This window comes from Anthonomus grandis, chromosome 6 (genome assembly GCF_022605725.1).
Source record: "Anthonomus grandis grandis chromosome 6, icAntGran1.3, whole genome shotgun sequence".
Taxonomy (NCBI): domain Eukaryota; kingdom Metazoa; phylum Arthropoda; class Insecta; order Coleoptera; family Curculionidae; genus Anthonomus; species Anthonomus grandis.
In genome coordinates, this window is record NC_065551.1 from 13,382,136 (window position 1) to 13,494,023 (window position 111,888).

The 111,888-nt window shown below is 33.7% G+C and overlaps 2 protein-coding genes and 1 long non-coding RNA gene across 5 annotated transcripts; 2 read left to right on the plus strand and 1 right to left on the minus strand.

Annotated features, from left to right (window-relative positions):
* Positions 1-325: 325 nt before the first annotated feature.
* On the minus strand, positions 326-63,249 carry LOC126738007 (casein kinase I-like). 3 transcript variants are annotated; one of them, XR_007661185.1, is made up of 10 exons: positions 62,865-63,249; positions 46,405-46,515; positions 45,016-45,208; positions 44,821-44,963; positions 43,965-44,167; positions 38,273-38,432; positions 30,820-31,029; positions 30,636-30,741; positions 582-695; positions 326-532 (listed from the first exon to the last, which is right to left on the minus strand). XR_007661185.1 is itself a non-coding variant. In XM_050443161.1 (9 exons), the coding sequence occupies exons 1-9, from the start codon at positions 62,938-62,940 to the stop codon at positions 647-649; spliced, it is 1,251 nt and encodes a 416-aa protein (XP_050299118.1). In that variant the 5' UTR covers positions 62,941-63,249; the 3' UTR covers positions 326-646. The 3 variants fall into 3 exon arrangements, 2 of the variants coding, with proteins under 2 accessions (XP_050299118.1, XP_050299117.1); XM_050443161.1 differs by having other exon boundaries at positions 326-695; XM_050443160.1 differs by lacking the exons at positions 326-532; positions 582-695 and adding an exon at positions 826-12,443.
* Positions 63,250-64,124: 875 nt separating this feature from the next.
* On the plus strand, positions 64,125-92,274 carry LOC126738006 (RAD50-interacting protein 1). Its single transcript, XM_050443159.1, has 14 exons — positions 64,125-64,406; positions 64,461-64,696; positions 72,598-72,771; positions 72,821-72,987; positions 73,035-73,158; positions 73,212-73,317; positions 73,371-73,596; positions 81,709-81,847; positions 81,900-81,980; positions 82,035-82,149; positions 82,206-82,444; positions 82,493-82,626; positions 82,681-82,846; positions 91,688-92,274. Exons 1-14 carry the CDS (start codon positions 64,272-64,274, stop codon positions 91,899-91,901), a joined length of 2,256 nt encoding a protein of 751 aa, XP_050299116.1. The 5' UTR covers positions 64,125-64,271; the 3' UTR covers positions 91,902-92,274.
* A 12,500-nt stretch (positions 92,275-104,774) lies between these two features.
* LOC126737598 (uncharacterized) lies at positions 104,775-105,743 on the plus strand. The gene is made up of 2 exons (XR_007661061.1): positions 104,775-105,348; positions 105,474-105,743. It is a non-coding gene; the product is annotated as an uncharacterized LOC126737598 (long non-coding RNA).
* The last annotated feature ends 6,145 nt before the right edge of the window (positions 105,744-111,888 follow it).

Consider the following 111,888-nt stretch of genomic DNA (forward strand, 5'->3'; position numbering starts at 1 on the left):
CAGCGCGGAATTTTTGCCATCGCGATGCGGTCGTCGCCTCGCATGATTTCGGCTTCTGTTGTGAGGTACCGACGGAAGCGGGGATAAGTGTCCAGGTTAGAACTATCGATCGGCTACGGCTGGTATGTCCATGTTCATTTGAGAACGGTGCTGCTCTGAAATTAACAGGGGTCCGGATTTACGCGGCCGGGGTGTTTTATTAGCCTGTACATTTATTTTATTTTTTGTTTTCTATGTTAAAGTTCCGAATGTCGCGATATTAAACTATTCGCTGACAGGTGACGCTAATTGTCAATTTTCTTAAATACTAAAGAATAAAATGACATAAACTTACTAATATAATTTATTTTTTTACCTAAAATGACTCCATGTCTCTGTATAGTACATTACACTGTATGAAAATATAATAAGGTTAACATAATATTTGTCACAGTAATTCAGAAGGCAGCCAGCCCACTACTAATTAAAAATTCTTTCAGCCGCACCGAATCTTCAAAAGTTGATTGACTAATGGGCTATTTTTACTTTCGACCTTAAAGACATCTTTTTAATGCATGCGATAATCCAAGAACATCCTGTACCTTTTACTGGCGCTGTGCGAATTCACTCCTTTCTTCTAATTTCATTTTTAATATAAGAGGTCTGTCTAATCTTTACTAAATTTAGGCGGTAGGGCTTTTATCCAATCCGAGAGGCTTAGAAATTAAAAGCGCTTTAGCATAAAAGTACGTCATATTTCTTAGAAAAGCTTCTGTGAAATGTTTAAAAAGTATATAGTATGCGGGGGTAAAGGATTTATATAGGCATTGAAAAGAAAATATTCAATTTAAGTTCAGTCGAACACATTTTTTATTAATCTTGTCCCCTTTATAAGTTTTTTGTCTGCTACAAAAACGGAAAAAATATAATTTATCGAATAAGAGTTAATATTAAATTTTACATACTTAGAGTTAAGTCAGATTCGAAACGATCAGAGTGCTCAAGCCAAAACTTATTGAAAACTAAAGAATGCGAGTGAGGTTTATAGAACAAGTTAGGAACATGGGCATTCTATGCGTATCACGAGAAAAATCTTAGCAAAAGAAACTGTTTATAGGCTATAGGGTTCTTTACAAATGTTTACTAAATTTATGGTAAACTTGTAACACTCTGTAACCTGTTTAAAAATCAAATCCGACCGGCCGTAATGACCATACAACACTCTGACCGATCCAAAATAATTACGAGAAAAAAAAATGGTACACGTTGAACTACTTATCTTAATTTACGTCGAAGTTTATCCTTATCGTTATGTTTTTATAAAAATTTCTTCACAAAACTAAATATTAGGATTCTATACACAAAATACACAAAAATCAGTCTAGATATGTACATGTTTTTCCACTGATTATAAAATAGTCTTGGCCTTACCTATAAAATTTATGGAAAAAGGTGTGGGAAAAAGTCATAAACTGGTCGATCGCGACCTTGTACAATTTAAATTATTTTTCTTTCTTATCACACCTTTTTATTTGTTACTATCATTATTATTATTATTTAGGACAGGGTTTCTCACAAAGCATAAGTATCACAATATAATATTTGTGTTTGAACTAAAACTATTAATTTTTCAACGGTTGCCATCCTGCATGACCAGAAATAAACTCGAATTATTACATTATGATTGACTCAAAAATAAATACATCCATCCTCCATAGGGCCAGAAACAAATTAATTTCGCCAACCATAAACGTGTATGAATTATATATACTTTGTGCGAACCCCCTTTATTTATACAATAAGACAACTGCTAAACATTGACCCCACGCTACGCCATTATTTCATTTTGTTCGCCGATTAATTTATCCTTAGTAAAATCGTTGAGTTATCACTTATATAGAGCTAATAGAATATAGTACAGGGTAGGTTTCTTTATTCATTGTTTTTGGACCACTGTGTACAAAAAAAAATGGTAAAAGTGGGATTTAGAAGACGTTTTGGTAAATTACATTTGTAGGAATTATTGTTTAGATTCTAGAGAAAGAAATTTGGAACTTGTAAAGCCCACAACTTTTCTATTCGCCATTTATTCTTTACACAGAGTTGGGAAGTAAAGAAATAACCCTAGACAGTGTCACACGAGGTGTGATACCCCTTTCCGAAAAATTCATGGTAAATGGCGGCCGCGGCGGTACGTATCACGTTTTCCAACATTGCACAAATAATTCTTTTACTAACAACGATCCCACAATTTACTTTTTATTATAAAAAGCACCGTGCACTAGTATTATTCACCATTAAAAAGCTTTAAAAATAAGCCGTACAATATACAACACTATTAGCAAATCCCCTTTTTATACACTTTTTTTATAAATTATAACCGCAAAAATACCTATGCTACTCAAATAGGTAAACGTAACGACACGAAAAAAATCAACAAATCAACAAAATCACAACCGATCAACTGGAAAAATCAAACGTAAACGCTTAAACTCTACCCGCACGTACCGCCACTGTAATGAGTAATTAAATAATTAAACAAGATATATTTTACACATCAATAGTTTGTCATTAGGAAGCATGAGAAATGTTGGAAAACTTAAATTTTGATTGAAGCGCTTATGCAATAGCTTTCTTTCTGGACTGCTAATTTAATTTAGGGTTTGGAACATAAAGTCATCATCAGGGGGGAAAATAACAACTTAGATTTGTTATTAAGGAAGCTGTTACTACTTTTATCTGCCAGAACCAATACTTGAAATCCTACTGAAGTTTTTAAAATACTTAACAATGTAATTAAACGGAATGTTACAACATTTATTTTAGGGCCAGGAATTCGCTAGCAAAAAATCATCTTCAGGAGTGAAAACAAAAATGTCAACAAGTATCACTACTTGAAATATTATGCCATTTCAAATGCGCTTAGAGAATATAAAAAAGCCATAAAACTGCTTTTTTCAGACTGTACGTTAGCAGTATTAATTTAGGACCAGGGCTGGGATTCTAAAATCACGATTCGACACGATTACTCGATATGACTGATTCTAAATAAAATTTTCAGTCGTGGGTGTCTTGCGGATTGCCTATTTTTTAACGATTTGTCGACTACACGCTTGGGTATATCGTATACACCAGACGATATAGGTTCTTCCTTTTTTAATACGTACATAATGTAACAGCATCCTTTTTTAAACGAATTTGTTTTATTTATTGCTTACCAATAGTCATACCAGGCATTTTTAGTTATTATATATTATCTATGGTACCAGGTTTTCAAGTCGTATATCAAAAAGGTTTCTTAAACACAACAACTAATAGATTTAATTCGACCCTATTTTCCACAACCTTCTGTTAATAATAGAGGCAGAGGAAATAGAGTTACCATTGAATGGGCCGTTTTAGTACATATATCAAGATTTCATGCCACATATTGTTACCAAAGAAGCATTGGACAAGATTTTAAATTAGCGAAACTACTACAAGTCATTGGATCTATAAAATTACTGAAATTATCGACAATCACCTTGCTGACCGATTCATTAATTTTTCAAATATATAAATTCTTAGTGTTTACCAATAGAAAAGACAATTGACGTTTCCATCTGTCAAATACAGTGTCTATGTCTATAACGTACATGGGATGTAACGTACTTCCGGTTACTACGTACTTATAATTCGGAACCCGCCCAAAATTGTCTTGTCATTTTACTGGATATAACGTACTAACTAAAATTTTAACTCCGGCTATAACGTTCAATATTTTTCCCCGATTGACAGTAATTTTCCGGTTGTAACGTACAAAGGTACGTTATAAGCAGAGTAATTTTCCACCTCTGTCGGGGATTTCCATTAATCGATACTGAGAAGTTTCTCTGTCGTCGCGCGTTGGCGCCGAGGCCGCCGGGGATTTCCAGTTCTCGACTCTGAGAATTTTTATAGAACATGCAAAATGAGATGACCGGTAGTTTTAGATTGGACATTGCGTGTTATTGTGCGAGTTTTAGTAGTTTTTTTGGTAAAATGAGGAGCAGAGCTATAAATTTGAAAGAAAAAATAAACATCATTAAAAGTATTGAAAGTGGCATTAACAAATCGGAAATTGCGAGAAGGAAAAATATGGCAAAAACAACAGTTTTTACAATTTGGAACAATCGTGAAAAAATCAAGCGAGCAAGTGAAAATAAATCGCAAAAAATTAGGAATCCCGTACGCCCAGATGTGGATCACGCTCTTATTCGATGGTTTGAGGTGAGAAAAACAGAAAATATTCCTATAAGTGGACCACTTTTAAAAGCAAAAGCGGAAGATTTATCTAAAGGATTACACGGTGGAGATTTTAAGTGCTCTACGGGTTGGCTCGAGCGTTTTAAAGTTCGTCACAACATCAATTTCGGCAAAGTGTCCGGTGAAGCAGGAGATGTTAGCAGGGAAGCTGTGGTGAACTGGTTAACCGAGAAATGGCCAGGTATTGCATAAAATTACAACTGGGAAGATATTTTTAATGGGGATGAGACCGGACTGTGGTTTATTTGAGAGTGGGATAAAAAACTAAGACGCCAAAAAATAAAAACATTGCTTCTAGTGGACAATTGTGCAGCTTATCCAAAGAATGTAGATCTGACAAATATCAGATTAGAATTTTTGCCTCCCAATTGCGCTTCTGTCATACAACCAATGGATCAAGGCATAATAAAATGCCTGAAAACCTATTGCCGTAGATATTTTATGTATCGCCTAATTCAAACATTGGATAGTGAGGAAACGTTCAATCTAACAATTATAGACTCGATAAAAATAATTGTGAAATCTTGGAATGAGGTTTCACAAAAAAGGATTCAAAACTGCTTTCGACATGCTGGTCTAGTGAAATCGATCAAGGAGTTTGATTCAGATGATGACTGGGATATTCCGCTAAGTTATTGGTTGCAAAATCACTGCCAAGACGTAACTACTGTAGAAAAATATCTTCCTGAACTAGATAATTTTACGACCAACGACGATAATTATTGTGAAGCACTTTGTGCAATTAAAACTGTTACGAATTTCTTACAATATACTGATTACGGATCTGATGATACAATTTTACAAGACTCGTTAAAAGTTGAGAAGCACATCGAGAATTTCAAATTGTGTAAAAAAAATCAGCAAACAAAAATAACACGTTATTTTTTTGAAAAATCGTAACTAATAAATAGTACAGATTTATTTTGATTACATAGGTATATGTATCCTATTTCAATGTTATATGTTACATATTAATATTACATCTTTTTTCGTTTTAATACTTAGAATGTATTTTTTGTTAATTTAGTCCTTTAATTAAAACAAATAAATCTTTACATATTTATTTTTATGGCCTTCTTTTATAGCGTACCTCCGGTTATAAAGTACTAATTTTATTCACCCTAGAGGGTACGTTATAACCGGAGTTCACTGTATTAGGGAAAATAACAACTATATAGCAAGAAACCTAAATCAAATCGAATAAAACGAGTTTAACCGACGATTGAAATTTAAAATCACCCTTCTCGTCACGACTGAGTCGTGATCGTATCGAGATCGAGCCGTGATTTTAGAGTCCCAGCCCATACTAGTAGTAGTACTAGTAAAGACTGGATGCTTTACTTGAATTGCTCTTAAAATAATTGAAATCTTTTAAAAACTAAATAGTTTCTATTGGACTGTATGTTAATAACGTAGAATATTTGGGGCCAGGGTTTCGACACCATAATATTATCAGGATTTCAAGTGGATTTATTACAAGCAGAGGGTGTAATTTGATACTTAGTAATCTAAAAGCCATTTAGTTGCTTCAGAACTATTTCAAATAATTTATAAAAAAAAAGCAAATTTTAACTCCTCTAGGATGAACTTCAATTTTAGGTTAAAGTTCTAACCGTTATTCAAAATAATTATTCGCAATTGACAAAACTCAACTTTTCCAACTTTGACACAGCAGACACGCGCATTATTGTATGTAGACCAACTCTGACTACTGGTGCAGGAAATGACCCAAATTTCACTTTAAACCCAGATTAAAACATTTAAATTCCCCTATACACAAGTTGGACTAAATACAATTAATTTAAAAAAAAAAGTAAATAGAAGGGCCCTACGAGGAACATAAACCGTAACTTTGAACATTATTAACATTAAAATTCAACATTCACGATTTCTAAACAAAAGCCGCATTCAATTTACCATTTTTTTGCAAGAATTTAATACATGGTAATATGTTAATCAGTGTGCAAATGTGATTATTCTGAGTAAATGTTCTAGGATTATTAAAGAGTATAAATGTGAACAAATGAGTTATTAAATAGATTTTGTTGGCATTTTTTCGTTTAAATAAGCGCGCGCACACTCACTATACAACCAGGCTTACTAATAGGAGTGAAGCGTTAAGAAAATTAAAAACGATTTCTTTTTAGGTAGTCTATGGTATTGTTTATAATTTGATATTCTACACATTTTGCAGGGGATTTGTAGTCATTTTAATGTCACCCAAGAGAAAAAAGTTGTTGTTTCAAAGAGTAGTGGACATTGAGTATATCGGGTGGTCCACGATAAAAACAACATTATAACTTTTTTCCTTTTTAAGCGAAATAAGTGAAATTTCCTATGACGGTATGTTACATAAATGTGCATTCTTTGATGTATTCAATGGTTCCTTATGCCTTCCGGATTAACAAGAAATTGTCTTATTTTTTTAGTTATAAATAGGGCAATAAATATTATACCTAATGTCAACTTAAACATTTCCACAGAAAATTATATTTAGAGAACTAAATGGTCACTTTTTGACATTAGTTAAAAGACAAATATAGTTTCTTTTCTATTTTGAAATAGAATGCTATGAATACGTCAAAAAATATAAAATTGCGATTTTCGGTTTATAAGCTAAAATTAATACCTTAATATCTGTCATGCCAAAAGGTCGTATTAAATAGATTGGTGATAGAATCGCTGTAAGCTATTTTTAGACGTATCAACATTTATCGTCAAGTGAAACTTGCATCCAAAATATCCAGCCTTCTGGCATGTCAAAATTATACTAGCCGTATATTGTCGACGCGAGTGACAATGTGCATATTGTCGTATATAACCTCAAATTTTCCGTTGTTTATTTAGTGTTCTTTGAAAGCAGACGTGCTAAAGTTGTTGAAAATAGTGTTACTTATTAAAGTTATTAAAATATGTCCACAAAATTCAATACGATATTTAAAATGTTTAATTAATTGAAGAACCAATAACGAACGGTTTTCAGAAAGTGTCTCGCTAGAGAAAAATCACAAGGAAAACAATCGAACAGAAAAAAATTTGGTTCTTACTTCAGGTAATAATTTTTATACTTAATAACTAATTATTTTAGGACAATAATTTTTTCGTCTTTTTAAAAAATTACTAGTATTCTACAAAATAATTTTATATTGCAGAAAATATGTCGAACTAGTTGTGCGAAGCAGCGCTAAGTTTAAAAAAATAAATATATATGCAGGGTTTTTCCGGTTCGGTGCCAATATTTTAAGAGCGTATTGTTGGAGTGAAAATAAAACTTTTTTCTATAAACATGTGTCATAAAATGCCCCTCCTCAAAGCTACAGTCCGGTCAAATTACTTGAAGAAAAGTGACTATTTTGAATTTTTGGATATCGAATCTGCAGAGGGTTTAGAAAACCCTATAGACGATCTAAACGCTCAACTTGATGATGTACAGATTGAAGTAGCAGAAGATCAAGATGATCCCATGAATAATACAGACTTTTAATCTGATGGTGTGCACACTGAAGAAAATGAATATGATGAAAGTGAATAAGAGAAAAACAATGATGAACTAAATGAAAAACACAAAAAATCTTAGTATTTGGAAAAAGACGATTCGAAAAACCAAACGTCACTTGGTGAAAAGTATACGTCGACGTCAAGCTGAAAAAAGTCTAAAGGAAAGGTGCAGCTGCATTTTAAAACACAACGACAGCATAATGACTTGGCTAGAAATACTATTTGTTCAAATTTCTAAGAGTTTAGGAAAATACGACTTTATAAACAAAACAGTAAGAAAAAAGCAGCTCTTTCCTCAAAAACAGAACGTTCTTCAATACACAATTCCATTGAGATCAGATAATGAGCATGTCTGCAAAATAATGTATTTGAATAGGGGAGACTAGCCCAAGACGGGACAGTGATTATTTTAGAAGCTGTTTATACCAGGTAGCGACATAATTAACCACTGGAGCATTAAAAGTTCTCGATCCCGTGCACTACATATTAATGACACGCCGCTAGTGCGCTTATAGCGTGGGCCAGGACAGGTTTGTTCGGATTGGTAAAATTGTGAAGACAAACGAAAAATATCTTGGGAGGTTTAGAAAGGTTTTTACTGATGAGCAAGAAAACGAAGTTATGGAATATACTATTGAAATGGAAAAGCGATTTTTCGGAATAAGCTATAAAGAATTTCGTCAGTTGTCAGAGCCAATGGGTTTAACCAGACTGCAGATCAAATTTTTAATAATCTTGACAAAATCTATAAAAAGATTAACTCACCCCAGACAGAATGTGGAACATTGATGAGACCGGTGTAACCAACGTCCAAAAATTATCTTGCTCTGAGAGAGAAGTTAATGTAAGTATAGTTGCTTCTGTGGCTGCAAGTGGCTATTTTCTTGCACCAGCTTTTAAAACCGGAGCTGATGCGATAATGCGCCTAACGGTAGCCACAGGAGAAAGGATGGATGAACCGTCACGTATTTTTGCAGTTTATAAAATATTTTGTAGAACAAACCCGACCATCGAAGGAGCGCCCGATTCTTGTGATTTTATATGGACATTGTTCGCATACAAAAAGTTTGAACGTTCAATTTCTGTCAAAAGAACGGTGGCTTTATTATGCCTACCACCGCACTCTACACATAAGATGCACCCATTAGACGTTTCTTATCATTGTTTGAATCATTATTCATGAGTCAGTACGATTTGTATCTTAGAAGCGTCTAAGAGAGCATCATGTGGTATTTGGCCGTTTAATAAAGATGTTTTTTAAGATTGAGAATTTATTCCCTCTTAAACTACGTGCTGCCAATGCAGACAGCAAATGACACTTAGGAACAAGTAAATAAATTACCGACAACGCCTCAAACCAAAGTCGGTGATCAGGGTAAAACATGAAGTGCAAACAGAGATCTCTCTATCATAATCTAACTCCTTCAACGTCAAAACAATCAGCTTCTATATTGGTGGCTTCAATGATTCGGAAGATGAGCAATCGATATCAACACTTGTAACGAAGTGGAAAACTAAATCAGCTTTTATCGTCCGAGGTAAAAAAAAGTAATCGACTTGAGTCATAAGAGAAAGGTTAAGAGACATCGTGGACCACACATTTTTTTAAAGTCTGCCAAAGGGGCTCTAACTATTGAATATAATAATAACCAAAGCGCTTGGAAGCCGCATATTAAAAGTGGTTATCCAATTCGAGGTTGGCTAAGTACAACCCTGCCGTTTGACACATGTCAGAAATAAACGTCATGTGAAGCGTTTTTTTTTAATTGAAGGTTTGCCATTTATAAATATGGATCGTTTAACAGTCGAACAACGTATTAAAATTATTAAATTGTTCTATAAAAATGGTTATTCTCCTGTGTCAACGTTTAGAGCTTTACGAGCTGATTATGGTCGACATAATCGTCCTACAGAGCAAACAATTTCGAACACAGTAAGTAAATTTGAAGAGACTGGATCGGTTACTGATATTGTAAGGCACGTGCATCGCCGTAACGTTCGTTCAGCTGAAAATATCGCTGCTGTGGCTCAAAGTGTGGAGGAAGACCCAAATTTGTCAATTCCTCGGCGTGCTCAAAATTTGGGTTTGTCTTACGGCTCACTGTGGCGAGTTTTGCATTTGGATTTACAGCTCCATCCGTACAAAGTCCAACTCATTCAAGAACTTAAGCCTACAGACCATGGACAACGCAGAACATTCGCAAATTGGGTGCTTGAACAACAAGCTGCTGATTATTTCAGCACTGCATATTTTCTTCAGTGATGAGGCTCATTTTACGCTGTGTGGCTACGTAAATAAGCAGAATTGCCGCATATGGGGTTCTGAAAATCCTCAGGTGATCGTAGAAAAGCCTTTGCATCCCGAAAAAGTGACTGTTTGGTGTGCATTATGGTCTGGTGGTGTCATTGGTCGGTATTTTTTTGAAAACAATCGTGGGAGAGGCTTAACAGTAAACTCTGAGTGGTATGAAAGCATGTTGACCAATTATTTTTGGAGAGAAATCGAAGAAGAAGAAGAAGATCTGGAAGACATGTGGTTCCAACAGGACAGGGTCACAAGTCACACAACACAGGCCAACCGAGCTCTTTTGCAAGAGAAATTTCCAGGACGTTTAATTTCAAGATTAGGTGATATCTATTGGCCCCCAAGATCCTGTGATCTCACACCTTTGGATTTTTTTTTGTGGGGCTATGTGAAAGATCGTGCCTACGCCAATAACCCTCAAACTCTTCAACAACTTAAAGCCAACATTCGTGAAGTTCTAGCCGAGATAACACCTGAAATGTGCCGAAAAGTGATTGAAAATTTTCTTTAAAGGATTGAAGTTTGTCAGACGTCCCGCGGTGGACATTTAAATGATATTGTGTTTCACATATAATGGAATGATTCAATCTTTAAAACAAATTAAAAATTTCGTCTCCATGTGAATATCTTGTGTGTTTTATTTAACTTTACTTTCCCAAGCATAAAATGGATAACCCTGTATAATCGGGAATAATTCGATCACTGCCACTGAAGATGATAGTTGCATTGTATATCGAGAGAGGTATGCAGAAACTTCTATTTCTTTTAAAAAATTTGCCTAGTTCTTAATTAACATGTAGTTTCATTTTATAAAAATAAAATTTGTTAAATGCATATAGATTTTAAAAGATTTTTGCTTTTAAAAAAAACTGTCCTATCCCCTACCAGATAACCACGATTTTTATAAAAATCTTCCTGTTAGTCTAAATGAAAGTGAAAACATCAATATAGAAGACGAAGATTAGTTTGCAAGCAATGAGAAAGAAGATTTTGCCAAAGCGATGGAAACAGAAATGTTGGTGTCGATTATTGTTGTAACAACTTATAAAACAATGTTAGTTTTTATAGCGATTTTTTTTAAATAAACTTGTTTTTACTTTTGCGCATAGGCATTTTATTTTTCTATAATGCGCTAATAATTAACGAACCAGAAAGTCGTATAAACAAATTTACATTTTTACGGCCTGTTTTGACCAAATTCGTCAGATAAATAGTAGTATCTAAAACACATATCTACTAAAATTTGTTCTTAATGATAATTAATATGTAAAAAATTTTAAGTCTATTTTTAAAACGATTCTAATTAACGTAACACGATCAAGTTTGTATTTCCATAGTTTATTTAATGACAGTTCTACATTTATTCATGGCACTTTATTTCACTATCGAAAAAAAAAACATTTTTCTTGACGTTATGCGTCAAAGTGACATGTGGGGTAGTGTAGTTTTGAGAACACCATTTTCTATCGAAATATGTAAAAAAATACAGGGTATCCGGAAGTACTAAAAACTACCTAAATATGTAAACAAAATTAGCATTTACATAACATACCTACATTCATTTGTTTCGCTAAAAAACTGAAGTAATCCAGTGTTGCCTATATCTTGGGTCGCCCAGTGGCATATTTGTAAACAGGATACCCGTTATCCCTTCCCAAAACTTCGGTAATGTCCGAAATGCGCTTGTAAGTAAAAGACGCTTCGGCCGAATACAAATTTAAAGATAAAATGTATCTTATTCTTTTATTATTCTTAAAATTGTACACCATTGCAAACATTCAAAATTCATTCGAACAAAAAATTTATTATGTAGTAGAATGTCTAGTCAGATGCGTAAAGCCGACTCGTCTGATATATATAAATTTTGTTCCGTCTACATTTTATAGCGGACGCTTTAGCTGTATACAGATATGCCACCCGGTGTTTAACAGTGTGTGTCAATGGTAATACAGAATCGACAAAATCTCTGGGGTAAATAAATGACTACAAATCCACTCCACTCCTCCGCACACAATTGATCAAAAAATAAAATAATTATAAACCGTTCCTCGAAAACTATACAACAGTCCACTCTAGCACTTTTTAAAAGTCCCCCAATATAATCAATCAGTCCGAAGAAAAGCAATTACTCTAAATCGTTCAAACGAAGGCGGCGCGCCACTGTTGTCGTGGCCGTCCGCCGTTGCCGTCCGGACTGCCGCCGCCGTCGGGGCGGCGTTCTCATTTCTTCATGCGCCACGCGGGCGGATCCTTGCTCGAGCTGCCCCTTCTCGGAGCGCCGCCCCCGCCGCCCGCCCCTTGTTGCTGCTGTTGGACGGCGCCGCCCGCGTTGGCCAGGAGCGCGCTCGATGGTGGCGCCATCGCCACTTCGCTGGCGCTTCCAAAATTGAAACAAAAGACGCGAGCGGTAGAACATTGGGCGGTTGCGTGGTGGTGGTGGTTGGTGATAATGGGTCGTGGAGAGTGGTGGTGGTAGTGGTGATGATAAATATGGAAGAAGAAAGAAAAGCGAGTGGATGCTCGGGGTTAATTATCTGTGGTTCTGTTTTTAAACGGGGAAGTTTAACACATTATTTGTCATAAGGTAAATTTTTCCAAGATAGCCACTAAAAAGTGAGTTTTAGAATTCTGTGTTCCTTTGGTTTTCAGATAACAGTTTGAGTGACGAAAAATAATGTCTCAAGGTAGTTTTGCGAAATATTTATTATTTTATATTATACATTAGCTATGAATTTGAAGAATTATGAATTTATAGCTTATTGATGCTTTTGTCGGATATAGGTCACAAAACTCCTCTAGATCAATTACCTATATATTTTTTTGACGTTTCGATCTCTATGAGATGATCTTCAGAACTCGTTTAGATATGTAAAAAACAAATAAAATCATTGAACCAATTAGCCATAACCAAAAGTTTATAAGTAAAATAAAAATTATAACCTATTTTTAAATTATAACCATAAGTTTAAAATTAATTATTTTTTCAAATAATTAATTTTATTCAATATCATTTTAATTGTATAAAACTGGTTCAATGATTATTTGTTTTTTAGTTTTAAGGATGATCTCATCCTCAGGACTTTAAAAAACCCACCTATCTCCAATAGAAGCAAAAATTAAGCAAGCTTATAAGCTGAGGTCACGAAAAATAATTTACATAGAAAGAAAAAAGTTTTCATTTTGACAATATCTTGGTTACTACGTGACGAAGTGAGTAATCTTACTTTCTACTCGTTCTTAAGTGTTTAGCACATCAAGTGCATCATACACTTTCCAAATTCAGTAGTTCTTTTATCATAAAAATAAATTTTACAATGCATAACTAATGCAAATTTTTACATGTTCTCAGATCTTTACTGAATAAAATAAAAAAAGACATTGTTTAGATATTCATGATGAACATTTAAGTGAAAGAAAATGTTTTCTAAGTATAAATAAGCAAATACGGCAAGGGTTTGTTTATTTAGATTCGACCGCTCGGATCCCCGTACCTGCCGTGGTCTAGACGAATGCGAGTCAGTTAATTCCAAGATTCTGCACAAAATCTAAATATTTGGATCCAGTTTCAAATTTTTTCTGCATATAATTTTTTGTGCAAAGTAAGAAAATTTTACATTTCACTTCGTTCTCATTTACATGCTGATAACAATGATACTCTCTCTTCGATTGTCGTAATTTGTTTTTCATGAATAATAATGGATTCGTATTGTTTGGCCCCTGGCATCACTCGACTATCATCCGTAAGAAAAGTCTTTGACAAGTGCCAATCACATAAGCAATCATGGGTCTCCCTTTTTTCTACTGAGATGCTTTCTTTGAGCTATAGTTTTTTTGCTGAACTCACCACTGGTCGAGTAATTCCGATTTTTTTTGCAATCATCCTTATACTCCATTCTACAGGTGAAGTTATTAAAAGAAAAAGCTTTTCTGCGCAAGTAGACGCCTTTTGTCAGAGCATTTTGTGCCTCATTTTGTTACATAATTTGAATTAGACCTTTCATTAATTAACGTTTGAGGGAAGTTTTTTTCTGTTTCTGATAAGTTCAAATCTGAAGTGTTAGGTGACATGAGAATCTCCGCTATTTTTTCTGCTATTTTTCTTCTTTTTTATAATATTATTCATACTTTCACACATATTATCTTCGTCTTTATCCGCTATCTTCGATAATTTTATGTCCGTCTTCTTCAATATTATCAAGTTTCCTTTGTTATTTGACTTTGAGGTTACATTTATCGAAATCAATTTTATTTGTTTTGCTATATAGCAAAACAAATAAATGCATGCTATGCATTCGAGATTTACGGCAAATATGCAGTCCGATCAAACAACTTAATTTAGCCTCACATACACTTTTTAGTAACGTTACGTTTTCCAAGTCATTAAAAAAGATTCGATTGAGAACCTCGAGCAAAGACATATTCTGCGAATTCGAGCGCTCAAATGTCAACAAGCAAACGCTCGGCATATTTGCCTATTTAGACATAGCAAAAACTTTATTTCGCTGAAATGTTTATTACACACATGCTCAAAATCTAGGAATATTAAATTATTAATTTATTTTATTTATTAAAAGGTTTTAAATTTTTATATTAATTATGTTGTGTAACCATTATAAGTAGAAATACCCCAATAACAAATTAATTGTGACGTGATATCAAAATATTGATTTTCGTGAGCAAAAATTAAATTTATTTACAATATAATATGCAAAAGAATATTATAATCAACATTTTACAAAAAAAAAATTAATATGGAATGCGACATTTATTGTGGCTCTACAACGTCCATATCTTCTTGGGAAGTTACTATCCAACATTGTTGTAGAGCTTGAAACTGCTGATCTCGGTTTTGAAACTTATTCTGTCCCTGAAGAACTCTATGTGCTATGCGCTACATAATTGAGCTGGCTAGTTTACAATAAGAATGTTCTGCTCTTCCGAAAAATTTCGTGTGACTCTCGCTGTGTGTGGAATGGCATTATCATGCAATAAAATACAATTTGCACCAATATTTTGGAACAGCAATAGGTTCTAGCGGTCTACTGATAAGAAACGATCCAAAAGGCCGTTCTCAGTTCGACTCCCAACAAGAGAAATTTCTACCCATACACTAATTGTGCCTCCTCTATAACTGTGAATCTCCTATGTATGATAGATTCGATTTCTTGTATTTATTCATACACGTACACTACCGCTCAAAAGTATTTGCCCACCATGTATTCTTTTTAATATTTTAAATTAGATACAATAATCTGATCTTTATACCTATATTTAGATTGTATCTCTTTTGTAAATTGCATATATGCTTAAACAGCATACCTATCAACTATGGTTCCTTGAAAAACACTGAGTATTTAAAAATAGTCTTGCAAATAACAAACAATGTAGTGAAAATACGCACTTCTTTTAAAAAACTAATCTGTTTACAACTCGTTTCCGATGAAATTTGAAACATTTAAAGGTGTTTAGTCTTCAAGAATTGATTTTGTGTAACATTGGTAAATAATTTCGCTTGCTTATTGACGATTGGTCACCGTTTCTTTGCTGGTTTTTCAACATTCTTTAAAATGGCTAAAACAAAAGAGTTATCGGTAGAAACAAAAGGTATTATCATTGGACTTCATAAGACTGAAATTTCGATGGATTTGGGAATTCCAAGGCAGACTGTCGATTGGACATCGAACTGGAAATTTACCAGAGAAGGGACTATTAGCAACAAACCTCGATCGAGAAGGCCAAAGGCAACAAGTTTAAAGGAGGATTTAAATATTATAATGACAAGCAAACGCAATAGACGCCTTACCGCCCCTGAAATCGCAGCAAAAATCAACAAGAAGCGTAAAAAAACCGTCAGTGTTTCGACAGTAAAACGGCGACTTTATAATGCTGCTCTTAAAGGACGTTTAGCTGTATCAAAACCGCTACTGAAGGATGTTAATAAGAAGAAAAGACTTGAGTGGACCTGATCACACAAAGAATGGACCATTGATGACTGGAAGAAAGTTCTCTGGAGTGACGGGTCGAAATTCGAGGTTTTTGGTACGAAGAGGCGAGTTTTTGTTCGCCGTTATGCCAATGAAAGGGTCGCTGAGAACTGTACGGTGGCCTCAGTTAAACACGGTGGTGGTTCGGTGATGGTGTGGGGTTGTTTCGGAGGATCTGCAGTGAGCGATCTAATTAGAATAGAGGGAATTCTTCGAAAAGAGGGTTACAAAACAATTTTAAGTGACAATGTACTTCCTTCTAGTACTCGAATAATTGGGGAAAACTTCATCTTTCAACATGACAATGACCCCAAGCACACGTCGAAATTGTGCAAGCAATATTTAGGTCAATTACAAAGGCAACATCTTCTGAAAATTATGGTATGGCCCCCACAATCACCGGACCTCAATCCTATCGAATTACTGTGGGATGAACTGGATAGACCAATGCGAAAATAAAGCCCCACATCAAAAGAAGACTTGTGGAGGGTCCTTCAAGAAGAGTGGCACAAGATACCTCAGGAAACTTTGGACAAATTAATTAGAAGACTAGCGAAACTCTGTGAAGCTGTTATTAAAAATCGACGCTGACATGTAGATGAATCCAAAATTTGATTTTTTTAAATTTAATTAATTGAAAAATTTATTGTTTATATTCATTTTGTTATAAATAAACCGTTCCATAAGAATAACTGATGGGTTTATTATTTTTAGTTTTAACTTTAAAACAGTTATATGTGGGCGAATACTTTTGAGAGGTAGTGTACTCTTCGAGAATCTAGATGCAAGTCAAAGTGAGATTCATCAGTAAATAAAACATTTTGCCATTGATTTTGCTCCCAAGTGACATGAGCCTAAGCTAGTCGACTGGCACAATTCCCTCAATTTAAGGGTTGGCATCTCCAAGAGATGATTAGTTATCATCTAGATTAGCTTCTTATATACTTTACTAGATTACCTTCTCTCAACCTTCTGTAGATTATATGTCTTAAAACAATCAGAGAGAGAACATTATAAGCTCCGCGCAGAAGACTTATTAATTTTGGTGCCGTTACTGTGTCATTTCTTCAAGGTTCTAACTGAACATATCGATCCATATGAGTAGGAATATTCACGCTTGGTCGAACCAAATGCCTTTCGCGAGATAAAAAAAGCTAACGGAGGTCTGAGTGGTCTATAGCACAGGCTACATCAGTTTAAAGCATTCCAGCCCTAAGCATCCCCACAGAAATAACGTTTAGGCATATTTAAACCATTTAAAAAACATCTTCACAGTACCAGACTTGACAAAGAACTAATAATATTGTACATTATCAATATAGTGTATTTTAGACATCTTTAAAAATACAGTTATTTTCTGAATAAAATATTTATTTAAATACATCAATATTGCTAGAACCGTGTTACACTGCTCACAGTTTAAGGGTAAGAAAGAAATAGTTATTAAACAATTAATAGCTAAAATTTTAAATATATTTAGATTTTTAGGCTGTGTCTATACATACATATGTATACATATCTGAACAATATTCTTTTTGAATCTTTAGCGTAAACAAATGAGAAATGAAACAAATAAAAATTTGCATGTGTTAGTTGTAAAATTAAATTTTGTCATAAATAAATCATTTAATTTACAAAGTCTATGCTTCTATACTTGACGCGCTAAACATTCAAGAACGTGTAGAATGTAAGATTATTGACTCTCGTCAAGTATTAACCAAGATATTGTCAAAATAAAAAAGTTTGTTCAAAGATTTAAATTCATTAACCCTCCGTTAGTAAGGTGGGGTATATCATACCCCAACCTACTTAATATCTCTATAAATTTGTCCGTTGCAAAATACGTAGCGCCATCTCGTAAAGACCTTTAAATATAATGTCAAGTGATAGAAAGCACGTGTTTTGGAGCGCGTCAGTCGCGTGTGACTTGTGACCTTTGATCGACGCAAGTAAAGTGATTTGGGGTATGCCATACCCCAGCTTACCATTCTCGTAATTTTTTTTTCTTTAATTCTTTTAGAGGTAAGTACGACATATTATATATAAATTATTATTATTATATAATAATAATTACGTATAATATTAATATGTTATAAACCTATAATAATAATTATTATTATTACTCTATTGATATTTTTTGTTTACCTTGAATTTCATTTGTAGATATTATGTCTGCTCGATGGTCATATGAAAAAGAGCAAGAAAAGTTGTTGAGGCTTTGGGAAATTTCGGATAATTCATCAGAGGTACCCGAAATACTTGACGAGGAGCCCATTGAATCCGGCTTTGAGGGCGAGTTTGACGACCACGTTAGCCAGCGTTCTGAGAAGTCTAATTCTGAGCAAGAAATATTGAAATATAAGATGACATTGTCGAGGAGTTTTCGCCTGAAGTAAAGTCAAGGTATTTATGGGGAGTTTACAAAAAAAACTAAATGGGTAGCTAATCCAGGAAATAAGGCTGTGCGTACACGTCAGGAAAATATTATTATCCATCTTCCGGGACCAGAAGGTGTTGCTAAAGAGGCCAAAACCCCTTTTGATTGTTGGAATACTTTTATAGACGAATTTATTATTGACTCTATAGTTGAATGTACTAATCGGTTAATTCAAACGAAATCTGAAAACTATAATGACAAATAGATCGTACAACAAACAACAGCTTTAGAAATGAAAGCCCTTATTGAACTACTATATATGTGTGGTCGTTTTAGGGCTAGTAGGTTAAATTTAGATGAGCTTTGGGCTAGCGATGGTATAGACATGTTTAGAGCAACGATGCCCCTAAAGCGTTTTAGGTTCCTACTAAGGTACCTGAGGTTCGACAATAAAGATTCTCGCGAGGAAAGACTTAAAATTGATAAACTAGCTCCAATTCGGGCAATATTTGATCGGTTTGTGGAAAACTCTCAAGCAGCTTATGTACCTTCGTAATATTTAACAATAGACGAAAAACTTGAGTCTTTCCGCGGTAGGTGCGGATTTCGGCAGTACATACCAAACAAGCCAGCTAAATATGGCCTCAATGTATTTGCACTTGTAGACTCAAAAACATTTTATGTACTAAACTTAGAAGCATATGGCAGCCCGAAGGTCCGTACGCCCTTAGCAACAAACCGGCTGACATAGTTCTGCGATTGGTAGAACCAATTAGGGGAACAAGGCGAAACATAACGTGTGATAATTGGTTTACAAGTTATGACTGAAGTTACTAAAAGAATATAAACTTACTTCAGTAGGGACGTTAAAAAAAGATAAAAGAGAAATTCCTGGCGAATTACTAACAACAAAGCGAGAAGAGAGAAGTTACTTTCAATCAGATGTAACATTGGTCTCTTATATTCAAAAAAAATAGAAATGTTCTCCTGTTATCAACTCTCCATCATGACAACACAATTGATCCCGATTCTAGGGACCAAAATAAACCAGAAATAATAATGTTCTACAACATGACAAAAGGAGGAGTAGATACGGTAGATCAATTGTCTGCCACTTATAGTGTATCAAGGAATAGCCGCAGGTGGCCACTAACTCTATTCTTTTCCTTACTAAACTCAGCTGCTATAAACGCTTTTGTAATTTTTAATTGCAATACGAATGAAAATCTAAAACGGCGCTTTTTTCTAAAAGATTTATCTTTGAGTTTAGTAAAACCGTTCCAAATAAGTAGACTGCAAAATCCGTGAATAATCCTAGCAGTGCGACATAAGATTTCCGATATACAGGGGGAAATTGTCCCAACAACAGTTGGAGAAGACACAAAAAGGCAAAGATTTTCCAGAAGGTGTTATATATGTCCAAAAAATAAAGATCGCAAACATGCGACAACTGCAGCTCTATAGATTAATAATATATTTTTAATACCTGGTTGCGTCTTGTTCGAGATTTTTGTAAAAATGTAGGTCTTTTGAAAATAAACGTTTAATTTTTTTTTGGTTGGTTATTTGTCCTGTGTTTTATTTTTATTTACTTTCAGACCAATACAAAAACATTATTTATTGATAATATTTCAAAAATGTTTAGTTTATATTCGAAACATGTTTGTTTTTTATTGGGGTATGCTATACCCCAGCTTACCAATCTTGTGACAATTACCAACCTTACCAACGGAGGGTTAAAACTAATAAAATGACGGATATTTCGCAAAACTACTTTGAGGCATTATTTTTCATCACTCAAACTATCATATGAAATAAAAAGATACATGGAATTCCAAAACTCACTTTTGAGTGGCCCACTTGGAAAAATTTAACTCTCACGTAAATTTTAATTTATATATTATAATTTCTGGATAAATAATCTGCAGAAAAGCAGATTTTTGGGAACTGTATTAACATTAGACTTATTAGGATAAAAAACAATAATCGAAATAACTTCCCAATAAGTTATTTTTCATTTATTAAGAATTTGATAATTGTATTAAACAATATTATGTACTAGTTTTAAGTTCAGATTATTGAGAAACGACTTCGAGAAAATTTGCACAATAAATTGCCCCTTAGGTCAGGAAATACGCCAAAAATACCCAACTTTATGATAAATTCTTCATTATCTAAAAATATTATAAAAAAACACCCTATATTAATGGTCACCTGTTAAACGATAAATTACCTTTTTCTTTAAGAAATTTGCAGTTCTTTGAAAAAAATACCCAATTTTACTAGAAATATTTAAGTGACATCTCCGCACCTGAATCTGCCTAAAAAATTCATACAAAAGTCCAATTACAAAGTACAATAAAATAACGGATGACTCAACAAAAATAAAAAATAGTTAACAATAAAGAGCCAGGCAGTATGCGTTAAACTAAGGATTTTACAATTGCTAAAAACTTATTGTATTTTGATTTTTTTCAATAAATGTCATTTTTGTATAATGTGGCGGAAGGCAAAATAGCATTCAATAAAAAAAATTAAGATATACTCAAAAACAAAAAATTTCGTAAAAAAAATGTTATTCCAAATTATGTTGAAAAAAGTTTGGAAACATTTTTAAAGTGTACAGGGTGGCCAAATAAGAATGCGAGGTACTGTATCTGGGAAACTATTCATCGTAGAAGCTTGCGATAAAAAAATTTAAAACTAAAATGGCCAAGAGAATGCCGCGGAAAATATTTTCAAGTTTCTAAAATGGCCGCTAGGGGGCGCAACTGCAATCTTAAATCTAGAAAACTGATGTTTCTGTAAATTTTGCTGAATTAACCTAACAAAAAAATAGCTGATTATTAAAGTAGAGACTAATTCGAACCTTTTTTATTTGAATAGTTTTGCTGTATCTCTAAAAATAAAGTGGTGGGGGGTGTTCAAATGTTGGCTTAAAACACACCCTGTATACTAAAAACGCCTTAGCCGATTTTATCAAACTTGGGCTACTTGAAAAGAGCTATTATTAAGCTATGAATATTATTATATTTCATGTTTTTTTAGTTTTACATCTCGCCGCTAGAGGGCTTTTTTCGGCTTTCTGACACAAATGACTAATTTTCTCAAAAATCTTAAATGCAATGGTATAAATTTTTTATACAAAAAAATAGCTTAATGACGCCTAAATATGCTTGCGAAAACCGCATCTTAATATCTTCATCCTAACCTAAAATTTAGGCCAAAGAAAATTTTATATGGAAATCCCTTAATATTTATAAAAACTACAAAATAATTTATTTCGAATTTCTTTTATAATGTAAGTTGTGGCCCTATAAAGGACCGATTTTAAAAAGAAAGGGTTTTAATGCCCCCGTAAATGCTCGAAATGCTGACCATCACGCTCTATGCATTGCTGAAGCCTCTCATGGGTAGATAGAACTGCAGCTTCAATTTCGGCTCTCGGTATGGTATGTAATGCATTACGAATGTGGTTTTTCATATCTTCTCTAGTCGTAGGCTGAGTTTGAAATACAATGTCCTTTAACCGCCCCCATAAATAGAAATCAAGACAGGTTAAGTCTGGGGATCGCGGAGGCCATGGAAACAGGCTTCCTCTTCCAATCCACCGCTGTTGAAAAATGTTATTAATATGCTCTCGCACATTCCTAGCAAAACTAGGCAGACCAATAATGCATGTTATGCAGGTTGACTCTACCGTCACTATTAAATGTGGCTTCATCGGTCCAAAGAATTTTAAATAAAAAATCTCTGTCCTCGCGTATCATGCCTAATATCCAATGGCAATAGTCCAACCTACGGTCAAAGTCTGCTTCTTCCAATGCCTGATGTAAATTACCATGATATGGGTGCATTTTATAAATATATTAAAAAAAAAGCTGAACTTAAAAAAATCCATATATGGCGATGGCTATTAGAATTTACCTATTGTCCTTCAAAATATTTTGAATCGTTGTTCTTGATATGCCTAATTCAAGGGATAATGCTTTTGTGCTAACATGAGGATTTCCTTCAATATATCCCAGTACGCTGTTAATATTGTCCACATTTCTTCTAATTCTTGGCCGTTGAAACCTAGGCCGAAAACTACCATTGGCTCGTAAGTTCGCCACTAATCGGGGAAAAAATCTAACATCGCAAGGACTTCGATTTGGATATCGAGCAGCATAAACTCTTTTTGCTACTGCAGCATTTTGAAAACATTCAAAATAAACCGCAAGCATATCAACAGCTTCATCGTTCGTAAAACGCATTTTGCAAAAACAAAAAATGCTCAAGTAACGTAAAACTTTTGACAACTTACTATTGACAATTTGAGGAATGTTTATAATTTGAGTAGACATTTGTTTTGTTGCATTCCATGGCCTGCTTTCTAATAATTATTTTTTTCGTATTATATATATAGTGAATATACAGTGCTTTTCTTTGAAGTCCCCCCCCCCATTTAATTTTTGAACGGGTCAAAAAAAATTTTTGAAACTTGGCATAAGTAAATTGGTCTATAGATACTATTTTTCACTGTAAACTAGGTAGTTGTAAATTCCAAGATGGCGGCTGGGCGACATCTTGAGAAAAAATTTTAAATAGAAAGGGGGGTCGTATGGTACCTCATTTTAAAGGTCTCAATGAGTACTTTATAACCCTGAAATATTAGACCCATATCTTAACTCGTTTCAAAATGGCGGCCTAATAAAAAAATATTTTTTTTTATTTTAACGTTTTAATTTTTATGATTTTTGAATAGGTAAAAATCAGTGTACGAAAATAAATGCGTCACTATTTTATTTTGACATAAAAACGACAGTTCTAAATGTCAAAATAACATAAATGCATTAAATAGAAATCTTGTGTTACCTTATTTAAAAGGTTTTATTGAGTACTTTTAATATTTATTACATGGACTCGGTGGACTCCGTTTTGACCTGTCTAAAAGTAACAGCCAAAAAAATACACTGTTGCGATTTTATTAACGTTTTTAATAATAATATACAAATAATTTATAATTTTTGAATTTTGGATTTAAAAATTGTCCATGTAATAATTATTAAAAGTACTCAATAAAACCTTTTAAATGAGGTAACACAAGATTTCTATTTAATGCATTTATTCAAGATGGCGCTTATGTGTTATTTTGACATTTAGAACTGTCGGTTTTATGTCAAAATAAAATAGTGACGCATTTATTTTCGTACACTGATTTTTACCTATTCAAAAATCATAAAAATGTAAAACGTTAAAATAAAAAAAAATACTTTTTTATTAGGCCGCCATTTTGAAACGAGTTAAGATATGGGTCTAATATTTCAGGGTTATAAAGTACTCATTGAGACATTTAAAATGAGGTAACACACGACCCCCTTTCTATTTAAAATTTTTTCTCAAGAGGTCGCCCAGCCGCCATCTTGGAATTTACAACTACCTAGTTTACAGTGAAAAATAGTATCTATAGACCAATTTACTTATGCCAAGTTTCAAAAATTTTTTTTGACCCGTTCAAAAAATAAATGGGGGGGGGGGGGACTTTAAAGAAAAGTACCGTATAACATAAAATAGGTCTGATTTTTGATATAAGCATTATTAATACTTACCTTTTAGTGATATTAGGTAATATTTTCAAAAATGGTAAATTTTGTTTTCAAAAGTAGTGAATTTTAAAAAATTCCAAAATAATTAGTATAAAAAAATTAAAATTTAAGGGTATAAAATATTCTTTGGCCTATATTTTTGGTTAGGAACAAGATATCGAGTTGCGGCTTTCGCGAGATTATTTAGACATCATTTAGCTATTTTTCTATGAAAAAAAAATCATATTAACGCATTTAAGTTTTTTGAGAAAATTAGGTATTTGTGTCAGAAAGCCGAAAAAAGCCCTCTAGCGGCGAGATGTAAAACTAAAAAAACATGAAATATAATAATATTCGTAGCTTAATAATAGCTCTTTTTAAGTAGCCCAAATTTGATAAAATCGGCTAAGGCGTTTTTAGTATACAGGGTGTGTTTTAAGCCAACTTTTGAACACCCCCCACCACTTTATTTTTAGAGATACAGCAAAACTATTCAAATAAAAAAGGTTCGGATTAGTCTCTACTTTAATAATCAGCTATTTTTTTGTTAGATTAATTCAGCATAATTTACAGAAACATCAGTTTTCTAGATTCAAGATTACAGTTGCGCCCCCTAGCGGTCATTTTAGAAACTTGAAAATATTTTCCAGGTCATTATCTTGGCCATTTTAGTAATAAATTTTTTTATCGCAAGCTTCTACGATGAATAGTTTCCCAGATACAGTACCTCGCATTCTTATTTGGCCACCCTGTACATAAAAAAAATACAATCAAGTATTTTCTTAAATATTTAGATGGCTCCTTTGGCAAGAGCAAATTCTAAACTAGTCGGGAGGTGTGTTTAGCATTATTGTCCTGTAGGTAAATCTGTAACAATGGCAGATCCTCTTCATAGGGCCACAAGTTACTCTCCAATATGTCAACATATACAGGGTGTTTCCTAACTACGGTACGAAACTATATAGGGTGAATCGTTAGGTCGTTTTATGAAAAAAAGTTCCTATGAACGTATATCGGGAGTAGCTTTGTTTCTGAGATACAGGGCGATGAAGGTTCAAAAAAATAACGGTATTTTAAAAAATACTATAACTATCCTTAAACCGATTTGGTTGAAATTTGGTGCAGTTATTTGAAGTTATAAGACGCTTATTTAGCTGTAACTAGATTGAAATTATTAGGTCCAGTGGCGTGTCAGTGGGCACCACATGCTTATTGTTGAGAAAAAAACAAGGCCAATAATTGTTTTGCAGCTTTTTATTTATTTTTGTATTTAAGCAACTAAAAATACAACTTTTTCGTATCTTATATTATCTTCATATCTGGCTTTGTTTTCGAAAAAAAAAAAAATTTAGGTATCTTTAACTCATTCTAAAAATTATCCATGGACGACAACATAAAATAGAAACCAATTAATTCGATAAACAATTTCGACCTTAAAGTAAATGAGCAAAATGCCCACCTTCTGATAAAATATACGACTGCAAACGATTTGTCATTGAGTGTCTGACACGCTCAAAAATACCTGGAGTATCCCTTATGATATTGCAATTGACAATTATCCGATTCCTCAAGTCATTCACAACTAGACAGGAGTTTTATAAACAAGAGCCTTCAGATGGCCCCATAAATAGTAATCCAGGGGATTCATATCAGGACTGCGAACCGGCCAATTTTGAGGTCCTGCACGTCCAATCCAGCAATTAGGGTAGATGACGTCGAGATGCTGACGAGCAAGAACACTGAAATGAGCTGGAGCCCCGTCGTGCATAAACCACATGTTGACTCTTACTTGTAGGGGTATAATACCCCATACTTCTTCTAATAAAGTGGGTAAATGGTTTTGCAAGAAATCCGTGCAGGATTCACCTGTTAATCTTGCCGGTAAAAAAATGGGCCAATTAGGTAGTCACCAATAATTCCTCGTTCAGTGAAAATTGTTGCTGAAAATGAGTTTCTCTAATAACGTGGGGATTTTCGTCGACCCAAAAATGATCATTGTGGAAGTTCATAATAGCATCTCTTGAAAAATTTGCCTCGTCCGTAAAGAAAATATTTGGTAGGAAATTATTATTGTTTGCCATCGTATGAATCAACCACCTGCAAAACATTAATCTTGGATGAAAATCCCGAGGCAGTAGAGCTTGTACACGCTGTATGTGATATGGATGCAGGAGGTTTCTTTTTAGAACTTTCCAAACGGTTTTTGAACTGACTTCAAGCTGCAGTGCAATCTTCCTGATACTATCGGAAGAATCTTCTTCTATCGCATCAAGTATAGCTTCTTTCAGTTGAGGCCTTGTTATAGTTTCTGGTCTTCCACCACCCATATTTTTGTTAAAACTCCCAGTTTCACATAATCTTGCATGTAGTTTTCTGAATGTTTTTGCACATGGAATTACTCTGTTAGGATAACTGTCCTGGTAAATTCTTTGTGCTTCTTCCGCATTTCCATTTGCTAATCCATAAATAAAGTGCATGTCGGTCATTTCATGGTTAGTAAAATTATCCATGATGGAGTAATGAATCACTGCTTATTGACAGCTGAATTTTACTTATAGCAATTCTATAACTGTCAGCTGGTCTCCAAAGCAGGTAGGTACAAAGGAGGTACTTGAATGGACTTGCCAATTATTTGTCATAAGAAGCAATGTATTTGTTATTTTGTTGTATTTCAAAAATCTGATAATAAAAATCGTAGAAGTTGAATGTTTATTATCATAGTAAACAAGACACAAGAGACCAAAAAGTCGTGCATTGGAGGGTGGACATTTTGCTCATGTACTTTAAGGTCGAAATTGTTTATCGAATTAATTGGTTTTTATTTCATGTTGTCGTCCATGGATAATTTTTAGAATGAGTTAAAGATACTTAAATTTTTTTTTGTCGAAAACAAAGCCAGATATGAAGATAATAAGATAAGATGCGAAAAAGTTGTATTTTTAGTTGCTTAAATACAAAAATAAATAAAAAGCTGCAAAACAATTAATTATTGGCCTTGTTTTTTCTCAACAATAAGCATGTGGTGCCCACTGACACGCCACTGGACCTAATAATTTCAATGTAGTTACAGCTAAATAAGCGTCTTATAACTTCAAATAACTGCACCAAATTTCAACCAAATCGGTTTAAGGATAGTTATGGTATTTTTAAAATACCGTTATTTTTTTGAACCTTCTTCGCTCTGTATCTCAGAAACAAAGCAACTCCCGACATACGTTCATAGGAACTTTTTTTCATAAAACGACCTAACGATTCCCCCTGTATAGTTTCGTACCGTAGTTAGGAAACACCCTGTATTTGGACATCCATACGGCTATTAATTCCGACCAGTGAACGATTCCCAGATCGCCTGAATTGCGCTCCCATGATCAGATGTCCTCCACCATGTTTGACAGTAGTAATCAAATACTTTAGGTCAAATCTTTACCAGGAGGGAGTTTCTTAACGACACATCGACTTTGAAGATTTCGCATTGTGGGACGACCTCTAACAGTCAGGTCAGAAAGCTTTATATTTTGGTGTTTCTCCTTTACATAGCTTTATATTTTGGCGTGTCAAATCCTTATTAATATAAACGCCAGTTTTTCTAAGGTAACTTCTGGATTTTATTTAAAATGCTCGGTTTACTTTTGCCGACGTGTGACCTTCCACTTTTCAGTGCAGGTTTTACAGTTTTTGTCGTTGTAAATAACATTTAATCATTTTATTTACAGTACTCCTTACATAAAGACATTATAAATGTCAATTGGCTTCACACCTTTTTTCTATAAAGCAATTAGTTTATCTTTAAAGTCAACGTCATAATATTTACACTTTGGCTTTGCACTTGGTAATACTTATAACTACTTAAATCGCAAGTTATTAAGGCCGAGCAATAATTAAAGTAAATTTTATAGGAGAATATGTAAAATGATTCTATAGTTTTGTAAACAATAAAATACCAAAACATGATTACAATTCCCAAAAAAAGTTTCACGTTTTTTTATGATTTATCTTATGATATTAAAATTGCTGAAGTTTAAAAAACATACACAAAATACACTCTTGGGGCCGTTAATAAGGTAATTATACAAAATTGAATCTTATTATCGGTTGCTTAAGGCCACATCAATCACGTATATAAAACGTGAGAAAATATCTACTTTGCGAACCTTAAAAGGTAAAATTGCCAAAAACGAAGCGTCATTAACTCCCTTAAATACCTAAAATACAAATTCTACTAGATTCTGGTAAAGATTCTCAACCACATATGTCACAAAGAGTTGCTGACTTAATACCATAATTATATACCCGTTTCTTTAACATATCATGGGCGTACAAGCAGAATCCTTTAAGTCCACTTTTGGTCAAAATTAGGTTGACCCTACCACTCGTCAAGTACGCACGATGATTTCCGTTTAAGCCAATAATCACTTAGGTCCATTTTCCCCATACTTTAAAAGATACATATAAACTACACATATTTGCTTAAGTCCAAATGATTTTGATTTTGAACAGAGAAAATAATTCATATGCATTTAAGCGATTTTTGTTAGGAGCATGGAAGCAAGCTAGGAAAGGACAGGAAAAAAACCTGTAAGTCGTGTAATAATACACTAGGCCAGACAAGTAATAGTGATGAAAACTCTATTAAATATAATAGAATAATAGACTCTAATGTGTTTCATGGCAGGTTTGAGGATCAACATGATGATACAGCCATAGTTAATTAGACACAACAGCAAGATTGGAATTCAATAGAGCCAAAAGAATTGGAAATTGGGACGGGTACAGAGAAGCCCTAACCACCTATAAAAGCGAGTCAAGAAGCCCAAACGGAAATCAGTGTAATATCTGTTGTCAGGTGTAAATACTATCCTCTATCGCGAGATGATCAACATCTTCCGATCAAGCCTAGCATTGGAACACGTCACAAGGATTTGGAGGGCAGTAGGGGGTCATATTCGTACCCAAGGGTGTAGAAATACTGACCGTTGACACCGTTGCATGCACGCCAGTTCGCCTGTCAGAAGGGCAAATCAACTATTACTGCATTAGACAAAATAGTTCAGGATATCGAAAAGGTCATGGAATTCAAGAAAATTGCTCTGTGTGCATTTATGGATATTGAGGCCACCTTCGATAAAACGGACTTTCTCGCAACAGGAAAAAGCACTCTTTTAGAGGAGCTGATCCGTCGATAGTAAGAAGTTGCATGCTGAAGAAGGGTCGATTAGGGCCTTACTTGGATCGACGGATCTCAGTGTGACTGGGGTTAACGGATGCCCATAGGGCGGGGTAATATCTCCCCTTCTATGATCTGTATTGGTGGATGACTTGATTAGCCTCCTTGACCGGAGAGGGCACAAGACTATCGGTTATGCGGATGATATCTCCGTAATAATCAGGGAACAAAGCAGGGGCAAGTGCAGAACGGATGCTAGATGCCCTGAAGACGACGCGTGAATGGGGCACTTGAGTAATAGTACATATCTGTCAGGAGTTTTATGTAATCTTTTACATTCCATTTCCAATTTTATATCATATCCCAAAAACATCAGTTTTATTAACAACTGTCTTTAAATAGAGTTTAGGTAATCAGTACAAAACTCGACAAAATAACCTGCTGAGGATACCGATTCCTCAGTCTGAACTTATACGTGGCTCTATTGTATTTTGAGGTAAAAAATTATTTAATAACCTTCTACTAGAAAAATAAATTTAGAAAATACTATCTCATAGTATTTTCAGAATTTATTTTTACTGTAAGTGACGTAATACCCAACAAAATAAGTAACTCATTACGAGTTCGTCACAACAATACAGATTTTATTTCTACTACAGGTAAGCAAACTTAAGACTGAGAAAAGCCTACGTATAAAAACAACGACATTAAAGCTTACTATAGTTTAGGGTTTTTTTTTAATGATTAGAATTTAAATATTCTTTAATATTTACATTTTAATCTAGCCCTGTTGTAACTTATTGTAATGTCTTTGTGACTTATATTATGTTTTAGCTTTATCTACAACTTCTATGTTTATATTGACAATAAAGCATTTATTTCTTTTGAAAAATACCCACAAGTTATACCATAGTACCTTTTTAGTACAAAATACTCAAAAAAATATTCAGAAAATTTCCTTTCAGTAGAGAAATACGCAGAAACCTATAATCTAGAAAATCTACTGCCTAGAATTTGTATAATGAAAAGGACATACTTTTCCCTTAAAGTCTCAAAAACGTCTAATTTAAAAACAAATCTTTTCGAATATTCAAAACTGCCTAAGAATGACAAAAAATTGCTCTGAATAGTATATCTGAGAAAACTGCGGTTTAAAATTTGTATAATAATTAAATTACGAATAAATGCCGTACGGGTGGTTTAACAATAAACACCCATTTTTATTAAACCTTTTAATCAGTCAATATTTTTCCGGAAAAACGACAAATTTCATTATAAGCCTCGTGTTAAAGCACCCTACAAAAAAATTGTGGTATTTTCGACGGATTCCCTCCCCTCGGGCACGAAATTTCCCTCAAAAAAAAATTTTTCATTCAAGGTAGGGGTTCCAAAAATTAAAAAGCCACAAAAAATAGATAAGTTTTCATGGAAATGAAAGAGAGCACACGCCAAATAGCAATTCAAAATAAAGACTCACTTGGCCTGCTTGGAGGTGCTCAAGTCGGAAGTGGAGGCGTTCGGGGCCGCTTGTCTTAACCTCATCGACACCCTCCTCTCGTGACTATCGAATAGCCGAGAAGTATCTAGAAAGGTAATTCGTTTAAAACACGGTCCAGGTTTGAAAGAAAATACCGAAACGGTTATTATAAAATAAGACCTACTGCTAGTTATGACGTCCTCTAGAGGATGGGGCGCGGGTCCGTCGTGCGCCCTACGACCTCGTTGCTGTTGTTGCTGCTGCGCCGGAACGGAATCTCCGGCCCCCGCGGCTCCGGTAGCGTGCGCCATTGAACCGTAGCGCGCTGCGGCCGCGGCGGCCGTTCCCGACCGTCCGCCTGCGTTTTCCTCGCAGTGGCTGCCCCGCGAACCACCTGAAATGTGGAGTACGTTAGTATCAGTGCCTTAAAAGCTTGGGCGACTGAGAGAACACCGGAAAAGCTTCTACTTCTCGGCATATACGTAGATAATATTAAATCATAATAATAATAATAATAATGATAATAATAATACCGTTCAATTACCCCAAGGTGTATTGCCCAAAGGATCTACGAGCATTGCTAACACAACCAAATTATTGCAGATTGATACAACCAGATGATTGCAGAGCAAAAGGGGTGTATAAAGAATGCTATGGGATGCAAAGAGCAACTGATAATTGACGCTGCGATAGGTAGTCAAGCCTATACCAAGAAAAGAATTCTTTTTATGGCTTATACAGGGTGTCCCATAGCATTATGTTCAAATTTTAGGATCATAAAGTACGCTTCATTTTAAGTAAAAAAAAACGCAAAACTTGTAGGTCTCTTTTTATTTGTTTCAACGTTACACCCCCATGAATATTATTAGAAGATAATACTAAAAATTAATCTGTAAACTAAAAAAATAAATAATTTTATTAAAAAAAAGGTTCCACGAAAAGTATCCACCTCCTTGTTGAGTGCAGCCTTGTGCCCGTAAGCCAACAGATGACCTAGTTATCTGTATTTGACCCCTGTTTTATCTTATTTGTTCAGCAGCTTGCTGAATACGGTCCAATAACTCTTCCCTTGTATTTGAAATTTGCGCATTGGCCAAATCTTTTATGTACCCCCATAAATAATAATCAAGGGGATTGTGATCTGGTGATCTACACTGGTGGCCAAAAGTAGATTGACAAATTCCATTTTTATGGATATATTTTATCTGACGCAAAGGAAAAACGGTCGAGCTTATTAATGTTCAGGAATGTAAACAACATAGTTTGAAAAAACAAATTCCATAGATTTTTATTGCTTGCACTTTTTCTCAATATTTTTTTTATCAAATTCCAATAATTTTGTTTGACTGCTAGGTGGCCAAAATTGGATTGACAAACAACATATTTATTCAGTCTCTGAGTTTTATGCGTTGGTTTCTGTTGATTTGACTTTCCTTACTATTAGTTTTGAAAAATATTCACAATACCACGTGGTATAACTTTATCGATCGATATTAAGATGCGAATAATCGACGATTACCGGAAAGGGGTTAAACAGGCGGATATTGCTCGAAAATGTTCTCTTTTGAGGGCAATAGTAAGTCAAATAATAAAAAAATTTAATCTCCGTGGAAGTGTTGTTCCTCTAAAAAAAAACTGGCCGACCAAAGAAGACCACTAGTCGTGTTGACAAATTAATTTTGAAAAAAGCAAAACTTAACCCATTCGCAACTTCAAAAGAAATCAAGCTGCATTTGGAAGAAGAAGGTGTGGGTTCAGTTAGTCGTCGTACCATTAGAAGGAGACTTCAATATAGTGATTTAAAAACAAGACGCAATACAAAGAAACCACTGCTAAGTTTAAAAAACGTACGGGCGCGATTCAGCTTTGCTCGAGAACATAGTCACTGGACAGTCTCCGAATGGAAAAAGGTTATTTTTAGTGATGAATCAAAGTTCAATTTGATTAATTCGGATGGCAAAAGATATGTTAGGCGTCCTGTGAACCAAAGGTATGATCCCAAATATACGATGTCCACAGTCAAGCATGGAGGTGGTTCCGTGATGGTGTGGGGGTGTTTTTCGGGCTATGGGATGGGTCCACTACACTTGATAGAAGGCACGATGGATCGTTTCATGTATAAAGACATACTGCAGGATGTTATGGTACCTTACGCTGATGAAGTTATGCCACTCAACCACTACTTTCAACATGATAACGATCCGAAACACGCATCCAAGGTCGTTAAGCAATGGTTGACCCAAAAAAAAATTAATGTTATCAAATGGCCGTCACAGTCAACGGACCTAAATCCGATCGAGAACATTTGGGATTACATTGATCACATCCGATGTAAAAATTTCAAAAATAAACAAGAACTTTTTGAAGCTTTGAAGGCATGCTGGATATCCATTGACACCTCCTATATTGACAATTTAATTAGGTCAATGCCCAAAAGGTTGGTGGAAGTGAGAAGAAATATAGGCTATGCAACTATTGAATAAAACCCTTTAAATTTTCTATACTTATTTTTACTTTAGTAAGCTTTGAATTTGTCAATTTAATTTTGGTCACTTGAAAATTGTTTAGTTTTTTAATTTTTTTTTACAAAATTGGGTATTACGAATAAATAGTTTAAATATAATTAAACATTACAAATAGGCTCCTTTGTTTATTTATCAGGTACTGTCACACCTAATTTATCATTTCCTAAACCGTGATATAAACAAATTTGAAAAATAAGTAGTTGTCAATCTACTTTTGGCCACCAGTGTAGGTGGCCAGGCAACCAAAATCTTCTCGACCAATCCATCTTGATTAATTGGCCGTAACCCAGTGTCGGACAGCAATTCCGAAATGCGGTGAGCCCCATCCATTTGGAACCACATGTGCAGTGAGATATCCTCCAAAAGTACTTGCAGTTTCTCCATAAGAAACTGAAGGTAACTGTCCGCATTCAACTTTGCAGGAAGCAAAACAAGACCAATCAACAAGTCATCGATTAAAGCAGCCCAAACGTTAATAGAAAATTCATGTTGAAGATCACAAAGACGTACAGCTTTTGGATTTTCTGATTCCCATCTATGCAGGTTTCTCAGATTTGTAATACCACGCCTTGTAAATATCGCTTCATCTGTCCACAAGACTGTTCTGCAGAAATGAAAATTAAGACGTGACTGTCTTAATATCCAGTTAGAATAAACTAGACCAGGATAGTGATCTTCCTCAAGCAAACATTCTACCTTACGATAATGATATGGATCTAAGCCTTCACGTTTTAAAATTCGCCAGTCATTCGCGGTACTCCGACTTGTGTAGAGATTCGACGCACACTGATAGTTGGATCTCTTGCAACAGCATCTAATATTCGTTGATCCAAGTCTGCTGGCAAGTTCACTCCCTGATCGAAATAATAATCACGCAGTCCGCATTCCCGAAATTGTCTGTGTACTTCCAGAAATGTTCTGTAATGAGGAATGCGCCTATTTGAAAATCGATGTTCATATTCGATAACTGCTTGATGAGCACTGCCACTACGGTAGCCATTTACAAAATTCATGTCTGCGTACTCTTGACATGAAAATCGGTAGGGCATTTTGATAAAGATACTGTCACTCACTAAGAAATCAGGAATAAATGCCTTGTTTATCATAAAACAATTTCGTTGGTATTTATTGTGATCTCCGAAAAAAAAGAACTAGTTTTTATTTACTTTAGGAATGTATTTTTAGTATTACCTTCTAATAACATCCATGGGCGAGTAACTTTGAAACAAATAAAAATGGACCTACAAGTTTTGCGTTTTTTTTACTTAAAATGAAGCGTACTTAGGACACCTTGTATAGACTATAAAAAAGCCTTTGACTACGTGCCCCATAGTTGGCTTCTTCAGATACTAAAAATCTACAAAATTAATCCACATATAATTCATATTTTAGAGCACGCAATGTCAACGTGGAGTACTATTATGCAACTAAATGAAGCAACCTGCAATATTATGACGCAACCCATCCGAATAAAAAGAGGTATATTTAAGGAGACGCGCTAAGTTCTCTTTGGTTTTGTCTGGCAATGAAGCCTTTATCACGAAGATTAAACTCGACCAACTATGGAAATTCTACCAAAAACAACAATGCCGATATCATTAAAATAATGTATCTGCTTTATATGGATGACCTTAAACTACTGGCAGTCACAAAACATCAACTAGACCAAATGCTTAAAATCGTTTATGAATTTTCGACAGACATTAGCATGCATTTTTGGATGGATAAGTGTGGGACTCTTAATATCCAAAAACGTAAGGTTAATCAAGGTAATTTTTAGATGGAGAATGGAAACTGGATCCAGTAAATGCAAGTAGGGAAGACCTATAAGTACTTGAAGGTTAAACAAACACAAAGAATCGACCATCGGGCCATGAAAGAAGGACTTATTGGTCGAACACAATTTCAAAAAAGAATGAGACGGGTGCTAACTAAGTACTGGACTTAATAGCAAAAATCTTGCTAAGGAAATTAACATATATGCCTGTTCAGTGCTGGGCTACTTATTTAATATAATTATATGGAGTAGAACGGCTATTGCGAATTTACAAAGTAAAATAAGAATCCTCCTTACTAAGTACAAATATCATCATCCCAGAAGTGCGGTTAACAGAACCACGCTACCACGATGCAAGGGAGGAAGAGAATTTATCGATCTATAAAAGCAATTGAACCAACAAATTAATAATTTAAGAATTTTTTTTTAGAAAGTCTGTGGATTTATCTTTCCATTTGCCAAATAGACGAGTTTACCCCACTTAAACTGAAAAATTAAGAAAATGTAATAAACCATCAAATAACAAAATACAGAACTGGAAACAGAGACCTCTGCTCTGCAAGGAAGACATATGCAAGAACATGATGACAAATTTGCGTCAAACTATTGGCTGATCTCAAAACAAATGTTTCCCGAAACAGAGGGTTTAATCTTAGCTACCCAAGATCAAGTTGTTCCAACGTGTTATTATCTAAAATTCATAGCTTTTGAGAGAAAAGATTCAGCTATTGAAGATGACCGATGTAGATATGGATTTCAAACATCTGAGACAATCTAGCACGTAACAGGAGGCTGCCAAATATTTGCGACCACGGAATACAAAGAGAGACAAGATGCTGTAGCAAAAATTATACATCAAGGACTCGCTCTAAAACTGAAACTTCTGCAGAATGAAAAGCGTCCTTATTATAAGTATGTTCCAGAAATTCTGGAAAATGCAAACTTTAGGCTTTATTGGGATTGTACTATTTTAACTGATTAAACTGTGAGTAGTAACAGACCTGACTTAGTTTTAGTGGATAAACCACATAAGGTAACATCTCTTATCGAAATGGCTATTCTCAATACTAACAATTTAGTGTAAAAGCACGCAGAAAAAAATTCAAAGTACCGCGACCTAGAAGTACGGCTACAGAGGCAATGGCAAATACATATTGTTAGAACGATACTAATTATAATGTCGACTACGAAACTCATACCTATAACCCTGGAAAGAAGCATTAAAGAATTCAATCAACATATACAAGGTCTCAATCAACATATACAGGGTGTCCGGAAAAAGGAGGCCCATCCGCCGGCCACATATTAAGTGGACCAAAATAATGCGACTTTCGTTATGCCATTTTTTAATTGGGCACTTGGTATTCAATATACAGGGCGTCAAAATGAGAAATATAAAATTGTTTTTTTGAAGTAAGTCGAGGGTTTTATAACATATTAAATAAAAATTTGGTGTGAGGGGGTTTTTTGGAACGAGAAATTGAAATCCGTTTACGGATTCGCTATATATTGCAGAGGGCGCTACCTGCGGTATATTGCATGTGTTAAAAATACCAAAACTTTTTTGTACCCCTGTATAATAAAGTTCTAGTAAAAAATTCCAATTATCCAATCTTTTTTTGTAAAAAAAGGAACCTTAGTAAATGTCGGCCTGACAATCTGTTTATTAGATATCTTAATTTAATAATCAAGATACTTCTTTCTAAACAAATTGGTTGACCTCGGGCACCAGTAACTCTTTACGTACTGTCAAATTTAAACGCTTCTGACGCTCTTAACAAGTTTCTCAATTACTCCTAAAATAACTCTTCTACATTTTTTTAATTACATATTTGTATTTGGTGTGTTTTCTTACAACTTGATATGGTAAATTCAAATTTAATGTTACGGCGAGGGTTCTCACTTATAGAGGGCGCTACATACACGGTTTTTTATACTTTAAAGGGTGATAATTTTCTTATGATTGCTTAAATATTTTTTTCTACAAAAAAATTAATTTATCTATCATTTTCACGTAAAAAAGATATCTTGGTCAAAGTCGCTACGAGCCAGCGTTTTCGAGATTTTCGTAATTAAAATAATACATGCATTACATTAAAGTTTTAGATTCGAGATATCATCAGCTTTAAATATGGAATCTGGAGTTTTTATTCACTATTCAATGCTCTTTTGAAACTTTAAAATAAATGTCATTATTTTATTAAGTTTTATTTTATATTTTTTTATTACAAAATATTTTTTATGTAGTGAAAAAAAAATTACCCAAAGTTTTTACGACAAATATCTACTTTTAAAAAAGACACTTGGTGGAACATAAGTTATAACAGTTGTTCAAAATGTGAACCCCTAACTGCAATACAGGCCTCTATTCTACGACGTAAACCATAATGGCTCATAGACCAATAAATGTACCGTTTTCCGAAATGGCGGATATGGTTTTGATGTTTGGTAAGTTTTAAATATTATTGTAAACAGTAATTCCCTTTCAATTCTCTACTAGAAAAAGCGACTCCAATGCTAGTTTATAAGCTATATAGCCGCTAGACGCTATGCCCAGACATTCCCAAACCGATTTCATTCCAAAAGAAAATATTTTTTAAATTTGATTAACATTGATGAGAAATATTGGGTAAACCGAGACACATAATATTTTACGGAGTCAACAACTTTACCCATTGCATCTTCAAAAGGTACAGGGTCTTTTACCCGACGATCCCGAGGCAAGCCTTGCTTTTTGTAGATGGTTATGTGAAATGAATAATAGAAATATGGATTTTATAAGGGCGATTCTGTTCACGAAAAACGGCATGACAATTATCCATAACGCACACATATGAGTTGAAGACAATCTAGGGCCATAGTTGAGACACATCATTAAGTAAATTTTAAAGTCAATGTGTGGTTGCAGGTGTTGTGGATAACTTTCTTTTAGGACCTCATGGTCACCTCATTCGCCCGACCTTACACCTATGGTTCCGATTTTAAATGAGGATCATTTAAGGGAAAGAATCATTGCAGCTGGAGAACATTTCCATTTTTTTTTTAAGTTATATGTTAATATTGATATATTATTAATATGAGATTTCGAATTTATTCAACATGACCTTGGCTGCTGTATTACTCTGGCCAAAAGAGAACAAAGTAAGTTTTAGTGTTCATAAATATTTTTCTGTAAAATTTATAAGATAATAAGTACCCAAAATATAAAGTGAAAAATTAAATTTTGTGCACATTAAAGATATCTTCTTAACAGTAGAGATGTTACGTAGAGTAGGCATAAGCTATACAACAGTATCTCTATAGGGAGAAAAAAAGAGTAAAAAAACTTTTCTTACCGAATTTGAGCAGATTCCAATCAAACACGTAATCGTAAGTGAACCCTTGTCTATGGAACAGAGTTCTAAATAATTGCCTAAGGTAACTGTAATCAGGACGTTCTTCAAACCTCAGTTGCTTGCAGTAGGTTAAATATGTGGGAAACTCGGCTGGATAACCCTAAAAATTTTAATAATAGGATAACTAATAGTTTTAATAAATTTTGGTGACCAATTTTCAGCTTTTGAATAGTCTCACATTTTTGTTGTTTATTAATTCGTTTTTATAAATACTATTCATTCATTAAAAGAACATCATCCACTCACTACATTTTCTTTCTTAAAAATGAAACTCACAGATGAATAAAATTTAAAAGACCTTGAAAATTTTATTGGAGTTCTGGCACACCTAACGATAAAACGGTGGTGGCTCTTTTTTGTTTGATAAGGGAAATAAAAAAATATTAGAAGCAATTTGACTTTTACTTGTCAAGTAAATACAATGTCGTGACAGACTCTAGACACAATGAACGAGCTAAATCTACAAATATCGGCATAAAAATCAAAAGCAATTATCTTTGTCCCAATAAAAAAACCAATCTCTATCCAACATATAATCTATAACGATTAAATCATACCATACAGAAGTTAAAGACTTAGACTAGTCTAAACAAATGAATTACTATATCACTGTACTTCAAAATCCCAAAAATGAAACGATAAAATTTATAGTGAAGCATCTAAAATCAAATAATATCCAAAAGTATTTAGAGATAGTTTATTCCACCAAAAGCAGTCTGTTACTGTCCAGTCTGTAAGAAAGTCCCTCTAAGTTTGAGGTTTTAATGTTGCCTCACTGGAATAGAAGATGGCGCTGTCGTCAGCATAGCCAACAATTTCTCCTTGGATGAGGAGTTTTAGAACACTATCCACATAAATAATAAAAAAGTGGCTCCAAAACCGTTCCGTGGGAAACTCCAAAAGTAAAACGAACTTTATACATTGTTGCTACCTATTACGTAGGTAGCTCATAATTAATCCATAAACAGTCCTCAAAGGTCATATTTTTAAGTTTTTTTGGTAAGATCCTATGGTCAACCGCATCAAACGCCTTCGAGAGATCAACAAAGATGCAAAGCGAAGGTTTTGAATTATCCAAAGCATCATACAAATAAGATCTTAATTTCAAAATAGAATCTTCACTTGATCTTTTTTCTTGAAGTGACCAAAAAAATAGCAAATATAAAAAGGTGTGATTCTAATTTTTCTTGTTTTCTTTTAATCTTCTAATCTATCAAAAAAAATTTAATTTAAATGTATGATTGCCAGTGTACTGTTGAACACAGTGTATTTCAATACTCGGTTACAAAGCAATTACTTGTGATGGGATCCCATGTTACCTGGAAAAGAGAAGAGTTTAAATCCTTTGTTTGTAAATATGTCCCTGAATCACTCAATAAAAAATACCACGAGGGGCCATTAGAAAAAAAAGAAGAGTTACCGGACGGCTTTCCGAATTACGAAGTGAAGCTGGCTGAATTCCCTACTCGAAATGCCACTAAGAAAAGAAGAAGTAAATACAATTAATAAAAAGTTTAAATTTTTAAGGTTTTGATTAAGAAATTTTTCTATAACTAGTTGAGTTCTTAATATTTAATCTTTTGCAATAATTTTTAGATTCGTCCAGCTGTTGAAAATAATGTTTCATTGCCTTTTAGGCTCTTGGAGGATTTTTCATTCTGTTACAGAAATTTCCAATAATTTAAGATTTGGGAATCACGTGTATACCGGGTGACACAGAAAAGAGGGAACAACACAATAACTTTTTTACTTTTCAAGATAAACAAATGAAATTTGGTAGATCGATAGAATAGTTATAAGAGCATCTTTTGACATATTCTAGTGTTTTCCATCACTTTCGGTGTAACAGGAAAAGACACTAACTTTCTTATTTTAAATAGGACATTTGGTATATTGTGACGTATTTCGATAGAAAATAATATTCTGAAAACAATGGTACTCTATTTGTTTTATACTCAAAGAAAAAATCAGTTTTTTAAATTTTAAAATAGGGTGCCATGAATGCGTTGAATATTTTAATTTTTTAACAAGTGATCACGGAAAAATAGTTTTTATTGCATTTTATGACTTAAATCTTTTACACGCCTATTTAAAATGTCCAAATCATTAATTTTGGCATTTACATTATTTTTTTAAATAGCACATTATTAAAAAAAAACCACTTTTGAAATGTGGTTTCTTTCTACCAATAATTTGATATGATTATTTTTAAATGGGTTGATAAATAAGCCCATAAGAAGAAAAAAACTAACTCACAAAAATGAACGAACAGCAAGCATTGTAATGACACTCCTGCGTATTTTTTTAAGTGACATAACACATCATATTTTGTTGTGAATATTATATTGAATATTACATTCAATATAATATTTTTTTCAATATCTTAATACTATATATTCTATTTAACATTTACCTAACATAACATAGGTACACACAAACGGCAAACAAACAGAAAAAATATGAGGTTTATAAATTATTTTAATACAAAACTGTTTACATGTATTGTTCGAAACGATCACCTTCTTGTCGAATGAAAGAACGTATGCGCGGGAATATAGCGTACGGCATATTAACTTTTTCTTCATTAGTAAACATTTTACATAATATTAGCAAATTTATTTAAATACCAAATATTAATTGCGCTTAACAAGATGTCATGTATTATGTCAATTGAAAAATAAATGAAGAACGCAGCCATTCAAGAAATCAAAGCCTTCTATGCTATGTTTTATATATTAAATGCGTTTATTTATGTGACTTAGTTTTTTTCTCCTTATGGGCTTATTTATCAACCGATTTAAAAGTTAATCATATCAAATTATTGGGAAAAAGAAACCGCAGTTCAAAAGTGGTTGTTCCCAATAATGTGCTATTTAAAAAAATAAAGTAAATGCCAAAATTAATGGTTTGTACAGGGTGTCCCATTTTGGGTACTTTTGCGGGATATCTCCGTTATTTTTAGAGATAGATAGGTGCGGTTTTCGCGACACTGTGCTACTTTTTCGTAAAACTAAAGATGCTGTTAACAAAATGTTCAAAGCCCTTTTAGTTTTAAACTACAGGGCATTTTTGAAATTGTTGCATTTTGAGACCCACATCGTATCTCCGTTATCTTTAAAGTTTTTGTAAAAGTAAAAACTCATTCTTATACATTTTTTTACGTAGAATCTAGTGGTGTAAATATATATTTTTTTGATTAATAGTTTTTGAGTTATAGCCCAAATTTTTTTTTAACGGCTCAACTGTGGGAAATACTGCAAACTGAGTGGGCTGCCATTTCCAGTGAAGACAGTGCAAGACTTGTCGGTTCTATGCCACGAATATGTAGAGAAGTAATAAATTCGGAGGGATATGCCACAAAATATTAGCAGATTTTGATTCAAATTAATATGTTAAATTAGGTAATATATTATACACTATCGGACAAAAGTAGAGAAACTTCTAAAAATTCTTTGATTTACGGAAACCATGTATTTAAATTAAATATTTACTACAAATATTGTAGTTCTCAACAACTGCGTTTTTTTACCGCATTTTACATGCCTCTTATCAGTTGTTTATTTACAATAAAAGAATTCAAATATTTTCGGATGGACATAAGTAGAGAAACCTAAATATCAATCGTCCAAATTTAGTATTTAGTTCGCTTTACGTGAGTTCTGTTGATAGTTTTGCATAGTTTTTTTAATCAACATGCCTCGCGGAAGATATTTGTCTGAAGACCTTCGTAGAAAAATAGTTGATGCACACAAGAGTGGTATACGACAAGTGGACATTAGTAAAACGCTTAATTTGCATAAGTCCGTTGTTAGCAAGACAATTTCTAATTTTAAAACACGAAATTCAACAAAAAGCATTAAAAAAAGTGGCCGCCCAAGAAAAACAACCAAACACATGGAAATGATGATAAAAAGAATTGCCCAGTCTGATCCTCACAAATCAGCAAATAAAATTTTAAGTGAATTACCTGGTGTTAATGTTAGTTCTAAGACCATACAAAGACGACTGAGGGAAGGAGGATTATTTAGTAGAAGAGCCGCTAAAAAGCCGTTTATTAGCAAGAAGAATCAGAAGGCCCGACTCAACTTTGCACAAAAATATTTGCATTGGACAACCAACGACTGGAAAAAAGTTCTTTTTACTGATGAAAGTAAGTTCAATTTGTTTGGGTCCGATGGAATCTCATGGGTACATCGACCACAAGGCAAAAGATTCGATCCAAGATATACACAGCCTACGGTAAAGCATGGTGGTGGCTCCTGCATGGTATGGGGTTGCTTCTCTGGGTTCGGTACAGGACCATTACACATCATTGAGGGTATCATGGATCGATTTGTGTATTTAGACATCCTACAAAATGTAATGCTACCCTTTGCTGAGGATAATTTACCTTTGACTTGGATATTCCTACAAGATAACGACCCCAAACATAAATCAAAGGTTGTCAAAGATTGGTTTTTATCGGAAAATATTAGGGTTATGGACTTTCCTGCGCAAAGTCCCGATCTTAACCCGATTGAAAACCTCTGGGAGGAACTAGACCGGCGTGTAAGGCAACATCAGATCAGTAATAAAAATGATCTTATAAAAGTTTTACAAGATTCCTGGAATTCTATTGGAGAGGAAACCATTATGAAACTGTTGGAATCCATGCCAAATCGATGCCGCGAGGTGATTGCCAATAAGGGATACTCTACTTACTATTAATTTTATTAAGATAGAAATAAGAAATAACTTGTACTTTTGGAATAAAATTTAGTTTCTCTACTTTTGTCTCATAAATATTTTGTTTCATTAAATTAAATCTTAGGATTTTCTTTTACAATTTATTTTACTTTATACAAATTAAGTCTTAACAATTATTGTTGATTTTCATTATGTGTAGAACTGCATTAGTTTTGAAGTATTCAAATAAAACGCAAATTTAAAAAGTTTCTCTACTTTTGTCCGATAGTGTATATACTTTATCACAATATGAGTAATTTTATTATAGTTCCTGGTTTCTTAAAAAAAAATACAAATTAAAAAAGTTTCCATACTTTTGGCCACCACTGTATATATATTTTTTTATATATATATTTCAGGCTAAAATTCCATTTAAAATTTTTCTGGCTCCTTGGATTAATTTTATTTGTGTTGTATGTTTTCCAAGGAATTTAAACAATTTTTCATGTGCTTCAGCTTTTTGAAGTATTTTTGCATGTCTGTCAGAAATTTGGAGTATTTTTTTTTTATTTTCAGGAACTTAGTGTAATTTTTTATATCTGCCAGGTATTTAAAATACATTTTCCTGTTTTTCAGTCATATTGTGGGTCTTCCAAGAATCTAAATAAATGGTTCTGTTTTTCATTTTCTTGGAGTGACACTGTATGTTTTCCAGGACGTCATTGTATTTCCTAGAGATTTTAAAGAATTGTAACACTTAAATTTTTTCGTGCAGTTTATAGTTTTAAATAAATACATTTTTGAGGGGATTGCAACTAAAGTTTATAGGGTTTCATACAACGTACCATCTTTGACTACTAATAACTTAAAATATTTATTTTAAGATGCTTTACAAGAACTTAATAAAGTTTGTTGGATTAATAGTAAAAAAAAATTGGTCACCTTAAATAGTTAGAAATGTTAGTACCTTGCACAATTCCTCAATAGGCGTAGAGATCTTCTTTTCGGAAATCCTTTCGTACTTTTGGCGTTTGGTGGCGGCCTTCAAGCCCTGCCATGGTAAAGAACCTCTATTAAAATACATAAGGACGTAGCCGAGCGATTCGAGATCGTCTCTCCTGGACTGTTCGATGCCTAAATGGGTGTTTATGCTCGCGTACCTCGCCGTACCTAAATTAATAATGAGAACGAATGTTTTTGTAAAATTGTAAAATTCTGTTCAGTAATAGCGTATTTCAAGAACCAATAAGACAAGAAAAATCAAAATTCATAAAAAAAAACACTTTTTATACTTGTTTGGTTAGAATTGGGTCTATTATTTTATTGTAAATATGTAATTTTATACTTTAATATGTATTTTGTAATTTTTTTATTTATTTAATATTAAATCCTTCTTATTGTTCTAGTAGGTCATTAAAACAACAAAATTATAACCTTGAAACTAGGAAATTGCACATGCGTCGCATAATTAATATTTACAGAAAAAAAGCATGTTTTAGCAATATTTCCCAAGAAATATACACAATAGATAAACAGTTTGGCACACAGACATGAAATTAAGGCCACTCTTAGGATTTACAATTTTCTCTAAAAGGAGTAAAAATTCCTCAGGGACGTTGTAATAATTAAACAAATTAAATATTCAACGGGGCGTTACGCAAATCGGTTACCGTTCGGCTAAAAAGGAAACGCGGCAATGCAATCTATGACCTTTGAAGTTACAGTTAATATTATTGTGGATTTCTTTACATTATATTAAAATAATTATTTGCTCTTACATAAATCCGTTTCCATTGCTTTATAGAAAAACATCAAATACCTACCTGTCAAATTTTTATTTTCCTTATATGGTATGTGCTGGTGGGTGCGTCCGTCCCTATATTTCTTAGCTAATCCAAAATCTATAATATAAACTAAGTTGCCCTTCTTTCCTAGACCCATTAGGAAATTGTCAGGCTTAATATCTCTGAAAATGGTCAGCATGTAAGAGCATAACAAGGTGAAGTATAATTAGTTACCTATGTATAAAATTTCGCGAATGGATAAAATCAGTACGTGAGATCAGCTGGTCGGCCAAAAGTAACACCGTCTTAAGGGAGAACCTTCTTGAACAGAAATTGAATAGATCTTCCAAAGACGGTCCTAGGAGCTCCATCACCATTACATTATAATCACCTTCTGAGCCGCACCATTTCATTTGTGGAATTCCCACTGAAAATCAAACATTTAGCTTAAAACAACCCCTACAAGTAGTTATCATGACCCTGGTCAATAAATGAAATAATGTGCATTCCAATCGTTTATCACATCGCTATTGTAATATGTATCATTGTTTCTTTCTAACATTTTATTAATAGCTTAGTCTATTTATGGAACAAAAACCATTTTATGTATGCAATCAATTTATTTTATATTAACGTCAGTTTTATAATATCTATAGCGATATATAATAGTCTTTTAAGGATATTTCAGGTCAGTGCTTCTAATATGGTTTTATGCAATATTATATAAAAAGGTGCTTGTTTTTCTTTTGAAAAATTCATATAGGAATATAATATAAAAAAAGCCTTATGTACTAATGCAATAATAATTTTGTATTACATGTATGCATATGTATTACACTTGGGAAATGGAGGCAATATCATTAAAAAATTATTAAGGCATGTAGTAAATTTTTAATTTAAACAAAGGGGTGAAATGTCCAAAGCAGTAAGCGTCACGCACAAACGGTTATACTAAGGGTCTTTTAGGAATACTTTATTTTTTGTTACAAAAGGGTTTTTAAAAAATAGATTAAGAGATATAGTTTGGGTGGCTGTTCACCTACACAAATGAACTTGGTGTAATGATATACATTTTTTTGCTTTGTATAAGACATTTCTTGTTGTTTTAGATTTATAAGGAGTAATTAGTTCATTATTGTCATTTCAAAATTGATTGAAAAAGTATCTGCACCCTGCTAAAGTATTTTTATAATACAAACATTCCACACAATATTTTCTTTATGCTGCTGTACTTTTGGTATTGCATAAGAGTTTTATTAGATAAATATATTATCTATGAAACAACCATTTGTTTGCGCGTACATTTTTTTCTTACAAAAGGGTTTTTAAAAATAGACCAGATAACTGCGGGGCTCTCACACAAATGAACTTATTTCAACGATATGCTTATATAAGAGATTTCTTATTGTTTCAGATTTGTAAAGATTGATTATTTTGTTATTGTCATTTCAAATGCCTTTAAAAATGCCTGTACCATGCTAAAATATTCCTCATAATTCTTTGTGCTGCTGTAAAATTGCATAAGAGTTTTGTTAGATAAATATAATATTTATAAAACAAGCATTTGTTCGCAAATTATGCATTTTACTTACTTATACTAAACGATATAAACTTTTTACTTACCTCCCCCTTGCATCATCCGGTAAAATTTTGATTCTATGTGTAATTGAGGATGCCTTGTTTTGATACATTCTAACTTAATTGCTACCTCTTCCCCTGTTGATATATTAGTTCCTACAAAAAATAATTATATATTTCTTATATAAATATGTATTATATACCAGGTGAGACAGGAAAAAGGGAACACTAAATAACTTTTTTACTTTTCAAGATAAACAAATGAAAATTGAGATAAGAGCATTTTTTGACATATTCAGTTGTTCCTGTTTAACCGGGACAACTTTCTTATTTTAAATGAGACATTTGGTATATTATTACGTATTTCGATAGAAAATGATATGCTGAGAACAATGATACTACATTTGCTAGTTTTTGTTTCATACTCATAGAAAAAATCCATTTTTTAAATTTTAAAATAGGCTGTCATGAATGTGTTGAAAGATTTAATTTTTAATCAAGTAATCAGGAAAAAATAATAAAGAAAGAAAGAAAATGTGCTATATTACGTAAGATAAAACAAAATCTTGTGTACAAGCATCCTAAAAACAAAAAAATTCCAAATTCACTTTAAATTTAAAATTTCAAACAAACATAACATCTAAAACATTTTACCATAAAATTTACACACATTACCAAAATTAATTATAGCAAAACAGATTGGTCAAAAGGTATCATTAAAAAAATCGTCAAGGCTATAATATGCCCTGGATAATAAAAGTGATTTTAATTTCTTTTTGAATTTCTTAACTTCTAAAATTTGTCTAATACATAGAGGAACATGGTTGTAAATTTTTTTGCTAAGGTATATAAGTGAGTTCTTGGTGAGGGAGGAAGTAGGGATTGGTAAGGAAAAATCGTTAACCTGGCGAGTCATATGACCAGTGTTAGAGGGAGGTTTAGGACATTTATGACTAAGAGTAGCTGTTTCTAAGATAAAAAGAGAAAAAAGAGTTAGGATTTTTTGAGATATAAAGAGAGGTTTACAAGAATCTCTTAACCCAGCAGAACATAGGTATCTAACTGCCTTTTTTTGAATCACAAAAATTATGTTTAATAATACCTTGTTGCTTAAACCCCAAAAAGGCAAGCCATAACGAAGATAGGACTCAATAAGAGAAAAGTACACTCAACGTGCAACTACCCCTCCCAGCTCATGCCCTGCCATTCTTACTGCAAAGCATCCAGAGGATAATTTTGATGCAAGATTTAGGATATGATCTTCTAAGCGAAGGCGACCATCAATGGTAATACCAAGGAACTTACAGCTTTCTTTGTTTTGCAAGGGAGAGTTTTCTCACTCCGATAAAATCTTAAGATACTTAAAAACCTGGGCTCTAACATTATCAGAATCTCTATGATTCCATAAAATGGTGGTATCATCAGCAAACTGAACCACTTTGCCCTGCAGTTTTAATGAACCCAAATCATTTACATAGAGCAAAAATAATAGTGGTCCTAACACTGAACCCAGAGGTACTCCAGTTTTAAGGGATCTGGAATCGGATAAACATCCAGATACTGTAACTCTTTGAGTACGATTAGACAGGTAGGATTCCAGCCATTGTAATGCCACACCTCTAAAGCCATAATTATTAAGCTTAGACAGCAGTATTCCATGATCTACACAATCAAATGCCTTGGATAAATCGCAAAACACTGCCGCCGCGGACTCTCCAGAATTTAAGGACACATAGACACTCCAAAAAGCCGAAAACAGCGTCATGAGTCCCTTTTCCCGTTTGAAATCCAAACTGATTTGCAGATAAAATGCAATTATGTTGCATAAAAGACAAAATTCTGATTTTTGCAAGTTTTTCAACTATCTTGGAGAGGGTAGATAATATAGAAATTGGACGGAAATTACAAGGCTCACTCAAATCTCCACCCTTATAAAGAGGGATAACCACTGCCTCCTTCAAACATGCTGGAAAGATGCCATTATGAAAGGAATTGTTTATGGCAGAAGCTAAGGCATTCAATGCTGAGTCAGGCAAAAGGAGTAGTAATTTTGATGATATCCCATCAGCTCCAGCTGATTTATGGTTTTTTAAGCTTTTAATTGCATCTCCAACGTCAGTAAGGCTAACAGGATAAAAGAAAAAAGAATTTTGAACTGACACTTGTTGAATATAATGCAAAGGATCAATATTAGTATTCACATCCTTGAACAATAAATGAGGAATATTACAGTAATAATCATTTAAACTATTTGGTCTTACTTCTGGTTCTGAAACTTTCTTGTGAGAATGCCTGAAGTCATTTATTGACCAACATTCTCTCTGCCTATTTGAGGACACATTCAAGAGGTCACTATAATATTTAACCTTTGCTGCTTTTATCGTCTTTCTGTATAGACTACGATATTTCTGATGATAAAGAATAATGTTTGCATTAGTTGTATACTTGCACAACTTGTATACTTGCCAAATAACGGAGGTTTTTAGCTGAAGTTCTGAGGCCTGCTGTGACCCATGGTTTTCTATTTTTCATTTTAAGCCTCTTTTTAGGAAAACACTGATTGATCTTGTCACATAGCACATGAAATAACAAACTAAACGGGTCAGGAGCCATTTCAACTGCATTTCAATTAACCAAAGCTGTAGTAGAAGAAAAAGCATTGAAATTTGCTCTGCTGAAAATTCTTCCTATATAATGAGATGAAGGAAATACAGTGTTGCATGGAATCCTAGCGAGAATGGCTTCATGGTCAGAAATACCAGATGAGAGTACTCTACATGACACATCATTTAAATTTGTAAAGTCCGGTGCAACGATATATTAGAATGGTCACCCGTCAAAACACCAGCATTCCACCTGCCAAACAATGTCATCCACCTTCTATTTACATTGTTTGAGAAGTAAAATGCTGGTGTTTTGACGGGTGACCATTCTAATATATCGTTGCACTGGACTTTACACAAATAATCAATAGTAGTTGCAGATGAGGATGTTATACGTGTGGGTGAAAGAACATGCATCTTTAAGTCATAAGATTCCAATATACTTAAAAGGGATGTATGATATGATAGCAAGCTTACATCAGTGAAGTTATAATATTAACGTCACCAGCCAATATAACTATGGTGTGTAGAGACAATTGGGATAATAGAGAATCAAGTTTGTCCAAGAACATACCAATATCTCCTGTGGGTTGTCTATAAACACAAAGAACATATAAATTAAATCGCTTACAAAAACAAAGGGAGAATTCAAAAACCTTCTCGAACAGAAAGCTATCATACTTATTAATTTTACAGAAAAAAGCTGCAATTGTTTGTTTAACTAAAATAGCTGTTCCTCCATGTATGGAGTGTTGCTGACAAAAAATTGATATAGGAATATAATCAGATATTAAGAAACATTCGTTAGGCTTTAACCAGTGCTCAGTTAATACAATATCAGGAAAATCACATGAATCAAGTAAAAGATGAAGCTCGTCCATTTTATTTCTTAGAGACTGTATATTTAAAATAAAACTACTGAAACTTTTCGCATGCTTATTTTCAATGTTATTTATAGAATGTGAGTGAGCTTCATCTTCTGTGTATTTATCTATAAAAAAGAATCCCTATCACAGTCAGTATCTAGAAGTCCAGGTTGATTACTTGGTTTTATTGTGGACACATTTTTTGATGAAATGCTACTTTTGAAATGTTTTAAAATATGGGTATACAGTAATGATGCCAAATCTGATCCAAAGTTGCTGGCATGATTAGACTCTAAAATTCTATTTAGATTAATATTATTTGTGTGAAATATTATATAGAGAGCCTTATTGCTATTATAAATTACATTATGGTTTGGATACATGTAAGGGCTTGTCATCACTAAACTATTGCTATGTAAATGTATAAATTTTTTTTAAATACTGAATGATGAGCAAATACCATTTAACACTAAAATCAACATATCATTTTCTGTAAAGTCCTTAACCATAGATGATGCAGTATAAATCAGTTCATTGTTTGTACTTCCTGGCTTCAGGAAATATTGGACTTTGTAGTTAGCTTCAAACTTCAGACGCAATTTCTTCAGGAACACTCTACTACAATTTCCACCCACAAAAAGAAGCTTAGGTCGATTATCAACGGGTGAATTTGGCCTACATGGTAACTGTGTTGGAGAATTTATATTAACAAATTTAGATAAGTTTTGCTGTTGCTTTAATGCACAAATATCGGAATAGCAAGTATCTTTTTCAACTTCTAACACCTTTATAGACTAGATCATATTCTTATTCATCTTAGTTAAATCATTAACTTCCATTTGTAACATATTCATTTGCGTCTTATAGGTTGCAGATTCATTTTCTAATGTTTTTATTGTTACAATTAAATTTTTATTTAAGGTATTTAACTCATTGATTTCTATATTGAAATTTATTTTTTCCTCTTCACATACTTTTAATAGTGACAGTAGACTCACATTCTTTAATTCTTAAATTTGTTAATTCAATTTTAAGTTCATCATTAAGTTTGTGTAGATTATCTAGGGAGGAGGAAAAGTTCTTTTCGGCCTCTGACACTTCATCTTCAAACACCAAACTTGCTTCATTGCATTTTATGACTTAAATCTTTTACACCCTTATTTAAAATATGCAAACCAGTCATTTTGTTATTTAATGTATTTTTTTAAATAGCACGTTATTGGGAACAACCACTTTTGAAATAAGTTATTTTTTTCCTAATAATTTGAATCATTATTTTTTATATCGGTTGATAAATAGGCCCACAAGAAGAAAAATACTAAGTCATATAAATAAACGCATTTAATTAATAGAAATCGCATAGAAAGCTTGTTTTGACGCGTTCTTCAATTATTTTTTACTTGACGTAATAGATGACATCTTGTCAAGTGCAATTATTATTTGTCAGTCAAATAAATTTGCCGCAGTTTTAAGAAAGAATTTTAGTGTTTGCTAATATTTGAAATGTTTACTGACGGTATTTCTGAAAAAGCGCATTTCAAAAGTGGTTGTTCATAATAACGTGCTGGTTAAAAAAATTAAATAAATGCCAAAAAACTGGTTTAATAAAATAATAAAACACAATGAATATTATTTTTCTGTGATTACTTGATTAAAAATTAAAACTTTCAACCGCATTTCAAAATTTAAAAAAATATTTGATATTATGAGTATAAAACAAAAAGTGGCTAATGTAGTATCATTGTTCTCAGAATATTATTTTCTATCAAAATACATAATAATATACCAGTGTCTCATTTAAAATAAAAAAGTTACTGTCACTCACACTGTTAAACCGGAAGTGACGAAAAATAACAGAATATCTCAAAAGAGGCTCTTATAACTATTTTATCAATATACCAATTTTCATTTGTTTATCTTGAAAAGTAAAAAAGTTATTTAGTGTTCCCGTTTTCCTGTGTCACCCAATATATGTATCAATTTAAAGATGAGTGTAACCATCAAAGTGATACATTAACATCATAATTTTTAAAACCCAGCTTTCCTGATGTCAAGTGCGAAGAACACAGCTCAAAACAGCCTGATATATAATCATCAATGAAGATAAGCATAATGCAAGAAGACCTCAAAGAGGCATGGAAGAGGGATGCATAGCCAAATGGGGCTATTGTACCCAAGTTTTTCCAGATAGGAGGGTGCCCTCACTGCAGAAGGACCCACAGTAAATAGTGCCTATCCAAAGCAAAATGTAAGTCAAACAAAATCAAAGTATATTATCAAAATGTACATGGTCTCAGAACCAAAACTGAGCTGTGCTATACTAGTCTTCTGACTGAAAACTACAACATAATCGCCTTGACTGAGACCTGGCTATGTGAAGGTATTTACTCTGCCGAACTATTCGACGACAGGTATACTGTGAAGAAGAAGAAAAGACAGAACTACTTCAACTACCAGGGAGGGTGGTTTTGCTAGTTTTTAATTATTATTAGCATTTAATAAAAAAAATTCATATGAAGTTTTAAAGGCTGAAAATTGTGATATCGAATGTATTTTTGTAAAGTTAAAGTTTAAAAATGTATATATTATGTTCTTATTTCTGTTGTGTACTTTCAACCAAACTCTAGTTTGGAAAGTTAAAATTCATATTTTACTCATTTTGAATGTCTTTTAGATAGTAATTGTACCAATGTATTAATTTTGGGGGATTTTAAAAGGCAGGTTTTTTACAATATCTGTGATAATGAGAAAAATAATTTATTACAAGAATTCCTTAGTTTGAATAATCTACAGCAGTTTAATAATATAATCAATTTTAGAGATAGTTGTTTAGACCTTGTATTGTCAAACCTAGAGATATTGCAGATTACCAGACCTGTGGACCAATTAGTAATAGAGGATCCATACCATCCAGGCTTAGTGTTGGACCTGCCATTAAAAGTAAAATAATTTCAAATTCAAGTTCAAAATATGCTTTAATGTCAAAACAAAATATGCATCGTTATTAACAAAGCTTAAGAATAACTAAAATAAAATAAAATAAAGGTGTTACAAAAATTGTTCCAAAGTTAAGTATATGAACAAAAAATCAAGCTAAAAATAGCCAGTCATAAAAAAAAACACAGATAAAACCATCACGAGAGTCAAGGCTCATAAAATATACATTATAAAAAATTTTAGTTCCATAAAACAATAAAATTATAGTGTTATACTAAATAAATAATACCTGAATACATTGAAATAAAGATAATAAAATTAAATGTGAAAGATGTGAATTGCAAACCTGTTTAATAATTTGTATTAAAAGACTTCAGAAAAATATTCTGTGAGGCTATAGTAGCCCGAGAGTTCACCATTATGTTTTTTAAAAATCAGGCACATTGTTTCCAAAATAAAAATACAGTACAAAGTAAGAATTTTGTGTCTAACAAATAAGGGACCACAAGTCTCTCGAGGACCAACCCTAAATAAACATCTAATAGCCTGCGAACATAATCCCCAAAAACAAATACCATAATGAAGATGGGATTTAATTGAAGAAAAATATGATGCTCTAGCCACTAAACTGTTTAAATTATTCACAATGACACGAAGAGCATAACAGCCAGAGGAAATTTTATTACATGTGCTTATATGATTTTCAAATTTTAACCCAGAATCAATATACAACCGAAAAAATTTGCTCAAATTAGCAGACAATACTATATTATTACTTAAAAAGAAATCATTAAATGCACATTTAAAATTTTAAACTTTTTTTTTTAAATATTAAAGAACAGCTTATTAGCATCACACCATCTTTCTACCTTACATAAATCCGTCCAAATATTTGCCACAAGCTGCTCAGAATTCTTATTTTCCCACAGAATGGTGGTATCGTCTGCAAATATGGTAAAATGGCCATTTATTGAAATACGAGGCAAATCATTAAAATAGATTAAGAATAAGAGAGGTCCCAAAACTGATCCTTGAGGGACACCTCAGGGTCATTTCATTGGAGCTTTGGCCCTGAAGGTTAGCAGTCTGCACTCTTCCCATCAAATATGAGTGGAACCACTCTAAGACCATTCCCCTGAATCCATAAGCCTCCAATTTACTCAACAGTATACCATGGCTGATGCAGTCAAAGGCTTTACACAAATCACAGAAAACTGCAGCAGCACAATCACCATTGTTTAGTCCAAGATATAACTTTTCCAAAAAATTGAAAATAGCATCAGACGTGCTTAGGGATGCCTGAAAGCCAAAATGCTGTAGACTTATAAGGTTGTGCATATTTAAAAATGAAAAGACCCTATTTTTAACAAGTTTTTCCACAATTTTTGACAAAGTTGGTAAAAGAGATATTGGTCGAAAGCTTGAAGGATTATTTGCATCTCCACCTTTGTATAAAGGGATAACAAAATTTTTTTTTAAACAAGAAGGGAAGGTTAAAAATGAAGAAAGAAAGAAAGAAAATGTGCTATATTATGTAAGACAAAATAAAATCTTGTGTACAAGCATCCTAAAAACTAAAAAATTCCAAATTCACTTTAAATTTCAAATTTCAAACAAACATAACATCTAAAACATTTTACCATAAAATTTACACACATTACCAAAATTAATTATGACAAAACAGATTGAAAAAATAAAAAAAAAGCATCTTTTTGATAAATTTGATTAAAAAATAAGTAAAGCTGTCAATAAAACAGAATTTAAAGGAAGTAAATTAAAATATTTTAAAGGAAACAAAACTAAAACACTAAATGATGTCAGAGCACAGGTCAAAAGATATTATTAAAAAAATCGTCAAGGCTATAATATGCCCTGGATAATAAAAGTGATTTTAATTTCTTTTTGAATTTCTTAACTTCTAAAACTTGTCTGATACATAGAGGAACATGGTTGTAAATTTTTTTCCTAAGGTATATAAGTGAGTTCTTGGTGAGGGAGGATGTAGGGATTGGTAAGGGAAAATCGTTAACCTGGCGAGTCATATGACCAGGGTTAGAGGGAGGTTTAGGACATTTATAAATAAGAGTAGCTGTTTCTAAGATAAAAAGAGAAAAAAGAGTTAGGGTTTTTTGAGATAAAGAGAGGTTTACAAAAATCTCTTAACCCAGCAGAACATAGGTATCTAACTGCCTTTTTTTGAATCACAAAAATTATGTTTAATAATCCCTTGTTGCTTAAACCCCAAAAAGGCAAGCCATAACGAAGATGGAACTCAATAAGAGAAAAGAGAATCGGATAAACATCCAGATACTGTAACTCTTTGGGTACGATTAGACAGATAGGATTCCAGCCATTGCAATGCCACACCTCTAAAGCCATAATTAAGAAGAATTAATAGCTTCGGCCAAAACCTCCAAAGCAGTGTCTGGGAGAGCTAACAGCACTCTCAATGAGATAGCATCATACCCAGAAGAATTTTTATTTTTAATTTGTCCAAATAATTCGTTGAATTTCTAATAATGAAATCAGAGCAAAAAAGAAAGCATCCGAAACAGACAAATAATCCAAGTATTCCTGAAAATCCACATGATCAGTGCATGCATCATGAAGTCTGAGATGATGAGTTGGTTTTGCCTCTTAATTTGTTGACTATTCTCCAGGACTCCTTTGATCTATTTTTTTTAATTTAAAATACTCTGTTGATAGTAATTATATTTGACAGATTTATTATAAAATAATATAAACTGTACATTTTGAGAGAAATACCTTCTTATATAATGAAATGCCTTCATATTTTTACTAGATGTTTTTATACCTCTTGTAATCCAAGGTTTCTTTTCTTTATTTTTCATAACTGTTGCGGGAAAAGAATCATTAAATAATACATATACAGTATCATGAAATTCCTGAAGTGGATCATCAAAACTTAGGGCATTTTCCCAATGGGTCTCCATACAAATTAAACTGAATCAGTAAAAATTTCTTTTGGAAAATATACAACCCACCCTTTTTTGAAGTTTACCTTCTCCATAATGTTCAAGTGGCAATGATGCAACAACAGCCTCATGATCTGATAATCTAGCATTTACCGTACTGCATTTGACACTTTCAGTATCGAAAGACGAACATACATAATCTAGAACCGAACAAGAAAAGGCAGAGAATCTAGTAGGCTCATCAACATGCATAGACAAATTAAAAGAATATAACAATTTAGTTAATGATTGCACATTGGGATCTAACTTATTTGAGTAATCAATATTGAAGTCTCCTGTTAATAATATTGATGAATTAACTGAGAATTGACTTAACAAAACTTCTAGACTCTCTAAAATATCTCGAACATTTGTGGATGGTGACCTAGAAATATAAATTACACAAACCTTAATTACTTCAAAAAACACTACAGAAAATTCAAACACTTTGTCCTGTAACAAAAAAGTCACAATACCAGGAAAATTAAGTTATTCGTGAAATATAAATAGTTCATGACTTTTGATTCGTACAGACTGAATGTTTAAAAGAGGTATGGTGGTATTTCTATTAGTTCCACTACTATGGCGCGAGTCAGGCATACCTAAAGGGTGTGTATATGACTTTGCAAAGGGGGATTTCTTCTTTTTGTATCAGCTGGTGAGGGGTTGTAATTGGTCAGAAGTCTACTCAAAAACATTGTGAGTTATTACTAGTAGTAGAACTATGCTTTCTTCAACACGGCTACTCCCAAGTATCATGTTAAAAATAGTGGTAGTAAAAAATACCCCACTTGATGCTCTACTAATTTGATTCATAAAATTCAAAAAATATTAAGCTGCAAACTCAAACTGAGTATAAAATATATCAACAAAATTTGAATTCTGACCCAAATTCATTTTGGCAGTTCATACATTCAAAATCTAAGAATAGTGGAATACCAAGAGAAGTGAAAAATTAATCATCTACTTTCGCAAACCCGGAAGATATAGCAAATGCTTTTTAGGATAGCAATAAGGACAATGCACAGAACAGCCTCAATTTTAGTGGTAGCATATTTAATTTCTCATTAACTACTGAAAATGAAGCCATTGAAAGTATAAAAAACTTAAAACCTAAAAAATCAACAGGACCAGATAACATTCCGGCCTACATATACGAGGGCCTAGCAGAATTTATAGCTCCACCAATAAAACATATATTTAATTTAGCTGTTAAACATAAACAATTTCCAGAAGCATTGAAAACTGTATTTAAGAGTGGAAATTAAAAATTATAGGCCAATAAGTTTGATCAACATATTAGCAAAAATATTTGAATCCTTACTTTGTAACAATTTAACTGAATTTTTAATGCCAAAAATTTCGGCATGGTTTCCTAAGGGGTAAATCTACTATTAATAATCTTTCAATAATTTCAGAATTTGCTGCCAAGGCTATTTCCAATAAATATCAATTGGACATAGTTTATATAGACTGTGAGAAAGCATTTGATAAGGTTGATCATGAACTGCTCCTTGAAATGTTGGTGGGCTTTGGAGTTGCAGAGGATCCGTGCTGCTTGTTGAGGTCCTATCTGACGAATAGAGTTTAGAGGGTTAGGGTTGGGTCTACAATCTTGAGAACATTTATCTACCTCAGGGAAGTAGCTTGGGTCATTTATATATTATAGTCATTTCTCCACTTCTGCCCTATCTTTATGTTTTGAATAATAACTTTTATCCATACAAACTGTCTTATAAAAGTATGCTGGACAGTTTTTCATTTAAGACTCTTTTAGACAGAAGAAAGATACAAGCTGTGATATTTTTATACAATATATTAAATAACTTTAACTATAAAGACTGTAACTTGGTCAATTATATTCCACTAGATGTACCAAAAACTAATCTTGCTCTTCCAAATGATCAAGAGTTCTCTAAGGTTGATCCAAATAACAATTGGAAAATCACAGTAAAGATTTGAAAGCTTTACTGTGATTTTCCATTTAACTATTATATTTGAGTTGGGAATACTATACCAGGTTAAGACCCCTTTTATGATTGTTCTTGTTTCTTTTTTTTCTCTGTTAATTATTTTTAAGTTTTATATTCTATTCTTATTATAATTTTTATTTTTTAAGTTATATTATCTTCGGTTTCAAATTCAAGGCTTACTTAATCTGTAACTTAGGACTTTTCATGTAATTACCAATTTTGTGGTATTAGAATAAAAAAAAATTAAAAAATAATTCTTACCCTTGACTCTGACCCCTGTGACCAGACAAGAATTTTTATGTCATTAAAATATAACAGATGCCTTGATCAGTTTTTTCTAGGATCTTCAGCTTTTTTTAATAGAATACATAAGTTTATTAGAAGATACATGAAAATACAAAGAACTTCAAACTTCAAACAAGCTCTTTAAAGCATAGCATTTAATGGCAATATCCACTAGTATTTTACTATAAGTTTCAAAAGGATCTGGAGGACCTTTATGCAATTAACAAAGCTATGGTTGAGTCCACCAGAAGAATTCTGGAATTTTGAAATCATTCATATTCTATTGAGATATGTTTATTAAAGTCAGAAGTGGAAGATGTTAACTTAGGTAAAGTGATGATGTTAGGTAAAGTGGGTGATAGCTGTTGAGAGACAGTTCGAAAAACCAATGCAAAAAAAACATCTAGAAAGATTCTTATTTTGGGTAAGCCAACTGAAAAATTCCTGGACAATCCACTATGCAGATGTTTTGTAGAGGAGGTGTGGGTGCAAACTATTACTAATCTGAATGCATCATATATAAACATTCATGAAAAATCTAAGCTTATCTAGCTTAATGAAAACTTTTATTAAGGATCAAATGATTTTAATGTGGATAAATATCCTAGTATTCGTTTTATTCATAATAGTATTTAATATTGCTTAGATACTAACTTCACATTTTTGTTATGCCCAGTTTGAGTTAATACATGTTTCCATAACGCAAAATTTTTTAAATTATAGGTTTAATAGATTTAGAAATTATGTTGATTGATTAAAAAAAAATCATATTTTATTTATATGGGCACCAAATTGAGGTAAAACCACGCTGAGCAAAGTTGAATAATTCATACATAAGAAGATATACAATTTTTAATAGGCCTGAGACTAAATTCTTAGGAGTTATGGTGGATACTGAATTGAGTTTCAAATCTCATATTATAAATCTTTCAAAGAAGGTATCATCTGGATGTTTCGCTGTTAGAATTACAGCCAATGAGTTGGCATGTGTAATGGCAAAATCAGTGTACTATGCTTTAATAGAGTCAAGGTTGAGATATGGTCTTTGCTTTGGAGGGTTCTGTAATCAGGGTCTCATGGAGTAACTTATGGTGTTGCAGAAGAAAGCTGTAAGATAAATTTGTGATGCAGCCAGTAGGGAATACTGTTTGAATACCCTTGTTTAAAAACCAAGGCATTTTAACTCTATATGGATTAAACTATGTTAATGAAATGTTTAATAAAATTATGTTCTCAAAACCTCAACCTTTATCCATAAATATCAACACAGGTTTCCTAACAATGTCACTCATATGACAAGAAATGCCTCAAAACTACAGTTACCCATACTTTGTTCAACATTGGTAAAAAGGTCACTTGTTAACAAGAGCATTAAGAGCTACAATCATCTAACAAATAATTTGTTTGTCAATCTTTCCCTCCAAATGTTTAGAAGTAAAGTTAGGAAGTTGCTACCTGGTAGACCCCATTATACTTTAAATGAATTTTATTGTGATAGTTTTTAATGTTCTTCTTATTATTTATTTTAGGTTTTTAAACATGTTAATAAGTTTTATTTGAAATTGTCTGATAATATGTTGTGTTCACTGTTTATATACTTATATTTATGTTTTTTATATTTTACCCCATTATATTTTAATTTCATGTTTTGTTCTTTGTCTAGTTATTTTATATCTTTTATTTATATCTGATGTATGTATGTGTGTTAAGTCTACTTTTATAGTTGGTAAGTAATGCTATTTTTGTAAACTTAAGCTTTTGAAGAAGGATAATTTATATTGGGTTTGTCAAGAAGATTCATATCTTATGATAATAAAGCTTTTTTTGATTTTGGACTCTTGAAAAAACTAGAGAACAGACTTATAGCTTGATAATTTGTAACATCATTACAATTCCCATTCTTACACGGAGGCCTCACTTTAGCCATTTTTTATTTGGGTATCAGGAAAAATTGCTTTCTTCAAACACAAATTTATAATAGTGAAGAAATAGTCCAAAAAAAAAAAAACAATTAGGACAACATGTAGGAAATTTTAAGCTAACTAAATGTTTAATAAATAAGTGGAGGGAGACTGAAGGATTTTCAATTTATCTTAACAAATTTATAAGTATATAGGTATATTTCTCTATGCTATAAAAATATGTTGTCCAAAATTTGTATGTAATGATTGATTGAGATGATTCAATATTTCTTTAGTTCCATAAAAAAATCATTTTTTTTTTGATTTTGAACTAAAAGTATATATTACTACATTTATGCTGAAAGATGACCTTGTATTATTTATTTAATTATAGAGTACTACTTCTTATACATGAGGTAAGCAGTTTCAAGAATAAAAATTTAAGGGAGACTTAATACCAGAAGAGAGGTTTACTGGAAATTCTTAAGGCATAATAATTAAAAAAACATTTTCTTGGAGAGTCTTCATGGGGATATTGGTAAATTTAATTGAAACATGTGCTCTGGTCCTTATTTTGCACAGATTTAGAAATAAATTAGTTTAATTTACAGAAGAGGCATTCTGTAAATTAAAGGAATGTAAATTTATGTTTTAAAAATTATAAAATAACTTAACTGTGTACTAAGTTATTCCTAGTATAAAAGTAATCTTTGTGGAGAAGTAAAAAAAAAGTAATTTATTTGCAACAGAGAAAATATCATGGTAAAACTTGAGCTTGCCTTTAATAGTTACTTCAAAGAATTACAGGTTGCAGTTGCTTCAATATTTACATTATGAAGATCATCTAGTGATGAATTAAAAGAAGATTCAGGATAATTAGTGTAAAGACTTAAGCCTTCTTAAAAAATGCACTGATGCTGAAGTTAAATGCTAGTGCACAAATGCTAGTGTGACACAAACTGTCTGAAGTCTGTATGAGGTCAGCATTTGTGCATTTCTTCTTATCAATTAATGTTCATGTATCAATTGAAATGAAAGAAATAATTTTAGAATTAAAAAATAACAAAGGTTTAGGGTGGGACAGAATTTCATTTGAAAATATTTTACCAGCTCCCTGATAATGCTCTTAAAGCTCTAAAAAATGTTATAAATATTTCTTTTGCCACAGGTGTTTTTCCACATTGTTTAAAGGTTGCTAATATAATCCCATTATTCAAGGGTGAGAAGTTATGTGAGACAGTCAAACTACAGATCAGTAGCACTTCCTACTCTTTCAAAGATAATAGAAAAGGTAGTTAAGAAACAAATTTTAAATTTTGAACTAAAAAATAATATATTGAGTTCTGCTTAGTTTCGATTTTTAGAAACAAAATCTACAAGTGACTCAATTAATTTTTTAGAAAGCCTTTATTTGAAGTTAAATGACCAACAGGTTGCAGCATCAATGTTCTGTAACTAAAAGCTTTCAATTGTGTTAGTCACAGATTATTGTTGTGTAAGTTGGATATCTATGGTTTCAGGGATAAGGCAGTGGACTGGTTCCATTCATATTTGAGTGATAGAACTTGGTCTGTGTGTTTTAATGGTGCTTCCTTTACCCAGCAAACTTGAATGATGGTGTACCTCAGGGTTTGTTTCTTGGTCCAATTTTATTTTTGTTTCTTGTTAATGATTTTTCATTATGAGACTATTTGCCTAATTTATATTTGGAAATGTTAAGCATTGTCAAATACATTTTAATAATAATTTACACACACAAGAACTACAATAATAACAGTTGTTGCCCTGATCAGGTCCCCCAAAACAGGGTCCTCCAGAAATACTTCCGACCACAAAACCAATCACAGAAATATAATAATAAACCTTTATTTCCAACAGGCAACTTGCCCAATAACAGGAAACAGTTGCAAAACAATGAGAAATATAGTTTAAAGAAAAAAAAAAAACACAAAACAAACCTAAAAAAAACTGAAAGAAAAGAAAAAAAAAGTAAAGTTACAATATCAAAAATTATTCAAAAAATTAGAACAAATAACTATTAATATGATAAAAAAACCCGATTATAAAAGTTAATAAGATAATCACATATTCAACAAAATTAAATTAAATTAACTGCAATATACCTACTAACTATAACTTAAACACATGGGTCTTAATCCCAAGAGTAATGATCCACTAAGATATCGACAATCACATGAACCAGAGAGAAATTTATAACCCTGTGACAGATCCAATTAAATATAGTGAATATTGTATATAGTGGAGATTTCAACAGGATGTTAGTATGTGGCCAAAGCAGACCAAAGTAGTGTAACAGGAATATCAAATAATATTGAAATTACAACTATGAGGATCAATAGGAATAACATTTCTCAAAATTATATGGGAAGACATCAAGGATAAGCCTATTTTTAATTATTTTTCAATATTGGTAGTATGATAAGTCAATCTCACTTATGAATAAAAGGGAGATAGGGCTAACATCAATAAAAAAATAAGAATCATGTTTGTTGCTTTTACACTGGGTGAGGAAGAGCAATATTGTTTATTTCCTGACACAAAGTTAGCATTAGAGTTTCTGACAAAATTAGAAACTCTTCTAGAAAGACTATCTGCACCAGAATTGTCCTTGCTTTTAATGAACTAATGGGAAAATTTCAGATATGTTACATGTAAATATAACTATGCTCTCTACAAAAATAGTGTTAGACCAATGACCAATAACTTAGTTTTACCACAAATTATATTATAGCTCATTTGAAATTTATCTGATAAGTGATGTTGTGTACTAAATAATTTAATATTCCTGGCATATTTACGTATAAAAATTTTTATTAACAATTAAGGTTTAATATAAATATTTGCTTAACTAATAATTTTACAATATTTATTAAATTGTGACATGCATTAACCCATCAAAACATCTTTGTTTACAACCGTAAACAGGAAAAAGTTCATTCCTTACCTAAGTAAATGTCCCCAAAGGACCCGGATCCTATTTTCCTCCCCAATCTGTACTTGTTGCCCACCCTGAGCTCCATTTCGATTAAAAAATCCGGAATTTACACAACAAAAGACATTAACAAAATACGTCTTTCAGGCCGCCATGTTACCACTACCATCCGAGCGACTTGCCCGTTTTTTTTTGACGTAACCTTAGAACGGTATTTGAACCCGATTCCCGTCGACTTTTTCGGGATTTTAGGCGTGGTCGGGGCTGCGGGACGATTTTATGGATAACCGGGATGATCGCAATTTAGCGCAAAACTACGTCGAATTCATTTTCTTTCTTCGTCGATTCATCAATGTGACACACACCGCACTGCACGCACTACCCAGAAATGAATTGACTTGTCCAGAAATGTCTAATTTTTTTAATTTGAAAATATACATAGTCCGGTTCTAGTTGCGGACCGTCTATTTCTTTCTAATGCACGTGATTATGCGCGGCCAGCTGATCGACGTATGTTTGAGATTGCTACAATGGATCTCTGGGTGAAACAGGTAAAAATAGGAAATTGACCAATAGCAACGCTTACGATTTATCAATTTTTTATATTGTTTGTATTTGGCGGGTTTTTTGTGTATTTAAATAATACTCAGTAATTGGTAAAATATGTATTTAATAAAAATATGCTAATTGTTTTGTATTCTAATTTTTAATTAAAATATACTTGAAATATTTATTTTCAGGTTTTAGAAATTTACAATAATTTATATAATCATCATAAGATGATAAAAACTTATATTCTTATCTTTTTAACCTGTATAACCTACAAAATATGAAATAAACAAAGTAAATTATTAATATACCAAGCTATTATGTTAATTTTCATTACTGCACCATACCAAATAGGAAAGCCCAAAAAACCAAGGGGTGAAGAAGTCTATGAAGGCCCTTATTTTAAATTTTTTAAATGTTTTAACTCGATTGTATTCGAATTACTTGGCGGTAACATCTCAAAAATATTTTGACAGGTGTGGCACTTCCGGTTACACCGGAAGCCGACGTCAATTTGAAATTAGGAGGTTGATTCTGCCTTTAGTATGACCAGCTGACAAAAAGGGAATCAAATAAAGTATAACATATTTTGGTTTTGTTAAAGAAACTCTTAAAGAAGAATAAAATTCTTAGACCCATAATTAGTGTTCATATCTATACAAATATATTGTTACTTTTATCCACATCGGTAATACTCTTCCCTATGCGCACGCCGCTGGTTCCACAATATTTTATGTTTATCTTCTGAATTATAAGTTATAACCTAACTTTCTTAAAATTGTGATTTCTTAAATTTCTTTACTTTCTCACTTTTTTTTTAATTACTTCTGCTATTTTATAGTATATCACAGTTATTCAAACAAAATAATCATGATTCCCAACGAAATAAAGCATCAAGTTCTACAAGAACTTAACGAAAAAGACAGCAGAGTCCTTTTGGACTTGGATAAGTGCACAGAGCTCTATAATAGCTTGTTGCAAGACAAATCAGCCATAGAAGCAGAGGTATCATATCTTAAACATAAATTTATCAAAATCTAATAAATATTTGTATTACAGTTAAACCCCTTAAACCCCAAAGGTTTTATTGGGGCCACTCTCAATGAGGCAAAAAGTATTGTGGATCAAAGTGAACTGACCATAAAAAATTCCCTTGAAGTGCACAACTCATTAAACAATGAATTAAATGAGCTGGAGGTAGTAAGGAGTGACTTAAAGTCCAAGTTTGAAAAATTGTATGCTTATCAAACCACTTTGCAGTACTACAGAGTTATTCAACAAGTTGACTATCTGTGGTGAGTTAATGTCAATATGAACATCTATACAATTGTTATTACTGATGCAGGGCTTTTATTATGGACTTGGCACTATAGTAAAGTTGTGGTTTATTTTGAGGTTAATAGTATGGCTAATAAACAAAAATACTTCTAATCAATGGAAGGAATATTCTAAAAACTGGAAAGGAATAATAATCTATTACTCATTTTTCATAGACGTGTTATCAAGATATTTGAAAAAATATTAATATAAAGTAAAAAAAAACCATAAATTACTAAGTGTCAATGAGTTGTAGGAAATTTTCTTGGACCAACCAAAGGCCTGTATATAATTTCAATAAATATTGTAGTCTTCTGAAAACCGATTAAGTTAGCTAAATTTAAATACTGTGAAGGTAGAATAAAGAATACCACCAATAAATGGAAGAAATTACTGAGAATTCTAAACCCTATAAGACGGGAAACTTCTTCAAAAGTTCATGACTCAAATTCTTGCTCAAGTTTAAATGCAAATAATTTTAACACATTTCATTGCCCAGTTGCATTTAAACTCTCCCAAGATATTTCATCCACTGGCATAGACCCTATATCATTTTTGCAAAATAAGACTGTTTTTGAAATCAATACCTATATATCTCTAAACTATAACATTTTTAACACATTACCAAAAAAATAAGAAATCATGCTTAAAAATAAGTAAAACTACTGCCAATAGGTAGTTCTCTTGTTGAAAAAGCTGTAAAAAAACACAAAAAAATGAACAAACCATAATATAGTAAGAATACAATAATACAAATAAACAAATTACAATACCTGCAACAAGGTTCGTGTGCAGATAGTGGATGATGTGCTATGTCTGGACACTTTATACCTGTTTTCTACAAGTGAACAAAAAAATCTTCAATATTATTATGCATTTACCCAATAAATATTCATCAGGACAGGACGAAGTACCTGTTTTTTTACTAAAGAAAGTTGCTAGCCTTATCAAAAAGCCATTAAATGTAATAATAAACTGTTGTTTTGAAACAGGCATATTCCCTGACCAACTTAAAAAGGCAAAAATTGTACCAGTACTTAAAAAGGGTAGCCCTCAAGAAATAAAAAACTACAGACTGGTATCACTACTTCCGTCAGTGTCGAAGATCTTTGAGAGATCGATCTACAGTAGGGTTGTTGAGTTCTTAGAACAAAAAAGAGTTTTTTCTGCGAGTCAGCATGGTTTAAGGAAATCAAAATCTACAGAATAAGCAATCTTTAAAACAATAGAATTTATCGCAAATCAAATTGATAAAAACGAACAGGTAGCTGGCCTGTATTTCGATCTTTCAAGGGCCTTTGACACTATTGATCATGAAATTCTTTTCCTTACATTAGAAAAATATGGCATTGGACGTCAGGGTTAACAACTTTTAAAATTTTATTTAAATAACAGAGAGCAAATTGTTGGTGTCACAGATAGGGGGAAAACGACATACTCTCTTCCAGCAAAGCTAACATAGGGAGTACCCCAGGGTTCTATTTTAGGCCCTGTGTTATTCCTTTTGTATGTTAATAACTTAAATGCAAATATATTAGCTGATTTAGTTAGTCAGTTCTCTGATGACTCATCGGTGCTGGAAAGCGGTTCCACCCAGAACGTGATCTCAATAAAATGCTCTCAAGCAGCTGAACAAATGAAAAAATGGTGTGAGGAAAAAAAACTTAAATTAAATACTGAAAAAACTGGCCTGCTTACATTTTCTAAATTCAAAAAAGACACATCACTCTATGTAAAACTTAATGGAAGGTCTATAGAGTGTTTGAGCAGTATTAAATTCTTGGGTATACACTTGGATGTCTTAGTTAGGTCAGCTTTCTTTGAAAGAAGCCCAACTTATCGAGCAGTAAAGGCATACCACATGTTACCGGCGGGTCTGCGACAGATTCAGAGCCGTAATTAATTTAAACAGGGTGTTAAGCGATTTCTTATTGAAAGAAGGTTCTACTCTTTTAAATTCAATAAATAAAAATGTATCTTTATGAATTACAGATTTTTTAAGTTTTTTTGTTTATACGGGGTATTTGTTAATTTTAACGTATTACTTTATAATTTTATTTATTTTGAAAAAAATTGTTTTAGATCCTTTTAACTTAGGTCATAAGATTTTAATTCGAGTCAAAATTTGTTGACGTTGCTTTGTCTTTTTATTAAGGATTTTGATGGCAATAAAGGAATTTATTTTTATTTTTTATTAAAATTGAAACTACATATACATCTACATCTACATAAATCTACATATACATCAATAAAATATTAAAACTTTAACATTAAAACATGTTAAAAAAGGACAGAGTACATTTAAAATGTCTCTGATAAAAAGTCTCCTATTTCATAGTAGCCTTTTGCATTAAGCAATCCTTTTACATTTTTTCAGAAGAGCTTTTTATTATGAATCTCTTTAATATCTGCAGGAAAATGATTATACACCTTTTTACCATTGAAAATAAAAGATTTTTTTCTGATGTACTGTTGGGTATAGGTAAAGTTACATCATTGGCCCTTCTACTGCTATATTCATGACTTTCTATTGCATTGCTGTGGTTTCTATATTTTTTATGAATAAGACAAAAGGATTCTAATATGAATAAAGAAGGCAGAGTTAAGATTTCATTTGAAATGAAAAGTTCTTTGCATGACTCCCTCACTCCAATTTTGCAGATGTATCTGATAGCTCTTTTTTGCAACACAAAGACACTTTTGAAAAGTTGGTCACAACATGCACCTGAGAAACATATTCCATACCTTAGATTTGATTCAATTAATGCAAAATAAGTATTTTCGGCAACACTAAACTCAACCTCCTGGGACACCACCATAAGAGCATAACAATTTGATGCTTTTAGTTTATTGCTTATTAGCTTATGGTTTTCATATTTTAATTTATTGTCTATGCCCATTCCCAAAAATTTATTTTCACTCAAATTTTTTAAAGCACTTGTACCCAAGGATACTTTACTTAAACTGCATTTAAAATTTATAATACTGATTTTGGCTATATTTAGAGTTAATTTATTACAGTCACACCATTTTTTTATCACAGCAATGTCCCTATTTATTCTTTCATTTAGATTTGCAGCACTAATGCACAGCACTGTTGCATTATCTGCAAATTGAGTAAATTTACCTGCGATCTTTAGACTTGCCATGTCATATATGTACAGTAAAAACAAAATCGAACCCAAAACTGATCTCTGGGGGACACTATGTGTGACAAATTGCTCCCTTGACAATAAACCATTTACTTTTACAGTCTATCGCCTATCTCTTAAATATAAAGCAAACCATTGAAGAGACAGCTCTCTAAATCTGTACCGCTCAAGCTTCCACAGCAGCACTCCATGATCAACACAATCAAATGCCTTGGTCAGATCACAGAATACCTCTGTAGCAAGCTCCCCATTGTTGAGTCCCAGATATAAAGACTCTAAAAATGAATAATTGGGATACAATGTTCCTTTGTTCTCCTAAAATGTAAACTGCTCACTCAGAATAAAAATGTTTTACGTCAGATATGATAGCATGAGGCTTTTTACTAATTTATCAATAATTTTGGACGGGGTTGAAGGCAATGCTATGGGTCTGTAATTAGAGGGACTTTGAGGATCACCACTCTTATGCAAGGGAATTACTCTTGCTATCTTAAGACATTCTGGAAATATGCCTGTAGAAAAAGACTGATTTATGGCACTTACCAAAGTATTCACTGTTCGGTGTGTTTTTGTAAATTGTTTAATATATACGTTATTTGTATATACCGCCCGCCCTCTGGGGATATCAGTGTGTTTCTTGACAGGTTAGATTGTCTTCTGTCCCAGCTCCCTATTCACTCGGTTATCTTGGCTGGAGATTTTAATATTAATTATTCAGTTTCCTTACCGCAAAGAATTTCTCTTGATGGAATCTTCAAATCATTTGCACTCACCATGCATGTTAATGCATGGTGAGTGCCATTCGTATTTCATTCTCTTCATTGACCACTATTGATTATTTCTGCAGTAATTTGGACTGTGTTACCTGTTCAGTGCACTCAGTGGGTATATCAGATCACAAGGGGGTGTATGTCCTATTTCCTGGTGACTGAAAAACAAATCTGGCCGTCGCATTGGGAGAGTATTTAGTGGGAACAATTTGAATTTATTTTCTCAATCCATTTCGTCTGTTAACTGGAATACAATTCAGGCTGCTCCACAACCATTTTCTTCTTTTTATTATACATTACGTGATAAAATAAATATCTTCGTTCCCTTGGTTGGACTTAAATCCAAGAGACGAAAACCATGGATCACCGCGGGACTAAAAACATTAGCCCAAAATTTGCGATGCTTAGCAAGACTTCGCAAATCTATTGACAATCAATTCATCAGGTCTTATCTTCAGGATTATCCGAAAATTTATAGGCGTCTGATAAAAGTCAGAAAGGAACTGTATTACAATGAGCGCTTAGACTCGTCCGCTAACAGACAGAAGGAAAGTTGGTAAATCATTAACGAATGTAGGCAGTCTTCTCGTCGGCGGTTGGTGGAATCGGGCTTGGGGCCCGATGATTTCAATGACTATTTTTCTAATATTGCTGAGAAGTTACTGGAAGCAGTTCCCAGTGACGGCGATCCATTGCAGTATCTTAATCGGAATGCTATCAACCAATAATTCTTTTTCCACCCTGTATAGATGCCACCGAGGTCCTTGAAACAATTCAGTACTTGAAGAATCATAGGTCTTCGGGTTCCGATGGTATCTCTTCTCGTCTGCTGTCACTTCTGCCTGCGAGTGCTTTAGGTGCTTTGGTTTGGGCAATCAATCAGTCATTTCTTCAGGGCGAGTTCCCATCCTGTTTAAAGGAAGCTATGATCATCCTTCTTCATAAAGGTGGTAGCTTGGACCGGCCCTCTAACTTCCGTCCTATATCAATTTTGTCTACCCTCTCCAAGGGTCTTGAGCGGCTTGCAAAAAAGAGAATTGTCTCTTTTTTGACCAAATACAATGTGCTGTCCTCTAATCAGTATGGATTTCAGTCATCTAAGGGCACGCAGGATGCAATTTTCAGATTCTTGGAGAGTGTGTGTATCTATCTATGAACTCCAAGGAGGCTGCAGCAGTGGTGTTCTGTGATCTGTATAAGGCCTTCGATTGTGTGGATCATGGAATACTGCTGTCAAAGCTTGATTTTTACGGATTTAAGGGAGTGGCTTTGGGGTGGTTGAAGTCATACCTGTCTGGTCGCAGAGGGTGGTTGTATCTGGATTTTCGTCAAGGATAGCACACCCTAAATATGGTGTACCTCAAGGGTCAGTGTTAGGTCCTATTTTATTTTTATTATACGTTAATGACTTGAGCTCTCTATCAGTTTGCCGATGATACTACAATTCTTTGGCATAACAAAGATCAAAAAGTAGTCAGATCTCTCATAGTAGAGGACCTTCAAAAAAAATTAAAGAGTGGTGCATCTGCAATCAGCTTGTATTCAATGTTGATAAGACTTTTGTTCTGGGCTTTAAGTGTAATGTAGAGGGTTTTTTGTTTGATTTGCAGAGCCCACTACATGGTGGGGATTATTGTCGATTTCTCAGCCTCTTCATTGATGAGAGTTTAAGGTTTGACAACCACGTTTTGGGCCTCGCTGCTTAACTTTCTTCTGGTTGTTTTGCAGTCAGGGCTGCCAGGCATGAGTTGGGGAGGTTGTTTGCTCGTTCAGTTTATTTCGCCTTAATAGACTCTCATATCCGTTATGGGTTGCCATTTTGGTTTGTGCTCCAAGGGACTCCTTAACATCATTTTTACTATTCAGAAAAAAGCATTAAGGTATCTGTGTGGTGTTGGTCTGAGAGTCTCTTGTAAACCTCTTTTTGTACCTGAAAGAATTTTAAGAGTTTTCTCACTCTTTATATTGGAAACTGCAACACTCATACGTAAGTCCGTTAGTCCACTATCCTGCACGAGTCATAATACTCGTCAAGTAAACAACTTATCTCTTCCAATCCCCACCTCCTCACTTACGAGAAATTCTCTTATATTAGTCATGTTCCTATTTCGATTAGGACTGTTACAGACCTTAAAAAGGTTTGGGAGAGAACTAAAGAAATTAATGTTACCAAAAGGTTACTACAGCATTGAAGAGTATTTTAACGACTCATTTTATTATTTAAAATTAATTATATATCTGTTGATCAGATTTTTTTTATTGTTCTTGTTTTATGTTGGTTCTTACCTTTTCTTTTCTTCTTTTTTGGCTTTTTCTTTGATTATATAAAATATGCTTCTATGTTCAATCAAAATCGATTCTGTATTCTCTTTTTATCCTGTATCCTGTATAACCAAATAAATTTTAGGATTAGGAAGCCTTTAGCACAAGTTCGTAAACTTAGCAAATAAAGTATATTTTGACTTTGACTATTGATGAAAATCACAAAAATTTGGAATTTTTCTTGCTTCACTGCTAATTTGCTAAGTTCCTACAAATAGTGCATTAAAACTCATTCAATTGATTAGGTTCTATATTTGATCCTAGGGATGAAACATTCCTTTGCTTTCCTCTCAGTTCATTGACCACTTTCCAAGCTTCTATCTGAATATTACCTGAATTACTTAATATTTTTGTGAGATAATTATTTTTAGCTTTCTTAATAATTACTCTATACAAAGCTCTATATGTGTTTAAATAATTAACAAAACTGTTGTTATTTTTTAAAAAATTGCAAATATAGTGCAGTGATCTGAGATTTCTTGCAGATACCTTTATTCCCTTAGTAATCCAATTCTTTCTAGATTTTTTCTTTAATGTCCTGACTGGAAATGCATTATCAAAGATCTCACATAATATTTTGTGAAAGAATTCTAAGGGCGCGGGAGTAGTCATAATGCTCTGCCAGTTACACAAGCAACTTAATTGCAAGAATCTACTATAATTTGTCCTACTATAAATTCTACCCATCTTTCCTCCAAGTATGCTAGACTTACAAACTATATTAATGCCACATGACATGCCACAGCTTCATGATCAGAAAGTCCCGAATTTATAACATTACACTCAATCAAACCCAGGTTTTTTATAGTGTAATCTTTTCAAGAGTAGGTGCATTTAGGGATATATTAATAGGATTTATCCTTTTATTTTTTTGTTTAAATAATATGTCTTTAGATTTATCAATCAACTTTTTTAAGTCATTATTTGGTCCTATTGACGAGAAAAATCTGAATTATTATAGAGTACAGTACAATAGTCGTCTCCAAAAGTGGAATTCTGAGCACCTAAACCAGCTACCTTAGGACTAATAATATAGAGCAAGTACAAAAGGGGCCATGACACCTGAAGTACACCACAATCATATGTCAAGGTCACTTTTCTGCCCATTTACATATAAATATTGTTTTCAATATGCAATCCCTACAGTTTAAATTTTTTGCGAAAACCGATGTGTTTTACAGAGAACAAATTGTTTTACTCAAAAAACTCCGCTAGTCTTCCTGCCAAGCACCTTTCGAATATTTGGAAAGTAAGTAAGTAAGTAAGAAAGTGGAAGGTCTATAGTACTACTGGCCTCACTGTTAACTCTAAAAAGTTCATTTATATGACTCGAATATCGAATATTTAATAACAATAAACGTGATGAAATAGAGGTTACTATGAAATTTATAGAGGAATTTCAAATCACTCCTACATGCAGGTACATGCAACACAGACCACACACAGTACATATAGACCAAATTTTTTGTTTGCTGACTAATTTCGTTTATGAAATTAACTAATTATCCCGTTTAACGTAAACGAAGCCATTGTTCCACATAGCCACTTTCATGACAACTGATTTTCGACACTATTTACAAAAAAGACCAACCATTAAGGTGCATTATATTTATAATATTTTATAATAACTTTCAGTATAGAACTACAAAGAGAAGTGTCAAAAAAAGATGATGAAAAGTGTGTTACCCTTTTTGCAAATTTAACGGAAATCTTAAGAATCTTAGCAGATTGCCCTGTTAATAATCTAAATAATCATTTAAAAGAGAACATCCTGCATTGGCACACCATTTTACGGCAAAAGTTATCAAAGTGAGTAATTGAGTTCAAGTATTTTTATTTCTAACTCAACCAATTATAGAGATTTTGAGCTAATTTTGAAGCAGATGAAATGGCCTTTTTTGAGTGCCAACTTCAACCTGGTCACACCAATTGAAGCTAATGTTCATAGGCTTCAAATAGTTGCCGAATATTTAGTTCAAATTGAGATACCCCCAGAGGTGAATGTGACTTTTGAAATACCTTCAGGTAATTGCTTATATGTAAACATCTCTTTTCTAATTCATTTAATTTAGGTGTGTTAAGTGACTTTTCACCACCTTGTCTGCCTATTCAGCTTTTAATTGAGCCACTGAAAAAAAGGTTTATGTATCACTTTTATGGCAATAGAAAGACGAATAGGCCTGATAAACCTGAGTGGTAAGAGTAGGGCCTATTAGGGAATAAAACTAGTCCTAAAGGGTACTTTGCAGGTACTTTACTCAAATATTGACATGGGTGAGAGACCATCAAGACTATGTGGGTACATGGATTCAGCCTGTCATTGATAAGTTCGGATTACACCATTTAGATGCCAAAGTTAGCCAATTTTAGACTTTTAAAAATAAATTTAAATTAATTGATATTTTTAGAGTGACTTTATCAGGAGTCTAGTGTTACTAGCAGCGGAAAAACTCAACCTGGAACTGCCCGAACTTCAGTATGACGATTATTTATTTTCACATTCAATAGATGAGGCATTGGGTTTTGATAAGGAGCTTAGGGATGTTTATAATTATCCAAGTAATCAGCCTAGTATAGTGGCGGTTTTAACGCAGGCACCTGTTTTGGTAAAATGGTTGCTTATGGAGAAAAAATGTAAGTTCATTTGAAGTATGTTTGAAGTTTTTTTTAAATAATGTAGAAGGATTCTAAGGTTGAATTTAAAGGAAAAAACGTCATTCTGGGTTTATAAATTCGATAATTAAGGAAGATTTTTGGTTGGGGTTACTAATTTTCTAAGCAAATGCTAACCATTTTCATAAATATTTTTATGAAATTGAAATATTCTTAATAGGGTAGGTACTAGTTACAAAAAAGATTTTTTACTCAATAATTTAATATTAAAAAGTTTACTCAGTCGCACTGGGTTAGATGCAATGTCGTAGGCCAAGTCCAAAAAACCAAATGCAACATTTTGGAAACATATTGGAACATTAGAAAAGTCCATTATTGTCAAATAGACTTACGTTCCGATAACTAAAATTTATAAAACTCCCAGTCAAGGTCTTATAAGTATGTAATTGAAAGTGATATGTCAAATAATACAAGTGTTTCACTTATACCCAAATATCAGCCACGTTTCACTTATAGTACTTATACCCAAAATATCATATTTATTGTTTACAAATTTGAGAAAATCCGGAAAACTTGGCAATAAAGATCTAATATTTAAATTGGCTACATTTAAATAAGAATTTAATTGTTTGTTAGCCATTTCTTATAAACTATAAATATAAAATAAACTATATAAAAAAAAAAACAATAAAAATAGCTATTTATCCCAGTAAAAAAAGTTATTCGTAATTAATTTGAGATCCAAGCTTTAAAAGATATTTCTGATAGGAAAGACAATTTTTATCAAAGCTATAGTGGTTAGTAGAGATAGACTTTACATTATGTTTGTTATGAGAACCTAATTTAACACAATTAATACACATTTTTTCTTCAGAGATACATTCTTTCAATTTATGATTTTTTCCGCATTTGGGACAAGTGTCTTTTTTTTCGCGACAGTCTTTTACGCTGTGACCATATGCACAACATCGAAAACATTTAATAACACGCAGATAGTCCTCCACAACTGGCTGCAAGCCTCCGCGCCGCGGGCTTCTAATTTTCTTTGCGTAGTACGCGTGTTTATGATTAATATAATAATAATAAGGAAGTAAAGCCTGTGCGAGTGTTTTATGGTTAACAGATTTTTGTAGAAAATCTAAGTATTGACCACTCTTAATGGGTAAGTGATTTGCTATCACTTTCCTCATACATATTCAACCCAAATTACGTGGTTTATTTATTTGCCTAAATAAATGTTCTAACAATATTCTAATTCACACACATTGGGCGATGTCCTTGTGTGGTTTCTGCAACTTGGCGGCGGGCTCGTCTCGAAACAAGCCGCATCTAGGCTGCGCAGGTCCCTGTCAGCGACGATACCATGCTGAATGCATGCGAATACCGGGTGACGCTATAAATCTTATAACTACGGTTCCCGGATTGAGTTGGCGTTGTCCATCTTGCCGCCACTTTCCACTGGATGATATTAAAAATACCATCAGAGAGTCCATGCAGCAGTCTGCATTCTTTGAATGAGGAGATATCAGTATATCTCCTCATTCAAAGAATCCATCTTGAAGATTGTTGAAGATAAACTTACCATTCTTCAATCCACCGAAACTCAATCAACATCCGATGAAAATATTACCTTCAGCCATGTTAAGCACATTTCGAATGGTGGTCTTCTTGTTACGATTGAAGCGAATAGTGCAGACAAAATGAAAACTTTGGTCAATCAGAAACTCGCTGAAGAATATGAGATTCGTGAAATTAAAGCGACTATGCCATTAGTACGATTGGTTGGTCTATCTGAAGATTACTCTAAGGAAGTTCTTGAAAATCATTTAAAATCTCAAAATAAGTTTATTTTTAATAATACATCTAGGATGAGCGTTCTTAAAATATGGCCTACTAGAAAAAATGCAATTATCTTCCAAGCTGTTCTGCAGTTGGATAATGTTACATATAAGCGGTTGATAGATCTTAAAAAAATTGTTGTAGGTCTCGACAATTGCATTATTTATGATTCAACATCAATAACACGCTGTTTTAAATGTAACAGTTTTGGTCATTCTGTGAAATTTTGCAGGGGTGATACAGTTTGTCCACTTTGCGCAGGGGCACATGAACTTAAAGCTTGTTCTGTCGCAGCGATCGATAGTAATTACAAATGTAATAATTGCGTTTCCTCAAAAAATAAATATAAATTAAATATTGCAGTTAATCATGCAGTGTGGAATTATTCTACCTGCTACGCATTCAAACAAGCCAATGCGAAATATAAATCGGATGTGTTTGGGGGTACCCTGTAGCAATTACCGAGGACGGACATCGCGGCCTCCTCCTCTCGCGACACTCGTGAGCGTCATCGGCTGCAGTCGGTTGAGGAATCACAGAGCGAATGTACCAGTACCACCGACCTTCGTATATTCTATCAGAATGCCAGGGGACTTCGTTCAAAAACTAAGTTGTTTTTTAACGCGGTTGTATCGACGGACTTCGATGTTATTGCGATATCGGAGTCTTGGCTGAATGATGGCATTTTTTCGTCAGAACTATTTCCAAATGAATATTCGGTATACCGCTGTGATCGTAACTATGCAGAGATGAGAGAGAAGAGGGGTGGCGGTGTTATTTTAGCCGTGAAGCAAACATTTTCGGTCATTAACTTAAATTTAAAGCTACCTCAAAATCTTATTAATATGGTCGAGATTGTAGGAACTAAGTTGATTCTTGGGTTTTCTGTCTTGTTTATTATTATATTATATATACCGCCCGGACTCAACTCCCATGTATATGAGGATATTTTTGAATATTTATCTACTTTAACCTATTTATATAATCAAAGAGTACTTGTTTTGGGTGACTTTAATATCCCCGAGTTTACTTCTTATTCAGTTAATTCTGCCTCATCCAGTAGACTAAGTCAGTTTATTCACCTCTTGGAATTTTTCGACTGGCATCAAATTAATTCTATTAGGAATTCTCAAGGTAGGATATTGGATCTTGTCATCTCGTCTGATTCTGAGCTTTGCACAGTGGAGGGTTGCTCTGATTCTTTGGTGGAGGAGGAAGCAGTTCATCCATTTTTACTCATAAGAATTAATGACGTCAAGAGAAATAGAAAATAGTAGAAAAAGTAGAAAATATTTTCTATAATTTTAAGAGAGCTGATCTTAGAGTTTTATATGATAGCTTCCTCGGAATTGATTGGAGTGATTTGGGAGTCGCTGGGGATGTCAATAATGCCCTGGAGCTCTTTTATCAAAAAATTTATTCCTGTCTTGCTGAGCTTGTTCCAAAAACTGTAAAACGAACACGAACCTATCCGTCATGGTTTACTGCAGAGATAATGAAATCCCTAAAAGAAAAACATAACAAGTGGAAAAAATTTAAACGTTTTGGTCATCTTCAAGAGATTGCCAGATTTAAAGAATTACGTTCTAAGATTAAAAGAGATATTGATCTGTCTTATAAGCAATATTGTAGAGGGCTTGAAGATGAGTTAAAATTAAAACCTCATAATTTTTGGAAGTTAATTCAGAACTCAAAAGAAAATAGCTCGTTACCACAATCTATGTTTGATCAGAGAAGAGAGCTGTTAAGTAGCCCTCAGGGTATTGCCAATGCATTTGCCGATTACTTCCAGAGTTCTTACAATACTGGTGAATCGCCGCAAAATAATGTTGATATAACTCAAAAGCCTTATGTACAGTCCATAATTTTGTCTGATTTCACTGAAAATGATGTTTTACTGGCCTTAAAGACTATCAAGCCAAAATCAATAGTTGGCCCTGATAAAATACCAGCTTTTCTCTTATATGATTGTGCTTGTATTTTTGCTAAACTGTTAACAGTTCTCTTTAATCTGGTTCTAAAACAAGAATGTTTCCCGAACCTCTGGAAGTCATCAAAGATAATTCCAGTACACAAAAAAAATGATAAAAATCTCATCGAGAACTATCGGCCAATTACAATAATCAACAACTTTTCTAAATGTTTTGAACGTGTTCTTCATTCGGCCTTATTTCCTTCAATGAGGGGTCTTATAGATCCTCGTCAACATGGATTTATGAAAGGTAGATCTACCACCACAAACTTAGTTTGTCTTACAGAACATATATCTGAGTCAATAAATGCCAGGTCACAGGTTGACGTTATTTATACAGACTTCTCGAAGGCTTTTGACCGTCTGGATCATGGTATTCTTCTAAATAATCTTGACCAAAACTACGGTTTTTCTTCTCACCTAATACACTTTTTTAGCTCTTATCTTACGGGTCGTCTTCAGCACGAGGAATGTTATGGCCGTAGTTCGGCTCAGATAGTTGCAACGTCTGGAGTTCCACAGGGCTCCATATTGGGGCCGCCCTTCTTCAACACATTTATTAATAGTATATCGGCTAGTATAACAGCTCACTGTAAATAGTTTGTTATATGCGGATGATACAAAATTGTATTATGGCATCAATAGTATCTTAGATTGTATGGAATTGCAAAATAATATTAATCTCCTCAATGCATGGTGCAAAACTAACAATCTTCCTCTTAATTCTGCCAAGTGTAAAGTTGTTTCTTACTCTTTGAAGAAAAACCTGATTATGTATGACTATACTATGGACAGTGAGACTGTCAACGGAGTTCAAGGATTTGGGGGTGACATTCGACAGCACTCTTTCCTTTCAGCCACACATTCAGGACATTGTTAATCGGAGCTACAGAATGCTGGGTTTTGTCATTAGGAACGCACATAGCTTTAATAATATCTTTAGTCTTAAAATTTTGTATTTTTCTTATGTGAGGTCAATACTGGAATATGCTTCTTCTGTGTGGTCACCATTTTATATGAATCATATACATGAACTAGAAAATGTTCAGCGTAAATTCTTAAAGTTCCTTTCATACAAATGTGACGGAGTGTACCCAGAAATTGGTTTTTCACATCAACGCCTACTAGAAAGGTACTCCTTTAGTAGTCTTGAGGAGAGGCGAAAATCTGCTGATCTGAAATTTTTATTTAAACTTCTTAATAATAAAATTGATTCGCCAGACTTATTACGACATGTAAATCTTCATGTGCCCCGCATATCATCTAGAAATTCTGACACATTTTACCTATCTAGACCTAGAACGAATATTTGTAAATATTCTCCAATGCGTAGAGCATGTGGCACTTTTAATTCTGTTCAGGATCAATGTGACATATTTAACTGCAGTTTGTCCGAAATTAAACGAGTACGCTTTTCCTAGATAGTAGACATAAACAAAATTATTTTTTATTCAAATATTGTATAATATTGTAGGAAACTATTGCTATTAATAATTTATTTTTTTTTCTAGTTTTGTATTGTAATTTGTATAATATTGTACTTTTTCCCCCACTCAATAATTGGAATTTTTTCTGTGGAGTGGTGTAATTAAAATAAAATAAAATAAAATAAAAAACAACTGACTTGCTCCATCCCACAAAAACCGATCCTATTCCTAGAAGGCGCTTACGAAGTGCTGGGGAAACTTCAATCACAAGGTCAGTTTTGTTATTGCGTTGCTTTAACTTTGTAATATATTTGATTTCAGATGCTAAATCTGAGATATCATTTAAAGACGTTATATTGCCTATTATTTGGTCCGGTGTATCTATTCTAAACGCACTCCCTTTATGATTAATCTTGGATTAAATTTTTTAGCTTGATCAATATTATATTTTTTGCCCATTTTTGCAATTAAACTAGTTTTTAACGTTTGCAGCGATCTATTGTCTTGACAGTGTACTGCAACTCTGCCACGAATTTTCGTTGTATTGTTTATGCAAGCTTTAATCTGACCCGGATTAACGGAATGTGTAATGTCATTTAAAACATCATCCTGCTTGGTATTCTCGTTCTTACTTTTAACAATTAAGACAGAATAATTTGCTTTAACGATATCGCTATATTTGTTGTTAGGTGGTTTGTTAGAAGTGCTACTATTATTAGGTAATAATTTAGTTTTCAAGCTATCATATTCATTACTCTCAAGGGAATCTAAAATTGTTTTCTGCAAGTTAATGGTATATTCAGAGTTTTTTAATAATCTATTCGTTAACTCAAGCTCCTGCTGCAAACAGGAAACCTACATTTCCAAAATAGTATTTTGAGTATCGACTTTGTTGCCAATACAAACAAACAAAACAAACTCGAGATGATCTTATTATTTTGCATATTTGATTTCTAGATATGGAAGATTAGAGAAACAAGAATATTTTACTTAATATATTGTTTCTTTTTGAAATAATCTGAAACAAAAACCAGTAGTTTACAATAATAATGCATGAACAAACGTAATAAAGAAAATTTCAAGCAGAAAAAGATTCACCATCACAGCCTTTATAATAAAAACGTACTCCAGTGAGTTTTCGTGCTTTGTTTCATTCTTTTTTGGTTCTAAGTTTTTTATAGCATTTACTGCAAGGTCTTAATTTTTTTATAGTGACTTTTGTTTATTCGTGCTTTGGCGTTTTCTTTTTGGAGTAATCTCTGCATCTGGTTTCTCTCAAGGATCCTGGCTTCACATAACTCATATTTGACAGCTTCTCGAAACTAAAGTAAGGGAACTGTGACATCCACACTTTCCTTATACATAATCCATGCATTGACCATCGCAGTATTCAGGATAATCTCCACGGCTAACTTACGGTACCATTTAAAAGTTCTACCCAAAGGCGTCTGGTAAGCTGTCATTTGATCAGATATATCGACCGGCGATTTTTCTGCATTATATACTACAATAGCTTCAGACTTCGTTACAGTTTTTTGTGTCTGCGATTTGTGTATTTGCGTGTCTGGCGCGTGTCTACTGTTGTGTTGCTATGTTTTGTAGGAAGAACTAAAACGTTGCATTTATTATTTCATAAAATTACTGTGACATCATCGTCGTTTTTGAGAGTGGCTATTTCTCCAGATTTAAGTTTTTGTTTACCAGATCTTTTGGAAGGCCTCGTCTGTTCTTACCCAATGTCCCTATCAAATACGTTTGCCTATCTATCAATGTTTCAAGTTGTAGGTATAGCCTTCTTTGCTGCACAACTTAAATACTTTGATTCCATACTTATGGCGTTTGTTTTTTTTGTGTATTGACGCATTATCAATCTGCTCCTAAATGGAATAAAAGATTTATCAATGCAACAAGTTTTGTAAGGTTTATATGATGATTTAAAATTTTAACTATTTTGTTAATCAAAGGTTAAATCTTGTGGAGCCTGTAATTTTCTGGATTATCCTGATTATCTGCAAAGTGCCATATGCGTAGTAACAGCTCAAATCTCATACGTGTCATAACTTTGAGAGCCATAGATTTTTTATACATATCTCCTTGGCTTCAGTAGGCTTGTATATTAGACATTTTTACAATAACCATTTAGGAAAGCAAGCCAAAAACTTTCTTGGTTTTCATTTTTGTTTTTGGGTAATCAGTTATGTAACCTAGATTTGCTTCTTATATTTGCCTCATTTGTAATAACTTGCGTGGCCTAAAGATTCGTTAAGTCAGCAATGAATTGGAAAAAAATATCAACCAGAAAAAAATAGAACAATTTAAGAGGCTCTTCGCACAAAAGCTGATAGAGTTCAGGACCAGTTTGTTTTGTATAATGAAACTGGCCATATACTATTATCAGCTATCAATTACTCCATATCATATTATCAGCTAAATCGCCTTCTGTATCTGTGTTTTGTCTAGGCACGGAGGCAGCACTACTTCCTGGCAATGGAGAATTTGTGCCAGAATTAGCAGATAAATAGGCAGCCGATAGAATTTATATCGGAACTTCCAGATAATTCATTATCAGTGGGTTCATAGTTTCTATCTGCGATACTATCGTCTAAGAAAATTAACCCATAAAGATGTATAAGACCTTCGCAGTCCAGTTATTTTCAGAAGTTAACTCAGTTTAGGTTGACTAACTCAAATTTAAAACATGTCTTAGATATCATAATAGAGTTGTTAATAAATCAAAAAATTTAAAGATAGGTATAAAACAGGCGCTAGTGACGTAATACCAAATTTTTCTTGGCAGTGAACGTGTTAACTCATATCACTGATCAAATATGTTGTTCCATACCGTAGTTCACTTGTACTCTTATATCTTTAATAATAAAATAATATTTTGTCTAGACGCCACTGAAAAAATGGACGCAATGCTCTCCCCTAATTGCAGCGAAGCGTTCGACTTACTCACTTCAGACGTCGAGAACCTAAAAATTACAACTTGTGCGGACGCCTTTATTACTTTATTGCAAACTATCACAGAAAGGTTTGTTTTTTTTTAGACCAATCAACCTGTTTGTAATCATCCCTAATTGTAGATATGAATGTTTGCCGCAGCCAGGTCACAGATTGCAATTTCTGGAACTCCAATTAGAACTTTTGGATGATTTTAGAGTCAGGTGAACTTTCAATAATTTTTCAGTTGCAAATATTTAATTTAAACCTGTTTAAAGGTTATTGCAAATTATAAATGCCGAAGAGGGTGATTATATGGACTCAAAAGTGCCTATGATAGCCAACACCTTGTATTATATCGAAAATGTGCTTGTTGATTGGGGTTCTATGCTAGTAAGGTTTGTTTAGATGACTTAAAAGTACCTATGGGTCATTATGTAATTTTTCAGCATTATTTGAACCTTTTTTACTATAAATCACAAATAGACGAGGCTCAACAGCCTACCACGCCAGTCAGCCCATTTTTAAATGATTTCGATGACAATACCATAAGTGATTTGGAGTCCGATTCACTTTTTATAGAAACGCTTTCACTCTATAGGCATTTTAGGCGTGATTTGCTTTGTGGACTGGCAGAAGCGGTTATATTAGAGGTTAAAAAAAGAAGTTACGACTATAGACGGGAGAGGTAAGCCGGAATATCAGTCTAGAGGAGAGGAATTTAAAAGATTTTTAGGTGGTCACACATGAAAGTAGCAAAAGAGTTTAGGAGTTTATCGCTGACGCCTTCAGCTTGCCCTATATTTGAAGTTTTAGCAAAAAGGCTTCATCAGCTACAAAAAAAGTTACATAGCAAACTTTTTACTATTGGTATGGTATTATATGGTCATAAAGATAGTAGAGATGTCCTAATTATGTTTTTAGTATGGCGCAATATAGCCACTCAGCTAGACACTTACTTATTTGAGGATTTAGTGATGGACAACAGGTTTAATGATGGAGGGGCTTTGCAGTTGAAGTTTGACATAACAAGGAATCTTTTGCCCTTATTTTCGCAGTATACCGATACACCCGCTACTTATTTTACACAGTAAGGCGTTTTTTTTTAAATTGTAGTTTTTTTTGTGCCTAAAAATCTTTTATGCTTTTTGCTAATTGAGTTGGATCTGGGGTCAAATAGACCTCAACAAAATTGACAACTCTAACAATTTCTAAACAAAAAATCTGAAAAATGCATTTTTGAGGTTAATTACGCTTTTTATGACTACAAAATATAATGTTTATGGACAAAACGTTTTCACTTTTTACCACCCTGAACGTGGTCTAATATAAGCCGCAACATCGGCAGCATTAAAATTAATTTACTCCTACTAATTAACCTCTCTAATTTGAGTCTAATTTGACCCCAGATCCAACTGAATTAGCAAGAAGTTTTTTTTTAAATATTGCTTTCTTAGGTAATATAAGTCTATTAAGTATAAGTAAAAATTCATAAAACATTATCATCGTTACGTTTAATGTCAACAAAATATGTCCTAAGCCTCTTAGTTTTTGAGCTACAGGGTGTTAAAGTTTTAATAAAAAATATATTATTTAATGATAAAAAAGATAATATTGTAGATTAGTAGTATTGTTTATAGTAGATAGTATTGTATTTTTATGAGTTCATACTGGTAAATATTGGTACCAACGGCAGGATTTCGGATGGTGGTGTCATAGAAACCACACAATTTTCTAAAAACCGATAAACGTTTAGCCATACCAGATGAAAGACAGGTTTCTGATACGGAGACGCGTTTACCTTTTGTTTTTATCGGGGATGAAGCTTTTGCTTTACGCCCTAATTTTTTAAAACCTTTTGGTCAAAAAGAATTAAATTACGAAAAAAAAATTAATTACCGACTGTCTCGTGCCAGAAATACTATAGAATGTACGTTTGGAATAATCGCCTCACGATTTCGTATTTTTTACACTGAAAGTAATCTAAAACTCGAAAAAGTAGAAAAAGTTGTATTGGCATATTGTATCCTCCATAACTTATTGCGATCAAAATCTGACTCATATTTAGGTACGTCAATCTCTTTAGATACAGGTGAATATTCTGAACCAGATGGCTTAAAAATTACCTCGTTGCAACGTGGTCCTAATCGTTATGCAACTCAGGAGGCTAAAAGCATTCGAGAACAGTTTTTAAGGTACTTTAATAATGAAGGCAGTATAGCTTGGCAGCATGATCGTATTACGTATCAAGCATAATAGTATTATAAGCCTGAGTATTCCCTTGATAAGAAAGCTGAGGTGGTTGAGGAATGAAGAATCATGTCTGTTTAATGTCCCCAACAGTGCCTCAAAAAGGGCTTCATTTATTATTTTTTCAGCAAAAATGCGCATGGTGGGGTCTAGTTTTCGTAATTTTTCTGCTACCTTTCTTCTGTTTTTTCCGACAATATCAAATTCATCTTTCGCTCGTGAATGTTGAAGTTTATCTCCCACGAATTGCAGAATACTGTCATCGTCCATTTGTCTTTTATTTTTTCTCTGGAATTTAACCGAAGAAGGCCTCGTTGACACAGAGGCAGAAGATGAAGGAGTTGGTGGCATATCTAGAGTAGTAGAAGGGCTTCGGATATCAGTTTTATCTCCATTGTCGCTGTCAGTTTCGTTCTGTAAAAATAATTTTCATTAGGAGTAATTTATATTACCTACGTCTTACAAATTACTCGCCGTTATTTATTTTTTTTATTTACTTACTTCTAGTCAAGAAGTCATGTTCGTCAGTTCCTACGCTAGTCCTAGGGATTTCTTGATCTTTGAGGAACAATAGTAACTCAAAGTACCATAACGTAGGAGTATATATAGGGTGTTCATTTGAAAACTTCCCACGAAGGATTTATCGAAAACTACTGTTTAAAAAAAACGCCGAAATACGTCAAAAGGTTTGTCAAGGAGGACAACTTTCTAACCTAAAATTACTTAAGTCTTTTATTTTGACGTTTGATTTTTTTTAAATCAATCCATTCGTTTACGAGAAAATTGGAAAAATCTTTGTTTATCTTAATTTGTTCAGATAAAAAACAAAAACATGAAAATATCAGTTTTTATATCAATAAGGGTTCAAAATGTTGCCCGTTAGGGTTTGCCAAATCTACAATTCGTTTATAATTTAAAACGGAAACTACCAACATAAACAGCAATTCCGAAGATTAGACGTGGAAAAAACTAAATAACCTGAATTTTTTTCCGCATTCTTTTCATCAACACAGATATCCTGGGCGAACTGTATTTATTGTTATACCTGCTTAGTTAGTTAGTTAGCAACTATAAATTGCTAAGGAAAATAAAGAGTTTATTTTGCCGTCAGTTACATTTGTGACAGTCTTGGAATAGTGAAAATTTATTTGTTGAATTGAAGATTTTACTTCCAAAATGGTTTACACACTAGCCGAAAGAGTGGAAATTATTCTAATTTATGGTGCCCAAAATCAATGTGCTTGGCAAACTGCCGTCACGTTTAACGCCAGACATTCGGAGAAGATAACTTCGCATAGGTATGTTTTGGATCTTGTTACTAAGTTTACTAAAACTGGATCTGTTGCAAATAAAAAAACGTGATCATTGGCGAATTTTGGATGAAGCCGCTCAAGTTGAAGTTTTGGGTCATTTTGGAATAAATCCTAATACTTTATTACGCAAAATTGTTGCTGCCACTGATATTTCATTAGGCTCTATTCACACAGTTACCAAACTTCATAAATTTCATCTATTCAAAATGAAAATATTGCAAGAGTTAACCGAAGACGATTTCGATAGGCAAGTTGTGTTGTGTGAAAAAATGACTGAAGCGATTAATGATAATACTATTCATGTAAAGAATATCTGCTTCAGCGATGAATGCACATTTTATCTAAATGGATTTGTTAATAAGCATAACAACTTATGCATTTGTAGAAGGGCATACTCAGTACCCTCAAAAAATTAATGTATGGGCAGGCATTTTAGGAAATAAAGTGATTGGGCCATTATTTATTAACGGAAATTTAAATGGAGACATTTATTTGGATATTTTGGAAAATACCATCAATCCGCTTATCACTGAATCCATTGAAAATTAAATCGATGATGATGGAAACCCTATACTTAATGAGGCTGAAATATATTTCCAGCAAGACGGCGCTCCTTTTCACTATGTTCTTTCCGTTAAAGATTTCTTTTTCAGTTGAGAGTTTCCATATAAATGGACAAGGCGAAGGGGGCCTATAGAATGGCCTGCTAGATCTCCTGATATAACGCCGTTAGACTTTTTTCTATGGGGTCATTTGAAATCTATTGTGTTTACTCCCCAACCTGAAAGTTTGGATGAACTTCGTCAACGCATCATCGACAGCTGCCATCACATCCCACAACATGTTTTTGAAAATGTCTATCAGGAATTTGAACATCGCCTATATCATTGTTTGGCCAAAAAAGTGCAACATTTTGAACACTTATTGAAATAAAAACTGATATATTCATGTTTTTGTTTTCTATCTGAACAAATTAAGATAAACAAAGATTTTTCTAATTTTCTCGAAAACGAATCGACCGATTTAAAAAATCAAACGTCAAAATAAAAGACTTCGAAAGACCTTTTAAACAAGCTATTACTCGATACCCCTTGCCATTTAAAATTTTTAAGGGGATGACCTGGGGGGCAGAGGGTGAAAGGGGGTGAAGTAATTTTAGGTTAGAAAGTTGTCCCCCTTGACAAACCTTTTGACGTATTTCGGCGTTTTTTTTTTAAACAGTGGTTTTCGATAAATCCGTGGTGGGAAGTTTTCAAATGAACACCCTGTATGTAATAGTGTTAGGCATATTTGGAAATGAGATAATTTCTTTTTTATATTCAGTTGCTTCACTACAGGTTGCTTCTACCCTTTTTTGACGGAAGTCACTCACATGTTTCTAATTTATTATTTATATCTTAATTACTAAAAACTGTTTTAGGTACATATATTTGAAAGCGAGACAAAATTATAAACATTTTTATATTTCACTCCTTCTGTCCCTAAATTTGTTATACTAATACCCTCCTATATAAAAGCATTTTTTATGAAAATTAAATCCCATCAATTTGAATAGTGAATAAACTGTATTACCAGAGGAACATGAGGATATTTTAATTGAACTTATACAAAAATGTTATTTTCTTTACTGAATCAAACGTCTTGAAATACCAAAATACGCGTGCGACCTATTTGTTATAGTAAACGCAAAAAAGTCCAAGTGCATGGAAACTAAAAAATGCACGAATCGGCTCCTCCCGATGAATCTCTGGTAACGTTGACCCGTCTGCTGCGAGACGAACAGTGTTCTGCTTTGCTTTATCGATGCGCTGTTGCCAAATGCTCACTTCCCGATAAAGCGCGTTAAATCCATTTCAGGCAAAGTCACGTGCTGATGATTGCCGAACGGTAAGAACGCTACAATCTGATGCAACGTTTTCGAGAAAAAAAAAGTGTGTTCTGCAAGAAAATTATTTATTTTCTTCAGAGAATGATAAGTCAAGCCGAAGTTCTTTGCACCTAGTTTAAAGTGAAACCAAGATGACTCATCTTGGTAATTCTTGGTGGGGCTCATCAGGATCCATATGTCAACTTTGTCAGTACCTCTACTTGATAGAATTAATTCACTAATCAGTTGTTTGTCGACAGTGAACTTCGAGGTTCCTAGATTGCCTCTCACGATCTCATCGATGGCCACGAATATTAGCTTCAGTTAGAATTTCCTTTGAGAAATTTGGATATTCTGCAGAAAATTCTTCATTTCATTAAGAAAAAGATAAGATAAGCTAACACCTCTATATTTAATCTACAGACGTGGAACCTAGGTGACTCATTGTCATTTCCAAGTGTTTTGGTTTCTGATAACTCTTGGTGAGGCTCCAGAACTCCATCAAGATTCTGTGAGTAGTTCCAAACGACAGAATCCATTAATCAGTCGTTTTTCAAGAATGAGCGCTGAGTTTCCTAGACCTAGTTAAAATTTCCTTCGAGAAGTTTAAATATTCTGTAAAAAAGATCTTGATTTAATTCAGAGAACGATCAAATGAGCTCAAGCTCTTTAGTCCAAAACGTAAAACCAAGATGACTTATTTCCATTTCCAAATTCTTAAGAAATTCATCCGGATCCTTATTTAAACTTCTACTTTATGTCAGTCCCTTAAAATCTATTTAAATTTTACAGATTGCTCAAGGACATGAAATCTATGGGAAAAGGATACTTTATTGGTTCTTCCTTAAGCCCCTTTGACTTCTGGGAAATTTTCAGTGATCTAGCATGAGTCTTATGTAAATGTTTCACATTTTGATCTTAAGAGTACTTAAACCTTAATTTTCTACTTCATATAAATGATTTAGCCCTTTGACCAGAGCTAAAGATTCCAACATATCCAGGAATTCCCAATTCAGCTGGTTTCAGTAAAATTATAACAATATTCATTTGGGTATTCAACCGTTTTTGCTTTGGTGCCGTGTTTTAATGGATGGAGTTCATCATTGAATCAATCGATTTTGATATGAGTTTCTCTCTCAAGATCAATATTACCATTTCAAGTAATATTTTTTATTTAGGTAGTACAGATCTTCAAGAAAACTCTTTATTAACTTTATAACATAGAACCTGCAAGAGATTATTTTTAGAGGTTTTTATTTCTTTACTCGAAAATCTTGCATCGTACGAAAAAAGGCTAAATCAAATTTGCTCTCAACTAAATGGGGATTTGAGAAATATTTTTTGTTTAAAAAAAAAAGAGTGGCGTATCATTTTTTCTTTAAGAATAATCAATTAAAAAATTCCGTACGGACACCACTGATTAAAAATTTTTAAATACCTTATAGATTAATAAATTACTTTCGTTACTCCAAAGCCGCACACCAAAATTCTTAGAGATAATTCAAGTAAAAAAAAAGTTGTGAATAAAAAACATTTTTTTTTCTTGAAAATTTAACACTCTGTATTTCGAAAACGAGGCGATATGTTTTATGAAGAAATAATTAATGCTTATTCTAAACACAGAATGCGCTGTTAAAGTTTAGACGCTACAATTCAGAACACTCTGTATATAGATATAAGGTATAGCAATTCCATTATCCATAATCCAGGTTCTTAGCATCTGTGTTTACGGCAGACTAACTTGGACAGCACATATCAGCTTAAAACAAAACTAGCCTCTATCTTCTACTTACTACACCAGGTCTCCAAAATGGCTTCCCTTGAAGTCAGCCGGACTGCTTTTTTTTTCTTTCAGGGCTATCCTATGGTCTTGTCTTTTGCAGAAATTCAAAATTCACTGGGTACAAGCCTTTAAAATGCAAATAAACTGCAATAAGAATATTGTGTAATAAAAATCCAACTGACATGGAAACAATTACAAGTTTTAATAATGATTGTTGTATATAAAAACACAGCTTTCTGAATTTAATACAGTTGTAGATAGACATACACAGCAGTTTCTTGTTGCTTCCACGACATTGCCTTAACTTAAAAGAGCTTTCAAAAAACCTATACAACTCTTTGTTCTTTGTCACCTGTGGTAGAGTCTCCTACTACCAATATTTATAAATAACTAGCCTTAATGCACCTTCGCGTTGTAGAATTTTTACACATGCTACAGGCGAAGATTGCGTCGGGCGCTTATGACTTTGCGTCAAGCAGGGTGTTATTGCAAAATTAGCAATATATTTGCAAATAGAACCATACCCATTACCTTCCCGGGGATAAAAAAAGTTAGTATGCCAAATTTCGTGCTATTCCTTCTGTATTTCTTAAGTTATAACGGAATATACATATTTATATTCCGTTATAATAATTATTATAGTGTATTATTAGTGTATTATATTATATAGCCGTTAAACTGCTTAGGTATATGCATTTTTTGCAGCAATTCTTCAGTTTGTAAGATACTGGTGTATGCCTAATCAACTTAGCTTAAATGTGAGCAAATGCTGTATTAGATCGTATTGTAGCGTTTTTACCCATTCGTTAATGAGAACTAAACCAATAAAAAAAAATAGTCAACTAATTTATTTACACACTACGCTAGCAAACATGATTACTTACTACTACTCGAAATATTTATTTTAACTGTGTATGTTTGATTTAAATCTCGCCCCAATATTCCGAACTTCACTGCACTAAAATGACAACTGGCTTCCATTGGCGATGCGGCTCCTTATATACTTAGCAGAACGCTATTCCGGAAGATTCTCGCTAACCTTCGAGACGAAATGCGGTGTGCCACTTGTGTCATTCCAGAAAATTAGCTGGTTTCTCGGTGGTTACAATATCATTACAGTATCATAGAGCTAAGACAGCTGCGTATTTTGAATATAAAATTAGTGATGTTTCACAGCAAAAAGCCCAAACTTTATATTTGATAGCGAACTGATATCGAGGATTTTATCTCCCGAGCTTCCAGAATGTTGAGTTTTGCGATAGGTTACGAAGTATAGTTACGAAGTTACGAAGTATCGCCGCCTATTTAATGATCTCTCAGCAACTAAACTTATCTTTTATAGTTTTGTTAGATCGAGGCTTGAATAAGGTTCTTTGTTTGGAATCATTACAAATCTTTTTTATGAGTTTGATATTTATTAAAAGCAAGATGTTTTGAATAAATAATTACATCACTCAAATTTCTTATGAACAAGTTAAAAAAGACCGGTCCAATATGCGAACCTTGAGGCACGCCTGAAGATACTTCAATACCGTTAGAAATATAATTACTTATCCTGACCAACTGTGTGCGACCAGTCAAAAACTGTGACAAAATTCGACCAAAGTCCTACCAAGGCCCATAGCCTCAAACTTCCGAACCAGATGTTCATGACCAACCCTATCAAAGGCCTTCGAGAAGTCTGTATACACACTATCGACCTGTACAGACTTCTCAAAAGCACCAATCAAATCATATTGGTAAGTCAATTGGTTAGTCACCGTATAGCTAGTTATTTAGTTAGAGTTAACTAGCTAACGCAGTGCGTTAGCTGGTTATATATGTGACTGAATACACACCTCTATAGTTACAAATATCAGTTCTATCACCATTTTTATGAATTGGTGTTAAAATCAGGAAATTTGCCTGATGTCAAGCAAAGATTGAAAAGATGATGCAGAGACTTACTCAGAGTGCACACACAGTTTTTAAGAAAAACAGATGGGATACCATTAGGGCCAAAAGAATTTTTGTTAGGAAGGCGTAAGATTTTATCAAATATGTCCAATAAAGAAAAAGAGATGCAATTTAAATCCAGACTGTAATCAAATTTATAGTCAGGAGCCTTGCGGACAGGTTGCCTGTATGTAGTTTCAAAATACCTAGCAAATCAGACCTACGTAATCTTGTGTTTTATGTGTATTAATGTGTTTCCAAAATGAAGAAGGATCGTGAGAAATTTCAGTATTTAATCATTCAATATATGACCTAAAACATTCATGACGAAGAGTTTTACATTTATTCTTCAAATTTGAAAAATTAACATAATCCATGGGATCCTTACTATTTTTGATTTCATGTGTTTCTCACCAATATTTTTAAAATAATTTTCCTGTAATTTGGCAATACCTGTTGGAAATAAAAGTTTATTATAATTATTATTATTTCTGTAGTTACTGTCGTGGTCTGGAGTCTTTTGGGAGTATTTTTTGAGGACCGGAATACAACCCTCTAGGAGCTCGTGGTGTTCCCCTATGGGAACCGGACACGAAATATTACTGTTACTATTGTAGTTTATTTTCTATGTAACTTATTATTAAAATGTATTTAACAATGCTAAACATTGCCAAATGTTATTTAGGCAAATTAAGCATCATTTTTATTATTATAAAATTTACAATCTCCATTAGACCACTTTGATCATAGAAATATCGTTTACAACCTAATTTCTTTTTATAGGTTATTAGAGTCATGCACCCTTCTAAATCTCCTTAAAGGTTCAGCGTTGCTACTGAGAGAAACGATTTTGGCTCTAGAGGGCGCCACTGGAGTAGAAGATACTCGCGGGAAATATTTAAAAGAAATAGGCGTTACCAATTTTGGTCCCAAGATGGCCGTGAAAATTTTAAACCAAAGAACTGACATTACAGTTAATAGACACGCCGTGGATTGACAGAAGCTTTAGTGAATTTTACTAATTATTAATGCTTTTTTTTAAGTATTTTTGTGATCCAATAGTAATTTTTTGGGTCCAAATATCGAAAACGAGAGCATGAATGTACAAATGTCTACGTTTCGATTTATATAATGTCGTCCTCAGGATACTACAAAAAATTAATTAAAGATAAAATTATAAAAGTCGAAACGTCGACGTTTGAACAAACAGCAGGCTTTTATTAAAAAAAGTAAAAGATTTTAATTTTCTAAGTCTGTTACTAAAATGGTGATATGTTTTAAAAATATTTATTTGGATTAGGGTTTTTTATGTTTTACAATATTATATGAAAATATTTATTAAGAGAGGTAATATATTGTTTATATGGCTATTTGTAGTTTACTTACTATAGTTTGACCATCGGATCTGTGTCTACGAAAAGAATGCGGGCGAAATTTTGAAGCGTTGTCACGTCTTACTGCAAAAATGAAATAGTATTGAATAAAAAGTAAATATAATGGTAAAATTAAGCTATTTAATCATAAAAAAGATAATAAATTATGTAATGTAGTTTAAACCATATTTTTTAGTTCTATTTGCTAATGTTTTGCATATTATAAAATCCAATATTGACTAACATTTATCCGAAATTCCTAATAAAACTTACAAAGCCGGCAACGTCGTGCTTTCGCGGAAGCATCTCGCTGTTTGGGGACAGATGATTGGTTGATGACATCGCGGCCATTAATTTATTATTTTTATGCAGCTCTCTGTCTTTCTCTATCTTATTGGATCGCATCCTACCAGGTTTTGTGTAATTTTCGGAATAATATCGATTTCTTGCGGATTCAGTGGCGGCGGCGTATGTTAATACTTTTGAGTAGTGTAGCATAGTTTAGTTTATTTGCTATTATTGTTGTTGCTGTTTTGTTGTTGTTTTGTGTTATTTGTTTTTTTGTTGTTAAAGTTCATAATTTTTAACAGTTTTTGTGTTATTTACGTTAAAATGAATAACTTTATTCATAGAAAGACAATTAATAGCCAGGCAAGGGAAGTGATTGCGAATGTTTATAGGTAAGTAAAATGATTATAAGAGAATTATAAAGCCTAAGCACAGTTATGAAAAAAAAACATTAAAATAAAATCATAATTTATGCGACACTAAATTTTAAAAATTATGTACCTAATGTTGTAATAAATAAAAATCATATTCAATGAAATAAAACCAAGCTCGATTGCTTTACAAACAAAAAGATTTAAAGTTAATGTTGGTTATTTTGAATATAAAATGTCTTATGATATGTCTATGAATATAAAATTTTAGGGTTTGCAATGAAGAAGCTACTAATAACTTCGTTAATCTACCAGTAAAGCGCAAACTTGAAAGAGTATCTCAATATACTGGCGTAAGCATTTCAATGGTGAAAAAAATTCACAAAGAAGATGAAGAAAGAATGCGGACGGACCCCAACAAAATGCTTTCTAGTCCCGGCAAAAAAAAGACCGCGAATGACGAAGGTGGAACAAGACGACAACTTTCATTTTCAAATAGTTAAACACCTAATAAATCAAATTTATATGGGTTTAAAGTTGTGCCTACTAGCAGAAAGCTGTTGCAAAAATTGCCAGAAGAAGAAAATTTTTTCAAAAATAACATCTTCAAGGTATAAATACCTAAGAGAAATAAAAAAACACCGAGCCGAAGGTCGCAATATTGTCTATTTAGATGAAACTTGGATAGACAATGACCTAACGTTTAAAAAATGCTGGTAGAGTGAGACTGTTACCGGAGTGGTTAGCAATATATCTTCAGCAGGTAGAAATTGATTATACTTATTTAAATAATAATTTAAATTATACATATTATGTAGTAAATTCAATGTTTAAACAGCATAATTCGGATTATCTGCCGTGCTCTTTCCCTCGCGATATCCAGGTATCGTGTACGGCACTCTTATTTTAAGTGAATAAACTAAGTAGGTGTATTACAAATTTTGTGTTTTCTTTACTTTACTTTTATCTCAAACTTCCCTGATCTTGTCTGTCATTTTTTTATTACATATTTACAAATAAAATATTTTAGAAGACCTTAATTTCCAAATTAATATCTTACCTACAAATACCTATTTTAAAATTAAAACTAAACCATATTTTTTAATATTTAATACATTCAAATCTGTGTAATCGGTTTATAAAATTTCGCACGTCACTGGCCATTTCATGAATGAAATGAGGCGGGTCTAGTCTACAACCACGTTCCCCGCACCGATACCGCTTAGCTACAGATTGGTTGGGCAGACTTTAAACACATAAATTATTGTATATTAAAGTGTCGATTGTAATCAAAGAATCCATATATCAATTCGAAAACCACATTGACACTGATATCGTTAACAGTGATTCGCAAATCATCTTTTAGAAAATAGACATACTTTTCCGCCAGAAAAAAAAATCAATGCAAAAGGCAAAAAGTTGGATCTTTTGGAGGCTATGGAGATTAATAGAGTATTAAAAATTTCGGACTTTCGATGTGTTAACTAAATGATAACATTACGGATCAAAATCATTTTGTATTTAACATTAGCCCATTATCTTCTGCTACAGTCCCTACATTTTCCATAAACCACACCAACTATAGAAAATAAATTATCCCCGTCCTAGTAAGAGTGCAATTTACTATGTATCTTTGCCTCCGCGTACCTTAAACTTTAAATATATAACTTATAGTCATATATGTCACTTCGTGATATTTTAAGAAGTTTATTCTGTTTTTGAAGGTGGTAGACAATGGTACAGTGAAAACATCTTGTCGAACTTGCATTGTCTTATTTATTTTATATAATAAATAATAAGACAAGATGTTTTCAAGAAGTTTATTCTTGTATTATAGTTATACACAGAGAGGAGACTTGTAACTAGAATTCGCTAGTCTTGAAAAAATATTTCGGAAAAACTCACGAACTCTTTTACCGACTTTAAAAAACTATTAAATAAAATGACGATGAAACAACCCTATTTAATTTTTTTAATTGTATGATGTCACCTGTAGTACCTTGTTAGAAAGCTCTTTTAAAAAAGAAATTGCTGGTGTACTTTTCTTTTGGAAACAAGTTAACCTTTGACTTGTTTAGATTTATGCAAAAAACTGTTAAGATATATGCAAATTAAAATATAATATCCCGACATTAAATACGTAATTTGTTTTCTCTCATCGCTATAAAATGACCTTACTACCCCAAAATTGCGTACGTGGAGATAAAATGCAAAAATTAAAATCTTTATTTAATTTAAAAAAACGCCAGGTTTTAGTGACATACATTTTATACTGTAGCCATAGCACAAAAATAGTCAACTAATTTATTTATACATTTACACTTCCAAACACGATCACTTACGACTATTAGAAATATTTATTTTCACCGTATTTATTTACAACTATTTATGTCTGATTTAAATCTCGCGCCAATATCCCAACTTTACTGAGCAGGCAACTGACTCCCAGCGGCGACGCGGCTCCTTATATACTCGGCTGTCCCTAATTCGGAAGATTCGCTGACCTTTGAGACGTCGTGTGTCATTTCGGAATAACAAAGAATCATCTGGTTTCTCAGTGTTTACAATATCGTTAGAATACGTATATGCTAAAACCGGCCTTACCTATTGAGGTACATGTGAAATTTTGGGCTCAAATAAAATATATTTTTGTATAGAGTAGACACATAATTTTAAATTTTGCAGAGGGTCAATAACAAATTGCAGTACATCTGCAAGAGATTTTGAGCGCGATACCTGAACTACCTGGAAAAAACTCAAAATTTCATTGACTTTTTAGAATAAGCACAAAATGGCTCTCAAGAGCCTAAAGGAAAGAAAAGCTGATCTCAAAAAAGACTAAAATCTCATCTACTCCTTAATAACAAAACAAAATAGATCTTTTGAATTGGTTAGGGAGAAGTGTCTTGACCAGTAAAGCCGATTTATTAAAGAATCTGACACCCAGCAAATCAGACCTACTCCAGTCTGCTATAGGGTGCAACTAGATTAAACCTTCCCCTAGAGTTGTGATTATGGACGTTCTCATAAGTCTTGTATTTCTCCCTTTCGGCCCAAAACGCGGGCCGAATTTGATGAATCACCAATTAGCAAAATATGCAGTTCCCAAGGTTTCCTGAGATACACATCTCACTAAGCCCCTCAAGGCAACAAGAGTCTACTATGCAAGCCCACAATCTGGGGCACTCAGATCAACCTCGAAGTTTCACACCAAGAGACCTGAGATATTCGCAATTACTCACCATTAATTTCACTCAATGAAAATACCGTGTTCTTAGTCTCATTTAGAAGAAGCGATTAGACCACTCCCCCACAGCTTCACGAGCCGCTACTTAATTTGTCCCTACATTCTCCATAGTCTTGTCACCCACTCTAACACATCCACGAAGAGCACAAATTTGGCACCTTCAAAACGAAGAGGAAGATCATTCATCATTCATTCATTATTGAATAAATTTTAAATTGATTGAAATATTGCCCCAATATCCAATAAAAGGCCTCGCCTCCGCAGATAACACTCTATGCACCTGTACATTCTAATACCTACCGCTCTTTCGAATGGGACTAGTCAATTTCACCTAAAGTTAGGAAAAAAGTTTTTTTCAAAGCGTTTTTTAAAAGTGTCAAAATGGCACTGTCAAAATTTATTAAAGAAATCACCATAACCCTATAGCTGAGAAATGGATTGAAGTTTGCAAATCCAGTATTAGCTCTTTGATTTTTGTCACAGTATTAATTTTTTTCATAATTTTAGGGTGGTGCGTTTATTTTGCTTCCGAGTGTATAATTATTAATGCAAACTAAAATGGAAAATATTATGCATAGTCATCTTGCCAGGGTACACGTCCTTGAAGTGCGAAATACTCTGCATATTCCTTTCGAACTTCTTCTGCACTTGAAGCAGATTTTCTAGCCACTTTAGGTATTGAGGGTAAGGTGCTCTCACCCAATTGACGCCTCCACGATCCTTCTATGCTGCCCGTTTACTTCAGTGTCAAACGTTCCATTCGGTGTGTAAACATGTTTGGTAGACTGGTTCTTTCTGAGAAAATTATGCAAATAAATGCACGCCATTACAATTATATCAGCTTTTTCTGGCTCTAAAAGCAATGGTTTTCTTAGTACTCAGAAAACTGCGGATAGAATTCCAAATACATTCTCAACCATCCTTCTTGCCCTGTAGAATCTATAATTGAAAATGCGTTTAACTGACCCTTTTTCATGTGATCCTGGATAAGGTTTCATAATATTATTTTTTAAAGGGAATGCCTCATCCGCAACAAAAACATATGGAACTGGCTTATTTCCTGTTAATTTCCTGTTTAAAAAGACTTTCCAACAAGGTCACACAAGTGACATTGCATTTCCATTAGAGTAGACATACATGTAGATCCTATACAGGGTGTCTCTAAAAAATCTGTACAAAAGCCTAGGACATATTCCTGAGTTCCAAATAAGCCGATTTAAAACAACTTACCTTAGTCCAAAGTTGTTTCGTTTTTGAGTTATGGGGTGTTATAAAAATTGATTTTATTTAATTTTTTTCAAATTTTGCGACATACTACTTTAAAAATTTGTACCTAGAGGTTTTTTGGTATGAGAAACTCGAAAATGGGCATCTTTTTACTGTTGCCGATAGAGGGCGCTCCATACTGCATTGTTGATGGTGAAAAATGACCATAACTTTTTAGCAAGTGTTTTTATTTTTTTTTGTAAAGGAAACAATTTTCCTAACGCTTTCGTGTAAAAAAGATACTCTTGTTAGAACCTGCTAAAATTAACTGTTACCAAGATATTTCGTGTTTTAGTCTTTGATGCCGCACTGGAATAATAAAAAAATTGAAAGAACTTTTTCGTGTATTACTTTTAACGTAGTTTGCAGCCAGATTTTTGAAATTAAATGAGAAACAAACATTTATTTAAAGTAATTTGAACTATTATAAACTTTTAACAATTGTTCAAAATGACCTCCGTCAACATGAATATACACATATTAAGACGGCGTATAAAGACAAAAAGTACTCTTTACATCAACTTCTCATCGTTCTTCAGTACGTTGGCTGCCTTTTGAATACTTGCCCATAAGTCTTTTTCTGTATTAATTCGTCTAGAGTACACCATCATTTTTACACCAAGACCCCCACAAAAATAATCTAATGGAGTCAAGTCCGGTGCACATGGTGGCCACTTTACAGGAGCCTTATTTTTCTCTCCCAGTCCACCTATTTGGATATTACTGATGCAAATAATTCCGAACCTTTAAAGCAGAGAACACACATACGCGATCGCGACCACGATCGCCATAGCGATCCGATTTAGCGAACGTAAACGAATACATCAGCACATACATGCTGCGACCTGTTCGCATTTGTGCAGCGACCGATCGCAGTAACCAACGCGGTACAAGAACATTCGCGATCAAACGCAACAGGTTACGTTAATCGCAGGTCGCACTGAGTTGAGGTTAGATAAAATGACTGATTTTACGGAATTATTGATTGAAAATGTAAAAACGTATCATGTTTTATTTGATTTATCCCATCCAGATTACAAAAATGTGCGTATAAAGAACAAAATATGGGACGAAATCGCAAAGAATATGGGATTGAAGCACACAGGTAAGCATTTTGTTTATTATATAATTAGATAGGTAATGAAAAGTTTAATCAAATTATAAAGTACTAAAATAAGTAACAAATTTCTCACGTATGTCAAAAGCCAAATTCACTGCCCTTCTTCCATCAACCGGCAAGCTGTTAAATAAAACTAGGGGTCTATCATTATTCTCTTGTAAGTATATAAACTGTTGATCAACATTTTTAACTCGTAGAAGGTTGTGCAATACGCAAGCTACTTTGACCAGTTTTTTAGCTGTATCTACTTTAACTTCTAATGGCCTAAAAAACAGTCCAATATGCCACCATTTGTGTGACAATATGCCAAATGCATTTTCGACAACCCGACATGCTCTACACAAGCGATAATTAAATGTTTCTTTATTTCGATGAAATCGGGATTGTCTGTATGGAAATGGTCTCATTAAATAAGTACTTAATGTAAAAGCTTCATCGCCTATTAAAATACACGGAATTTCATCATGATCTTCATCTGATATAGATCTATTCGGTGGTACATTAAAAGTGCCATTTGCAAATTTTCTACCCATAGCCGATACTTGAAATATACCTCCGTCACTGTTTTTACCATATCCACCTACATCTATGGTAACAAATTTGTATTCAGGATCAACAATCGCCATTAGAATAATTGAAAACTTTTGCAAATAAGAAAAGTAATTTGATCCACTGTTTTGTGGACACTTAATAGTTATATGCTTCCCGTCTATACTACCCAAACAATTAGGAAATTGCCATACATTTTTATAACCCAAAATTGATTTTTCCCATATTTCTGCTGTAGGCTCTGGCATATAAATTGGTTGCAATCTCTTCCAAATTGCTTCACAAACTTCTTCAACAATTGAAGCAACTATTGAGAATCCCATCCGAAAACTATGACCAATTGTTTTATATGAATCGCCTGTCGCCAAAAAATTAAAATATTTTAAAATAATGAATATAAAAAATAGCATGTTCTATTCAAAGTAATAAAGTTTCTTTTGCTAAGAAATAAATGTCGCTAGTAGAAAACAAATGTAATTCTGTTGTATTTTCCTCCTGAAAATGGACATTGAGGTCCACAAAAGTGTCACATATTACCATCAACAATTTCGCAGTAATCATAAACTATTCACCGTTTTCTGCAACTTTTTTCTGTAGGTATTATAAAAACATATTTTTTTATTTAGGTAACGATCTAAAAAAACGCTGGAAAAACCTAAGAGATTGTTACTCAAAATAAACAACAAAAACCTGGCCTTGGGCGTAACAGATGGAAGTTTTCAGACCTTTTTTACAACTTGCTCAGACTGATACTAATGTAACTGACGAAACAGAAATTTATAAGTTTGCAAGCGAAGAATGCGAAGAACATAGTGATACAAACGAAGATTTACAAAGTGAAAGTATACTAGGAAGTGAAGCTAATCATCGATAAATATCAAAAAATTCATTTAAACGAAATCAAGAAAAAAAGAGAAAATCAATGGAGACTCGACATCCAACCCACAAGCTTCATCTGTTGATAAAGTTATCAAATTCCTAGATGAGAGACACATTGCAAATCAGAAAACTAACATTACAGATGAAATTGATTCAACATTTCAAGGGTACGCAGTAAGTGTAAAAAAGTTGTCGACGGAAGGACAGATAATGGTCAAATACAAAGTTGCCAAAATAATAATGGAACAAGAATTAAGTGAAATCCGGATGCAAAGAGAAAACCAACCAAGCAATAGTTCCTCTTTTAATTCCATGGAAGTATCAAACATGCCAAACTCCCCCCCACAGCGTTCATATTTGACAAACAGTTGTACTACTCAGGAAGTCTCTGAAGAAAGTTCTACAAAAACCTGGTATGAGGAATTCTGTATGAACAATATTGACTAATTAATTATTAAGTATTTTTTATTACTATGTAAGGTAGCTGTTGTAAAACACTTTAATAAAAAATAAGAATAAAATATAAATGCTCATTCAATTATCTTAATGTAACTGCTAGCCGTACTGTTGGTCCAATAGGTTCCCTAAATGTAGTTTGGTCTTTAGTAATATCTTTTCTAATAAAATCTAGTATTTCATCAAAACTATTAAACTTCATTCTGAAATACGTATAGAACCGATTTTCATCCTTACGGAGTTCAGGATATAGGTTATGAAATTCTCCTTCTTCGTTCCGCTTTTTATTTATATCATGTACCCAAATATCCCTTCTCTTTCTTCTATAATTTAAATTATATTATTTAGAGTGTGACATCTATTTTAAACGGTTATAAAATATGCACTACTTGAAAAAAAAACAAATAAAAGATAAGGTTATGTACTTACTTTCTTGTTTCATTAGTACAATTTTCTTCCTCTAATAATATAGCAAGAATGAGTGCCTCTTCCTCTAAAGTACACATTTTTCACTTTTGGTATAAACTGGATCGCAATCGCAATATGTCTGTTCACTTACACCAGCGATCACGATTTGCATCGCTATCGCCATCGATCGCCATGTGTGTTCTCCGCTTAAAGTGAAATGCGGTGGAGCACCATCATGCACAAACCAGATATCTTGCCGAAGTTGAAATGGGAATTTTTCTAATAAATTAGGCAGCGTATTTTCTAATTGTTCTAAATAATTCACACCAGTTAGCCTTGGTGGTAAAATGACAGGACCGATTATAAAATTTCCAATGATTCCTGCCCAGACATTGACCCTAAGATTAGCTATTGCTGACCCTCCTACATTAACTCATGTTGAAAATGAGTTACTTCATTGGCACTGGGATTCTCGTCAGCGTAAACACGTTCATTATGAAAATTAGTTACACCAATTCTCGTAAAGCATCTGTAAACAAAATTTGCTTAATAAAATTTAAATTTGGTTGTCTGTTTTCATTGACAAATGCCCAAACGTTGTTCAAAATCCGTAGGCAAAACCGTAGGTATTGCACCTTTTGGATGTGGTATGGATAAAGGTGCCGTTCTTTCAACGTTCTTTGAACCACATCCTTAGATGCTGCTACTTTTAAACCTAAGCATCTAGAATCTTCATGGATTCTTTCCAAAATTTGTTCCTTCATTTGAGGAATTCTTATCATACAATGGCGTCCATATTCGACAGTTACAGGAGTAACACTACCGGTTTCGCGAAGGCGTCTCTCAATAGCAACAGATGTTTGATGATTTGGTATACGCCGATTTGAAAATCTTTGCCCATATACCCTAAATTTTTTCCGGCCATATCCTTCACAATACCGAAATACTAACATATGCGTCATTTCTGCAAAACTGTATCTTTCATCCATTTTAACAAATTCGAAATCTCATTTTTACTAACAAGCTTAAAACATCTTATTTATTTTCGCACTAGCAAATTCTCACTGAAACAATTATCGTATGAAATCAAACAATGCTTTTTTCTTTCTAACATATGGGTGATAACGAAGATTCTTTACAATAATAATATTTGTTTATTATTACTTTTCTACACAAACATACAAGTCTTAAAAAAAATCATTTGGCACTAACTACTGACTGACTTTCATTACTAAAGCTAATAACTTTAAAAAATATATATATTTTTTTAAATTCTGGTGCGGCATTAAAGTTATGGCTATTTTACACCATCAACAGTGCAGCAGAGAGCGCCTCTATCGGCCACAGTAAAAAGATGCCACTTTTCAAGTTTCTGATATCAAAAACATCCTAGATACCAATTTTCAAAGTGGTATGTCGCAAAAAATTTAATAAAATCGATTTTTATTTTTGAAATCTAACACCCTATAATTGAGGCGCCCAATTCCAAAACTCTTTAGATCCGTGCTAACCAATTTTACAGGAGAAGAGAAAAAATTCGGAATTTTTGTGGTTTAAAATGAAAATACACATTTATGACAACTGTTTATTTAAATATTTGTTACTAAGTAGTAAATTTTTGTTTAAAAGAAATAGTTATGGACAAAAATAATAGGGATATAACAAGTTTTGCTACCGCACCATGAAACTGAAAAGTTTTGTTTCAGTATCTGTAGGATTTAGGGAGTTTTAAATAAGTAAAAGTTTATAATTTAAAAACAAATATTTTTTTAATAAATGAAACTTAAAAATTAAATTCTTAGTCCATCGTCTTCTTTTATGGGTTCCATTCCTTTTTCAACTTCTGTATAATGAAGTGATTCAATGGCGTTGTCAATTACTTTTTTATAAAATGTTAAATCGACCTCTTCAATGTTTCTCCACTCTAAACCAAAATATTTTTTTAATAAAGCATCCACATCCTTAAGCTTGACTGGTTTTACTGCACATTCCTTAGGAAGAGGCTCCAAATTTAAGGTAGCCAAGGTTTTTTTTTTTTTTTAAACGGACTTGTATATCCCGAAATTGCTTTTGTAATTTACTTCTCCCTTTACGAACACTGCTTGAGTTCTTTTTGAGTTCCATTTCTTTAAAATTGAAATTCTTTTACGTGAAGCAAACTTAAAATGTTACTGCCCAGGTGGCTTTATAACCGATTCTATAGCTTTTTTCCAGTTAAAAATTTGACAATCTTTTTCGATATCAAGCACAGTTGAAAACTCGAAACAAAATTTCCTATATTCATCAGGATGAACTATAACTTCCTTTTTTTTAACTCTTTTTTCAATTCGTCCGAAAACACGATCCGCCAGTAAAAAAGAGTGACCAACCACAGGAAATGTCACAATAATTTCATTTACTGTAGAGTTAGAGTGATACAGCCAATACATCAGCATACCCATCATTGTTACGTTCTTGTTCTGGCCAGGACACCCATCGCAAAAAAGTTTGATTGAGGTAACATCAGTCAAGTCTACCATAGAAAGTTTATGATTAACCAGTGAAGATATTTCATTTGAGCCCTTAAGGTACCCGCAAATACAACGGCATCGCACGGACGGCACGGAGAAAACGGCCGGTACTCGACGGATTTTTTATCAGGGTATCGCACATATCTCGTCGGAATCTATCGGAAACGCGGGAAAAGTCGGTGGTCAGTTGCGAGTATGTTTTCGAGCGGTGAGGAGCTGGCCATTGTTTTGGAAGAACATTTTCAAAAACGAAGAAAGCGCAGACGAATGAGGATTCATGAAATATGCCGAAGGAGAAGTGTTTTTGGGGAATATGCACATTTGTTTCCAGACTTAATGAATGACGAGAAAAAATTCTTTAATTACTTCAGAATGACACGTATTAAATTCCATTCCTTATTAGAATCCATAACTGAAGAAAAGTGTCTATCTCGCAAATCTGTTGGAGCAGAAGAAAGGCTGATGATATGCTTAAGGTCAGTATTTACTGTTATTACTTTAAAAAAGACTCGATTATATTTCCAACTAGCATTTTATCCACTTTCAGCAGAAATGCCTTGTATATGAAAATATTTTTATTTGAAAAGTAATGGACAGAACATACAGGAACTCACAAAACTTAAAATTATTTCTCTTAACATATAACAAAAGTATGTAACTAGAAAAATATTAGCATTTTTTATATAACTACAAAACAGAAACACACAAAACTAAAAACTAAATTGTCTTCAAAATGTATTTTGAAAAATTCTGTGAGGTAGTGTAGTAGCTCTGTGTCGATGTTCGGTAACCATCAAGATTTAACAATTGATTTTCATTTGTAATTTGGCCAGCATATTCGGAAGGTTCTGGAGGGGTAAAGATGGCATTATTTGGGTGAAGTAATAATGCGGAAGTTTAAGCCTGGACGGCATAATGGGATGGCCCTGGGATGGCATTTTCTGGTGGTGCGGGATGTGTTAATGTTGCTTCAGCGTCTGTTACAAGTTGAAAGACCTGTCGTTTAATGTTTAGTTGTGTTGGTGCTGGAAACGTTTTTACTGTCGCCGCCATTGAAGAAAAAAATATATCCAGGGGATGTGTGTTTGTCTGCGACGATACCTGCTGCTCACGCCTGAATTGCAGGTATTCCTGCATTGGAGAATGCTGTACATGTTCCCGTTTTCGTTTCGACCTGCTTAGATGACACGGGGAGGTACTTGCAACGCTTTTCGCTGAATCTGGGGTTGGGGGTTCAGAAAAACCTTCCGTCAATTGCTGGCTAGAACCATCAGCATCAGAGTCGTCACCTGAACTAGGTACCAACAAATTACTTGTTTGCAATTCTTGTGGTTGTTGCAAATGGGGGTTTAAAAATGCCAATTCTTTTTCGAATTTTATTGGTTTAATCTTTTTTGCACTTTGACCACTTTTAGTTTTCCTCAACTGTTTTGCCTTCCTATAATTATCCCGTAGTTTTCTCCATGTTTCTTTACAGACGTCACCTAAAAGAAAAAATGCTTTTAATACATTTTTTTTCAGGTTCTTAGCGACTGGCAATTCTTTTAAATCGATAGCTTATACGTTTCGGATGGGAGAAAGCACTGTCCGAAAAATTGTTTATAAAACATGTGAAGCTATATGGGATCAATTGCAGCCTAGAGAAATGCCGCAACCATCAGAACAAATGTGGAAGGAAACTGAAAAAAAATTTTGGCAACGTTGGAATTTTCCAAATCTAATTGGAGCGATTGACGGAAAACACGTAGTCATTCAAGCTCCACCGAATACCGGTTCGCTATACTTTTCTTACAAAAAATCGTTTAGCGTTGTGCTGTTAGCCCTAGTATCAGCTGACTACAAATTTATTGTTATTGATGTCGGCGTGATGAAGCATTTCCTTTGTCAGTAAACCTTATGAGACCATACCCAGGACATCAAACGGCCAATAATGAAGAAAATCGGATTTTTAACTATAGACCTAGTAGAGCTCGTCGAGTAAGTGAAAATGCATTTGAGTTATTAGTTAAAAAATTTAGAATATATGAGAGAACGATAAGTATGTCCCCAGAGCATGTGAATGTTGTTATCAAAACAACGTGTATACTTCATAATTATTTAAGGGAAGACACTTGCTATTGGAGTGAAGATGACCAAAAGAAAGATTGTGTTGCATCGGAAGTATTTCGTCCACTACCTGGTATTGGGGGCAATAACGCCCAACAAGTTTTGCAAGTCAGAGAACAATTCAAAAATTATTTCACTTCCCCAGAAGGCGCAGTCCATTGGTAGTTACAAGAAGTACGACGTGGAAGACGCAATATTATTTAAAAATGACCATAGAATATCTTTTTTATTCGCTTTCTTAACTAAATAAAATAATTTTTAATATACTTACTTGTTTCTCCAACTTTCTTTGCAATTTCTCTCCAAATTTCGTCCTTTCTGTGATGATTACTATAATACCTATCACTTAAATCGTAGAGTTCTTTATAACTTTGAACATGCACAATTAAATTTTCGTAAAAACTCATTATTATTATAGACAGTGCTAACTAATGATTTGCGAGCAAAGACTTGTCTAATAACGACGATGCCGCGGTAATCTCCGATCCGCATCGCACATACGTCGGTATCGGCACGCACGGAACACATCGGCCGGATTTTAATTCAACTTGGAAGATTCTCGCGGGATTTTTAAAGTTCCGTGCCTACCGTCCGCACATATATACGCTGCTCTATTTAATCTCATTGGGAGTATATTTTTCCGTTCCGTGCCGTGCGTCCGATGCCCTTGTATGTGCGTACCTTTAGCGCACACATTCTCGGCCCAAGTGTATGAAGTGATACTTTCCTTAGTCTGTTTATCATTGGAATTTCCTTCACATACTGTGAAATTGTATAGATAGAGCTGCCTGGAATAGTAAGCTGATTGATCCGGGACTCAGGGCAACACCATATTTTTTTGACAGTCGAAGGATAATTTTAAAGTATTTTCCTCAGGTTTTTTAAGTGCTTCATAAAATGCCTTTGCTTTTAGATTATGAAGACATAGCATGCATATTAGCTTTGCCTTATTATCCCTGTTGGTTTCGGCAGTTATTAAGCTTTTAAGTGTTATACTCGAAGCTAATATTAAAATCCCTTGTAAATACTTCCCGGAAATAGTAATATTTCACAGCCAATCTGCTGTTTTCATCACAGTATATTTTCCACAACTGCCTTATGGATAGATCACTTGGCATATACTGTCGTTGAGATTTATTCCTAGTGTAGTGATGCTAAACACATTTTAACTTTAAAAATAAATGCTTTTACATTTTCTCTTTTTTCGGCATATTTTGTACTTATCCTATCCCCTCCTCTATTTTCTTTGGGTGGTATAGTGTCAATCAAATAATTTTTAGCTATATTTTGCACCCGAAACCTTGAAATGTCCAAGATAGATAAAAAGGATTTACTGCAAATCTGGAAAGTGCCATCTTTAGTTTTAATAAAATATTTTAACGAAACGGAATTATTTCGAGTTCCTTTTATTGGACGGCGCCTTTTTGCAATATTTGGTTCTGTATGTTTAAGAATAAAGTTATCTTGCACAATTTTCGTAGTATTTTCATAGAATTTTTCATGAAATCTTCGAATATCTTGCATAGACAAGTTTTCACAGGCAAAAGTACTTTTTTTATGATGACATTTGGGGTGTCTAGGTAGAGTTTTAGGCTTATACCTGCAATAAAAAATATTTTAAGTACCTACCTACCTAACAATTAAAATTTTATTTAAAATATTACCTTTGAACTTTATCTTTTGCTTTCTTCCAGTTTGATGGATTTCGCAATTTCTTTCGGCCTTTACCAGGTGTAGCAAGACAAAATGAGTCTTCCATATCACAATGTAAGACTATATTAACAAATTTTTAACAAAAACAGCACAAATTAACTTTCAATCACTGCACAAACAAAATCAACGTACCTATTTATACCACAGTCAAAACAAAACTAAACCATAAAAATATTATTTGTGGAACACATGTAAGATCTCGCGGAACAAAACAGTTTTGATTCCGCGTATTATTACTGTGGTATAAGTGTAAATGGAAGAAAAGAGTTTTGAAAACGTTGCAGATTAATGGATTAAAACACTTTTGAAACATTATTTACATAGGATTAAAAAAGTTTTGCTACCGTTACTACTTTTTCGAAGGCAATTTCTTTGGGATTTATCAAGTTTTGTGGCCAAATAAATTTGACATCTTATGTTAAACGTCTTAAAGAAGACAGCGCCATACATATGTCATTTTTGAATAAAAATGTATTTAAGCAGTTTTGCAACTGAACGCCTCAATTAAGAAACGAAGCAACTTTGGGCTAAGGTAAGTTGCTTTAAATAAGCTTATTTTGACCTCAGGAATATGTCCTAGAATTTTGTACAGACCTTTTAGAGACATCCTATATAATGTTTAGAAACGTATCATCCATTTTTCTTTAAGAGACCAAACGAAAACAAAAACAAAGGTAAGGACACAAAGTCACGGTCTCATCCATATAATTTCTTAAAAAAAAAATTGTCAACTTAAGGTGCAACATACGAAACAACTCCTCTGACACAGCATTGGAAGTAGCCCGAAGAACTTGGCTGAAGGAGGAAGTCAAAACCCATTATAAAAGCTTGAATAAGGTGAATTCTGTACTAAAATACCTTTACTTTACGTTGAACTTATTCTTAACCCATTGGGAGTTTTGTACTTTAGATTCAGCACTTAAAGATGAGGTTCAAATATTTTCTAAAAACTACTTTTTTCGTTTAAACCGCAAATTAAATCACCTTAAGACATCTCAAGTACAATCTTTAAGAAAAAATAATAATAATGTATACCGTAGGCAGCTAGGAAAATGTCACTTTCATTTCATAAAAGGTACTTGAACTTAACAAATGTGGCTTTCACACCGGATGAGGAAAGTTTTTTGAATCTTAATTTAAAATATAACTTTTTTAAGAAGTTATATTTTAAATATAAATTGCACGCGAGAGACTTTAGCTGTGGAGGCTGAGAATGTTTTGCAGACTACTGATATTCAAAATAAAAATATTTTGCGTGCTAAAATAATAAATTTTTTAAATTTTAATTGAATTGACGAAACAGTGGGCTGCCAAGGCAGTTGTGCATATAGGTCTCCTGATGGACCCGTCATGCCCCACCGGGGGTTACCAGAGCTCAACGGCCTTAGAGAAACCGATAAGGCTCTCTGGTCTGAAGGACTTAAAGTCGCTCGGTACACTGAAAGTGTTACCCAAGTATTTGAATCTGGCGCGCGTGAGTGCTGGGCACTCCCCGACTATATGGTCAACGGTTTCATCCTCTTCACAGCACCATCGGCATTCCGGGTTGTCCGCAATACCGATAGTATGGAGATGGCTTCTTAATCCCAATGACCGATTAAAAGACCTGTCACTAGCCGAATTTCGCGTCTTTTTAGGCGTAGTAGATTTTTGGTGAGACAGGCAGAGGGCCCACCTATGTGCGCTTTGGCCTGTCCCATACCAGGGCACTCAGTCCATCTTCGGTGGGTCCACTTGTCCAGCAGACCCTTCATTGACGCGACCGCAACGCATTTGGCGATATCAACTATGGGTTCCGGCCCCATCTGCACATTCGCGCATCCCAGTCTGGCGAGAGGGTCCGCTTCCTCATTACCTGCATGGCCTGCGTGGCCAGGTATCCAGACGAGCTGGACCCTGCATCCAACCTGTACCAGTTTTTTCAGGACTTTTATGCACTCTAGTACAAGCTTGGAGCTTACCTTTGCGGCCGTGATAGCCTTAATGGCAGCTCTGCTGTCCGAGCATATTGATACAACTGTATTGCGGTGTCCGCTGCTTAGGATTTTCTATCCGCATTTTAATACAGCGAATACTTCGGCCTGGAAGACAGTGGCGTGCTCCCCCAGCGAGTATGCCCTACTGGTATGTGGGATCCCACCAATAAGCCCTGATCCAGATCTGTTATTCATTCTGGAGCCATCTGTGCACCAGACGGTTCTCCTATTTAGCAATGCAGGTCTGTTGGAATGCTGCCACTCCTCTCTGCCTGCAATGTCCGTCACGAATCCCTTGCAGTCCACAGTCACTGGAGCCATGCAGTCACTGCCCATCAGAAGGAGAAGACATTCCTGTATGGCCCGTGACCAAATTTTTGCGTGACCGGTCTCGCCAGCACGTAGTTCGCCGAGGACGTATAGCCTGTACGCAGTTCTCATTGCCTCGAATTGCACAACGAGGTCCAGAGGCGGAAGGCTCAGCAGAGTCTCAAGCGCTCTAGTTGGCGCCGTCCGCATGGAACCCGTTATGCTGAGACATGCAAGACGTTGGACTCTGTCCAGTTGAGCACGAATTTTCGCTTTCTCCGTACATGGCCACCAAACGATAGCCCCGTATGTGAGAAGAGGTCTCACAATGCGCGAGTAGATCCAGTGGAGGATCTTAGGAGACAGACCCCAGGTATTGCCAAAAGCCCGCCTGCAGGCCCATAGCGCGCAGGTGGCCTTCTTTATTCTGGTGTCTGCATGATCGTGCCAGGAGAGTTTGGGATTCAACTTGATTCCCAGAAATCGAACTGTCCTGGAGTAATGCAGCTGCACGCCTAGAGATATAACAGGGGGCGTGCCAAAGTTACGTCTCCTCGTGAATAGTAGGAGCTCTGCTTTTTTGGGGTTAATCCTGAGACCCCCCGAGAGGCACCATATGTCCACCATACGCAGGGCTCTCATCATAGGGCCCTGCATTGACACGGCGTCTTTCCCTGGGCAAAGGATTACCAGATCATCAGCGTAGGCCTGTGTGTATAGGCCAGCATTGTTTAAAAGATTTATCAGGCCGTCGACCACAAGGCACCACAAAATAGGGGACAATACTCCTCCCTGCGGGCAGCCCCTAGCCGCCAACGTTTCGACAATCTCGTTGTTGAGCTGGGCAGATACATGACGTTTCGAGAGCATGGCCTCTATCCAGCTAACCAAACATGGTTCTGAGCCGCGGCTCTCGAGTTCTTGGCAGATTAATGCACAAGGGGTGTTGTCGAACGCCCCTTCAATGTCTAGAAACGCACCCAGACAGGCCTTGCCACTACCCAGAGCACCCTCCACCTTCCTAACGAGGTGGTGTAGGGCCAGGCCCGTGGATTTGCCCGCCTGATAGGCGTATTGGTGCACATGCAGTGGTTTGTTGACCAGGATGCTTTCCTTAAGATATCGATCAATCAGCCTCTCCTTCGCCTTCAGCATAAAGCTGGTAAGGCTGATAGGTCGGTACGATTTGGGATCTTTAAAATCGCTTTTTCCCGGTTTCGGAATGAAGACGACTTTCACTTGACGCCATAACTTTGGGACGTAGCCCTGAGCAAGGGACGACCTGAATAATCTGACTATGTGTGGGGTTAGTACTTCTAACCCGTTTTGCAAAAGGCATGGATATAGTCCATCCGTGCCCGGAGATTTGAAGGGGGGGAATGTCTTGATTGCCCATTTCACCCTCTCGTAGGTAATTATTCTTCTAGCAGCTTTAAATTCTAATATTAACTCAAATTCTAATAAATCTAATTTTAATAATAAACATCTAACTTCTCTTAAAAATAAAATAAAGAATCACGATTTAATCCTTTCGAAAGCTGACAAGGGTAACTGCCTGATTATACTTAAGAGGGATGATTACATAGAGAAGGTTTTGCATTTTTTGGGTTCGGGTGACTTTGTTAATGTAAACAAAGATCCTACTAGCTCTTTTTTATCCAAGGTTAAACAAACCCTTGATAGGTGTAATCTGACTTTAGAATTTTTTCATACTAGGAAAGAAAAATTATACCCTATAAATCCCAGAACTCCTCTCCTCTACGGCCTTCCTAAAATCCATAAACCCAATCTCCCTATTAGGCCAGTAGTATCCTTTGTAAACTCACCTTGTTACAACTTGTCAGCCTGGTTAAATACCACACTCAGAGATGTAACTGGTTTCAGAAGTACTTATTCCACAAAAAATTCAGTAGAGTTGACAAATTTTTAAAAAAATATGTGCATACCAGAGGGTTCAAAACTAATTTCTCTCGACGTTAAGAACTTATTTCCAAGCATTCCACCTGGTGATTGCCTTGATCTAGTCAGGTCCCTTTTGCTTAAGTCACCGCTTGACAGATTTATTGTTGATGATCTTTTAACACTCCTTAAGCTAGTACTTGATCAGAATTTTTTCGTTTTCAACAACAGGTTTTTTAGACAAGTTACTGGACTAGCAATGGGGTCTTGCCTCTCTCCTCTTCTCAGTGAGATTTTTATGCACCATTTGGAGAAAAAGATTGTCAATGGGAAGTTTGGTGCTTTTCTCACTGTATATAGGAGATACGTGGATGATATTTTTGTGGTATGGAATGGAAATGATCTAGAATTGGCGGATTTCCTCATTTCTATAAACTCTCTTCACGCAAATATCTCGTTTACCATTGAAGAAGAAAGAGATGGAAAGTTACCTTTTCTTGATGTACTTATTTCA

Excerpts from the sequence above, each read along its gene's own strand:
- LOC126738006 (XM_050443159.1), top strand. The coding sequence starts at position 64,272 with ATGATTCCCAACGAAATAAAGCATCAAGTTCTACAAGAACTTAACGAA. Across the intron at positions 81,981-82,034 it reads TTGGATGATTTTAGAGTCAG|GTTATTGCAAATTATAAATG; the intron begins GTGAACTTTCAA and ends ACCTGTTTAAAG. Across the intron at positions 82,847-91,687 it reads CCCGCTACTTATTTTACACA|GTTATTAGAGTCATGCACCC; the intron begins GTAAGGCGTTTT and ends TTCTTTTTATAG.
- LOC126738007 (XM_050443160.1), bottom strand. The coding sequence starts at position 62,940 with ATGGAGCTCAGGGTGGGCAACAAGTACAGATTGGGGAGGAAAATAGGA. Across the intron at positions 30,742-30,819 it reads AGAGGACGTCATAACTAGCA|ATACTTCTCGGCTATTCGAT; the intron begins GTAGGTCTTATT and ends TTACCTTTCTAG. Across the intron at positions 12,444-30,635 it reads AGCACCTCCAAGCAGGCCAA|CGCCAGCGAAGTGGCGATGG; the intron begins GTGAGTCTTTAT and ends CAATTTTGGAAG.